The sequence below is a fragment of the Panthera uncia genome (assembly GCF_023721935.1).
Source record: "Panthera uncia isolate 11264 chromosome C1 unlocalized genomic scaffold, Puncia_PCG_1.0 HiC_scaffold_3, whole genome shotgun sequence".
In the NCBI taxonomy this organism is placed as follows: Eukaryota; Metazoa; Chordata; class Mammalia; order Carnivora; family Felidae; genus Panthera; species Panthera uncia.
The window spans coordinates 27602867-27747045 of NW_026057584.1; the positions used below are offsets into that span (position 1 = coordinate 27602867).

At 36.6% G+C, this 144179-nt stretch overlaps 2 long non-coding RNA genes across 2 annotated transcripts; one reads left to right on the forward strand and one right to left on the reverse strand.

Moving 5' to 3' along the window:
* The first annotated feature begins 42545 nt into the window (after positions 1 to 42545).
* On the forward strand, positions 42546 to 73992 carry LOC125911250 (uncharacterized). Its single transcript, XR_007454297.1, has 5 exons — positions 42546 to 42615; positions 47765 to 47905; positions 56288 to 56375; positions 62277 to 62367; positions 71857 to 73992. It is a non-coding gene; the product is annotated as an uncharacterized LOC125911250 (long non-coding RNA).
* Positions 73993 to 80931: 6939 nt separating this feature from the next.
* LOC125911251 (uncharacterized) lies at positions 80932 to 100251 on the reverse strand. The gene is made up of 2 exons (XR_007454298.1): positions 100085 to 100251; positions 80932 to 81014 (listed from the first exon to the last, which is right to left on the reverse strand). It is a non-coding gene; the product is annotated as an uncharacterized LOC125911251 (long non-coding RNA).
* Positions 100252 to 144179: the final 43928 nt, after the last annotated feature.

A 144179-nucleotide genomic window follows, 5' to 3' on the forward strand; every position in this document is an offset into this window, starting at 1 on the left:
ACTGGTGTAAACATGGAAACACAGAGTTTCCTTGTTTTGAATTAGGTCCCTGAAATTATGAGTGTCATCAAGCACTGAGATGCTGGGACAATCTCCACTCCCCGACTCACAAAACACATTTTCAGCTTGGTTCTTGACCTGATGTGAGTGCATTTGGATAAAGATTGCAAATTTTCTTCTCATTTGTACTTTTGAACATCTCTTCTTTATGGCATAGTTGGAAAACATTTGCTGTGGACTGAGTTGTGCCCCTCTCCACCCCCGATTCGTATGTTGAAACCCTAATCCCAATGTGGTGGTATTTGGAGATGGAGCCTTTGGGAGATAATTAGGTTTAGATGAGGTCTTGAGAGTAAGGGCCTTATTAGATGGGATTAGTGACCTTATAAGAATAAATACCAGAGAGCTTGTGCTCTCTGCTCTGTGAGGACACAATGAGAAGACAGCCGTCTACAAGCCAGGAAGAGAGCTCTTCACCCAAACCCGATCATTCTACCACCCTGATCTCACACTTCCAGCCTCCAGAACTGTGAGAAAATAAATTTCTGTTGCTTAAAACACTCAGTCCATGGTGTTTTGTTATGGCAGCCTGAGCTAAGACAACTGTGAAACAAAGTATTTATGCCATGATAGGTGAGTAGGTTGAGTAGAAAATATTGGCCGACTTGCTCTCTCAGGCACCTTCTGCTCTCCATCTTAGAACCCAACCATTCTGCCTATGCCCTTGCTCTCTATGCTTTTTCTCTCTGGCCTGCTTGTGACATTATCAGACAGTACTGAATTTTCCCTACTGTCTACTTCCTCTTTTTTTATCAAACTTTTGATGGTCTCTGAATGTGTCAAAATTGCAGCCAATGACAGGTGTTATTGTTCCCTTTATGCTAAAAAGCCATCTGCCCAAATCACTCAGTAGGTAAAACAGATGACAAATAGGACTAGGGATGACTATGAGGAATGAATAACCTAAAGAGAGAGAGAGAGAGAGAGAGAACCTGGAGAAGAAGAAGAAGAAGAAAAGAAAAGAAAAGGAAAGAAAAGAAAAGAAAAGAAAAAGAAAGAGAAGAAAAGAAAAGAAAAGAAAAGAAAAGAAAAGAGAAGGAGGAGGAGGAGGAAGTAGAGAAGAAAGCTAGCAGGAATATAAAATGTTTTCCATTTTCTTAATTCCAGGAGCAAAAGAAACCAAGAATTTATTTTATCCTAGGGAGGGCTCAATGTCTAAATCAAAGTGACCTTTTACACTCTCTACTCCCAGTTAACCTCCTTGAGGAATGAGTTTATATATAGAAAAATTACATGCACAGGAAATATGCACTGATTAGAGAAAGGGCTACATGTGGTATCAATACTCAAGCCTGCGGAAACATCTGAAGAAATTAGGGAGATATTTGTTCCACATGCAAAATGACATTATAAAGAGAAACATTATGACTAATGGATATAAATGATAACTTGGCTTTGGTGCTTAAGAGAACTTTGTGTCTTCTTCCATAGACTTTTTTTGGAGTCAGCGTTGTTTCAAATCAGGTAATTCTAGAACCTCCTTGTTTCACCTGATCTTCTCCAGCATCATAACTGGGCAGAAAGCCCTAAAAAGTAGAATCTCTAGATAAGTAAAAAACAGATTCTCTCTCTCCTAGGGCCCTGGGTAAGGATGCATAGTCACCCAGGCCATCTTCTGCTCGCATTGCCTTCCTTGCCTGGATTATTGGACCCGCTCTGGGTTCAGGAAGAGGCACAGAGGAAAAAGTGAGTGATTTCTAAGTATGCAAACACTTTAGTATGGAATGCATCAAAGGTTTGGGGGGAGGACTTCAATTTCTCAGTATAACACTGTTTTCCTATTTTATCAATCATCGATTCTCAGTGAGTATAAGAATTTAGGTGAAATCAAACTTCCAAACTGTTTACTTCCGGCAATCTTACGTGCTGCTGAATAAAGAAAATTTGTTGTATCTGTTCTATAAATAGATAACATTGCATGTACATGATCTCTATAAAAAACGCTGTAAATACATTACTACATTATTTAAGATATGGTTTTATTACCCAGACATTCTAGGATTCATTTACTATTCCATTCCTCTCATTAATATTCTTCCTTCCCTGAAAGAACTGAGTTGCAGTCTAGTTTGTTCTTCTACTTTGTTACTTTAAAGTTTCTCTCACCTGTAAACTGAGGTTATTCAAAAACATTATTTGGAAGCACTAAGCACTTTATTTAACTATAACCACCAAGCTTCAATCTGTGAGACGTTAAGGACAAGGTCATTTCTAGCAACAGCTACAGCAACGCGGGGCGATCACTGAGAATACACTAATACCTGCCTAGATTATTCATAGTTCAATAACCATTCAGCCACCTTGACCCATACCTTTCTACCTTTTTGAGTTTTTTGCTTTAGTAATTTCTTCACACTAATTTGGGGTTCCATTCAACCTTACTGACTCATGAAAAAATATGGTATGGCAACTATCACAAAGCACAAAATTCCAAGTAAGTCTTATAGTTATTTATTTATTTTTTCATTCCTCATTTCATTGTCAACTTTCACATGGACACCGTTACTGGCTGATTCAACTTCAAAGTGTTCTCCCAAGCTTTCCTGTCTGAGAATGATATGCACATGGGAGACCTGAAGTTATGGTTCATCTACCTACACTATTAAAGTCCAATTAAAAAAAAGAGAGATTAGAGAGGGAGGGAGCCAAAACATAAGAGACTCTTAAAAACTGAGAACAAACTGAGGGTTGATGGGGGTGGGAGGGAGGGGAGGGTGGGTGATGGGTATTGAGGAGGGCACCTGTTGGAATGAGCCCTGGGTGTTGTATGGAAACCAATTTGAAAATAAATTTCATATTTTAAAAAATTTAAAAAATAAGTTTAAAAAAATAAAATAAATAAATAAATAAATAAAAATAAAGTCCGATAGTTCACAGAGTCCAAAAGCAGCTAATCAAACACTGCTCTCTGCCTAAACTCTGTGCATATGCATATGAAACCAAAACATGTTTTAATCATCACATAGCCAGTTATCTCACTTCTCATCCCTTTGCTGGTATTTTTAATTGGAATTCATATGTGTGCTTTCCCCTCCATGTCACACACCTGAATTTCTAATATCTTTTTTTTTTTTTTAATTTTTTTTTCAACGTTTTTTTATTTATTTTTGGGACAGAGAGAGACAGAGCATGAACGGGGGAGGGGCAGAGAGAGAGGGAGACACAGAATCGGAAACAGGCTCCAGGCTCCGAGCCATCAGCCCAGAGCCTGACGCGGGGCTCGAACTCACAGACCGCGAGATCGTGACCTGGCTGAAGTCGGACGCTTAACCGACTGCGCCACCCAGGCGCCCCCTGAATTTCTAATATCTTAAATGCAAACTGGATGAAACTAATAAAGTGCCAAAATAAGAATCAGGATGCAAAATTTTTCGTGAATTTCAAATTTCCCAAAAGGCTATTACTCAGCCCTCATATGCAGAGAGGACTAATTTATTTAATCATAGGTTGGTAGAACCCTGCTATAGAAATAGTTGCTTGGAAACATGAATGCTATGATGGGCCATTTTGAAGCACGTTATTGAACTACTGCTAAACTATAACCACTGAGCTTTAAATTGCTATGCTGGTAAGAAAAAGGCAATTTCCATCAGCGGCTACAGTAGCCAGGGTGATCATTGAATACACATTAATATCTGCCTAAATTATTCTTTATCGTCACTTTCAGATGGCAGCATTCTATGCGCTAATCAAGAGCTGTTTGGCCACCTGGACCCATGCATCTCTACCTTTTTTTTCCCCTGCTGTTTGTTCCTTTTCTGAATATGTTTTCTGCATAACATTTACTCAAGATACAGAGGAGCATGTGTTGCAAAACAAAGGCAACAGCTGTCTAAGTGCTCATGCCTAAACTATCGATGCCCTCTAGGAGTCCTCTGAATGTCACTCAGGGGCCATCCTCTGATCCAAAAGCTACTACAGGTGCTGTTGGGAACTGGTGTCTCATTATGTTAATATTTACACTAGAACAGCAGTTGTAATTTTTATTTTTGGCTTAAGTACATAATTTACATATAAATTTACAAATTAGAGGAGCCATCTTGAACTAACACATCTAAAGATAGGCTGTGTCAACCAGCAGCAGTGGGTCAGAATGCTGGTAATTTTCAGAATGGTCAGTTTCAGTCAAAAAAGTATCAAACACATCCCCAGAGCTTCCTTCATTAGCAGTGTTAGCAAGTGTCAATGTGTGCTCTGGAAGAGTCTTTGTGTGTTTTCTATCTTCTTTTCCAAATGGAGATTTCACACACTTAACCTATCACCACCAACATGTTGGGAGCAGAGTATGAAGAGTTGATTTTTCAACTTAAGGTTGAAAGGTTCTAAACAGCAATAACTACAATGTGCTTCCACTCAACATTATGCAACCATCCCACATACAAATGCAAATTGTTTACTATCTCCCAAAGAGGGGAGACCTAAATTCCTAACAATTTCTGCCTTTATTTCCAAGTGATTGTCATGCTTCTTGTAATTTAGTAATGATTACACACTGATAATGAGAAATGTACAAAGTTATAAAGATAACCAGTACTGACACCAGCTGAAGAGTATATAAAATGTTAGAGGAAAGAAAGACATTAAATAAATTGGTTAATATATATATGTGTGTGTGTATATATATATATATATACACACACACACATATACATATACACCTAAGAATAAAGAAGAAATTATAGATAAGTATAAATCCTAGCTCCATTGTGCTGTATGCATTGATTTCCTGTCACTATTCTTTAACCTTTATGATTGGTTGAGACAGTACTAGGAGATGCCCAAGGGGATCTTTTTGATGTGATATGAATTTCCCTCCAATCTCATTTGTGGCAGCCATATTTCCCTACAATTTTCAGGATCAAACAATCCAGCCAACACAGTAACCCTTTGCTCTTTTTTTTTTTTTTTTGGACTTATAGTTCAATGCCATGAAAAATTGAAAAATTACCAGCTATTCTCAATTGCCAATTCAACAGAAACATTATTGTATCTCCTTGTGCAAACAGTGTCCCTTGGGCACTAAGACCACATCAATCAGCATAGCCCAAAGTTCTCGATTTAGAAACAGAAATAAATTCTGTTAGAGGTTATTAAATGCAACTGTGAAATGCATGAGTCCTGCTGCTCCTTTTTCCAGACTTGTTTGCAAGAACACAAGGCTAAAACATAGCAGAGCCAGAGAAAAACCCATGGAAAATGCCTTCTCATTCCATAGCTTTGGGTAATCATGAATACCAAAGGTTTTTGGATGAGCTTTTAAAGACATAAAGTGCAAAACATGTATTCTAAAGATGCATTCTAAGATATAGTCTAAACTCTCTTTTGTATTCTTTCAAGGATTTTGTTTTATATAAAATGTTATTATTAATGGGGTAAGTGACGGAAATCATTTTTATTTCTCCATGTGAACAAAGATTTTGAAATGAACAAAAAGGATGTAGTTAAGGATTTTGATTTAAAATAGAATAATTAGGGATAGAGCTGGAATAAGTAATGGGAGCCAAATCAGAATCTTTCATCATTGTTACATGTTCATTGAAGTAAAAAATTTTTCTGGGCACCTGGGTGGCTCAGTCAGTTAAGCATCTGATTTCTGCTCAGGTCATGATCTCACTACTCTTGAGTTTGAGCCCCATGTGGGCTCCTGCTGACAGCTCAGAGCCTGGAGCCTGCTTCAGATTCTGTGTCTCCCTCTCTCTCTGCCCCTCCCCTGCTCTCTTGTTCTCTCTCTCAAAAATAAATAAACATTAAAAAATGTTTTAATTATTTCTGACACATTCAATTCAATTCAATTCAATCACAATTCAATTATGAAAGTTACTTTTTTTCATTTTGGAAATTTCATTTGTTCTTGTTGGTATTACTTTTTCTTGACTGAGTAAATCAAGAGAGACAGGAAAAGAAGACACAAACAACCATCGCTAGAAATCCACAAGTTCAATGAGCCATCTCTGGCATGAAATTTTTGTTTTAGTTCTATGGACATTCAGTTATTAGACACCTTTCAGAGACAGTGGCAAGTATCTATTTGTATATTATAAATTGGGTACAAAGCACCATAATCATTAAGAATAATAGGAGAAAATACTTTCTGAGGATTAGAAAAAGCTTTCTGAGTTAAATCCTCGGGCTAACAGATTCAGGGAATTTTCCAAACATTTGAAAATTAAGCAACCCACTTCTATATAATTAGATCAACAAAGCAATCATAATGGAATTTAGAATATATTTAAAACTAAGCGATGATAAATAGATGGTATTATCATAAAATGCAGTTAAAACAGCATTTAGAGATTTTTTTAGATTTTTTGGTATTTTAGTTCTTAATGTATGTGTTAAAAAGAAGAAAAGTTGAAAAATCAATGATTTAAGCTTCTATCTCATAAGCTAGAAAAAGCAGAGCAAATTAAACCCAAAGTATATAAAGGGAAAGAGATATTTTAAAAACTGAACAGAGACCAATAAGATAGAAAGCATATATGCAATAGAAAAAAATCTAGATATACAATAAAAAAGATAAACTCAATAAAAATGTGGTCCTTTGAAAAATTTAACAAAATACGTAAGTGCTAGCAAACCAAAGGAGAAAAATGAGAGAAAATACAAATTACCAATAGCAGAAATATAAAAGGCATCATCATTACTGATCCAACAGACATGAAAAAGTCTTTAAAAGGAATGAATAAAACACTATTTATCAACAAATTCAGCTATTTAGATGAAAGGAAAATTACCTTGAAAAATAAATTTCTAAAACTGCCAAAAAAGATACAAACATCTAAATATTCTTAATCTACTAAAGAATTTGAGTTTATAATTTCAAAACTTTTCCACAAAGTAAACTTCAGCCCCAGACAGTTTCTCATTCACAGAGGAATCTCTTCAAATATATAAAAAAGAAATAATTTCACATAGTCCTACGCAAATTCTCCTGGAGAATCGAAAAAGGGAAAATACTTCCTCATTTGTTTTATGAGACCACATTAACTCTCACACACCCAACCTGGAAGATGGACCTGTGAGGTAAAGAGCAGTGAGTTATGTGGATATGTATAGCTAAGTAGAGGCCTTAATAACCTATATTTTACCAGGATTGAGAATCATTTGCTAGGAGAAGGCAGTATGTGGCTAGAATTTGGAACTTGCTTTCTGCCTGTTGATTTCCCTTACTGTTTGAAAAGCTTCAAGGATAAAAGAAAAGAAGAATTCAATATAATATTGTTTAGTGTAGGACAGTACTCAAAGAGCTAAACATTGCCCTGTGAATTGATAAGATTTACCTATTTTGAATGTTGAATCTGTAATTATAGCTTTTTGACATTAATCAGAATCAATTTTCATAAACATGTTGTAAATATTGCATCCAATTTTAGGGTTGTACCTAGTTAATCTGATTTATTCTATAGCTTTATTTTGCTGATTACAATAACTTAATAGAATCTGTCATTTTAAACTCATTAGCAAAGCCTCAATATTTTTTATGATCAATCATGATCTACTTTTTTATCATTTCATTTCCATCTGCTTTCACATTTTAAGATATGTTAATTTCTAATAATTAATTAACATAAAATTACATACTGTCCCTGGAAAATGGTTTAATGGCTTAAATAATTATAATTTGATTGGAGAGTTGGTAGGATTTAAGGAAATCTTGGTGAAAAGTTGTAGTTATAAACAGGAATTTACTTTTCTGAAAATAGTGCTCCCATTAATTTTGTGAATGGCATTGAAGAAAAAAGGTTGAAGCACTGACCAATGATTCATTTCTTTCTTGAATACTGAGGGGATTTCTTGAGAAAAAAAAGATTGCAGATGGCCTAGTGTAGTTTCTTTATAAACATGCTGATAATTGACATCATAGCAGTTAGACTAATTATGTTAACATTATTAGCATAACCAGAGGAACAATTAAAAGAGCCTGATAAAATATATCTTAGTTGCAGGTCCCAACTTTAGGATCATTTATGATAAACAAAACTAAGAGGTGTGGATTTATGGGCATGACACCTTAGAAAATGTCATAAAAGCTAGCTGACTAGGGTATAAAATAGGTAAGTTTCAAAAACTAAATGTTCCCACTATATGAGATAATAAATTTTACCTTACATTGAGACACCACCACCAGTGAGTGGGTGTCTAATCAAGGAAGATAAGATCTGGAGAGCTGCTCTTGAATTCTCTGCCAATGCCTTTTGATTGTATCCCTGAAATTATTAGTAAACCTTAATGCTAGGTAAGATCTGACTTGAGTGAATCAAATCTGACAGTTAGTATTGTGTTGGATATGACTCCCTCAAAAATCAATTTAAGAAAATAAATTCACTATTACAAACATTCCATTGTGAAAAGAAAGCTAAATTGGATAAGACATCACACAGCATGGTGAGGTTGGTGTTAAAAAAAGTATGATAGGCAAATAGGTGTATATATACATACACAATAGGAGATGGAAATTCTCATCCAAAGTAATACTCAAATAAATTTTTAACCACTAAGTTTTATTTTTTCCATCTTTAAGTATTTTTTTTCTAGAACAAAAATTGTAGATAAGGATAAAAATAATGATCTAGATCTCAGTTCTGGGCACGGGGGACACTTCTGGTTTAATGCTAGTTTGTTGTGTTATTGCTATAGTGATAACCAAGTGTGGGACTAGAGACTGATGAGTGCCTTTTCTGTTACTGACGTGATAAAACTGCCATGAGTATTATGATTTTTGTTTGGCATATTTATACAGATGGTGATTTGTGCATGGTACCTCTATTAAATCCCACTTCGCCTATAAAAAATATCAATGATCACTATTACATAATCTACAGGAAGATGATAGAAATTAAATTTAACAAAGGTAAAAACTATAACTTATTAATTCTATGCCTGTGCAACTCAAAACTCTCCATATTAATATATATACAAATGCTCAAAATTTTTCTATATAATACATACACTATTAGTCAAACTATGGCTTGTTAAGCCACATGTAATGTTTTATTTCATTTCTTTTAATTAAACTCCAGACTGTATCCAAATTTTATTAGTGTTTCCCCTAATGTCCTATTTCTATTCTAGAAGCCCATTAGGATAACACATTATTATAGGTATCATGTCTCTTCAGTTTCTTCTGGCCTACTATAGTTTCTCAGTCCTCCTTGTTCTTCACGATCTTGAGAGTTTTGAGGAGTACTGGTTGGGTATTCTGTTGAATCACCTTCAACTTGGGCTTATCTGATTTTTTATGGTTACAGTAGGGTTATAGGTTTTTTAAAGAGATACCACAGAGGTGAGGCAACCTTCTTATCACATTATATGAAGATACTATCAACATGACTTATGACTGATGATGTTAACCTTTATCTCTTGACCAAAGCAATGTTTGTCGGGTTTTTCTACTGTAAAATTACTTTTTTTCCTCTTTACACATTCTAGGTTTTTTGAAGGAAGTCACAGATTCCAGCTTGCACTCAAGGGGGTTGAGAAAAATTAGAGTATCTAAATAAATTATTTGGAATTCTTCTGTAAGGAAGATTTATCCATTCTCCCGTATCTATTTATATAGTGATTTATGTATTTATACCAACATGGATTCATATATATTTATTTCATACTTTGAGATATAACTCAGTACTATATTATTTATTTTTTGCTCAAATTATTCCAGCTTGGCTATTGATAGTTCTTTCAGGTGGTCCCTTTGTCCCTTTGACATAGCCCTATCTTTTTGTTTTATGAGAGCTTCTTTATTTTATGGCACCATTTATTTTGCTGTTTAAGTGCCTCTTTCATTTGTAATTAGTTATTACAGGAAATCAAAGTCTATGAAAGAACCTTTCATTAGAGTCTTATTTTCACATGGTAGAGACAAAGTATAATCTTAACAATACTCCCGCTTATCTCTCTTATAAGTACAATAAGTCCAGTGTTCATAAATCAATAAACATTTGAAAACTTCTTAGTAAGAAGGTGATTAACTATTTATATAGATCTTTGGATGAGAAACGGCGATTGAGTGTCTATAGAACAGTTTACAAATGGAACAGTGACACCTAGAGGTCCCACTTGACATTAACTGAAAGATCTTGAATGTTCACATTAATTGAAGTCACATCTTTTTCAGCCCAGATTCCCTGATGAGGAAGGAGCAAAAAAGACAGAAATCCTATCTCATTATGAACTTGAACACATTATTCTCATACTTATTGGCAAGTGTAAAATTGTGAAGAGTTGGCATTCTTCACAAAAACAGTAAATCATGAAAAAAAGCAAAGACAAGTTGCTTTAGAGTGATCAAAAGAGAACATTATATTGACTGAAATATAATGTGAGACACTAGTAACATATCTATCTCCCAAAGAACAAATTTAGAGTGTGCACATTATCTCATCTCTTTAAAAACAAGGACATGTCAGACTATCTAATTGTACTTAAAGATACCGAAGTAGAAGACGTTCAAGATATAAATGGCTTGGAAATCAAAAAATCACTGAAGCAATTATACTTCTACCAATGTTCAGATACTTTAAAGATCTTTCCTAAACAATTAGCAGCTGTGACAAGAGGAAATCATCAGCCCACAGCATTAACAGGAAAAAAAAAACATGTTTTTTTTTTAATCTATTGCATAAGTAGGCACAAAGGCAATGAAAATTTCATTAAAAGAAGTGCAATCCGTGGAGATCTAACTCATGGAGACAACAAAATCTTTAAAAGAACACACATGCTTTTATAGCTCTAAGAAACCGTGCACTTTAGTGAAGGTTGATTTGCATAATCTAATTTAACAAAAACTTATCAGTTGTTTGATGTGTTCACTTCATGTTTATAAGGTGCCATCATAAACTACTAGCTGGAGAAGATATTTTGAAATATTCTTATTTCAAATTGTTTTGTTCTTTTTAAAATAGGATACGAAAGCACCACTCAAGGCTATGATAAAGTGGCCATAGTACACCTTCCTTGGATGACAACTAGAAAAAAGGCAAAAAAAGAAGAAGAAGAAGAAAGGAAAGCAAAGCAAAGCAAAGGAGAGGGAAAGAAAGGAAAGGAAAGAGAAGGAAAGGAAAGGAAAGGAAAGGAAAGGAAAGGAAAAGCTAGGTGCTTGAAGGGATGAGAGAATTGTTGAGATGACCAGAACTTCGAATGAGAAAGTCATGCAGATGATTGAATTGCACAGAGAGGAAAGCCAACATTCTGAAGTGGCTGTGTTCTTTCAGTATTTGCAGATACTGGGCTGAGGTCAAGAGGCTGAGGACGCAGCAAACAAGTCAGGTAATTTCCACTATGAAACACCAGAAAACTGGCAGAAATTATGGAAGTTTTTTGAGTCTGAAAATATAAAAACTGGAGACATGAAGGTTAAATAAGGAGGAATATTGGAGAATCGATCTCTCTGCTGGTTTAACTGTGACAAAATGATGTATCCTAAAGCCGGGCAGAAAGCAGTTTAAATAGAAGCCAAGCTAAACATTCAGAAGAGCAGGATGTAGTTTTAAGCAACATCATACTACTCAGGAGAACAGGTGCATGGTAGAGTGGCCATTGTGACTTCCCTAGGGTTTGCAATCCTTGGAAGGCTACACCCTAGAGAAAGGGAGGTGAGGGACAAACTACAAGTGGACAAATCCTTATCAAACTTTAATGCAAGTTGGAGTCTTGTGGATTCTTGGTTAGATTAAGGGGACCCACCTCCATTCTATCTCCCTAATGAAGAGGGAAAGTAATGTTATCCACCACTGCTAAATTATTAAATGGTATATAGTTTTTAATTCACAGTTATGACAAGGGATTGAAGAAATAATTAAAACCCAGGACATAATAGAGAAAATGGAAGTAATAAAGAATATAAATGACCCAGATATTGGGGTTATCATAATAAAACTTACATTTAAGGGGCGCCTGGGTGGCTCAGTCGGTTGAGCGTCTGACTTCGGCTCAGGTCATGATCTCACAGTTGACGAGTTCAAGCCCTGCATCGGGCTCTGTGTTGACAGCTCAGAGCCTGGAGCCTGCTTCACATTCTGTGTCTCCCTCTCTCTCTGCCCCTTCCCTGCTCATGCTCTGTCTCTCTCTGTCTCAAAAATAAACATTAAAAAAAACCCTTACATTTAACTATGGTTTTCATCATCAAAACAGCCAAAAGATATATAAGATATGAGTTGGAAAGTATTCAGAGTCAAAGAAATTAAGAATAAAATGGAAATGACATAATTTAAAATTACCATAAGTTACAATTTTTAATAGATAGGGTCAAGGAAAATTAGACACAGTAAAAGAGAGTATAGTTAACTGAAAGACAGGTCAACAGAAAATGTTTAGATGAAGAAGACAGAAAAAAGACTAAAATACGAAGAAATGAAATATTTTTTTCAAAAAGAAAAACAGTTAAAATGTCAACCACCTATGTAATTGCAGCTCTAAAAAGAGAAGACTTAGGAGACACTGAAAAGAAGCCATATTAGTATACATTTAGGTACATGATATTTAAACAGAGGAAAATGAAAAACAAATAATATATAAAAGTAGCTACAGAAGGGAAGACACATTCTCTCCAAGGAAGCACCATAACATTTATAGTAGACTTTTAACACAAATGATGTAAGTCAAAGGACCACGGAATAGCATCTTTTAGTGATAAACTAAAATAAATCTCAACCTCTATTTCAATATTCAGTGAAAACAAACTGGAAAACGACAGGAAATTAAGATACTTTCTATCAAAAAATACTGAGATAATTAAAAGTAATACTCATGGAAAAGTTTCAAGCAGAAAAAAAAAACAGTGCTAGACTGAAGCACATATATACATAAAGAATAAAGAGGAATGGAAAGAGAAAATGTGTTGGTATACATAAGTGCCTATTAACTGTATATAGCAAAACTAACAAATTGTGTCTAATGTAAAACATATGAAGAATTAAATGCACAAGAATATTAGCACAAAAATTAGGTGGTAGTGAAAGTGAATTAGAGTTATAAAATCCCGACATTGTTTATGAGGTGGTAAAATTATTTATATTAAACTTTAATAGCCATGGATGCATGAGGCAATCTTTAGAATGACCACTAATATATAGTAAGGTAATAAATAACTTGTGATTATTATAATAAAAAGGAAAACATAATGATAAAGTTAATGATGGATTATTTGATTATTCAGTAAAATATAAGGATGGAGGTAAAATGTAAAAGAAACAAGTGAAACAAATAGAAAAAATAATAAAATGATAGCTCTAAGAGAAAAGATGTTATCAATTGCATTGGTATGAACAGACTCATTTTGCTCATCAAAATGGCAAAATAGCTTATATTGGATTTTCCCTCCTGCAGATATTGATTGTAGTCTCTGGGAAAAAAAATAATTGATGGTACTGGAGAATGATGAATGCAGGTAGAAATGGAAGTAAATTTTACCCTTTAAACAAGAAACTGCACTTTGTAAGATTGAGATTTGTGTAGTTTTCACTGGTATACACTCTTTAAACTTCACACTGTGGAAATGCTCAGAAATATTTAATGCCTTGAAGAGTCAGAAAGATAGGGCTCGGGGCTGCCAAAACAATTGCAAGTCAACTAAGGGGAGAATTTCCAGTGGGAAGTAGCCACAGTAAAAGGAACCACAAAATCAGTTTTTAAACTGTATCCAAATCCAGGGCTGATTCCTGAATTATATACCTGCATAGAGTAAACTGACAACCTCTAAGTAATAAATGAAAGGATAAAGAACCTGAGTTGAAATCTCGCCTGCTACTCACCACAGGGAGACTGTTTAGAGTTTGAACTGAACCACATTAACTGCCAGAATGAATAGAACTATGTAGAAGGTAGCAGACTCTGGAGTCTTAGTAACCTTCATACACACTACATGAGCAGTTAAAAATTTCTAGATATGAGAAGCAACAGGAAAATATGACCCATATTCAAAAGAAAATAATAGAAATCAACCATAAGATGACCCTGGTGAGGAAATCATCACACAGGTCTTCAAAACTATTAAAATTTGAATGTTTAGGGATTTAGAGAAAAAGGTGGTCATAATGATAGCACTGGTAAATTTTAGCAGAAAAAAATAGAAACAACTTTTAAACACCAAATAAATATTATAGAAATGAAAAGGAGACTATCTGAAATATAAAATACAGTTAGAGGTCTTAAGACATTAGAGATGATAGAATAAATGTGAAATTGAAGACAGGGAGAGAGAGGGAGAGAGGGAGAGGGAGAGGGAGGGAGGAAGAGAGAGGGAGGGAGAAAGTAATTATTGAGTCTAAAAAGCAAAGAGAGAAAATGTTGAGAAAAATAAAGGTCCAATAGACTCTAGGATAGTATCAAGCAGTTTACCGTACGTGTAATTGGAGAGAGCTGTACTTCAGAGCTGCTACAGACTACATCTTGTGTTACGCAAATCCACTCCTTCTTACACATTGGGTAGCAACTTCTGTGATCCTTATTTCTTGAGAGGAACTTGGAAAATGGAGGGTAGTGGAAAGAAGTAAAGCTCTCATGATTGCAGATCGTCCCGGACTACACCTAACACTCATCCTCTCCCTCCTGCGTTATCCATTCTGAGTTCGTCTAATTCTGACCTTTCACCTCTACAGTTCTTGTCTTACCTGGGAGAGCTACTTAAACCGTCATTTCTGAGGACATCTGGGCCATTGGTTAATATACTCTTTTGCGGGAAGGTTTGTTATTTATGTCCACTCACAGGCAAGGGAGTAGTAGGAGTTCCACGCATACCCCTCCCTGCCTCCATTGTATAACAAAACCTGCCTTCTCCTCATGTTCAGAGTCATTTATCTTGTCAAGTCAGCAAGGCTGATTGGACCACAACCTGCTTCACTGCCCTTTCCTATGCCAGGCTCTTCTCAAATATGAGTCTTCTATTTCACCCCACATATAAGAAGTATTACTAGATGTTGAATGTGCTTTTTCTAGAACCTGAAGAAGTTTGGAAAGCATCATGCTTCTTACTTTATAGTAGGTATTGCAAAATGCAGCAATTTGCTTTTTGCTTTGGAAGAGATATCTTGATATGCCCCTACTGCTAGATTTCTAAAATCTTCACTGAAAGGGCAGGTGTCTGGATCTTTGAACCATTTATCTCTCATCCTCTGGAGCACATGTGTCTTACTGAGCATGTTAGCCACCTCTTAATAATCCTGCCCCATCAAAATAATGTCATCAACATTATAAATCAGTGCGATACTCTGTAAGAAATCTGAAGAGAGTCCAAACTGCTTCACACTTCCTCCAGAAAACAGAGGCCAAAGCAGAGTTAGAAATGCAAGACATTTATTGGGGCTAATACATGATAAAGTGGAGAATTAGCAGGAATAAGGAAGAAAGATCTCAGACCATGATATATGTCTATCGTCTGTGAAAGGAGAGGGGGAAGAAAGGAAGATCGGGTAGAAAAAGACTCAAACCATGTTACCACACTTCAGAAAATCACAGTCAGCTGAACGTGGGAATTCAGAGCAAAGATTTTCCTTTAGAAAGTCTAGTGGGGGGCATAAATGGCCAGACCCTACTATTCCTGCCATGCTCAATGAGTCGCTGGAGCTACTCAAAGGGAGTGTGTCCTTTGCCAGAATTCTGCATCAGATGCTAAAGGTACTGCAGCTAGAGAGTATCCACAATTTCATTCCTCTTGGCAGGTTCTGTCTTGAAAGGAGATTTGAGTAGTGTACCCCCATGGCTGTCACAGTGCTGTGCTCACAACCTGCAGACCTTATACATTGTATGTATCCTAGGTTGGTTCCCAACTACCAGCATAGACATCTCTCTCTCTGAAGTTTTTCTTCAGGACTATGGGGGCTGCTTCTAGGAGCTGTTAATTCCTCAGCACCTCTATCTGTCTGTCCCCATAGACAAAGCAGCCCCCAACCAGTGACACTTGGAAGATTGTATCTAAGTATCTCAGCCTCCTTATCTTGGGTGAGATGATTCTGAGGCATGTATCTAAATGACATCCTTGAGTTTCTCTACAGAAATTACATTGCAGTTGCCTACTTTGGTTATTGCCTTAATAATATGCTCTTTGTTGGCTGCCTCCCCTTCCTTTATGACTTGTCAACTTCCTTTCCAGTTGTATTCATCACACTTTCCAACTACACAGAAATAGCTAGATTGATAGATTGATTGATCCATTGATAGAGATAGATAGATAGATAGATAGATAGACACTTTAAGGAACTAGCTCACGTGAGTGCGGGGGGAGGGGGTAACAAGTCCAAAATTTTCAAGGCAGGCTGGCAGCCTCAAAATTGTGGCAAGAGTTGATGTTGGAGTCTTGAGTCCAAAGGCTGGAAAACTCATGCAGAATTTCTATGTTGTAACATGGAAACAGAATTGCTTCCCCTTCCTGGATCCTCTGACTGCTTTCAAGGCCTTCAACTACTTGGATGAGGCCCACCCATGCTAAGGAGGGCAATTATTCAAAATCTACTGATTTTAGTGTTAATCACATCTTTCAAATATTTTCACAGCAATATCTAGACTGTGTTTGAACAAACAACATCAGCATTATAACCTAGCCAAATTAACTCATAAAACTAATCATCAACCCGTGTCCTACACTCTTCCAAAAAAAAAAAAAAAAACACACAAACAAAACCAAAAACAAAACAAAAACTTTGCATTCAAATCCTGGTCTCAGGGTTTTCTTTCTAGAAGATATAACAAAAGCTTTATGTTGGCAATACCTGCAAGTGAATTCTGGGTTTCTGAAAATATTGATGAAAAATAGAAATCCATAACTTTAGATTTCCGTTAATAAAATACATAAATATGGATAATATAAAATGTTAATAAAAACAAAAATATGAATAAAGTTGGCCTCTGTATATTTTATAATGCAAATAAAATTATACTATGACACTTTTGAATTTTAAGCCTTACTCACATCCAAATTCAGCAGCTGATTATTTCAGTATGTTGCTTCTCAGCATTTAGGTATTATTTACAACTTGACTTTTGAAAGTAATACTCTGGTGAAAAATAAACCATAGAATTTATATTTCACTTTTGTGGCTTTTTTTGGTCAGGGATTTAAAAACCTATACCATGAAATTATAAATGTAAAAATTATAATGTCAAATACATATCCTCAAAGCTAAATCTGATGACCTACTGTAAATTAAGTTGTAAAATTGAAACTCACTGGGTAAAATGTCTAGGAAACACCTCAGACAGCATAATAAATAAACAGAAAATAACTTTCCTGCATGAAAAGCTGGAGAAAAATTCAGGTTTAATGTGCTCAAAGTGTCGAGTGATCTGAGATTGCGGGGTCATGCCTTTAGACTTAATGTTTCTATTCCACTTTTAACCATTAGTGCAATGTTTGCCCAGTGGTTGATCTGAAATTGGTCACTGGTCATATTCTTTTCAATGTTGCAAAAACAAAACTTAAAAGAACACTCTTTCCTTCTGTAAATATTGACAATGGGCTTAAAAAAGTACAAAAGTCAGGGCACTGGGTGGCTCAGTCAGTTAAGTGTCTGACTCTTGATTTCAGTTCAAGTCATGATCTCACGGTTCATGAGTTCAAGCCCCACGCCAGGTTTTGTGTAGAGCAGAGAGCCTGCTTGAGATTCTCTCTCTCCCTTCTTTCTCTCTCTCTGTCCCTCCCCAACTCATGCTATCTCTCTCTCTCTCTCTCTCTCTCTCTCTCTCTCTCTCAAAAATAAACCTTTTTTTAAAAAAAAAGGTGCAAAAGTCAGTGTGTCCAGCTAGAATATAAATTAAAAAATAATTATAAAGACTTACCTCAACCCAATATACTGTAAATGATTCCTTATAGTCACATCCATAGGTCATTCAACCTTACAAGTACTGTTTCTTATTTCTTATATATTCAGTGAAAGTTATACAAAAGTATACCATCATATTTATTTCAGTAAAAGAGGAAATAAATGGTGGGAAAGGTAGCATGTTGAGGAAAGATATAGGAAAAGAATATGCTATAGTTAATTCTTCAATTAGGTGTATTTTCACAAGACTACCTGATAAATGTACTAATTCAATAGAAATTCCAGCAATTGAACTAAATCATGTTTTCAATTTTAACAATTATTTATTTTACTCATTTTTTGGTCCAACCATTACCATCAACTACTTACTTTTCATCTCATAGACAGCCATTGGCCATAACATAAAATTATGTATTATAAGAAGAATCATTCCCATTCAGAATATAATGGACTTGACTATTATTGTAAAGAATAATTCTTACTGATACTAATCTCATATCTGATATTAAATCAAATTGTGCTAACGCTCCTTTGCTCCTTTCTGCCTATGTGGGTACTATTCTATTTTTAAAGCCTGCCCCCTCCAGTTTAAGTCCCCTCCTTGATGTAAAATACTTAAATGGTGTTTGCACACAGTACATGATGCACACAATTTCTTTAGTGGGTCTAAGTTCATTTCTAGTTTAAAATATAATTATCATCTGACAGCTTACTCTTCTCTTTATTTTCTCTATTTCTTAAACACACACACACACACACACAATTATTGTCAATACATGCACCAAAAAAAGCATGTTACGTAGACTAGATGCATCTTCTATGGAAAGAAATCATATGCTTTACTATTTTTGTCATTATTAGTTACATCCTATAAGTTCTCACAAAAGCCCACTTTTTGGTTGCATAATCTCTTACACTGTCTGTAAATATTGCTCGTGATATGATCAAATGTGCTGTCAGTGTTAAGAAAATCAAGAGCTTCCATGCCCATGTAAATCTTTTAATATGAAATGGAAGTCCAGGGCCTTGTCTTCTGTAGGTACTTGATAAACTTAACAAGATTTGATTGAATGTATGAATGAGAAAGATGCAAGAAGACAAATTCATAATCCAATGCAAAAGCCTATTCTCAATAGCGATGCTGATTCTTTCTCATGCTGCTCCTTCCCTTTTCCCCCTCTCTCAAGGAATTTTTCACTTGTATTCTCCCCTCTCTGTGTCCTTGGAGGCTGTACATACAGGCTCCCTTGCTGGCTGGCTTGAGACTGGGTTCTACCAATGTAAGCTATGTACAAAACAACCAGAGAGAGACAAAGCTAGGGGCATTTTGTTGTTGTCGTTCCATGCCTTGTCTCAGGGAGCTTCTCTGAACACAACTACATTCTTCTGTGATTGTAGCTCCTGCAGGGCAGACTGTCTTCCATGGTTGGTGATTTGACAAGGTAATTGTAGCTCCATTTCCTCCCCTGAAAGGTCTAGTCCCAGGAGTGCTAAGAGAGGACACCATTGCTAATTCCTGCATGTATCAACATCTCTTTCTTTTTCCTTAGCCCTGTGTACTCTTCTGTAAGTAGTCCCTTTATTAAACTCTCTCCATTTAAATAAATTACCTGACTTTTTTACCTCCTGAGACCCTGACTGGTGAAAAAATAAATCACACTTCTTTCTTTTATACCTTTTTAGTGATACCTTAACCATATTAAATACCAATCTGTCCTCGAATTTAAAGAATTAAGTCTCAATTATCCCTCCGGATTTCATTTGACAAAATGGAGATTTGGGACAGCTCTAGTATTGTTGTTTAGATTTCATGAGATGTTATTTCTTATCACACAGTGTCTTCCCCAAGATGTTTCACTTAGCCTTCAAGTAGTTATATTATAAGTGCTCAGTGTTATAATGTACAATGGCCAACAGGAGACAAAAATTTCTGCTTAATATGTCTTTCCTAAGATTAAATGGTTATTTTGCTGTGATTAATAGCATTTCTACTGTATAATAAAGCAATATGCTTTCTCATTTATGATTCAATGTGTACAATTTAACATTTTTAGAATGGTTAAAATTCTATATTTTTTTAGATTGAAAATTCTGAATGGTCCTTCATAGATGTGGTGTATATATATACATATATATGTGTGTGTGTGTGTGTGTGTGTGTGTGTGTGTGTATGTGTATATATATATGTGTATATATATATACACACACATATATATATATATACATATATATATGTGTATATATATATATACAATACATACATATATATATATATATATATATATACACAATGGAATATTACTCAGCCATCAAAGAGAATGAAATCTTGCCATTTGCAACAACATGGGTGGAGCTAGAGTGCCTTATGCTAAGTGAAACCAGTCAGTCAGAGAAAGACAAATACCATATGCTTTCACTTATATGTGGAATTTAAGAAGCAAAACATAAATATATGGGGAGGAAAAAAAGAGAGAGGGAAGCAAACCATAAGAAACACTTAACTATAGAGAACAAACTGAGGGTTGCTGGAGGGGCGGTGGGTGGGGGATGGGCTAAATGGGTGATGGGTATTAAGGAAGGCACATGTGATGAGCACTGCATGTTGTATGTAGATGATGAATCAGTAAATTCTACTCCTAAAACCAATATTACACTACATGTTAACTAACCAGAATTTAAATAAAAACTTGAAACAAAAAAAGATCACAATAAAAAATAAAATTATTTTAGACATTCATAAAAATGCTCCTTCATAGTCTAAGTATAAATGTACATTCATATAACAAAATTTTCTGCTTAAGACCAGGACCACAAAATCTCGGGGAAGAAGTTTGTAAATTAATAAATTTTTGTTTCCATTTGATGTCATTACTTTAAATCCTGCAACTAATTGTCTTCCAACTGAACTACATGTTGTGTCTATTTCTAAAGTTTGTTTTCTATTCCATTTTTCAGACATAAAAATTCTTCCTTTAAATTAAAAAAAATGTAAAACATAAATTTTTAAAAAGTATTATATGATCCTATATGCCATATAATCTATTTTTCTCTCTCCTATTTGTTCAGTTTTTCTTAACTTTTTTGGTCTATTTCTCTTGCTGCCTTTTCCCCTCATTTTTACTTCAAAGATATTTTTATGATTTTTTTTGAAGCTACAATGTCAGAGATGCTTTTTGTGACATTTACCTGTCAAGGATTTTGTATGTAGCAATTTCTTCAAGAAGGTTCTAATACCATTCTAAAAAAAAAAAAAATGAGCATAAGAACACTTAAGGGGTTTAATTCACATTTCAAGTAGAGAATTATCAGTTTAAAATATAAAAATATAACTGAAAAATGGAAGAAATCACATGTTCTATAATAATCATAATAATCTATAGATAATCATTAATAATAATCTATTGATAATCTATTAATATTAATAATCATGTTCTATTAAAAATCATTAATTTATTTATAATAATTAATAGAGAGGGTACTGTCTAGGAGCAATAAAATGCTAATACCCCTGAGTTGGGTTAATAATTAAATTCAACTAATCTAAAACAGTGACGTAGGATATCTTATGTTAGACCTCTAGTCAAACTTTAACACCACAAATGGGTATCACCTGTATGAAATCAAATGTCTCTGAGTAACTGAGTGACTTTTTTCCATTTTACTTTGAATTCCTGATCTTACTGTGCAAATATGATTGTCTCAATCACTGGGACACCATTAGGTGTCAAAAGCAAAAAATCAGAAACCAATGTGAGCTTTACCAAATTGAAAAATGCATTTTTTTCATTAAAGGATATTAACAGACTGATGGTGGGCATAGGAGCACATCACATGGGGAAGTAAAAACCAGTCCAAAATAATTCAAAGAATAGAGTCCATAAGTCTACATTCTTAAGACATTAATATGATTGAGATGCTGTGCTAGATAACATGAGATACCAAAATTGTATGCTCTGCTACCAAGTGAAACATCAATTTAAAGAGATGCTTCAGGGACGCCTGGGTGGCTCAGTTGGTTACACGTCTGACTTTGGTTCAGCCTACGATTTAGGCTTACGTTATAAGGGCTCTGTGCTGACAGCTCAGGGCCTGGTGTCTGCTTTGGATTCTGTTTCTGTCTCTCCCATACTCACGCTCTGTCTCTCTCTCTCAAATATAAAAAAACATTTTTAAAGAAATGATTCAGATAAAGGTTTCCCCTTTATAATCATACTATTTAAATTTTTTTAACGTTTATTCATTTTTGAGAGACGAGAAAGACAGAGCATGAGCGGGGGAGGCGCAGAGAGAGAGGGAGCCACAGAATACAAAGCAGGCTCCAGGCTCTGAGCTGTCAGCACAGAGTCGGGGCTCAAACTCACAGATCTAGAGTTCATGACCTGAGCCAAAGTAAGATGCCTAATCAACTGAGCCACCCAGGCGCCCCTATAGTCATACTATTTAATTACCTCTGTGGGTTGGGGAACAAGTGCAAAAACAACAGCTAAAACCTCAAAAATTCCCCCCAAATAAATTTGCATAACGTAAATTTGCTTCTGGTGATTCATGTGATAACATAAAATTTCAAATGCACACAACCAAGTTTTACAAAAATATCCAATCTCCAATAATTTAGACCCCATCTAGCAAAAATCATGTTTGTTTCTATAGTTTTATTGGAATTTATAAAAAATACAATAAAAGCAGATGTTTTCATTTAAACTCTAACTTTTCTAAGAGCATCTGTATTATAAAAGTCCTTCTAATTGGTTAGGCTTCTTTGTAATGCATTTTTACATTATCAGCTTACATAAAGAAGCACAGAATTTCAACCAATAGCACATAATGCTTTGCAATTATTTGGCAAAAGTATAATCATTGTTGATGGGAAAGTACTAGAAGAAGCATAAAGCTATATGTTAATAATATGGTGTAAGGTTGGCCTGTTGTTCCAATGTGTGAGACAACAGTAGAGTGTCCATTCAATTCTAAATAGTGCATAAATATTGCATTAGGCATTTTCAAGTTGTAAGGAACAGGACGTGGCCAGGTAAACTGTTTGGCACTTATTATCCGAACACAACGAACTAAGAAAATCCAAACATCTTTTGATGCCTTGGAGAACTGAAACAACAATTGAAACCATTCCAGTTACTATGACTACCCTTGTGACCCAAAAGAAACCCTGGATACCTGCCTGCCATCTTTTTAGAAGCCAGTTTTTGATTCCTCCCACTCTATTGATTTCCCAGTAATTATGACCAAGTTTCTTTCCTGTTTTTGACTCTACCATTATCCTTGATTCTGTAATACAGTTCCTTATTCTACTCCTCTCTCCTGAAGTCAAAAGAGAGGTATGAATGAGTATCCTTATAGTCTCCATTTCATACGAGCAGAGTTCTCAAACTCAGTCACCTCACCATCTATGGGCTCTGGATATCTAGCCTATATAGACAATGTCTGTTGGCTAAAGAGTTTGGTCAATCAGCTGTGCCATGGAAGCCAAAACACATGACAAACTTTTGGTGAATTGTAAAGAAACTGCTTGGGGCCACATTATTCAGATGGGAGCACAACTCCAGCAGGCACTTAGTGTTTTGTGGGTTTGTTTCCTGCACAGTTATGCAAGGTTCTGTATTACACAGATTATAAAAATGATCAAGGAAAATTCCTGTTATTCAAGGAGATTTCGGTCTTGACCCATTATTCAGAGTCTTCAGTGTAGGATCTTACTTACACTGTCTTCATAAGAGCTCTAGGTTTTCCTTCCTCTGTAGGTTTATAAAATTTCCCTTCCTGAAATAATCGGAGTTTGATTTATCATAGGGCATACAAATTTTTTAAAATGGGTAACCACCTGACTTCTTAAAATGACATGTATCACTTTACCTAGGAAACTGTGTGTTATCTATTTATTTATCTATATCTCTATACAAATACAAATACACTAAATATTACAGAATTCTCTACCACGTGTCATATGGATTTAAGCATTTGAAAGATAATAATCAGGTTTTAACAAACTATGAGAGAATTCTAGAAGGTGTAACACGTGCATTTCCATGGCATAGAAAAACAGTTATTTGGAGAATTAAACAACTTGCCTTAATTTTTTAAAAGTGTGATGCTGTTATTTTGCTTATGTTAAACAGTTACTGAATTGAAAATTCATGGTTTATATCTAAGAAATCAAAGTTTTTGTAAATAATATCATTTTCCAGGTCTAACATATCTCTTAAGTTCCAATAAATTATGGAATTCTTTACATTAGAAAATATTCATGTTCCTATATAAGTAAACATTCTTGATTAGCATATAACGAGTATTGTGCCTCTGTCAAGAAAATAAACCTTTATGAGTTGTTACCTTACATTTCATGCTTGTTTCATGTCCATTGTCCTCACTGAACTCTTAAGTTCCTTGAGTCAATGAGCAGTATCTTTATAACACCAGTGCCCAGAGTACTTAAGACATGCTACTTTCTAAATTTAGTTGCTTTGGGGCTTCTGGGTGGCTCAGTTAAGCATCTGACTTCGGCTCAGGTCATGATCTCACAGTTTGTGCGTTCGAGTCCCGCATCAGGCTCCATGCTGACAGCTCAGAGCCTGGAGCCTGCTTCAGATTCTGTGTCTCCCTCTCTCTCTCTGCCCCTCCCCGGCTTGTACTCTGTCCCTCTCTTTCTCAAAAATAAATACACATTAAAAAAATTTTTTTTAATTTAGTTGCTTTGAAAAATAAATGACTTCAGTAATAAGCAGAGTTAATATGCATTTGAGATTATTGGATTTCACAGTTGTGTTAAGTCAAAGGTTATAGGTAATCTTTGAAAAGTCAGTGGAGTCTGATGGGGCCAGGAAGCAGTGGGTGAAAAAACACTTAGTCAAAGTAGCAAAGACCTTCTCAAAGTTCTATAATGAGAAGAAGAGAGAGCGAGCTGATTTAGTGTAAGATTGAAGGAGACTTTAATTGTTTGAGGAAAAGGTAACTGAAATCTGTGTATATAGAGAGGAATGAGCAGATAAAGCAGGAGAATTTGAAGGTATGAAAAAAATAAGACCTATTACTTTGGGGAAAAAATAAAATCCAGCAGGAGATGAGAGAGAAAAGGATCAAGAGCAAAAGAAATCTCAGGAGAGACTCTTCCTCCTTTGGAACGGGACTAAAGATAATAAGAATATATTACGAATGAGTGTATCCACTTCATATGTTGAATAAAATATTATATAAATATAATTTCTGAATTATATTTTGTCTTGTTTCACTGGCTAATCTGAAAAGTAGAAATGAAAATACAATTCTGAAATCTTTTCTCCCTGACAACCAACAAATTCTTAATTCTTACATATAAATTATATATATGTATGTATTATACATATATACATACATATATACATACATATATATATGTATGTATTATACATATATACATACATATATACATACATATATATGTATGTATTATACATATATACATATATATAATAAACATGTGTTATATATATTTGTGTATATATAAACTTTTTTCTGGAAAAATATTATATAAATATGTTAGTATGCAACTTTAAAAATCTGTGAACATGACAGCTAATACGATTAAAATTAAAATGTGTAAGCCTTTCTATAAGATCATTTAAGCATGAAGTCTTCTGAGTCAGCAGCTTACTCACACTGTTACAGAAATGAATAAGCTCAGAAACAGAAATAGCTTCTTTACACACAATTTTAGCTTTCCTTTTTGCTTAATGGATCTTGGTTAAGAAAAGACAAACAAATTAAAAACCATTTCAGCGTGAATTACCCAGAAATATATCGATGAATATATACGTGTGTACTCACATACACACACACGGCCATCACAGATAATTTTGAAGACTTTTTTTAAAAAATGAGAAAAGCCTTTGACATTAAGCAAATAAACCGTGGTTGATTCATTCCAGAGTAACTGTATATTCACTCCGTGGTTTTCAGTGGCAATCTAGTGCAGAAAGCTGTTGTGGAAATACTGTAGTGAAAGGCACACACCGTGCTGAAGAGAAGCAGCCGACAAAACCCTGCTCCTGTGGGGGAATGAGGCATGCCACCAGAAGCAACACTCAGCCCTAGACTAACCCGGAAGGCTCTGAGCATGTCCACCATGGCTGGAGAGCTCATATTTCTCAAAGATATTTAACCCACTTTCTTTGTGCCACTTACGCTTGCATTCAACTTCAAATGCACAAAGAGATTTTTTCTCTCTCTTTTTGCTCTTTTTCTTGTGTCTTTCTGAGATGATGGATGCTAACTGAATCTACTGCAGTGACTGCTTCACAATACATGTAAGTCAAACCATTATGCTGTATACCTTAAATTTATGCAAAGATGTGTGTCAATTGTATCATACTAAAACTAGGGGGAAAAGAATAAAACTAATTATCCCTCAACAGCAGTAATAATAAATGCACAAAGAGACACAGTGACCATGAGATCCTGCCACGTAGTCTGTCCATTAGCATTAGAACGAGGCTTGATATGCCTGCTGCCTACGGAGCTTAGGCAGAAGCACAGGAAATGTCCAGCAAAGCCCCGACACAACAGTGGCAGGGCCAGCCAAAGTGGGATGTGAATAAACAGGGTTACCAAGACACTAACAAGGCGTCCCCTTCTTTCAACTGCATGTCCTGGAGACTCCTGAGGAGACCTTTGTGCAGCACCCTGCTGTTGTCCTTTGGCACATGGAGTGATACTGCTGGAGGTGATCATGACTGTCAGATTGTGTGGGACAGAGGCCAATGTCAGCAAAAAAAGGAGCTAAGAATGGGCTCCTTCTAAGCGGGCTCTGTGCTGACAGCTCAGACCCTAGAGCCTGTTTCAAATCTTGTGTCTCCTTCTCTCTCTTCCCCGCCCCTGCTCACAGGGGAAAGCTCTCACTTTCAAAAACAAACATTAAAAAGAATTAAAATTGGACTGTTTTCTTGTATGAAAACCATACTTCCATAAATGTCACTTAAAAACGCTCTAATCCTTTTATTTTCTTTTTTTAATTTTTTTTCATGTTTATTTATTTTTGAGAGAAAGAGGGAGACACACAGAGAGTGCAAGCAGCAGAGGGACAGAGAGAGAGGGAGACACAGAATCCGAAGCAGGCTCCAGGCTCCGAGCTGTCAGCACAGAGCCAGATGTGAGGCTGGAACCCACGAACCGCGAGATCATGACCTGAGCTGAAGTCTGACACTTAACCAATTGAGCCACTCAGGTGCCTCCCCAAAAAATGCCCTTATCCTTTTAAACATTACTGTGTGATTTCAAGGGGAGCTGAAAAGAAGTAGCTTAATAGGAAAAATAGAATTATTCAGTTAGGAAATGTTCAGTTTAATGAACAATGCCACTCCAATAACTTTTGTTCTAAGTTTTTCGTATCATAATTTTCTAAAATATGGAAAGCTCTGCCTCCTGGAGAGGTAAAACAGATGGCTAGTGCAAATAAGAAAAATGCGTAACTCTGTACTAGGTTGAATCATATCTTTCATGGGACAAAACATGTTTTTAAGACGCGTATTTCTTAAATGGTTTTATATGAAAAATCATTACCTGTAGGAAGATTTTTGTTACAAAGCACTTTATCATCATGAAGTTCTGCGTTTTACTTAAACCAATAGTATTTATTTCTTCTGAACAAATCATTGACTTTAACTGAAGGATGAAGAAAGTCACAGTATTCCAAAGCCTGGGAAGAACTGGCTTCTTTAAAAATCAACTTATTTCCAGAACAGTAGCTGAAGAAGTAACTGTAAATGATCCACTGAATTCTTTTCACTCAGCATGTTTGTACCTTCAAAAAGTTATTTATAATTTCTATGATGTTCATAATCCAGACACATAAAAGACATTATCATCTTCAAATATCATCAGCTTTAAAGATGACTAAATCAGAGGAAATATATATTTAAGGACAAATATAAATAAAAATCATTAGTGTAGATTGCCATATGATCCCATAATTCCACTACTGGGTATTTACCCAAAGACAATGAAAACACTAATTTAAAAAGATATATGTATCCCTATGTTTATCACAGCATTATCTACAACAGCCAAATTATGGAAACAACCCCGGTGTCCATCAACAGATGAATGGATAAAGAAGATGTGGTAGATAGATAGATAGATGATAGATAGATAGATAGATAGATAGATAGATACGGTATACATACAGTGTAGATAGGTAGATGTAGTATATATATGATGTGGAATATTACTCCGCCATAAAAAAGAATGAGATCTTGCCATTTGTGACAACATGGACAGACCTAGAGGATATCATGCTAAGTGAAATAAGTCATACAAAGACAAATACAATGATTTCACTGATATGTGGAATTTAAAAAAGAAAACAAACAAGCAAACAGAATGCAGAACCAACCCTATAATACAGAGAATAAACTGACGGTTGCCAGAGGGGGGGGGGGGGGGGTGGGAGGATAGGCAAAATGGGTGAAAGAGAGGGAGATACAGACTTCCAGTTAAGGACTGAATCAGTCATGGGAATATAAGGTAGAGCACTGGGAATATAGTCAATGGGATTGTAATAGTGTCGTATGGCGGCAGATGGTAGCTACAGGTGTGGTGAGCAGGGAATAATGTATAGACTTGTAGAATCACTGTTATATGCCTGAAGCGAATGTAACATTGTGTCATTATACTCAAATCAAGAAAAAATAGCATATAAATACAGAAGTTACAACTTACAACACCTAAAATGATATTTCCTACCCCTCTGGATTTCAGCCCATACCAAACTGTTTCCAGGGTGTATTATGATCAAGAAGAGGAATTCTAAACTCTTACTCTGATTACTATTTAGATTCATACATAAAAATTCTTTTTATTAGATGTACCTTAGGATGGAGAATGAAAGGAGCACATATTTGAAAAGCACAGAACAGTGTTTTAGCGTGTATGGCCAACTGGAAAATGATAGATAACTAGTAAATAATAAATAGTAAGTAATAATTACTAGTAATAACAAATAACGAATAAATATTGGCATATCTCAAATTAAAAAACAATCTTTATTCAAAGGAATAAGTAGAAAAGATTGTGTGGTTCTTTACTATCTGGTAACTGTAGATGACAACAGAATTCTGCTGCAATTGTCTCCCATTTATAAAAATAGGCATTGATATAGATGACATAGATTAGCTCTAGATGATGATAGATACAGCTAAGATATAAATATAAGCTTCAAATGAAAAGTTTTTTCCTGAAAAAAAGTCAAACTGATTTTAAACATTTTAAATCGTCTTTTTTTTTTTTTAACATTTATTTATTTTTGAGACAGAGAGAGACAGAGCATGAACGGGAGAGGGGCAGAGAGAGAGGGAGACACAGAATCAGAAGCAGGCTCCAGGCTCTGAGCCATCAGCCCAGAGCCCGACGCGGAGCTCGAACTCCGGACCGCGAGATCGTGACCTGAGCTGAAGTCGGACGCTTAACCGACTGAGCCACCCAGGCGCCCCTAAACATTTTAAATCTGGAACCCATATGTAAGTGAAATTTGTAGAAACTCTCCCAAAAGAAATAACAATGTTAGAATAAAGGAATCTCAAAATAAGTTTAGAGGAAATTGCATTATTTGGAAAGAGAAAATACAGCAGAAGTAATGCCCATAAATACCTACAAGGGCCAAGTGATTTAAAGGAGTCAAGTGAACAAGGTACAAAAAAACAACCATAAAAAAATCTTTGGAAGCAGAGCCAACAGAAGCAAGAACGTATCCCAAGAGGGCGGTCGTCATTGAATTTTGCAACACTGGCCAGTGTTTTCTTTGGTAATACAGTCCTTTGCTCCCAGAGTTTCTGAGTTTTCATTAGAAATCCAAAATCTGGGTTTATTGTGTGAAATTGCCTCACTTTTTAAAATGGTAGCAGTTATTGCCTCCTCAGAGTCCACTTCACTCCGTCCTTCTATGCAAAACTGAGACATAAGCCCAGATAGGACATAGGATCTCCCAGCTTACAATTGTTGGTCTACGCATAGTCACATAACTTAAGGACATTAAATACCTAAAGAAATCAGTGACAGGAAGGATAAAAACAGACGTCTAAGAAAAGGGTAAACAAATAAAAATCCCTACAGAAACATAAGCAATAAGGAGAATATTTAAACAGATATTTTGGAAAGAAAAAGAAAGAGAATGAGTAGACTGACAGATTTCAAATAATCACCAGAGTTAAAGCAAGACCTGTGCCTTCAAACTGAGTTGATTCATAGGTTTAGACATGGGAAAAAATGACGAAATAAATCCGTACCTAGACAAAAGTTTTGGCAATATATTTGCACTATAAAGATTAAAAGGATAAAAAAACAACAAAAGTACAAATAAACAAACAAAATCAGTATTCTAAAAAGAATTACAAAATGTAAATATCATGATGTTCTAAGATATTTTTTCTGCAGTATTAGATGCCAAAATACAATGGGAAAATTATTAGAAAACTTTTCATTTAAACGTTGCCACTAGGGGCGCCTGGGCAGCTCAGTCGGTTTGAGGGTCTGACTGACTTAGACTCAGATCATGATCTCATGGTTCATGAGTTCGAGCCCCACGTTGGGCTCTATGCTGATGGCTCGGAGTCTGAAGCCTGCTTCAGATTCCGTTCTCCCTCTCTCTCTGCCCTTCCTCCGTTCATGCTCTGTCTCTCTCTCTCTCTCAAAAATAAGTAAACATTAAAATAAATAAATAAAAATTTTTAAAAGTTGCAACTAAAGAATTTTATAAACAAATTCCAACAGTAACACATTATACTATTAACAGATTTACCCAAGATAATGCTTATTTAAAAAAAATTACTTGAAGATGTTCAAAGGTACAGAGTTTCTTGGCAGTATAACTATCATAAGATCAAAAACAAGATGGAGACAACAAGCAACCATTGGATGAGTGGAAAATATAAACAAGTATGTGGTTACATGAAGGTAGAAGAGATAAAATGTGACTGAGGAGAAATGATGTATATCAGGGGACCCTACTAGTTCAAATATTTGGAACTGATAACACAGGTCAAGCAAAGACTAGGGAATAATGTCTCAGTAAAACAAACTGTGGAATGACCCTTGCTAAGTTATGTAACTCTTTAATAGGCATTTATAGTAAAATGAATGAATTATATCTACAAGATCCATGAAGCTCTTCTTAACTAAATACCATATATATATGACATAGTATAGAAGTGGCTCAAAAGCACAGAATGAGTATGCATGCATATCTCCCTTCTATCTATATTTCCCAGCTGACTTAAATTTGCTATTGATCGTTTCTATGGTGAATAGTATTTTAAATGTTCTAACTGACCACTGCTGAAACAGAAAGGTTACTGACTTCTGCTATTGATTTTTAATCTAGCCAAGTTACTGAATTCTTTTATTAGTTATATACACGTAAGTAGATTCTACTGGCTGTCCTGTGTCACAATCATATTACCTGTAAACAGTATTTTCCTTTAAGTTATTAAATTTACATTACCTATGAATTATTATTGTCAAATAACATTTTTTTCAGGAACATATTTACAGTTTTCAAGGCCTAAATTTATACACTCAATTGATTTCACTGTTGAACCCATCATTCTTGAGAATTAGATTTTTTTTTTAAACTTTGGTTTTGATTCAAAAGTCAGTCAGCTGAGGTGAATATTTCTGTTTGCTTTGTTTTAAAGAAAGATAAATTTGGAGGTCTACATGTCTGAGGCTGCCTTCTTATTGTTATTTGCTCTCATACATGAATGGCAATTAGGCTAATTATAGAATTTTTATAGTGAATAATTCTACATCTGAAATGAAGGGTTATCAAATAAATACAAAGTGAGTAAAAATGATTGTATTTTGCATAGGTATTTTCTCTGTACTGTGTAAGAGAGTTAAAACTTAGATCATAGTTTTCCAGAAATAAGTCTCAAGGAAATCATTTTGAATCTTTGAAGATAGTTTTGAAAACTATGAGCCCAAAATGGTGAATCTCATTTTCATAAATGACCTCTAGAGAATTGAAAGAAAGTTCATTTATATTAGCAAACTCTGCCCAATCTTTGTCAAATCTAACATTTTCAGAACATATATACAAATATATATATTTGTAGTTATATAAACGAGAACAATAGTTGGGTTCAATAAAGGACCAGTATTCTTGGTGAATACCAAATGGCAGTATTTCATGGAAAATGCCCTTTTTAATACACTTATGTGGGTCATCATCATACTATTGGAAGTCAGATTTTGAATGTGTGTAATACATGTTGGCCCATATTTTATCTAGTGGTCATAGTTTATTTGTAGTATTTGTAGTATTTTCAGAAAGGGAAGGTTTACCATCACTGAAAATGCATGCAGTTTCCTCTTTGAAGGAATTTAATTATTATTTCTAAGTTTTTTACTTGTTTCTATGAATTTCCTAGGAAAACGCTTATATAGAATTTAAATTATGGCATTTTTCTTTTTATTTTTTATTGTTTTTTTAATGTTTATTTATTTTTGAGAGCAAGAGAGAGAGAGACAAAGTGTGAGTGGGGGAGGGGCAGAAGGAAAGGGAGACATAGAATCCAAAGTAGGTTCTAGGCTCCAAACTGTCAGCACAGAGTTTGAGGCGGGGCTCCAGCTCATGAACTGTGAGATAATGACCTGAGCCACAGTCGGATGCTTACCCGACTGAGCCACCGAGGTGCCCCAATCTTCTTCTTTTTAATATTGACGCCTCTTATTCACTATCCTTGGCTTATTACGTTGGCTAGAGCGTCAAGCTAAATAGAAGTGGAGATTACAGGAATTGCTAATTTATTCCTGAATTTGATGACTTACTTCACATGGTTCACATTTATCTGGTTTGTCAGATTTCTGTTACATACAATTTACAAGGTGATAGAAGTGTTCTTCTATTTTTGGTCTGCTTAGAGTTTTAATAATTTCTTTGGCATTATATTTATCATGCAATAATAGATTTTCTCACATTGAATTTCTCTTTTGTCATTTTTGGAATGAATCTAATTTGTTCAAAACGAATTAATATTTTAATACAGTATTTAATTTTTTAATATTTTATATTTAGTTTTTACATTGATATTCATAATTGGTATAGTTGTTTAATTTTTGCATATGAGTGTTCTAGTTTCCTATAATGAATTGAGAGATTTTCATCTTCCTATTTCTCTTTTTGTTGTTTTTCTTGTTTTTCTCCTAGTCACACTATTGATCAAAGTTCTTTTCAGGGGATCTAATTTTTCTTTGTCTCTGGATGGGAAGTCTGTCATTTCTTTTTTGTTTGTTTTTCATTCTTTCACTTAAAATTTGTAAGATGACATACACACAAGTGTGTACATATTTAAAAATCATTTTAAAGCAAATAGTCATGGAAACAACCAGATCAAGGAAAAGAACATTTACATATTCCTAAGGTCCTACTAATCAATATTCATTTTTTCCTTCTCTGGTCTTTCTTCTCAAGGTAATCACCATCCTAACTTTGTGACTATTAATTTTACTGATTTTCCTTTAGAGTTCTGTCAATTATAGATGTTTATCTAAAAAATACATTATGCCTGTCTTTGAAATTAATATAAATGAAATATCCTGTAGAAATACACTTTGTGTAATGCCCTTTAAGTCAGCATTTTGAGGAGCACCATTCATATATATAACTGTACTTCATTCATTTTCATCACTATATAAAATTGATTGTATGAATGTACAATTCATAGGTCCATTCTCCTCTTGATAGATATTTAGAATAATTTCAGTTTGGGGCTACAATAGTTGTGAGCTATTTTTAGTTATGTGCTCTTGAAAACAATACTTTCAGAGCTTTTTTTTTTTTTGCATGTATCTTGGTATAATTATGCAAGCATTCCTTTAATATACACACACATATCCTACAAGTGAAATAGCTGGTTTATAAAAAATGCAAATCTTCAAACTTACTAAATAATGCCAAATTGTTTTCTAAAACCTGCTATATCAATTTATTGAATTGAAGAGCCCAACCCAGGACTCGATGCCATGACCCTGGAATCATGATCTGAGCCATAATCAAGAGCTGGATGTTCAACTGACTGAGACACCCAGGCACCCCATTAGTCATATCTGATTTTAATTCTCTGTACATGATCATCAATGTTATTGAAGGCCTTTTTCATATGGTTTGTTTTTCATATCTCCTAAAGTATTCAAAGATATATCACACATTAGCTTTCTGTCCCTGTAGTAAAAAAAAAAAAAACAACAGCATGAACTTTGAAATTTGACAAGTTTTGTTTCACATGCTGGCATTGATTTTTATTAAATGGAACTACATTTTTGTTTTCAATGAGGTTTTAGGGCTAAAATTATGCTGAGGGAAAAAAAAGGACACAAAAGAGTGCATTCTGTATGGTTCTATTTTTATGATGCTCTGGAAAAACTGAATGCATCAAATATATGACCTTGAACTAGTCATGTTAATTCACTGAGCCTAATTACTTTCATTCAAAATGGGACTAATAACCACTTCAAGAGTTATTTTGGGAATTAAGGTGTATAATGTATATAATAGCATCAAACACAAAACCTAATCCATATTAGAAGATGAATCAATGCCCCTCTATGTCTTTTGCTTTCTTTTATTTTTCTGTTGCTTTACATGACAAATATCAGACATCAGTGCAGTTAATGTCTCTTATTACTTGTTATCTGGATGACTCAGATATGAAAGAAGACTTCATTTAAATGTGTTATTATTTTATATGGATTTTTTAAACTGTAGGTTGATTTTGTACAAGAAAACATCTTTGAAAACAGCATGTCTCTTGGTACTATTTACATACCTGAAGAAACATGATTTTATGCTGAAAATATAAATTTTTACATTTTTAAATAATATGTTTACATTGTAGTTTCTCAGGATTATGCAAAACTGGGCCAAACCAGCCATTCAACTGCCTTTTAGTTCTAATTATACATGAATTCCCATCAAATTTCCAATTTTCCTGGATTTTAGGGACAGCTGCTGTGATGTATAGAATATCCCTAGGTTACTGCTTATGCCAAACACACATGCACTCATATGATCAAGAGAGCTTAGAGAAAAAAAAAACAGTAACTCTGAAAGCTGGAGATACCCTCTTGCCTTTCTCCATTTCATATGCATGAGTTACAAACAGAACCTGGCTAGCTGCTTTAGAACTTTGTACTACTAGTGGTGGAAATATCGTTAGGGAATAAGAAGCATCAAATCATGTAAAGGTGCTTCTGAAAACCTGCACTCATTCTGAGATTTAGATAACAATTTTTAAAGCTAAATAACACAGAGTTGTTAAGCATTGTTTGGTTGAATATATAAATCCTATCTTTTTTTTTAAATTATAAATTATATAATGGAAATACAGAGCACTTATTTTGAATTTCTACCTTCAGAAAATCATTTTCACTATGTTGTAAATAAGAACTCAGAAATGCATCTGGTGGCTGTGCTCACACAAATGGAAAACTGAAACTACATTCCCTACCTGTGAAGAAAAAATGTTCTGATAAATAAAAATAGTCCATGTCACTAAAACTATTTCAAAATAAGTCAAGTTCTTTATTATTATCTTCCAGGAAACATAGACATGGCCACAGTAATACTAATTCATTCACCCTTTCCTTTCTCTCCTTCCAATATCCATCTTTATCTTCTCTACTCTAGCTCCCATCTCCAACTCCAGAAAGTCCTCAGTCCTCATGCCTTTGACTCCTTTTTTAATGTGTTTCCCCCACATGTTTCCCCCACTGTGGAAGACCTACGGACATGTTCTGTGTCATGTCATCCTCATGACAACCTTATGTCATGACATCTCAGGACATCTCTACTTTACAGATAAGTAAGGATGCCATGGTGGCAAGGATGGATGAAGCACAGCAACAAATCAGCTATATAGAAGACAAACTTACGGAGGATAATGAAGCAGGGAAAAAAAGGAAAACAAAGGCAAAAAATCATGATACAAGAATTAGAGAACTCAATGACTCATTAAAAAGGAATAACATCCAAATCATGGGGGTCCCAGAAGATGAAGAGAGAGAAATAGGGGTAGAGGTTTATGTGAGCAAATCATAGCAGAAAACTTTCCTAACCTGGGGAAAGACACAGACATCATAATCCAGGAATCACAGAAAACTCCAATTAGATTCAACAAAAACCGACCATCAACAAGGTGTATTATCATCAAATTCACAAAATACACAAACAAGGAAAGAATTATGAAAGCAGCAAGGGAAAAAAGCCCTTTACCCATAAGGGAAGACAGATCAGGTTTGCAGCAGACCTAGCCACAGAAACTTGGCTGGCCAGAAAGGAGTGGCAGGATATAGTCAATGTGATGAATCAGAAAAATATGCAGCCAAGAATTCTTTATCCAGCAAGGCTGTCATTCTTCAAAGGAGGGAGAGTGTCCCAGAAAAACAAAAACTAAAGGACTTCATGACCACTAAACCTACCCTGCAAGAAATTTTAAGGGGGACTCTCTGAGGGGAGAAAAAATGTAACAAAACAAAAAGACCAAAAGAAACAAAGACTATAAGGGGCCAGAAACACCACTAGAAATTCCAACTCTACAAGAAACATAATGGCAATAAACTCATATCTTTCAGTACTCACTCTAAATGTCAATGGATTAAATGCTCCAATCAAAAGACATAGGATACCAGAATGGATAAGAAAACAAGATCCATCTAAATTCTGTTTGCAACAGACCCATTTTAGACCTAAAGGCACTTTCATATTGAAATTAAGGGGATGAAGAACCATCTGTCATGCTAATGGTCATGAAAAGAAAGCTGTAATAGCCATATTTATATCAGACACACTAGATTTTATTTTATTTTTATTTTTTTTAATGTTTATTTTTGAGAGAGAGAGAGACAGAACACAAGCAGGGGAGGGGCAGAAAGAGAGGGAGACACAGAATCTGAAGCAGTCTCCAGGCTCTGAGCTGTCAGCACAAAGTGTGATGCAGGTCTTGAATTCATAAGCCATGAGATCATGACCTGAGCAGAAACCAAGAGTCAGACACTTAACTGACTGAGCCACCCAGGCACCCTGAGACAAAGTAGATTTTAAAACAAAGACTGCAACAAGAGATGAAGAAGGGCAATTATTTCATCATTAGGGGTCTATCCACCAGGAAGATCTAACAATTGTAAACATTTATGCCCCCAAAATAGAAAACCCAGATATATAAATCAATTAGTTACAAACATAAAAAAAAACTCATTGACAATAATATCATAATAGTAGAGGACTTCAATACCCCACTTACAACAATGGACGGATCATCTAAGCAGAAAATCCATAAGGAAACAATAGCTTTGAATGACACACTGGACCAGATGGACTTAACAGATATTATCAGAACATTTCATCCTAAAGCAGCAGAATACACATTCTTCTCTAGTGCACATGGAACATACTTTAGAATAGATCACATGCTAGGACACAAATCATACCTCAAAAAGTAAAAAAAGATAAAGATCATACCGTGCATATTTTCATACCACAACACTATGAAACTCAAAGTCAACCACAAGAAAAAATTTGGAAAGACAAAAATACTTAGAGACTAAAGAACATCCTACTAAAGAATGAATGGATTAACCAAGAAGTTAAAGAGGAAATTTAAAAGTACATGAAAGCCAATGAAAATGATAACACCACATCCAAAACCTCTCAGATGCAGCAAAGGTCAACTTAAGAGAGAAGTATATAATAATCTAGGCCTTCCTAATGAAAGAAGAAAGGTCTCAGATACACAACCTAACCTTACAGCCTAAAGAGCTGGGAAAATAACAGCAAACAAAACCCCCAAACAGCAGAAGACAGTAAATAAAAAAGATTAGAGCAGAAATCAATACTATCGAAATAAAAAAAAAAAAAACAGAAAAGATAAAAATAAACCCCGGAGCTGGTTCTTTGAAAGAATTAACAAAATTGATAAACTCCTAGACAGTTTGATCAAAAAGAAAAAGGAAAGGACCCAAAGAAATAAAATCAAGAATGAAAGAGGAGAGATTACAACCAACACAACAGAAATAAAAACAATAAGAGAATATTATGAGCAATTATATGCCAATAAACTGGGCAGACTGGAAGAAATGGACAAATTCCTAGAAACATATACACTACCAAAACTGAAACAGGAAGAAATAGAAAATTTGAACAGACCCAAAACCAGTAAGGAAATTGAATTAGTAATAAAAAATCTGCCAAAAATCAAAAGTCCAGGGCCAGATGGCTTTCCAGGGGAATTCTACCAAACATTTAAGGAAGAGTTAATACCTATTCTCTTGAAACTGTTCCAAAAAGTAGAAATGGAAGGAAAACTCCCAAACTCTTTCTATGAAGCCAGCATTACCTTGATTCCAAAACCAGACAGAGACCACACTAAAAAGGAGAACTATAGCCCAATTTTCCTGATGAACATGGATGCAAAAATCTTCAACAAGATATTAGCCAACTGGATCCAACAATACATTAAAAAAATTATTCACCACAAAAAGCGGGATTTATACCTGGGATGCAGGGCTGGTTCAATATCGGCAAATCAATCAATGTGATACATCATGTTAATAAAAGAAAGGAAAAGAACCACATGATTTTCTCAATTGGTGCAGAGAAAGCATTTGATAAAATACAGCATTTCTTAATAATGATAATAATAATAATAATAATAATAATAAAAACCTTAAGAAAGCAGGGATAGAAGCATCATACCTTGAGATCATAAATGCCATATATTAGAGACTCACCACTAATATTATTCTCTATGGGGAAAAACTGAGAGCTTTCCCCCTAAGATCAGGAATACGACAAGGATGTCCACTCTCACCACTGTTATTCGACATAATATTGGAAGTCCTAGCCTTAGCAATTAGACAACACAAAGGAATAAAAGACATCCAAATCAGCAAAGAGGAAGTCAAACTTTCACTCTTCACAGATGACACAATATTCTATATGGAAAACCCAAAAGATTTCCACCAAAAAACTGCTAGAACTAGTTCATGAATTCAGCAAAGTCACAGGATATAAAATCAATGCACAGAAAACAGTTGCATTTCAACACACCAATACTGAAGCAACAGAAAGAGAAATCAAGGAATCAATCCCACTGACAATTGCACCAAAACCCATAAAACACTAGGAATAAACCTAACCAAAGAGGTGAAAAAATTATACACTGAAAACTATAGAAAGCTTATGAAAGAAATTGAAGACACAAAAAAATGGAAAAATATTCCATGCTCCTGGATAGGAAGAACAAATATTGTTAAAGTGTCGATATTACCCAAAGCAATCTACCTATTTAATGCAATCCCTATCAAATTAACACCAGCAGTCTTCATAGAGCTAGAACAAACAATACTAAAATTTGTATGGAACCAGAAAAGACCCCAAATAGCAAAAGGAATCCTGAAAAAGAAAACCAAAGCAGGAGGCATCACAATCCCAGACTTCAAGCTATACTACAAAGCTGTAACCATCAAGACAGTATAGTACTGGCACAAGAACAGACACTCAGATCAATGGAACAGAATAGAGAACCCAGAAATGGACCCACAAACATATGGCCAACATATGTTGGCCATATCTAATGGAAATCTAATTTTGACAAAGCAGGAAAGAATATCTAATGGAATAAAGGCAGTCTCTTCAGCAAGTGGTGCTGGGAAAACTGGACAGTGACATGCAAAAGAATGAACCTGGACCACTTTCTTACACCATACACAAAAATAAACTCAAAGTGGATGAAAGACCTAAATGTAAGACAAGAAGCCTTCAAAGTCCTCGAGGGGAGAGCAGGAAAAAACCTCTGACGGCCGCCACAACTTCCTACTCAGCATGTCTCCAGAGGCAATGGAAACAAAAGCAAAAATGAACTACTGGGACCTCATCAAGATAAAAAGCTTCTGTACAGTGAAGGAAACAGTCAGCAAAACTAAAAGACAACCGAAGGAATGGGAGAAGATATTTGCAAATGACATATCAGATAAAGGATTAGTATCCAAAATCTATAAAGAATTTATTGAACTCAACACCCAAAAAACAAATAATCCAGTGAAGAAATGGGCAAAAGATGTGATTAGACACTTTTCCAAAGAAGACATCCAGATGGCTAAGAGACACATGAAAAAATGCTCAACATCACTCATCATCTGGGAAATACAAATCAAAATCATAATGATATACCACCTCACACCAGTCAGAATGGCTAAAATTAACAACTCAGGCAACAACGACAAATGATGCCGAAAAAGGGATACTCTTTTGCACTGCTGGTGGGAATGCAAACTGGTGCAGCCACTCTGGAAAACAGTACAGAAGTTCCTCAAAAAATTAAAAATAAAAATACCCTATGGCTTAGCAGTTGCACTACTAGGTATTTATCCAAATAATACAGGTGTGCTCTTTCAAAGGGGCACATTCGCCTCAATGTTTATAGCAGTTATATCGACAATAGCCAAAGTATGGAAAGAGCCCAAATGTCCATCAACAGATGAACGGATAAAGATGATGTGGTATATATATATACAGTGGAGTATTACTCAGTAATCCAAAGAAATGAAATCTTGCCATTTCCAACTACGTGGATGGAACTAGAGGGTATTATGCTAAGAGAAATTAGTCAGAAGAAGACAAATATCATATGACTTCACTCATATGTGGAATTTAGGATACAAAACAGATGAACATAGGGGAAGGGAAGCAAAAATAATATAAAAACAGAGAGGCTCTTAAATATAGAGAACAAACTGAGGGTTGCTGGAGGGGTTGTGGGTGAGGGCATGGTTAAATGGGTAGATGGCATTAAGGAAGACACTTGTTGGGATGGGCATTATATATAGGGAATGAATCACTGAACTCTATCCCTGAAATCATTATTGCACTATATGCTAACTAACTTGGATGTAAATTTAAAAAAAAGGAAAGTATTATTTCTAAAACAGTGTCAACTTTACATCGATATAGTGGCACTAATATGTACTCAATTGTGATACTTATTAGAAAATCTAAGACCCTCTTAAAAAAACGTGATCATCCATACAATGTGCTTAGCAGGATATTAAAGTACTATGAATATAGTAAATACTTCATAAATGCTTCCATTGGCATTAATAATAATTACAACCAATTAATTACTTTGAAATCATGAATTATATATCTGTATCTGCAGCTAAATAAGAATTAAAAAAGTAAAATCAGACTACTTTAACAAGAAATAAATAAAATAACATAAATAACATAGATGGATAATATTAAACCAGAAACCAATGGTTTTCTTAGAACCATTATAGAAGAAAGCAACATAGGAACTACAAATACTCAGCCAGATATGAACTTAAACTATCAATAGATCTGAAGCAACTTCTTGTATCTGAATGTGGAAAGATGTTTATCTTCCAGACAGAATTAAGCAATCAGTGGTTTAATAAAAAATCTTGATAATCAATAGGTGATTAGGAGAGATAAAAAAGATTAACATGTTTTAAAAAAGAAAGAAAATAAATGTGTTCATTAGTGATGGATAGGTTAAATATGGATGAGCTAATGGGGTCTTAATGAATCCATATGCCATGGATTTCCCACTAATTAAGAAATCAACAAAGATGACCAAACAAAATGTGTGACATTTACAAACCATCTTTCAAAATTACTTCAGAAGTGTTAAGTTACTAGAGAAAATTTTTTCTGAATTATACCAAAATATACATGTACCTCACTAGGGTAGTCTTCTCCCATTGGCTTATGGCTCTTTTGTGATGGTGTCCAGAGCAGTGGTTCTCAAACTTTAGTATGTGTAAGAATCCCACGGAAGGCTGGATAAAACATAGTTCCTGAGCCTCACTCCCATGTTCCTGGTTCAGTGGGGCTGGGATAGGGCCAAGATTTGCCTTTCTAACAAGTTCCAGGTGATGTTGATAACTGCTAGTCTTGGGACTAGGTTTGAGGACCACAGTTTTGGAGTCTTTGTATAAACAAAGTACATGCCCTTCAGAACAAGAACACAAAGAACATAAACATAAAGCAGGGTTGAGGTCACAATAATCTAAAGAAATTTGATACGAGAATGGCAGAAACACTCCTTCAAGGAAATTTTTTCCACTCCAATGTCACCTTGCAGTTACAAATACATCTTGTGCAAAACACTTATGCAGAACTTGGTTTATGATCTTGCTCTAACAAGCTATAATGTTTATTTTTTGAACAATTAAAAATATGATTTTGCTGTCAAGCAGTCTTCCTAAGGTATATGAAACACAACAGGTTTTACAGGTTTTTTGTGTCCTACATTTTGGCTCTCATTGTGGGCAGAGGGAAATAAGCTGATGTAAGCCAAAAACACTTCTAACCTGTCAAGTTATTTTTTAAGAACTTACATGTTTATAAGAGAAAAATAACAATCTTGGAAGGATGATTTTCTGCTCTATAAATAAATATGATTACTGGCTTTTTCACTCTTTTTATAGTTTTATTAGTTATATTTTTATTGTTCTTTGGAGATATTTTAATGACAACTTGGGAGTAAAGGCAGTATGAAAACCTCTTCCTGATGAAGTATTCATTATTATTAACAGAAGGCAAATGTTAATGTATTGAAACAGAATGAGACAAAAGGACTCAAGTTCCTGGTCAGATGCTTTGGTTCTAACTAATGAAATAAACGCATGTTACACAGAATGGCTTCTGGCTACCTTATCAGATTTTCCCTCTTGTTTCAGCCTATTTCAACTGAATTGAGCCCATGTTAGCACTATGCACTTAAAAAGACGGAGAAGACTCTTTTAGGTGAGTTGTATCAAGGTAAGAACAGAAGTGGCACCAACTGCCCTTTTCCCTATGCTCTGTCCTCAGGATAGGGCACTTGTCTGGCCCAGTCATTTTCACTGGGAATGAATATGGCTGTGTACAGATCACATGTTAGTAAGCATTCTTGGATTACAAATGGTTGTTTCAGGGAGTCTCACTGGGTTCTAATTAGACTTCAAAAAATAGTCATTCTGTCCTCTGAATTAGTCCTTAGTGTTACAGAAGATTGGGCTCACTTATTTCCTATATCTGGTCTCTCAAAGGCCCAAAAGACCTTTGTTTATGAGAAGCAGATTTTCTCATAAATGTTAAATCTGAAGTGGGAGTTTTTCTTTCATTAACTCACTTTCTATTAAGAACGAGTTAGTGGGGTATTAATGGCTCAACTACTTTATCTGTTTATATGATCCTTGTAGCCTGGCTTTCGTATTCATTTTAAAGGAAAAAGTACTCAATATCTAACATATTCAACATCGAGTTTAATTCTCATTATCTAAAGTTTGATAACCATAAGAGATATTCTGTGGAAAAGTCCTCATAATAAACATGATCAGAGCCTCATAGGCTTCATTTCTGTTTTCTATTTTCTTTATTTCACCAATATTAAATAATCACAGTCAGAACTTTTTTGTAGTTTTTATTTACATTCCAGTTAGTTAACATACAGTGTAAAATTAGCTTCAAGTGTACAATTTAGTGATTCAACACTTCCATACATCAGCTGGTGCTCATCACAAGTACACTTCTTAATCCCCATTACTAATTTCACTCATCCCATCACCCACCTCCCCTCTGGTAACCATCAGTTCATTCTCCATAGTTAAGAGTCTGTTTCTTGGTTTGCCTCTCTTTTTTTCCACTATGATCAATTGTTTTGTTTTGTAAATTCAACATATGAGTGAAATCACATGAAATTTGTCTTTCTCTGACTGACATATTTCACTTAACCTAATACTCTCTAGCTCCATCCATGTCATTGCAAAAGGCAAGATCTCATTCTTTTTTATGGCTGAGTAGTATTCTAGTGTGTCCACATCTTTATCCATCAGTCAATGGACATTTGGGCTCTCTCCATAGTTTGCCTATTGTTGACAGTATTGCTATAAATATCAGGGTGCATGTATCCCTTTAAATTAGTATTTTTGTATCCTTAGGGTAAATATCTAGTAGTGTAATTGCTAGATCATTGGGTATTTCTATTTTTAACTTTTTGAGGACCCTCCACACTGTTTTCTAGAGTGTCTGCTCAGGTTTGCATTCCCACCAACAATGCACAAGTGTTCCCCTTTCTCCACATCCTCACCAACACCCGTTGTCTCTTGTGTTGTTAATTTTAGCCATTCTAACTTATGTGAGGTGATATCTCATTATAGTTTTGATTTGCATTTCCTTGATGATGAGTGACATTGAGCATCTTTTCATATGTCTGTTGGTCATCTGTATGTTTTCTTTGGAAAAATATCTATTCGTGTCTTCTGTCCCCTTTTTAACTGGATTATTTGTTTTTCTGGGTGTTGAGTTTTATAAGTTCTTTATATATTTTGGATACTAACCCTTTATCAGACATGTCATTTGCAAATATCTTCTCCCATTCCATAGGTTGCCTGTCAGTTTTGTTGATTGTTTCCTTTGCTGTGCAGAAGCTTTCTATTTTGATGATGTCCCAACACTTTATTTTGCTTTTGCTTCCCTTGCCTCAGGAGACATATCTACTAAGAAGTTGCTGTGGCTATTGTCAAAGAGGTTACTGCCTGTGTTCTCCTCTAGGATTTTAATGATTCCATGTCTCACATTTAGGTCTTTAATCCATTTTGAGTTTATTTTTGTGTATGGAGTAAGAAAGTGGTCCAGGTTCATTATTTTGCATGTTGCTGTCCAATTTTCCCAACACCATTTGTTGAAGAGACTGTCTGATATTCTTTCCTGCTTTATTGAAGATTAACTGACCATATAGTTGTGGATTCATTTCTGGGTTTTCTAATCTGTTCTTTTGATCTATGTGTCTATTTTTGTGCCAATACCATACTGTATTGATTACTATAGCTTTGTAACATAAATTAAAGTTCAGAATTGTGATACCTCCAGCTTTGATTTTTCTTTTTCAGGATTTCTTTCACTATTCAGGGTCTTTTGTGGTTCCATACAGATTTTAGAATAGTTTGTTCTAGCTCTGGAAAATGCTGGTGTATTTTTTTTTTAATTTTTTTTTTTCAACGTTTTTTATTTATTTTTGGGACAGAGAGAGACAGAGCATGAACGGGGGAGGGGCAGAGAGAGAGGGAGACACAGAATCGGAAACAGGCTCCAGGCTCCGAGCCATCAGCCCAGAGCCTGACGCAGGGCTCGAACTCACGGACCGCGAGATCGTGACCTGGCTGAAGTCGGACGCTTAACCGACTGCGCCACCCAGGCGCCCCAGTGCTGGTGTATTTTAATAGGGGTTACATTAAATGTGTAGATTGCTTTGGGTAATATAGATATTTTACCAATATTTGTTCTTCCAATTCGCGAGCATGGAATGTTTTTTTTTTTTCCATTTCCTTGTGTCCTCTTCAATTTCTTTCATAAGTGTTCTATAGTTTTTAGAGTACAGATCTTTTACCACTTTTGTTAGGTTTATTCCTGGGTATCTTATGGTTTTTGGTGCAATTGTAAATGGGATCAATTCCTTGATTTCCCTTTCTACTGCTTCACTATTGGTATATAGAAATGCAACAGATTTCTGCATGTTGATTTTGTATCCTGTGACTTTATCAGTAAAACATCACATATCAGTTCATGCCATAGTTTGGTGGAGTCTTTTGGGTTTTCTACATAGAGTATTACGTCATTTGCAAAAAGTGAAAGTTTGACTTCTCCTTTGCTGATTTAGATGACTTTTATTTATTTGTATTGTCTGATTGCTGTGGGTAGAACCTCCAGTACTATGTTAAATAACAATAGTGATAGTGGGGCATCCCTGCTTGTTTCTGACCATAAAGGAAAACCTCTCAGTTTTTTCCCATTGAGGATGATATCACCTGCAAGTTTTTCATATATGGCCTTTATTATGTTGAAGTATGTTTTCTCTAATCCCACTTTGTTGAGTATTTTATCATGAATGGATGTTGTACTTTGTCAAATGCTTTTTCTGCATCTGTTAAAAGGATCATATAGTTTCTATCTTTTTATTAATGTGGAGTATCATGCTGATCGATTGGTGGATATTAAACCATCATTGCAGTCCAGGAATAAATCCCACTTGATAGTCATGAATGATTCTCTTCATGTACTGAAAATTTTTGCATCCACATTCATCAGGGATATTGCCCTGTAGATCTTTTTTTTCTTAGTGGAGTCTTTATGTGGTTTTGGTATCAGTAATGCTGGCCTCATAGAATGAATTTGGAAGTTTTCCTTCATTTCTATTTTTTGGAATAGTTTGAGAAGAATAGGTATTAACTCTTCTTTAGATGTTTGGTAAAATTCACCTGTGAAGGCATCCAGTCCTAAAGTTTTGTTTGTTGGGAGTTTTTTGATTACTGATTCCATTTCTTTGCTGGTTATTGGTCTGTTCAAGTTTTCTATTTCTTCTTGTTTCAGTGTTGGTAGTTTATATGTTTCTACGAATTTATCCGTTTCTTCCAGATTGTCTAGTTTGTTGCCATATAGTTTTTCATAATGCTCTCTTATAATTGTTTGTATTTCTGTGGTATTCTGTTCTCCTTTCTCATTCGTGATTTTATTTATTTGGGCTCTTTCTCTTTTCTTTTTGATAAGTCTGCCTCGGGGGTTATCAATTTATTTTATTTTTTCAAAAAACCAGCCCCTGGTTTCATTTATCTGTTCTACTGGTATTTTTTGGTTTCTACATCATTTCTTTCTGCTCTAATCCTCATTATTTCTCATCTCCTGGCTTTAGGCTTTGTTTTTTTTTCTCTTTTCCTAGCTCCTTTAGGTGTAATGTTAGGTTGTTTATTTGAGATTTTTCCTGCTTCTTAAGGTAGACCTGTATTGCTACATACTTTCCTCTTAGGACCGCTTTTGCTGCATCCCAACGGTTTTGGAACACCATGTTTTCATGATCGTTTGTTTCCATGTATTTTTTATTTCTTCTTTGATTTCCTGGTTGACCCATTCATTATTTAGTAGCATGTTGTTTAACTTCCATATATTTGTGGTCTTTCCAATTTTTTTCTTGTGGTTGACTTCAAGTTTTATAATTTTGTGGTCAGAAAATATGCATGGTATGATCTCAATCTTTTTGTACTTGCTGGGGCCTGACTTGTGACCTAGTGATCTATTCTGGAGAATGTTCTGTGAATAACAGTCAGAATTTTGAAAGACATTCTTTGCAGCACATCTTCAGAACTAATGCATTTCAAACATGTTATGAGCAGAATTCAGTATATCTTACTCTCTTCCAGATTCCTTTTTCTGGAATTTCTTGCCATATATTTTTACTTCTATTCTTGTATTTTTCATTATTTAATAAAATTGTGAACAGCTAGCAGACTGCTTTGAGTGTATATATTTCTTATTTTCCAGTACATTTTGTTCTTGAATTAATTGAAATAAATTCCCTTTTAATTCTTTAGCATGAAGCTGAGCCAGAATCCTGGTTATTGATACAGCAATTCCACAGAAATCCTAGCTAATAGATATCTTTTATTAATTACTTAGAGTATTCAGAAACCATGTCAAGTACTTTACATGCATTACCTCATGTAACTCTCATAGCAACTCCATGAACTAGGTATTATTATATACTCATATTTTAAAGATAATACTACAGTAAGTAACTTGCTCAAAGTCTCAAAACTCTTAATGACTGACCCATGACTCAAACCCAAATTATTTTTATTCTGAAACACATGTTTCAATGAATACCATGTACTAGGGCTATTTTCAGGAATTTGAGGCTGTACATATATTTTTGAAGTGAGCAGTTATCTCTGGAGTATGATAGAAGACCTCTCACTGTCAAATATCTCTTCCATGAGTCTATGGTAATTCAAAAATTTATCCTTCAAAATGCATTATTTTAATTAAAGCTTTTCCCTTCTGTTTATGCCTATTACTGGCAATAAATTACATCTTATATATTAATCTGTTCTCTATTATCACCTCTTTCTCTTTCCTCTGACAGATTTTTTCCCCTTGTTTAAGGAAGCCTTCTAGCTGGACTTTTGTTTCCACATTTCCCTGTTTTCCTCTTCTTATCTCAGGATATCAGGATATCTCATATCTTCATGGGAGGCCTCTGAGCAGAGAAATCAGCCCAGAGAAGGTAGGTTTCTGAACTTGCAGCCAACTCTCACCCAGAGAAGTCCTGCCTTTACCTGCTTCAGGTATTGAGTAACAGTACTTGGCATACTAAACCTCTCCCCTTCTACTACCTCCTTCTTCTCTGTTTAAACGGCTAGAGATAACTTGATGTTACTTTGTTCAAAACTTGGAATCTTCTAAAAGGACCAGAATCCATTGGCTGAGCAGTCCTATGCACTAATAAACCATATAACTGAGCCTCTGGGCTTTTTCTCTGAGACATTTTCTCCAATGGCTTTGCTAATCATAACGCTCATCACCTTGTCTCTTGAACCAAGAAAGATATGCTCATACTCCACAAGGGGACCAAAATTTATCTTACAATGAACCTGTGTAATTTATAACAAAATCTAAGGTTTTATTAACATTCTTTTCCAGAAGTGGCTTTCTTCAATATTACCATTTCCATAGTTACTGCTTTTCCCTAACAATTAAACTTTAGACAACTAATAATTCTTTAATATCTGCTCTGTGTTATAATTTAACTTTTAAGACAACTTTGAAAGGTAGACCTTACCATACTCATTTTTCAAATAAAGTACTTGAAGTTAAGAGAGTTTAGATAATTTCCCCAAGAGAACACATACAGAGCTTTGATAACAACCATAAAAGCTGGACTAGACCATAGTGACTTTAGATCCTATATACTTTCTCCTACATCATGCTTAAAGTTGTTTTGCAAATAACAGCTTCATTAAGATTTTGATCCCAAAACTTGCAGATTATTACTTAAGGATGTCTACATGCAAAATAGGTTGTGTTTTAAATGAAAATTATGATTTAAAATATTTAAACTGGAGAAATATTAACTGAATAAGAGCCCCAAGAAAAATCATATGAATTTCTAAATAAATAGTTAGCAAAACAAAAGATGGATTAAACACAAGGAAATGAAAACTTATAAGTCAGAGCAAGAAACACTTTATTTATGATTCATCTCCTGACTCACTCTCAAGTAGGGTAAAAAACATCTTCTAACCCGATATGTATAAAAGGCACAGTGTATTCATTTGGGAAAAGTAATTTTGAAATCTCAAAAAAACTTAAAATACTTCAAAATATATAGCACAAAATAAATTGGAAAATAAGTTTGCTAAGTTTCCAGTCTTTGAAAAAACTTTAGAAAAATTGATCCACATATGTCTAAGAATAGAAAAAAAATTATTGCCATTTAATTTAAAAATTTGAAAAACAGAGATATCTGGGTGGCTCAGTGGGTTAAGCATCCAACTTTGGCTCAGGTCATGATCTCACAGTTCGTGAGTTTGAGCCCCACATTGGACTCTGTGCTGACAACTTGGAGCTTGGAGCTGGCTTCAGATTCTGTGTCTCCCTCTTTCTTTCTGCCCCTCCCCCATTCATGCTCTGTCTCTCTCTTTCAAAAATAAACGTTAAAAAAATGAAAAACATTTGATAACTGAATGACAAATCTAAGCAAAACATTTATTGAAAATTATTAGGAGATTAGAATAAGAAATGTTTCTACATGGACATTATATCATCATTGTCCTCCACTTGGTAATACATATCTTTGACAAACTTATTTTGCAATAAACCAATTGTTAGAGTTCTTAGTGTCATCAGACATTAGGTTTACCAATAATGCTTCGCAATAGTCCCATATTCTAAAATGTGGTCTACATGGACTAAATTTTATTGTTTCAACTTTCAAGATATTAATTGACATAAATATATCTTTAGAGTTTTGGAAACAGTTTCTAACTCTTATATAAAGACAAGGAAGATAAAACAACCTCATTCAAGTGATGTAATTATAAGAAGGCAGGATGTGTTATAGATTTAGCAAGTCAGCATCCTGTATATCCACAATACTTCTCACTGAAGGCTGGTGTCTGGGCTTCCATTATTACAGATGGTTTATATGGTATGAGTTGTCCCTGGGTGATGTTATATTAGTTACGATTCTTGGGCTTTGGCTAAAATTTTTAAAATTGTACTTAGAAAGATATACAGGGTTTAGACAACTGATAGAACAGGCATGAAAAGTTAGTCAAACACTTCACAGTTCAGAAGGATCAACTAGCAAAGCAAATCTCTTTTGTCAGGAATAAGGCTCATCTGGATATATCCGCTATCACCGGACTTTGATGTTTCTGCCACTGGCCACGTCTCTGCTGCTGTCACCAGTGAATTATCCACTTGAGCTTCACCTCCCAGCAATGAGCCAAGTGTGGGACTTAAGCCTTAGCTCCCTCAGAAAAGCAGTGGGAGGACTCTGCTTTTCTGGATCCCATAGTGAAGGGTAGGCCATTTCCTATGTATCAGTCAGGACTGAGGCAGAAAAAGAGAACCCTCTCTGAGTGTTTCAATTGGAAGAGGTTTAATTTTTAAAAAAGAAGAAGAACTAGATGCTTATGAATAATGAGAAGAGTTTCTAGTCCTCAGATTTTTGCTAGCCTTTCAACATGCTGGAGGTAGATAATGTGGCTTTGGCCATAATCTTATGAGATTGTTTATTATCAGTCGCTTGCGTTTCAGCACCCACATGTAGGATTTGAGGGGTTATGCCTAGAGACTGCTGTAAAATCTCGTATTTGACAAAGGCTGTGAATTTGCCAGCTGCTGCTAGAGGAAGGGATAATGACCTTTGCTTCACGTCTACCTTTCAGATGTGGTGTGAATGCCTAATTAGCGGGGTTTAAACACAACTCTGCTGACAAAAAAAAGTCTCCAAAATGTAGCTCCCAAGTGTTCTCTGATTTGGGGATAGGCACAGAAGGGAGCGAGTGTATTGCCAACCCATAGTTCTATATTCCTTCACAGAGACTAGACATATATACATAGAATCATCTCCAAATAGAAAGACAGATCTCACACTGGAGGAAAAGACTACAGAAATACACATCACAATGTAATGCTCACATGTTCTTCATCTCATGTGTATTTTCTGAACAGATGATAATATCCAATAAAAATTTATTTTTTAAATTACCAGTTAATCTCTCTATTCCAGCCATTTTCAGATACAATCTTATGGCACAGATACCACAGCTCTATGGAAGCCCTATTTTTTACTAATATGATTGCTATGTGCTAGTATAACTAGGGAAAACAATACTGAAAAATACAAACGTACACACCCACTCTCTCTTGTCCTCTTCCGTCCATTATATACAAAGATTGCTCTTGGATCTTTGGCTGCGCCTTCAGATAGTATTCTTATATTTGTTACATTTTGGACATGTGGTCTGCCAGAGATAAGCTATTTATTTCATGGTTTTCCTTAGGCAATCTTAGTTTAATTATTTAAACTCACTCTAGGCTATACATGAATTCATTATTCTTTGTCTGCTAGATTAACCATTCTAGACAACCACGGTTTTTCAGAAATTCATTTATAATACACAGCCAATCCAAGGGACCCTAGTTGCCTTAAACCTCATTGTGAGCTCCTTGTGAAATGTAAAACTATTTTAATTCAACCTTTCACCAACATAGAAACTGGCACATAGTAGGCACTTAATAAATATTTGATGAATGAATGAATCAGTAACAGTAAACTAGCCATAGCCAGGACTTAATCATTGGTTGATCTATATTTATTGTTTTATGTAACATAACTCCAGATATAAAAACATGTGACACATGACATAAATCCAAAAAAAATTTCTTTTTAAGTTTTTTTTTTTTAATGTTTATTTTTGAGAGAGAGAGACACATACACACAGAGTGCAGGGGGAGGCGGGGGGAGGGTCAGAGAGAGCAGAAGACACAGAATCTGAAGCGGGCTCCAGGCTCTGAGCTGTCAGCACAGAGCCCAGTGCGGGGCTTGAACTCATAAACGGTGAAATCAGATGCGAGCTGAAGTCGGACACTTAACCAACTGAGTCACTCAGGCACCTCCCCCAAAAATTTCTTTTTAAGATAAGTATCCTTTCAAATTTTTGCTTTCAGTAACTTTCTATTGTAGGTTAAATTATTTTGACATATATTTTCATACCAGTATGAATTATTCTTTTTAATTCTTCAGTTCCTCACAAATGTTATTGCTACTTTGGCAACCACCTTCTATGACAAATTGTAAACACTAAAACTCAAATTACTTCTCAAATTATCTAATCTTTAATCTGAAGGCCCAGGGAGACATTTATTATTTTAGAGTGAATCATTTCCAAGACGAAACTCCCTTGTTGCCTCCCAGATTCTAAGATCTAAACAAATCATTAATTCAATAAAATGCAAAATAAAATTACAAATTAAAGGATAAGAGCATTTTTTTTCTTGAATCTAAGTCAGTTTTATAATACAAACAATAAGAGCCTTTCGCTTAGCTAATGATGATCATTTTTTAAGTGATAATAAATAAGTAACTTTCCCTAAGAAGTAACTTTATTTCCAAGTTGGCTAGCACTTAATAAATCTGACCAATCACCAGATAGTCTTAACATGAAAAAAAATGAAACTATAGGGCACAGATGAGGCTCAGTCAGTTAAGCATCCAATTCTTGATTTCAGCTCAGGCCATGATCTCAGGGTTGTGAGATGGAGCTCAGTGTGATGAGCGCTAAGCTTGCTGAAGATTCTCCCTCCCTCTCTGCCCCTCCCCTGCTCTCATGCTCTCTTTCTCAAAAAAAAAAAAAAAAATTATATATAAGAAATAAATGAAACTATATATTCCATAAATTCTTCAGCTGAATTGTCTAACAAACATCTTATCTTATAAATTTATCAACAATAGAAATTGAATGATGATAAAAACAAATAGTTATTAACAAATGGAGTATACAGTCCCAATAAAAACTCCAACAGGAAAGAAATTGCCAAACCAATTCAAAAATCTATATGGAAATGCCAAGGAAATACGTTTGTCACGTTAATAATAATGCTACCTTCCGGGGCGCCTGGGTGGCTCAGTCAGTTGAGCGTCCGACTTCGGCTTGGGTCATGATCTCACCGCTCCTGGGTGTGAGCCCCGCGTCAGGTTCTGTCCAGCTCTGTCCGGCTCTGTCTGGCTCTGTGCTGACAGCTCAGAGCCTGGAGCCTGCTTTGGATTCTATGTCTCCCTCTGCCTCTAACCCACTCACAGTCTGTCTCTGTCTCTCTCAAAAATAAATAAACATTAAAAAAAATTAAATAATAATAATAATGCTGCCTTCCTATCCATGGAAATGGTATAATTCTCCAGTTACATCTTCTTTAACATCTCTCAGCAATATTTAATAGTTTTCAATTTATAAGTATTAAATATTTTTGTCAAATTATCACTATTTAATATTTACTGATGCTACTGTGTTTTTGTTATTTTTATTTCTATTTCTAAATGCTTTTATCTAATTTATAGTAATAGAATTAACTTTTGTTTATTGATTTTACACCCTCTAATCTTGCTAAACTCCTTTATTAGTTCTAGGAACTTTTTTGTAGTTTCCATAGAATTTCAGCATAGATGATTAAGTCTCTCTGAGTCTAGTTTTATTCACATTCTTTCTTTTACTTGCCTTATTGCTCTGGCTAAAACCATTTCTAGAACATTAACTACACGTGGTGACAGCACATATTTTTGCCTTGCTTCTAATCTTCAGGAAAGTATTTAATCTTGCACCATTAAATAGGATACTAGCTATGTGGGTTTTTATAGATGTCCTTTATCATATTGAGGAAGTTCCTTCCTGTTCTTATTTACTGAGTTTTTGCATTTTTGTTTTTGTTTTTGCTCATAAATGATATGGGGTTTTGACAATTACTATCTCTGTGTTTCATGAGATGACCATATTCTACTTTTCAGCTTTTTTTTTTTTGTCTGTTAATATGATGGATTAAATTGATTGATTTTTAAATGCTAACACAACCTTATGTTCTTGGGTTAAATGTCATTTATTTAGTCATGAGGTATTATATAAAATACCAGAAGAAAGTGTTTTCCTCTGAAAATGTTGACACCAAACGATTTTTTTTAACTTAGTAACTTCAAAGAAATGTTATTGCAATATGACTATATTAGACATTTTGGCCTGCTGTAACATAATAACAGAGATAGTTTGCTTATACACAACACAGAAATTTATTGCTCACAGTTTTGGAGGCTGGGAGGTCTAAGATCAAATCACCAACAGATTCAGTGTCTGGGGAGAGCTCCCTTTTTTGGTTCATAGATAGCACCTTCTCATTGTGTCCCCACATGGCCAAAAGGGCAAGGGAACTCTTTGGGATTTGGGATTTCCTTTATAAGGGCACTAATCCACTAATACCATTCATGAAGGCTCTGCCTTTATAACCTAATCACCTTCCAAAGATCCCACCCCCAAATACCATTGCACTGAGGATTTGATTTCAACATATGAATTTAGGAGGGGGCACAAACTTTAAGGCTATAGCAACGACAATGGCCATCCTACAGCTTTATCCATGATGTATAATACCTTGTATAATATGGCTGGAAGAGAATTCTCAACTCTCTTAATTAACTATGTCCAGAATCTTCCCTTTTCTATTATATCTGCTTTAGGCTTACCAAAGAAGGTAAATGAAAATTAAAAGCAAAACAGAAAACTTTTGAAGTTAAAATTAACTTTTAAGTTTGCTTCCATGAAATATATTTCTATGGTGTTGATAATGGCCTAGTCAGTTAACTCAAAATATAAATGCATAAAATATTTTCTTTAAATGGGAATTCTTGGCTAAAGAATCTGAATGCCTAGACTAACCCTTCAATCACCACTAAAAAAAAGAAAAAGCAAAACATATTTTCCTGCACATCAATGAGTAATATCACCACATAACCTTTAGAGATAAAAACTAATATACACCATATACAGAAGCATGTATGGGAGGTTAAGAGTAACATAAGTTAGGGATCATGCAATGTTACTACTTTTAACCCCAAATTATGATTTAGCAGATACTGATGCAGCTTTATACAGGGAATATCTACAGAGAACTAGCTGTTTTAAAAATGAAAGTGATTCCCTTCTGAATGGTAGAAAAGAAGGCAGACAACTTCTTTTGATGGAAGGAATACAATGGTAAAAAATAGATGACACCCATGCAAATTGCCTTATCAAGGCTGTGAAAAAACTTCTTTAATTTTTTAATTAAGTTTATTTATTTATTTTCAGAGAGAGAAAGAGCAAGTGGGGTAGGGGCACGGCAGGGGGTGGGGGGTGGGGGGGTGGTAGAGAGAGAATCCCAAGCAGGCTCTACAATGTCAGCACAGAGACCAATGCAGGGCTCAAACTCAAACCATGAGATCATGACCTGAGCCAAAATCAAGAGTGGGATGCTTAACCAACTGAGCCACCCAGGCACCCCAAAGAAACTTTAATAATAGTGAAACTTATCTTCTTTACTTTTCCATTGTTTCTTTCCCTGACTAAATTTCCTTAACATGGAAGGATGCCCTCAGCCAGCTATGTAAGCCAGCATCTGGTCCTACCCTCTACCCTTGTCAAGCACCTTAACCCAGTTTACATGGCACTAAATGGCAATGTTAAGTGGATAAGAACCCTCTTCCTACTTCTCCATTGCTTCAGCAGCCTCTGGGGAGCCAGTTAGGGAAAACCACTTTCAAGGAGGCTATGACTAAATATGCTTAGTAGAAAGAGAAAGGGAGAGATGCACAAGCAAAGGAGAAAATTGTTGTGAGTAATTGCAATATGGTGATAAGATCTCTATTCTGTTCATACTTCCTGTGTGGGGTTGTTCACTATAAATTGGTAGCTTCAATGCATAAAGCTACCCCGTACCTAAGACAGAATACTGGGAATGGAACAGAGGAAAGCCAGTTCATTTGAGAGGGTGGGTATGATGCTGCTGATCATCCCTCTCTTTTCTGGACTTGGAGATAAAGTTTTCAGTTTGCCTTTTCTTTGATTCTGGTACTGTCTTAAGAAAACAACAGCTGAGTGTCAACATGGTCCCATGTCTTTGGGAGAAAAGGGAGGGTGGTTGTATGGACAGTGCCTTCACTTATAGGCACCATAGCAACAGTTTTGTTTGAAAGTAGAAGTTACTCAGGAGTGCATTCAGGGCTGCCTAGGGGGCGTCCAACTCTTGATTTTTGCCTCAGGTCATGATCTCAGGGTTGTGGGATCGAGCTCCAACTTGGGTTCTGACCTGGGTGTGGAGTCTGCTTAAGATTCTCCCTCTCTCTCTCTCTCTGCCCCTCTCCCCTACTCAAACTCTCTCTCTCTCTCTCTCTCTCTCTCTCTCTCAAATAATAATAATAAAAAAAGAAAGTAGAAGTTACTCATAAAAGAATTTCCTTTATTTTCCCTGCAATGGGTAGAAGGGTAAAATAAAATTTGGAAACCATGGGTTTGATTCATATATATCTGAGTTTGCTGAATCAGTTGGTAAAGGAGGCTTATCGATACTGTATTTGTAGGGAAGTCTGAGGAGCTCCCTTGGAAAGAACTCATCCATGAGCAAAGAAGTAACTGGCCTAGGAAGAAAACTGAGTTTATTTGCCAGAGGTGAGAAACTATTACAAAGTCATTCCTAGCTATGGTACTGGGAATTGCCTTACATGACCTAAAGGGACTTCTGTCTGAATCCAGTAGAGAGCAAAGATGCTGTGAGTGAAAAGGAAACAGACTTCCATTAAAAACTCTCTCGGGCACCATATTGCCGGCAGCCATGCCAGAGTATCCTACTAACAGAATGTGGTGGACCCAGGAAAGAGCATAATGACTGACTGAGGAACTCAGAAAGCCTGGGTGCCCACAAGGAGTCTCAGAAATGATTGGTAGAGGTGGGAGACTTTAAGAACATCCGTTCTGAGCAAGATGAATTGAATTATTATTTAAATTAATCTATTATAAAAATAGAGAAGGCAGGACCTCTGACTATAGATGCAAGTAGGTGGGAGGCATGACTGTGGGCATCTATGGAAATCCTCTCCTGCTTGCCTTCATTTCCCAGGGAAGATTAGAAATTAGGTCATCATCTGAGAGGGGGTTGTGGTGCTGGAGGAATAAGGAGAGAATAATGAAATCATCACTTAGGAGAAAAGGAGAATGAATCTATCAGGAAAATGTATGTCAGGAAAATGTAGTCTGATTTCTGGGTAGCACTAAGAGCCCACATGAGGCTAGTGAGCATGAATGAAAAGTTAACCTACCAGCAGGTTGTGAGTGTTTCCACCAGCTCTGGGTTCCTCTGTACCCCTGCTGAGAAAAGGGTTGAAGTGAAGGGCAGAGGCGGTTCCAAAAGTACATGGAGCTCAGGGACCTCTCTTCACACCTAGTAGGATTCCACAGTAGGTCACCTTGTTTGCAAGCATCAGTTCAACACTTCCAGAGTAATAGCATGGCCAGTCTCTACAATTCTGTCGGTTGGTCTTAGTATGACTGTTATCTCTCCAGCTCTTGTATCTGAGTTCAAAGTAAGAGGAAGGAAAAATGCACATGGCAAAAAAAATGCCTGTCTGCCAGGGCGCCTGGGTGGCTCAGTCGGTTAAGCGTCCGACGTCAGCTCGGGTCACGATCTCGCGGTCAGTGAGTTCGAGCTGCGCGTCGGGCTCTGGGCTGATGGCTGGGAGCCTGGAGCCTGCTTCCAATTCTGTGTGTGTGTGTCTCTCTCTCTCTCTGCCCCTCCCCTGTTCATGTCTGTCTCTCTCTCTGTCAAAAATAAATAAACATTAAAAAAAAAAATGCCTGTCTACCAATAAGGGGGAAAAGTAGGTACTTAATGAAAAAAAATCTCATGAGAGTCCCTGGATAAAATAAGTGGCCTACAGGGAATGAATAGGCAGTCTTAGGGAAAAGCTTCTTTGACACCATGAATTATAAGAGTCTCACCAAGGACAGGAAAATCTTCCAGGGCGTCCTTTTTATTAGCACCTGCTGCTAAGACATACAGGAAAGAGAATAATACTCAGGGCCAATGGTCTCCAACAACAGAGTTACTGTGATTTATCAGGATGGAAGAGAAACAGCCAACTACAGGAACAACTAATGGGGGCACAGGAAAGGACTGACCTTTCCTCCTTCCATGTGGATCACTAATGCTGTGGACACAGAACATGTTAGGTCCAGGTTTTCTCTTGTGCACCTGGAGCAGGATGAATAGGGCTTCCAAAGACAGGCTGTTGACATGTGTGGTAAGGGCAGAATAAACACTAAATGCCTACTGTTTTGATTACGTTAGTAAAGTCTCACCCAAATTTGAGAGTTGCTTGAAAATCTGTGAGCAACCCCAGGGGGGTAAGAATAGATGGCAGAAGAGGAAAACATAAACTCTGAAAAATAACTTTTAAAAAATTATGGGAAAAATATATAGCAGAAACCAAACCTATTCAATTATGATTGTGTGCAACCCCAGCTAAATTCTGAGGAGGAAAAATAACAGGGAATGAATATAACCCACAAAAGAGATAGAGAATCCACTATAACAGCAGCAACACCCTATGTGATAAGGGTGGAATTTGCCATAAACATGCCATTTGGAGAAAATTGAAAAGAACATTAAATCTATGAAAAAAGGGATGATAGATAATTAAATAAAAGAATGAGATGAGTGGGATTGTAGATACACCAAAAAAGAAAAGAAAAAAAAAAAACACAAATGTGTATTTCTCAAAGGAGGGAGTTAAAAAGTAGAACTTAACTACCTGCCTCATACAAATGCTGCATTTAAAGCCCCAAAGGATGGAAGTCAAAGAATGAAAAAATATGCTTGGCAAATGCTAAGGAAATCAAAGCCCAACTCACCAGGACAATGTCAGGTAAGTTCGAGCTCAAGGGGGGAAAAAAGTTAAATGAGGGGGAAAAAAAGTCATTGAAAATGATAAAAAAAAAAAAAAAAAGAGCAATTCACAATGACAATGCACCAGTCAGACATAATAGTGGACAAAAGGGAAAAAATGCCATAGTGAATATCAAAATAAATCTCGGGGTAGTAGGAGACAATACCTCTCACTTATTAGCCTGTAGCAAATCAAGTAGGAAAAGATTTATGAAAGGTGTAGAAAATCTGAATATGATTATCCTGGCTAGTTTAAGTTGAACACAAAGAACATACTGTTTTTGAAGGATATGAGAAAGGGAAACTGACCCCTCAGTTTCTGACTTCATTTTTAGGAAGTCTCCATCTCTGCTGTTTTTCTGCTAGGCCCCATTTATTCATGTTCTACATTTCACCTTGATTCTGAATAAACCATAAAAATGATTTCCCCCTCCAAGGGGGAAACAAGAAAGTTAATCTGAGTTTCATCCTGGGCCCCCAACACCAGATCCAACTGGATCCCAAACATGGGATCTTTAGCTTAAAACTTTAGGACTTCAGCTTCAAACAAACCTTGGCCCATGCTGGCATCAATAGACCCTACCTTCAGTGATTTATGAAATAGCACCTACTACTCACTTGTCACTTGCCTTTGATTGGACATTACCCTGGATTCCTGAAGGATCACATACCCTAGACCCCTTTCCAATATAAACTCCAAACCCCAAGCGATGACAAGACTTACTCTCTTTTTTTTTTCTGAGTCTCCCAGACACTCCATGTACTAATATCTATCACTTACCCTATTCAATAAACTCTGCTTTCACTTCCTTCTGGCTCATCTTTGATTTTTATCCTACGGGAAGCCAAGGTCCTCGGGGTCCTTGGACGGGCCCACCTACTTCAGATCCACAGGGTTTAGAGAAAAAAATGATCATACACTGAATCAAAAGAAAAAAGTCACTGAATTCAAAAGGTAGAAATATGAGAAATTGTGTTCTCAGATACAAGGCAATAAAATGATCAAAATATTTTAAGAATCATTAGAAACAAACTCGAATTTAGAAAATAATCTCTGAACATTGAGGTCAAGAAAAAAAATACAAAATTCAGGATTTTTATAATATATACTAAAAACCACTTGTACTTGATAGTCTTAAATCTTGCTTGATAAATAAGAAATAATAAAAATATATAAACTATTGATCTCAAAAAATTAAGAAAAATCACAAGTAAATCTATGGAAAGTAAAAGCAAATCGTAAACATAAAAAAAGCAAATTGTAAAGGATACATAAAAATAAGTAACTTTAAAATAAAAAAAGAATTAGGACAGATATATAAAACTAACATTTCGTGTCTGAAAACAAAAAGAAAAAAAAGTAGCAAAATACAATGATCACCAGCCAGCCACATGAAGTAAAAAAGAGTAAAAACCAAAGTATACTAAATAAAAAAAGTAATGGGAAATAACCAAATACATGGGGAATATTAAAAAATAATAATAAAAGTACCATGCAAATTGCAAAGCAAATGAATTTTACCATTTGGATAATACAAATTATTTCTAAGAATCAATAGTGGTAGGAATCAACTTTAATGAAGCCCATTAGAGTTGACTAACTGTTCCTTACCAAAAAAAAATCTAAAGCCCCAAATTGTTTCAAAGAGAAATTTTCCTAAGCCTTCAAGAAACACTATATGGCCATACAGTTTAAACATTTTAAGTGGTAAAAAGTAAAAGAAATCTCCCAATGTTTTATAAAGCCAGAATAACACAGACACCCAAAGCTGAAAATTACCACAAAGACAGAAACCTATAGGTAAATCACATTTATGAACATAGAGAGAGCAAATCTGAATAAAGTATTAGGAGATATCTCTTAGCAGTATTTTGGAACTAGAATGTACCATGATGAGGATGAACAAATTCCGAGAATACAAAGAAAGTTTATTTTGTTAAGAAATATTTTCATTTAATTCAATTCAATAGCTAAATGTGGGGGCGCCTGGGTGGTTCGGTTGGTTTAGCGTCCTACTTCAACTCAGGTCATGATCTCGCGGTCCGCGAGATGGAGCCCCGCCTCGGGCTCTGGGCTGATGGCTCGGAGCCTGGAGCCTGCTTCGGATTCTGGGTCTCCCTCTTTCTCTGCCCCTCCCCCATTCATGCTCTGTCTCTCTCTGTCTCAAAAATAAATAAACGTTAAAAAAAATAGCTAAATATGTACTCAGAAAACATGAACAAATTTAGAAATAAAATGTTTCATGTCTCTTAATTACAAAAGTAATGCATAAGAATCAATAGACCTCTTCAAGACAAGCAAGTACTCTTCAAGTTATTGCAGGAAAAAAATCCATTAAATTCCTATAGCAACGTAGCATAAAACTCTCGGCAAAGTAGATGGCCGGGTCCACCGCCTGAGGTTCTGCTGATTGGAACACCACATCTCTATGGTTTTTTTAAGGGCCATTCTTTTAAAAACCTCTTTTTAAAACCCACGTATAAATCAGGAATCAAGCAAACATTTTCATTTTAATGACTCCTATTCAACAACATACTGGAAGTTGTAGTTAGTGCCAAGGGCAAAAAAGGCATCAAGGTTGACAAAGTTATGCGGAAAACATTCATGGTTGGGTTTGTTTTCAACATCTGAAACAGGGCTGAGACGGACTCTGGAAGTCGGCCCGACATGCAAGCAGGCAGAAGGAGCGCCTTCCTTTTGAAATGTGGTTCCTGTCATCACAAATACTGAGCTAGTGTTGAGGAACAGTCAGTAACTAGATAAGAGAGTGTTGGGACATCTGCAGTGGGCACCTGTGCCTTACCCATCAGGGACTACAATCTGGCAGGGGAGGCACTGTCCTCAGGGGAAAAATGTAAAAGGACACCAAAAACCTCAGAAAGCAACATAAAAAATATGAATGTGAAAATCCACAGTAAACAAAACAGCAAGTTTCAAATGAAGGCTATGTCCAACAAAGGACTCCTGTGACACTTCACTCACCTCACCCCATCCCAGTTCTGTTGGATGAGAAGGTTCTGGGAATGTAGGAACACAAGGAGGAGAGTTCCTGCAGTCAGAGTCTGAAGGTATGGAATGTGATGCCCAAACATGGCTTGAAGGTGTTGCCCACCTGCTGCTGGTTCTCTTGATTAGAGGAGGGGCCCATTTTGGGGGGTTCAGGCCTCTGAAGAGAAACGATGCCCGGCTAGTGACGGTATCGTGAGGGAGCATCAATGAGACTTTTTCTGGTGATATGTGGCAAAAATTTTTTAAACTAAACACTGGAGCCAACTGCCGTTGTCAGGGTGAAGAAACTTTCCTGGGGAGGAGTGTCAGGAACAAGAAAACAGGGGAATGAGTATCTCTTCTCCAGTCTTCAAATCCCCTCTGGTAATTCCAGTTAATGAGCCCAGGCTGGGAGCCATCTGACAAAGTAGAAAAATGGCCCCAGATCCAGCAACATAAATCAGAGTATAGAAAGGTAGGTTTGGAGCGCAGAATCGGTAATTTAATGACAAACACTATGAGCTTGGCAGTGATCAGTGGAAGGTGGGGATAGGAACAGGGCACAGTTCCAAACTGAGGCCTTCCAGATAATGTGTTTTTCTGCTTACTCTCATGTACTTCTGCCAACGGCTGTGAGAAGATGTTTCAGGAAAACAGACCTGAGCCTGACAAGCAGTCTGGGACTCGCCCAGCTGAAGCAGCCAAACTCCGTTGAACCCACAGACTTATGAGTAAGGAAAATAAATTTCTTTTGGTCATAAACCATTTTGTGACAGTCTATTACACTTCAAAAGTCAACTAGAATGCTCAGTCTCTTATCTATAAAATGGGCTTAACGATTACACTTACTTTTCAGGCTTAGTGGGACATCTGCTAAAACAATCTAATACAAAAGAGGGCATGAGGGGCATCTGGGTGGCTCAGTCGGTTAAGTGGCCAGCTTCATCTCAGGTCATGAACTCACAGCTCGTGAGTTTGAGCCCCCCATCCCCACATCGGGCTCTCTGCTGTCAGCCTGCAGCCCACCTTGGATCCTCTGTCTCTCTGTCTCTCTCTCTCTCTCTCTCTCTCTCTCTGCCCCTCCCCTGCTTGCACTCTCTTTCTCTCTCTCAAAAATAAATGAACATTTTTTTTTAAAAAAGGGGTACATGAATTACAGAAATAGAATAAGTAGCTCACAAAATGCAAGGGAGCCTCATTTTCAGGCTTTGGGCCATCTCCTTGCTTATTCTTTTTTCTTTCCTTTTTTTATTGTGGCAAAATACACATATCATAAAATTTACCATCTTAACAGCTTGTAAGCATACAGTTCAGTGGTAGTAAATACATTCACGATGCTGGATAAATTACTCAATCTCCCTCAACATCACCATCTCTTTTCTCAGAAGCTTAGTTTTCTGATCTGCAATTAGTGTGCAGATACACAAAGCTTTATGAAATCTAAAACAACACACATGGAAGGCGTTATTGAGCACAGCTTCAAAATTTAGACTTATTAACAAGAAGAAAATTTTTAAAGAAAGATCCATGTCTCAGTTTTAGCAAATGTAGTTGTTGTCTCACTCTATTTAACTGAACATTGTTTTCCAACCAGTTTTCTGCTTAAATAAGCCTTTCTTCTTCAGGGCAGAGGCATTTAATAACTTCATTTAGCAGCTGCCTTCTCATTTCCAACTTTGACCCCTGCATTTGTATTATTTTACCCCATTCAGTATGGATAGTAATTTTCTGAAGTGTCTTCTTTTCCTGAGATTAATTTGAATCTGTGTAAACCTGTCACATCTATGTTCAGTTGTTAATATTACAAAACAAAGCTCTGAAGTAACAACAGAATACTTTATATGTGGGATTAAAAGCACTTTTTATATTTCACCTTTTGCTCAAAACTGACACAAAATAATATTATCCACAAATGAAATGAAGGCTTTCAGCAGCTTAAAGGATGTTTCATGAATATGAATTATGTTCTTCCATTGTTATCATAGATACTGGTGATTTGGGGCAAAAACACAACTTGTTCTTGCATAATCATTCCATATACTTTACATAAATGAGTTGATTAGGTTTTATAGAATTATGTAGTTTTGTTTTGTATCAACTTTAATAGCACTTAAAGAAGCAAACGCTGCAACAGCATCATAAAAGGTCTAAACACTAAAATTTCCGTAAAATCACCAAAAAAGACACAAAAATAGACACATAGATCAATGGAACAAGATAGAGAGCTCAGAAATAAACCCATACGTATATGGCCAATTAATCTACAACAAAGAAAGCAAGAGTATACAATGGGGAAACAGCAGTCTCTCCAACAAACGGTGCTGGAAAAACTGGACTACTTTCTCTTTTTTGTCTTTCTCTTTTTCTTTCTGTCTTTCTGTCTTTCTGTCTTTCTTTCTGTCTTTCTTCTCAGTATAGTTAACATGCATTATTCTATTAGTTTCAGGTTTACAATATAGTGTTTCAACAATGCTGTACTGAAACTCGGCCACTTTCTTGCACTATACACAAAAATAAACTCAAAATGGATTAAAGACCTAAATTTGAGACCTGAAACCATAAATCCCCTAGAAGAAAACATAGGCAGTAATCTCTTATTCATTGGCTTTAACAACATTATTTATGGATATGTCTCCTTAGGCAAGGGAAACAAAAGCAAAAGTAAACTATTTGGACTACACTAAAATAAAAAAACTCTTGCACAGTAAAGGAAATCATCAACAAAACAAAAAGGCAACCTACTGAATGAGAGAAGATATTTGCAAATGATATATCTGATAATGGGTTAATGTCCAAAATATATAAAAAACCTATACAACTCAACACCAAAAAAAAATAAAATAAAATAAAATCCAATTGAAAACTGGAGAGAGGCCCTGAATAAATATTTTTCCAAAGAATACATACAGATAGCTGATTGACACATGAAAAGATGCTCAATATCACTAAATACCAAGAAAATGCACATCAAAACCACAAGATATCATCACTTCACACCAGTTAGAATGGCTAATATGAAAAAGACAGGAAATAACAAATGTTGGCAAGGATGCAAAGAAAGGGTAACCCTGATAGTGGGAATATAAATTGATGAAAATACTGTGGAGAACAATATGGAGGTTCTTCAAAAATTAAAAATAAAAATATCATATGATTTAATAATTCCACTATTGGGTATTTATCCAAAGAAAATAAAAACACTAATTCAAAAAGATATATGCACCCCTGCATTTACTGCATTATTTACAATAGCCAAGACATGGAAGCAACCCAAATATCCATCAATAGATAACTAGATAAAGAAGATGTGTTATATATGTGATATATAATGGAATATTACTCAGCTATAAAAAGGAATGAGGTCTTGCCATATGTAACAAATGGATAGATCTGGGGGTGGGGGGCAGAGACCTAAGTGAAATACATCAGAGAAAGGCAAATACCATATGATTTCACTTATATGTGGAATCTAAACTACAAAACAAAGAAACAAACAAAAACAGGAACAGACTCATAAACACAGAGAACAAACTGGTGGTTGTCAGAGCAGAGGAGTGGAGAGATGGGCCAAACAGGTGAATGATGCATATTAAATATGTAATATGAATTGGATTACAGATGCAAAAGTACTCATCCCTATAAAAATGTAAGCAGAACTCTGGATAATACAGTTTGATTATCCTATGCTAAAGTCAAGGTGGCGACTGTTCTCAACTCGGAAGGCAAATGAGCAGCAAAGACTTTCTGAGCCCATCCCCTTCCTCAGAGTCTTTGGCACACCCTGCAGAATAATTGAAGCAAGTTGTAGCATAGATGCATCAGTAGAATATTTGCCACAGGAAAGAAGTTTAGAGTATCAAATATATCAGTGTAAAAGTATATTTTGTACCTGCTTTCCAGCCAGCTGGAAAAATTTATAGAAATCAGTATGGGAAAAAACCCACATACCTTTGGAGATAAGCTTATCTTGGTTTCCAAAAGTGTAGACTGGCCCTTTAGGGAAATTTCTGGAGATGGCGGTTCATAGAGAGAGGAATGATTGCTAGCTCTTTCCCCATTTCTGTGGCCTCTTTTGGAGGTAGTGAAAGACAAAGTACAGCTAGGATTCTGTTTGAATTGAAACTGTAGTTGGAAGGGAAAAAAGATTAATTTAGAAGGAAACAACATTCACATGTGTGCGCGCGCGCGCGCGCGCGCGCACACACACACACACACACACACACACACACACACAAATCCAGGTCTGGGTAATTGGTAATTGGGGTATCTGATTAGAATCCGCTTTACCTGTGGGTTGCTTCAGATGCTGTATTTAAACTCAAACAGGCATTCAGACTCTTTCAGCCTCTCCTTTTAAGCTTGAATGCCTTTGTGTATATAAAGATGTTGCACCTTGAAAATGGAAAGGAAGCATTCATGCTTGTTTCTTTAGCAAAGTCAAATTTTAAAGAGCATCGTCTCTTGAGAAGAGAATGATTCTATTTCCTAATTCTGTTTGCTTGATTAAAACGTTTGGTTTATTTTCTCTCATTCTTGGGAAACATATTTCTGTTCTTTTCTCTGCTCCAGAGGTTATGGAGGTAGAAGCAAAGAAAGGCGAGTCCACTCTTGCACTCTCTCCCCATGCTGTAGCAAATTACCTGAGAGCTGCTTTAGAGCTAAGCTACAAAGAGAGATGCCCCTGGAGCAAGCTGAACAGGCAAGGAATAGGCTTTCTCCTGTGGAAAGTCTCCAGGGATGGAACTTCCTTAGGGTCCTTAATAACCATCCTCCTACACTACAATCAGCTAAAATCTCTGACCTGTGTTTGAACTGTCCTTTAATTCAATCAAGCACTTTTATTTCAAAACTACATGCAAGCTTAATGAAATCTGCAGCATAGTGATTAGGGGTTAAATAATTTCATCGATTTGGCACTAAGCCTATGAAAAAGCCCTTAAATCTTTATATTTTTGTATTTAAATTTCACAAAATGGAAGTCTTATAATTTTGCCAATAATGATGGTCTTGATTTAATTCTAGCCACTTTATAATCTTATTGCTTTTTACACTTAAACTGTGTTCCAAATGAACACACACCACTCTTCCTTTCACTGGGACATATAGCGAATAAATTTACATCCATGATTGGGGAATAAAGAAATATTGAGTGTAACCTCCCTTTCAGGAAGGTTAACGGACTTTTTTAACCTGGATGTATGTATGGATGCCTGGGTGGCTCAGCCAGTTAAGCATCTGACTTGGGCTCAGGTCAAGATCTCACAACTCATGGATTGGAGCCCGCATTGGGCTCTGTGCTGACAGCTCAGAGCCTGGAGCCTGCTTCAGATTCTGTGTCTCTGGCTCTCTCTGTTCCTCCCCCATTCTCTCTCTCTCTCTCTCTCAAAAATAAATAAACATTAAAATAATTTTTTAACCTGAATGTTCTTGGAGCCACAGTATAGGGAAAATGTGTGCTACGGGAGAAAATTATGCATTACTTATAGCTCACCCGTTTGCTCTTTATGACTGTGACTCTATGGGAGCCATTTTGCACCTTTGTAAATTATCAATAACTGATAACAGTGCAAAATAATTCTTGTCTACAAACACGCAAATTCTTTTCTGTTCAATAGACTTTCCTAGCTAGTTTTGTCCTCATTTGCATACTCACTTCAGTATTCCTTTACTCTAAATAAGTTTGTACTTTCTGAACTTTTACTTGGAACTGGTTATAATACCTTACAGATCTCCTCATTAATGAGTTAAAGAAAATCTTTAACTTGCGTTCATTAATCTGTACAAGATGTGTACAAGAGTCCTGATTTTACCCTATTTTAAAAATGGTCTTTTAGCAATAGGAAGATACTAAACAAATAACATAAAAGTCAAAGGAGCTTACTTTGACAAAATTTAAGCAAAACGGTCTCATGTAAATGTGGACCCCTCCCATGCATATTCGTTTGACTTTAGAACACGTGCTACACTCTGTCCACCGGGGGTTGGGGTTATCTGCACACTCGACTACTGCCCTCAACCGGGATAGGGTAGTGGACATGTTTTAGTTGCCAGTCTAGCCCCATCATCAATCCTCCCTTCCCCTTTGCCTACAGCGCCCAGATTTTCCTTTAAGAACCTGCCCTCCTCCGTTGTGTAACAGCCAGGACACATGGCTGCATGGTCCCCATTCAGAACTTCAGGTGTGAGCCCTGACTGATCTAAGACACGTCGCACATTCCCATCCTCTTTGCCATAAGCAGTTGGTTCATGGATGGACAAATGAACCAAAGTTAGCTTATGAAGGCAAAACTCAGGTCTTCCTTCAACGTCTGGAGACAAAACAAGTTGTTTGGAGAGCTTTTGGCACAAAAGCAGCTGGTCCAGGAGGAAAGACATTTTTACAATGAAGGTGACATTACGAAAGTTGAAGTGAAGAAAATAAAAACAAATAAACCAAATAGTCCCCAGATTCTTATTGATTTTGCTGAGCCACTGTGTCAAACCACCTTGGCATTTGCTTTTCTTCTTGGCTTTGCAGACACGAGTGAATAAATTTCCTTATTCTTTTAGGAAGTGTGAGTTGGTTTCTATTTACTTATACCATTAACATTTCTTATGTTAATCAAATTGTGAGGTTTCTGAGATTAGAACCTCTGATTTTCTTAATGCCTCCTATAGCATAATGTGTGATAAGGAGACACTCAGAATCATATCATCCTTTTTTTTTTCAAATGTTTAAAACACTGCTTTTTCCAATTTTTACATTCTGTTCCATTCCAGGTGTCTTTTAATATTTTAAAGCCCGTTTATTATCTCTTGCCTGTATCTCATTTCTCATTTCCTCTCATACTTGTTCCATTAATTGTGTATAAAGTATCTTTATTCCTTTGGTTCTTACTCCAGGCATTTTGGGTTTTACTATTTAAAAAAGTATTTATGCTATTTCCAACTGGATTATGAAATCCCATCCTAACTGCCAATGCTCTTCTTTAGTACAACACAGAAGTAGTTAAATGGAAAATAGCCAAACTGACCTAATCCATTTATCACTTTATTGATGCTTTATGTGATCCCTAATTTCTTTTTCACTTGTAAATTATCTCATTAGATTTAATGTCAATAGAATATGTCTAACTCAATCTTCATCAATCAGTGTTTTAGAAGAGAAGAGCATTCTCAAACTCATCTATTTGAAACGAAGCTTCACAATTGTATAATTAGGTAAATTAGAAGGGCAGTTTTGAGGGCCAGATAAAAGTATCTGTTGAAACAAAGGAATTTGCATATCTGTTGATTGAGACACTCATTTAATTTCATCAAGTTGAAATACCCGCATTACTTATAATAGAGCATAAAAAAAAAAACACGGAAATTTTCATCAAAAGGACGATGGCTCAATATATTATACCAGACATTGAATACATAAATGGACAATGGCCAGACTATATATGACAACAGACCTCTGACGCAAGCAGCAACCTCTGCAGGCATCAGCCCAAAATGATCAGGACTTAGTGACTGCTAGCTTCCTTAATTTTTTGTCCATGCTTGCAACTCAGGATCAACCAGAGAAAGCCAAATGTGCTCCCAAACAAATCCCATAACACTTCTCATTAATCTGCCTCCAGCTTCTCCATGTATACAACCTCCAATCAGAGTATACGTGAGATCTTCCTTTTTGTCACTATAAAACTTTCCCTCACCCCTGCCTGCCTTTGAGGCTCCACCAAACACAAGTGATGGCAGCTAACTCCCTTGCTCTAGAAAACTCTGAATAGATTGTGTTGGTTCTCATTTGGCCCTAAATAGAGTTGTTTGTCCCCATGACAGTAAACCAAGACTTAACTGCAGTTTCAACCTTGCCCAGAGATGTCACCTTTAAACAGTCAATCTTCAATTTCTTGATCAGTACTAGTGAGGTCATCTGCATAATAAAACCCCCTCCCATTCCCACCTTCCCAAAAAGATTACGTGGCCTGAAAAAAATCTTTCCTTTTGCTAACAACCTCCTTGACCCATCCCCCTCCTTCTGCCTATTAAAAAACGTTCACTTTGTATAGCTCCTCTGAGTACCTATCCATTTATTAGAAGGGACACTGCCCACTCCCCCCACTCATGAATCATTGAATAAAGGAAATTTGATCTTCAAATTCATTCTGCGAATGTTTGTTCTTTAACAGACAACAAAGGTAGTTTTCTAAAACTGAAAAAAATCAGGTGACATAATGAGCAAGTTCTTTAGAATAAGCCTTTCCAAAGCCTTGAGCTTTCAACTGCGCCATTTTCTTCAAGATTTTATCTTTTTAGGTAATCTCTACACCCAGTGTGAGGCTCGAACTCACAACCCCAAGATTAAGAGCTGCACGCTTCACAAACTGAGCCAACTAGGTTCCCCATCAAACGAACCATTTTTTGGTACATGGTAGGCAAGTTCATTTTAAATTACACTGATGCCTTTGTACCTACCTTTCAGTGACAAAAACAAAAAAAGCAAACAAAAAACAAAAAAAAACACACTGATTCCTAATGGACAGATTCTCTGTGAGAGGAAAGCCAATACCAGGAAGGTCCTCAGACTTCAAACAACATATAATATGCACAAAACAAAATAGTATCAAACAACTTCTATAAGAATTTGTGATTTTGTTTTTCTTAGATTTACTTATGATTGTGCCCTTTCTTTTACAAAGTTGTCGTAGACTCTAGGTCTAAATTTCTCTTTTGGCCAGCAAAAGACCACATGCAGGATTAAAACAAGAGATGGCTAATGTCTGGGGAAAAGACAAGAGCCCCAAATAAGTGTCCTTGCCTGGTATTTACTCAGATCAGAAGGCTTACAAATGTGATGGGTGTGCACAAAGAAACAAAAGAAACTGTGAACATTAACTTGAGGATGTGAGGGGGAAAAGGGGGCTTTGAAGATATACAATGTTTGGGGTTTGGGTCAATATAAAACAAATTCCAGACACTGGGCAGATGGGTATATGTTTGTTAACAGAAGACAGGAGGTGCCATGCCTGTTTATCTTTGCCAGCCTTCGGGATGAGACAGATCGGGAGAATAACCTCAGGGTTGATAAGACACCTTTTCTTTTGTTAACCATCTCCACTCCGGACTGCTTTGCCAGCAGCGCAGTGGTCCATAGTCCAATTCACCAACCTGGCCCTATTCTCCTATGAAAGCAGCTTTCTGCTATAGTACTAAACTTGGGGTGCTTTCACCCAGAATATCTAATCTTGTTATTCCTATGTATTGAGCACCTTTGCACTGTTTCTATTTCAGGCCTTTGCCTCTCTCTATACATTTTTGGGGGCTCTGCACCTCCTATTTTGGGGTGCCTTTGCACCTCCCTATTCCTGGCACCTTTGTTCCTCCCTATTCTCTAGGTGTCTTTGCACCCCCCCCCATTCTTGGGGTGCCAATCTGGCTTACCCAAACTCGGGTGTGAGCATTTTATGGCTTTGTATTTCTTTATGCCTTGTTAACCCATTAGTGTAAGCCCGGGGGATTCCTAAGCTTATCCCCCACAGAAAGTAAAATTCATATGATTTTTCTTTCATGGTGGAGAGCTGGAAAACAGATCATTGATTTAGCACTAAATTTCCTAGCATATGACTTACATTTAAACAATAAGATGACCCTGTTTTGAAGATAATATGTGACCTCTGTGGGTGGGAGTTCAGAGGAGGGTGAACATAAGCAATTCTCCTTCTTGGCTTATGAAGAGGCAATGATTAGCATTGCAGGCAGAATGAAGGATCAGAATAACAGGGTTCTTTTCTTGGGTTTTAATCTCTTAGTCTTGAAACGAATAAAAGGTCTTCTGGGGTGTCTACCATATCCAGTTTCTCTCAAGTCCACAAGGACAAATTATCCCAACAACCAGGAAAAGGGATAATATTTTGTGTAAATCACAAATGCACAAAGTATTACATAGATGTTGATGAAGAATAATCAAAAACCTGAGAAGAACCTAGAAAACTTTGCTCTGAAAATCACAGAACCAGAGGCAGGGCAGCTCCTATGGGCCTGTAAGTTTAGTGGGTTAGAGAGAGAGAGGGATGCACAGGGAGACAAAAAAGCCTAGAAGCAATAAATTGAAGGTCAAAGTTTTTAAAGCTTGCCTTGTGGATTCATCCTGGTGGCAAAAACTTCCCAAGCATTTAACAAAATTCAAAATCAGAAATGGCAAATGTTTTGCTCTCTGAATCACTTTATGTTCTAATTTTTTTTTTTTTCAGACAAGACATGATCTTGAGAAAACTTGTCATATGCCAGCCGGATTCTTGGATTTTAACCGTAGACTTGGCAGTTTGGTCAGAACATCACCACTACACTGACATTTGAGAAGATGTGTAGCTCTTCGAAGACAGAAACCTGAATCTCCTCCAGTATTACCAGTCGGTGGAGTCTGAGGCAACAAACAACTGTATGCCTTTCACCTCACTGAGAGATCAGAAAATGTATCATTTTTACCTGTAGGAATTAATAAGGAACCAAAATTTCAAAAAAAAAAAAAAAAAAAAAAAAGAAATTATTTGGAGAATGCTATTATACCAGTGAATCCCAAAGACTTCCAAAGAAATGACAGGTTTGGTGGAAATTTTCTAGAGCTCACTGCACAAAAAATTTAATTACAGCACCCATGACCTCTACATGATATGACTCACTACACAAAGTGCCATAAAACAATTTTAGAGGGTTTCGGCGCTTCAAAAAAAAAATTGAAAACTGGTTTATTATTTGGGTCTTTATTGAAGAAAACTGAGATACTGTTCCTTTAATATTGTTTACACTGTGGTCTTTAAGGTATGAGAGTGGGGGAAGATGAGAGAATGAATGAGGAAGAAAGGACACATTTTGGTGTGTAAAATATGAAATAGTTGGCTGACATTTTCATCTGATAGACTCTTCTTCTGACTTTTCTCTCCCTTAGGACATGAACTTTCAAACAAAAACAAAAACAAAAACCTTTATCTCTTAACCTACTGAAGATAAAATTTGCTTCCTTTAGAGAGTGTCTCATAAGGAAATAGAAGCTAACATTTAAGTGGTTTTGGAACAATTGACTCACCACTTAGAAAAATAAATTTTATGCCTGTCCTACAAAAAAAATGCTTTTTGCTCTGAGGAGAAAGATTTGTAAAGTTAGGATCTGCCTAAATATATTGACAAGTGGGTTTCATTTTAGGCAAAAACATGTGTAAGCAGTGTTAATTACCTAAGGCCACAAGTGCCTATAGAAGTAAAACAAGTACAGAAATACACTCAGAACACTTTTTTCCCCACTCAAAGTACACAGCAAATCATATTAACAACTATTTATTGAAATGCACTCTGCTTTCCCTGACAGTTTATACCAAATAAAACTAACATTGAGAAAAAATTAGAAAAGTTTTAATGAGGTGGAAATATGACAATATCATGGGTAACAATAATATTTGTATTCATAAATAAATGCCATATTAGTTTCTAGAACTGCCATAACCTGATGCCACAAACTAGGTAGCTTAGGGGCACCTGGCTGGGTCAGTCAGTGGAACATGCAACTCTTGATCTTAGGGTCATGAGTTGGAGCCCCACATTGGGCGTGGTGCCTACTTAAAAAAATATATATCACTCCTCATCAGGAAAATACAAATCAAAGCCACATTGAGATACCATCTCGCACCAGTCAGTGTAGCTAAAATGAACAACTCAGGAAACAACAGATGCTGGTGAGGATGTGGAGAAACGGGAACCCTCTTGTACTGCTGGTGGGAATGCAAACTGGTGCAGCCACTCTGGAAAACAGTGTGGAGGTTCCTCAAAAAAAGTAAAAATAGAACTACCCTTCAACCCAGCAATAGCACTACTAGGAATTTATCCAAAGGATACAAAAGTGCTGATTCATAGGGGTACATGTACCCCCATGTTTATAGCAGCACTTTCAACAATAGCCAAAGTATGGAAAGAGCCTAAATGTCCATCAACTGATGAATGGATAAAGAAGATGTGGTTTATATATACAATGGAATACTATGTGGCAATGAGAAAGAGTGAAATTTTGTAGCAACGTGGATGGAACTGGAGGGTATTATGCTAAGTGAGATAAGTCAGAGAACACAGATATCATATGTTTTCACTCATATGTGGAACTTGAGAAACTTAACAGAAGACCATGGAGGAAGGGAAGGAGAAAAAACAGTTACATAGAGGGAGGGAGGCAAACCATAAGAGACTCTTAAATACGGAGAACAAATGTCCCTATCTTAATTTGATTGTCTAAAAAGAGCCTATTTTCAAATAAATACATTCATAAGTACTGAAAGTTAGGACTTCAACATCTTTTGGGGAAACATAATCCAACCAAGATGTATTATTGCTTATTTATAGTGACTCATTCTAAGAGTCAGCCAATTTGCTAATTAGGTTGATTAATAATTAATTGATTATTAATTATTAATGATCTCCCAGCAGACCTTCAGGTGGTCAGGGAAAGAACCTTGAGTGACAAGAAGACTTTTCAATTGAAACCCCTTCAGCATTGGATTATTGGGGGGTTGGGGGGTGGGGCGGTGTTTGTCCCGGCTTGCCAGCAAAGCTGCAGATTTTCTCTCTTCAGGCAGGGCATCAGAGAGGATCATGAGCTCTTAGAAACCACAAGCTGCCACACAGAGAGCAGGCATGTCGTGTGCCTCCATGTGTTCAACAGAGCACAGGGGAGCCAATATAACTTGGGAAATGATTGAATCTATGAGTTGTCTGCACTGCATAATAAAAACTCCTGAAGGAAGGACAAAAATGTCCAGGGTCCTCCTTTTTAAGATTTTTTGGGGGAAAAAAATCTATGTTCTTTTGTTGTTTCAGTTCTTTCTCCCAGAAGGAAATACTGAACATTTTACAAAATATAGATGAATCACAAGTAAATTTCATCCCAAGACTGTCAGTAGTCCTCTGTCTACCTGACAGCTGAGAGAGACTTTTGTCACCATTCTCCAATAGGAATCTATCCTCACGTTTTGGCTAGGGCAGTGTTCTCACAGTGTGGTCCCTTACCAGCAGCATCCGTATCACCTGGAAACTGGTTCGTAATGCAAATTCCTGGGCATTGCCCAAGACCAGGTGAATCAGGAACTCTGGCCATGAGCTGCAGCTATCTATTTTAACAAGCCTCCAGGAGATGTTTGAAGCTCCCTCAAATTTGAGAACCATTGGTCTTCACTAAAGTGAATGCCCTGCCAGTCAATATGGTTTAAATAAAAACTATTGGATTTTTTGTCATAATCAGCGTTTAGGGTTTACTTTAAATATATGTTTGGTGTTATTGGCTACTGTTGCTCTCCTGAAATATGGCTTTGTTAATAAAACTTTAGAATTGCTTTCTGATTTAAAAATCAGTAAGTGCCAAAATATTTTAGTGTCAAGTGTTCAAACTTACTTTGAGGGGAGAGAACATTTTCAAATGCAGCCTTGAAAATTTCAGACGGGGCATCAGTGTTTTTTCATCTGACTCCAGATTAGAGAAACCTCACAGGAGCTGAGAATTGATTTGCTCTGAGTATCTTGCTTTACATTGTTTCTGAAACACAAATGCCATCCCACACCTGCTGAATCACAATCCTTTTTGTTAGGGCCTCGGGTAGTCCATCTCAAAAATATCCTCGGATGACTCTATCGGACACACGTTATGAACTATATAACAGGCCTCACAAATTCTACCCTTGACATCTTTTGAGAAGCGATTACTTTTAACATGAAGACATCTGTCCTACTACAGCCACTTGAGAGAGTAAGTTACCATTTATAAATAAACAAAGCCCTTTAGTGGCTTATTCATATCATAAAGAATAAGCCACGGAGAAAGAAGCAGTCCCAGCTGAAGGTCCTGGGAAGGAGCCTGACGTAGATGGAAAGGTACAGCATCTGGAGGGTTTAGCCACATGCTGAGAAGTAGCAGCTCCAACTTATTGAGCACTGACCATATGCCACAGGCTCAACTTACATTATCTTCATATTCCCCGCCTCCAATACTTTTAACAACCCTAAGAGACCATGACGATTAGCCCCACTTCCAGACAAGGAAACTGAAAAGGAAAGCGATTTGCCCAATCGCAAAGCCAGGAAGCAGCAGGCGTGAGTTTGGAGTCAGATCTCTCTTGACTTCTTCTACTTCTGTACAGCTGCCGTTCAAGAACGTGGCAGGCATTGGGCATTTGATACACATTTGCCAAGTGTTCTGACAAGACACCCTGACAAAAGGGCCACAAGAAGTCCAGAAGCAGCCAACCAGCTGGCATCGGTGATGCAGGTCAAAAGGCATCACAAGTTGGATGCAACTAAACCATCCAACAGGAGGAGAACAAAGGAAGAAGAAAAATTAGTTAACATTCATTGAAACTTTTACTATGTGCTAGGCTCTATTTCAAACACTTCACCTGTGTTAATTTATGTAATCCTTACAACAAACCTATGTGACAAACATTATTAGTCTCTCAATTTCACAGAGAGGTAAAGAAACTTGCAGAAAGTCACCGGGATAAAACTCAGGCAGTCTGGTTCTAGAGAATGCACTCTTAATCATTATGAAAATTCAGATGTATCTTAATGATATTACCACATGGCCAGTAAACTTATAAACATGTAGACTATACAGACAGATGTGTATGGGAAATATTATATGCCAGTTCAAAAATATTGAATAATTAGCTTGTTCACTTGCACGCCATAATAATTATAAAACATTTGGGGCACCTGGGTGGCTCAGTCAGTTGAGGTCTGACTTCAGCTCAGGTCATGATCTCACAGCTCATGAGTTCAAGCCCTGCGTTGGGCTCTGTGGTGACAGTTCAGCGCTGGAGGCTGCTTCAGATTCTGTGTTTCCCTCTCTCTCTGCCCCTAACCCACTCACATTGTCTCCATCTCTCTCAAAGATAAATAAACATTAAAAAAAAATTTTATATAAGTATAAAACATTTAACATTTATTTTATGCATTATATATAAAGTGTAATTTTTCACCAGGCCATATGAATAATCTTGCTATGTAACAAACTGACCAAAATTTAGCAGCTTTTAAGGACAAACATTTATAATTACATAGTTTCTGTGGATCCAGAATCTTGACATGACATCTAGGTTCTCTCACTCAGCGTCTCTCCTAGGCTGCATTCAAGGCATTGGCCAGGATTTCAACAATCTCAAGGCTCAACTCAGGGAGGATCTACTCTCAAGCTCATTCATGTGGTTGTTGAGTGACCTCAGGTCCTCAGTGAGTATTAGTCAAAGACATCAGTTCCTTGATGTGTGGGCCTCTCTATGGAAGTGCTCACAACATAGCTGCTTGCTCCCCAGACAGGGAAAGAGAGAAAGAGAGAACATAGCCTTTCCATGACCTAATCTCATGACATATATATGACTTTTGCTATATTCTATGTGTTAGAAGTGAGTCACTTCTAGTCACCAGCCCACCCTCGGGGGAGGGAATTACATGAGAAAGGCCTGAATACTAGGAGGTGGAGGTCACTGTGGGCCATCTTAGAGGTTGCCTACAACAAACATTGGTATGTTTCATCATTTCCAGCCTCTTATGAACATCTTTCTTCAAACTATTTTGGGCCGTATTTCCCAAAATGCAACTCCTTAAACAAAACCTTTGAGGAGTTTCAAAACTCTTGAAAATAAAAACTAATATATACCAATACATGACTTACAGCACTCTACAGTGGAAACACTGTTCACATATATAACTCACTTTAGTGCTTGGAAGAGTTTTTAAATTCCGGGTCTCACACTATTGTTTTTTAAATGCCAGAATACCTCTCTTGTTACTTATTATGGGAACACATAAAAAGAAGGAAAATGTACGATTTCACAGATTGGCCCGGCACTGAGCACAGGGTCTGTTATAATAGGAGAAATAAAGATGAAAGGAGGCTTAATGGAGTTGGTGGGAAGCAAAGCTAATTTGAGAGAACAGGCATGTTTGTGAATTCTGATAAGCCCGGAGGAGGCATCTCATCGTCTCTTGGAAATACAGAACTGAAGGCCAGGGAAGAGGGGGGGACGGGAGAGTTTTTCCTTACTTTAATTCCTGATTATAGAAGTAACATGCGCCCATTGCAAAATGGATAATTTGAAGCATAAAGAACATAAAAATCTTACAGTCACACAGCCTAGAGACATAAGCTCTATTTAATATTCTCTAAATATTTCTAAGTATTTCTAAATTCAATATTTTCTAAAGCTCTTTATAGAAATATATATTTGTATATACAAAAATGATATGATATGCCAAGACTGTAACTCTGTCTTCTAAAGGATGTTGCAGATTCACATTAGTAGGAGTAGGTGGGTAAATCTCTTTAACATCAGTGAGGGTAGGAATCAGGAAAGATGAAAATCCCTGCATCATCGGTTCTGGACCACAGGAGGGCACATGGTCTGCAGGGCCCAGGAGAGGGTCTACATGGGCAGGAGTAGTTCCTGGAGCAGAGAAGAGACTGTGGAGTTAAAGAGCTTTGTCTCATAAAGGGCGAGAAATTGAATTTGACCAGGAGCCTAAGGAAGGGGTACCTGGAAATACAGAAGTAGGGAGTTTTAGAAACCAGGGAAGGCTGAAGGACTTTCAAGAACTTATATAACCAAGATTCATTTATTTCCTTATTTCTCTGATAAAGAGAAAATAATAGAAAATGTAAGTGATTGTAGATGTGTGATTGAAAGGGTCTGCTTTCCATGTTTCAGGTGACACAGTATAGGACAGGGATACCACAAAGAACCCAGAGAACTAAGGCTTTGCAAATTTTAATAAAATACCAACGCTACAGGGATAGTAGGTTGAAGAATGAGGATTTAAAGGAAGACATCTCTCTACACAACCTCTCTTTTTAGCAATCATATTTTTTTCCTTATTCCATACTATTTCTCCACTGATCCAGACGAATAAACTGGATACACCGAAGGCCAACATTCAGAGGAGGTGAAACCATTGAGAGAAGTTCCCACAGTGAGGCATTTGGAAATATCCACAGTAAAGATATGATGAAAGATATAGGGCAGAGTGCGGGGGGGGGGGGGGGGGGGGGGGGGAGATAGGCAAAAAAAAAGAAAGAAAAAGTGAGTATTATATAAATGACGGATGAAGAGTTTCAGAAGTTAGAAAGTCAATAGTGTTAAGAACTGTCAGGGCATTTAAACAAATGAAGATAAAAACAAATCCCCTGAAATTGCCATGAAGGAGGTCACAGATGATCTTAGAATGAAAGCAATATACAGGGAGGGAGGCAAGGTGTCCTGGCTGGAACCCAGACACCAAAGAGACAAATGAAAAAGGAGTGGAGGTAAACAAACAAACAAACAAACAAAAACTGATATTTGATAAAGAAGAGAATATTTACATGGCAGTCTTGAAATAACTCGCTACAAATTAATTAGCAATTATAGAGGGGGAAGATAATAATTTTACTGCAGAGAAACCTGGAGAACACCCGGTCATCAAAGTCCACCTCAACTAATGGAACTAACCAGCATCATGTGGCTTCTGATGTGATACAGAGAAAGACACATTTTGTGATATTCCATCTGTAAATGAATATGCTGAATCCAACTGTGAGGAAATATCAGACAAGCCAAATTTGAGAAACATGATATAAAATTACTTGACACATAAAACTGTCAAGATCAAGAAAGGGAAAGAAAGGCTGAAGAAATGTTCCAGATCAAAAGACTCAGGAAAGATCATAGCTAAATGTGATTCATGATTGATGCTGGACTTGGAAAAAGCAAACTAGAATAATAGAGTTGATTATTGGATCAATTGTCAACATTTGAACATTTACTTGTATTAATAGTATTGTACCAATGTAGATTTCCTCATTTTAATAATTGAACTGTAATTTTGCAGGGGAATATCCTTAGGAAATACACTGTGAAAAATTGAGGAGCAAAAAACCATCATTTCAGCAATTCAATCTCAAATGTCTCAAAAAAAAAAAAAAACAATGAAGGAAAGAGAGAATGACGAAAAATTAGGGAAAATGTTAACAAAGGGTGAATTTTGGAAAAGCTATATTGAGTTCTTTGTCCTATTCTTGCAACTTTTCTGTAAGTTTAACATTACACTAAAATATAAATTTCCAAAATAGTATGTTGCACTATTTGCTAAAGACCTGAAAAAAAACCATAGTTTGACAAATTAACTAAATAGGAAATTTTGGAATATCAGGCATAAAATAATGTTGTAAGTAAAATAGTAAAACAAAATAAAAAGACTTAGGTAGTTAAAAACTATATACTAAGATGAAAGTAGGGGTATTTGTTCTGCTTAGAAGTAACTTTCTCACTTTAACCAGACCTTTTTCTTTTTTTTTTTTTTTAATTTTTTTTTTCAACGTTTTTTATTTATTTTTGGGACAGAGAGAGACAGAGTATGAACGGGGGAGGGGCAGAGAGAGAGGGAGACACAGAATCTGAAGCGGGGTCCAGGCTCTGAGCCGTCAGCCCAGAGCCTGACGCGGGGCTCGAACTCACAGACCGCGCGAGATCGTGACCTGGCTGAAGTCGGAGGCTTAACCGACTGCGCCACCCAGGCGCCCCCAGACCTTTTTCTTAATATCGCATAAGTTTATGAGTGAGAGCTTGGATATCAGATTGCTTCTGTTTGAATTCTGACCCTCCCATTTTCCATGTGGTTGACTGTGAGTAAGCTAACCTCTCTCTGCCTTAATTTCCCAATCTATGAAATGGAAATAATAATAGGTTTTCATGTAATCACGAGGATTAACTAATCTAATAAACTGTTATTTAAAACAGTGTCTGGCTCATGGTATTAGCTCTTCTCTGTATTATTGGATCTTTGATTTATACGTTTTCAGGGTTTTGAAGAATCACAAACAATCCCCAGTGACACTAAGAGAGGTTTTCTAGAGAGAAAAATGATGGTGGCTAGAGTTTCAGTACATAGAGCCTGGGCATTGAGTGGTGAGAAGTGGTATGAACCCAGGACTGCGGTCAACCCTGGTGTTTAGTGATCAGGTGAGCAAGGGACTATACCTGTACTTTTTACCATTACAAATTTTTTTTTCCAACTTTTTTTTTTTTTATTTTTTTTTTATTTATTTTTGGGACAGAGAGAGACAGAGCATGAACGGGGGAGGGGCAGAGAGAGAGGGAGACACAGAATCGGAAACAGGCTCCAGGCTCCGAGCCATCAGCCCGGAGCCTGACGCGGGGCTCGAACTCACGGACCGCGAGATCGTGACCTGGCTGAAGTCGGACGCTTAACCGACTGCGCCACCCAGGCGCCCCTACCATTACAAATTTAAGTAGAAAGTGGAATTTATGAGTTGTCAGCATTTTATCCTTCAGTGACTTTCCACTTTGTGTCCTTTTGGTGCTAGGTTTCAATTACTTTTCTGCAACTATAAAAAACAAAAAAGAACATAAATTTGAGCATCTCAGGTGATGCAGAGGGACACAATATATTTTACATTTTCATAATGAGATAGAAACGTGGAATTTAAGAAAAAAATCTATTATTTCCATATATGCTAACAGGCTTAGTATTTTTTTAATTGTTTAATGTTTATTTAATTATTTGAGAGAGAGATAGGGAGCTAGCAGGGGAGGGGCAGAGAGGGGGGAGGGTAACAGAATCCCAAGCAGGATCCACAGCATGGACCCAATACAGGGCTCAAATTTACAATCCCAGGGATCGTGACCTGAGCCAAAATCAAGAGTCGGATCCTTAAACAATTGAGTCATCCAGGTGCCCCAGGCTTAGTATTATTATACATAGCCTCCAATCTCACATGATAGCTGATTCATATCATATGGCTTCTACTTACATTCTCTGGGGTTAGGTAGATCTAATAAATGAAAAATAAATATTAAGAGTCTTAATTCTCAGACAACACAAAACACATAAATAAAACCTTAACTATGTTGAATGCATTTGGATCCTAGCTATTTTTTGATGTTAATAATTAAATTTGACATTAGGAAGATCGGTGTAACTCAGGATGGCCAAATATATAACTCATGATAACCAAAATAACCAATGTCGGATGTTTCAAAATCTTACATGGTTGAAAGATCTATTTGAAGTACAAGATAAAACAGCATATTTTAATGTAACATAGTTCAGTGATATGAAATACCTTTTCCAACTATACATATCTGATAAAGCAGGATTTTCTTCATAAATAAATAGACTTTAAGCTTCATAGTTTTAAACTTCTCAGTTTCAATTTGTAATATAATAAATATTATAAATATAATCCACATGAACAAAAGTCTTCAATAATCTTTAAGAGTACAAAGTCATCCAGCAACTAAAAAGACATGTTGACTTTTTTGATGTGGTCATCTGATTCAATTTTGAGGATACTTTCTGAGTAATTTTTTAACTAAACTAGCATAGTTGGTTCTGAAGCTGTATGCCTTTTTCCATTCATCAGAAGTGAAATGACTGGCAACAGAAGGTTTGCTGTTTCATGGAGCTTCTTTGGAGGATAAAAGATAAAAATGTATAATTGCAGTCTGAATTTATGTTTGAAAATCTACAGCTTTTCAAATGCATCCCATTTGATCAGAACCTTGTATGCCAACACTAACTGAATCAAAACATATTTACAATTTTATGTTTTAGATTTTTTCTAAAAGAAGCTATGCCACATTAGGTTAAAATGTCATTTCTAAATGTCTGGTTATTAGAAATAATCATACTGTAGTTATCTCAGTGAATTCATTTCTGCAGAGAAGAATTGATAGGTGATAAACAATAGTATAACTGAATGATGCGAGACTCTTGTTCTTTAGAAAAAAGAAACTATCCCAAAATAGCTATAAAGTTTACGGGCACAAATTTCATAATGCCACACACCAGTGTAGCAAAATTTGGGATGAGTATTCGTCATTGCAAGGTAAAAATAATAAATAAAATAAAATAGAATAAAATAAAATAAAATAAAATAAAATAATAAAATAAAATAAAAACATCTGTCACAAGTTAGGAGTTAAGATTAAAGGGTCCCTAAGCAATATAAAGAAAGAAAGAAAGAAAGAAAGAAAGAAAGAAAGAAAGAAAGAAAGAAGCAAACTCCTTATTTTTATTATCATGAAATTGCATAAAATTAGAATGAAAATGTAAAAGACATTATTTAGTCAAATAAGAAAAATTCACCTTTTATTTAGGACACGAAGATGTGTGGAATAAAGTTGAGAGAAATTTAACACCTCTGAGAATCTGACCATCAAATATACTGAATGTTTGATAGTCGAGCTAAGAAGACGTTGTCCAAGGTCACCTAAATATGTCTGACAATAAACACGTTTTTCTCTCATAGTACTCACGTAGGACCTACGTGAGTGTTTCTTGATAGTGGGTTACCACTATGTAGGGCAGTCTTTTGAGGACCTCAATCCTTTCCACTTTGTCATTATTTGGTGCACAAAATTTTCTTACATTAGTTGAATAACAGCCCATCAGACAGCGTCAGAGCTTTTTATTCTGCAGTCACCATTGATCTAAGCATGTGGTCTGTCTGGTAGAATCTGTTGACACCATTCAGTGTCATTCTGTCCATTCTTTTATAAATGGCTTCTTTGTCCAAATCCTAAATTATTCTCTTCTTGTATTTTCTCCAACTTCCTGAAACTATTCAAACTCCAATAGAGTTTTCTCTGTAGTAGGGTCTATCAAATAGTTAAGAGGCATAAATCTATTATACATGAAAATCATCTGACTTTGTTGGATTTCAGTTTCCAAGATCATCCCAATGAACTTAATAAAAGAATCTTAGGGCTACCTATTTTTTGAAAATAGGTGAAAAAGCAGACTGAGGAACAGTTGGCCTTTAAAACAAATTTAAACATTTAAAATGAAATCATACACATTTATTTTCTTCCCCTGATTTTCCAGAATCTCCTATACCTGCCTCCAGAATCATTGTCCCAATGCTCTATGAATAATCTTCATAAGTCCTTTCACCAAAGTTCACAGCATCTCCTGGGTTGTGGAGTTAGGAAATAAGGAACAGCAAGAGTAGCATCTCACCAGCAGCTGAAAGTCAATGTAACGTCAGCAAAGAGAAGAGACAACTGGTGATCTCAGATTATAAAATTAATTGAGATGCAAGGAGACTAAATCAAGATGGGGGACAGAGCAGAATGGTACAGGCAGAAGCTAGCTGGCAGACATACCAGGAAGTGGTAGAGATCAGTAGCACTCACTATATCCATGCCTTCTCCTCTTCCTGGGCACACAGCTAGTCCTATGCTCCTCAGTGTGTGGTGCTTGGCACTGTTCTATGAACTCTATAACCCATAATGCTGTGAAGAGATAAGACCAGGGGCACCTGGGTGGTTCAGTCAATTAACCTACTGACTCTAGATTTCAGTTCAGGTCATGATCGTTCATGAGATCAAGTCCCAAGATGGCCACTGCACAGACAGCATAGAGCCTGCTTGGGATACTCTCTTTCTCTCTGCCCCTACCCGACTCAGGTGCAAGCACAAGCACATTCACATGCACTCTCTCTCTCTCTCTCAAAATAAACACATAAACAAAAATAAAGAACTAAGAGCAGACTATGAATCAACTACATCACTAAGCACACAGTTAAGTTCAGCTAACATTTTTTCCCCAGAAAAACTTTCCCAATGAAGGAAGTAATGTGTTGATTTATATTTTCATTTAAGTCTCAAGGATTTAGTAGAACAGTTTACTTTGAGCAGCACTGTTGTAGACAGCACTCCCCCAACTCCTCAGAGCTTGCTGGGGACATGTGACTAGATCTCACTACTGCAATGTGAGAAGTGATACAAGTCAACTCCAGCCAAGATATTTGTAGTGAACACTGTTGTGCCACTCAGATCTCCCTTTTCAGGACTGAAGCCCTCACTCTGCTACCTGCTGTCAGTGTTGACAGTTCAATGCTCACAGCTAAATAGCCTCTTCCAGTGATGGCTCTCACCTGAAGAGAGCTGCACTTCCTCCAAGGACTGCATTTGCTTCTTGGGGACAACTACATTCAGTGATATTGCTGTATGGGTATAAAGTCCTGGCCTTTTACCCTAAATTCTGGACAAATCTGAGTTCCAGGGTTCCCTGTGGGTCAGCAGAAGCCTTTGTTTTGATGGCATCACAGCTTAAGTCTTCTTTCTGCCCAGTTATACTTCCTTCATTCTTTTCCAGGTTTTGATTCCAAAAGCACTCCCCAGGAAACTTCTTGAACACAGACCTTCATCTCCGAGGGTTCTTCCTAAGGAACCCATCCTGCCACCATAATGGAAAGCAGATCTGATTTCCTCTCTTTCTCTTCTCTGGGCTGACAGACTTATGTAGAGGATTTGCTGGAGATCTTAGTAGGTGGAGTAGTCACATAATGAGTCCTTGGTACCTAAGGGCCTCCCTGGAGCCTAAGCCTACCCATCAACTAATCAGCTAATATCGGACGAGAATACAGTAAGGTTTGCCCTGTTTGTTAAGTAACTGAGATTTATGGTTATGTATTGCAATAGTTAATAAACAAACATTAATATAGAGCATAGATTATGGACTTATTAGTAGCTAAGTATTAAGTAGATATTTCCACCCACCTCAAAACTGGAGTGTTTCCTTTTTTTTTTTTTTTTTTTTTTTTTTTTTGCCAGCCAATTGGGACTACTGGTAAAAGAAGACTTTCCTTGGATTTTTAAGTGTTCTTGCTTCTCCATCTTTACTTTTAGCTTTTCAGTTGTGTAATGGTAACTCTTGAAGATATTTTCTAAATTTATTTAAAGAAATTCAAGCAAGCAAAAAGACAATTCCTTCCTTTGGAAATTTTTAAATGATTAGATAAATTCTTAACGGAATAGCTGACATAGGAATCATACACAAAAATGGTACACCCAGACTCAGTCTTAGATTTTAAAGTAATTATAAACCTATTACAGTCTAGGTAGGTAAAACAAGTTGAAATACAACTAAACTGTGCTAATACCCTAACCTATTGTTTTTCTGATAAAATGGCAACTTGAATAAATGATTTTCTATCACTGAAAAGGAACAAAAGATACAGTTCATTGAATATCAGACAAGACAAGTAAGAGTAAACTAAGATAAGAAAGAAAGAAAGAAAGAAAGAAAGAAAGAAAGAAAGCAAAAGGAAGCCCTATGCTTTAGCCAAAGAGTACATAGCCATGTACTATATGTGCTTTTTGTCAACTCATTGAAAGAAGGTACTAAGATATATCCTAAGGAGTAATTAAACTTTATCAAGAGCTGTGAATAGTTTAAATATATGATTTTATGGACATTGATAGAAGACACAAGACTTCTGAAATAGAGACAAGAAACAGTTTATTACTCAGCAATAATGGAAGTCAACTTATCAGCATTTTTTGCAGTGATTCCTTGAGACTAATTCCCACAGAGGGAAATGAAGACTGCCAGATGGTAACTGAACACATGATAGATTGTGTTACAGGAGAGGAACCCAGAGCTTAGGGAACTCAAAATGGGCAGTAAGCATGCCTGCCCTTTGCTCAGAGAGAAACTATCTCCATTATCCAAGGCTATAATCAAACCCTCTCCTGGTCCCAGGAAAGAAACTATCTATGTTACCCAAGCTATGGACTATACAAGCATTCTTGAAAGATAGTCTAGAACAAAGGGCAGTCAGTACAACTGCTCAGAAACTATATAGAAATTTGGGAGACCTGTGGAGAATTGTCCCCCAAAAACCCCATGAGAAAGCCTTTTCTATGTTTGCTCATTACACAACAACATGAAAACATAAAACTAATGATTTACATAATCAGTGTTTTTACATGCTTATGTAAAAAAAAATACAGAAAAGCATAAAAAATAAAATATCAGTGTTTTACTTTTCATATTATATTTAATCTCAGCTAGAACCATTCTTTGATTTTAAACTATCTTGATCCTTTTTAGAGGATAGAATATGTTCCTAAAGAGCTATGAAGATCTGCACGGTTTTCCAAATCTTCCTTTAATTTCTCCCATGCCAATCTGGCCTCCTTTGTGTATAGTTTACCTATGTGTTGAACATTTACCCTTCTGTTTTCTCTCCCTTTGTTACTGACTGATTCAACCACATTTTTGTGTTTTGTGCCTGGAGGAGGATCTCAACTGTCATCATGAATACCCAATTAGGCAATTTTATTGTCTTCCTATTACTTTTCTCCCTGATGCACCCATGAGGTCACAGTGATTGTTTAATGGACCAGAAAACATCTGATGATAACACAGGACCTCTGGACTCCTGGATTCCTGTGAATGTCTCTGAAGGTTCTTTCATTTGGCTTCAGCTGTGGAACTGCCACTCTGTGAGATTAATAGGCTGACCTAATTGAGGCCACTAATGAGCTATTCTTCTCTCTTCAAAGAACATTTTATCTAATTCCTACACATACATAGTACAGCATCAGGGATGTTCATTTTTCTAGCTCCTTTGTTTTATGATAGCATTGAGTATCCTGGGAATTATTAAAAGCTTCATCATAAATACACAGACAGGTCATCTGCTTGGCCTCTGTAGGCATTTGAATTTGAGACTCACTATTTAAAAGATAGTAGTAAGGGGAGCCTGGGTGGCTCAGTAGGTTAAATATCCAACTTCAGCTCAAGTCATAATCTCATGGTTGGTGAGTTCAAGCCCCACATCAGGCTCTGTGCTGTCAGCTCAGAACCTGGAGCCTGCTTCAGATTCTGTCTCCCTCTCTCTCTGCCCCTCCCCCACTCACACTCTGTCTCTCAAAAATGAATAAACGTTAACAAAATTTTTTTTTAAAGATAGCAGTGAGAAAGAAACATGAAATTGCTAACCTGTAGGCTTTGACCTATGGCTTATAGTAGATATGGAACCAAATCCTAAAATTCTAACCAAATTCTCGCTAATTCTTTTCTTAAGGAGAGTTGAGGAAGAAGTGATCAATTTAATGGATGCAAAGATTATAGGGCATGAGAACACTGATATATTTTACTTGATAAATAAAATGCCTGGTATCCATTATATTAAGAACTAGGAAACATACAATGTAGGAAGAGTTATGATTCTTTCATTTAAAAAAAATTTTTTTAACGTTTATTTATTTTTGAGACAGAGAGAGACAGAGCATGAATGGGGGAGGGTCAGAGAGAGAGGGAGACAGAGAATCTGAAACAGGCTCCAGGCTCTGAGCGGTCAGCACAGAGCCTGACGCGGGGCTCGAACTCACGGACCGTGAGATCATGACCTGAGCCGAAGTCGGACGCTCAACCGACTGAGCCACCCAGGTGCCCCAATTCTTTCATTTTAATAGTGTGTAACTTATGAGGAGAAAAAAAAAGATATGCATGTGTGAAAATGTTATGCAGCAAATAAGACAAAATAAAAAAGATGATAATGAAAGAAAACATATGTCATGGGGAACAGCAGAAAGCGATCAGTTATCAACTGGCAAAGATTTAAGAGTGTCAGTGTTCCCAAGGAGATAGGGCTTCAGGCTGGGGGGTGATCAAAGAAAGCCCTTATCTCAGTTACACATGGCAGCTGGTTGTCAATGTTGAGAATGCATGTGTCCCAAGTGAAAAGACATTAAAAGGGAGAAAAACTACAGTCATTGTCTCCATTTAGTCTTTCTCCTGGATATCTGGAATTTAAATAGCAACCTGAGTACCTTTGGGAGTAATGGAAAAAAAGAGAGAAAGTAATTATATGAAAACTGGACATTATTCAAATAGTCCAGGAAATATTAGACTGCATGTCAGACTACATAAATGCAAACTCATTCATATAGAAAAAATAGTTTTAGAATGTAATGTAATATTTAATGTTGAAATTAATATATGTAATATTAGGCATGGCTTTGGGGAAATGGGAGATAGAAATGATTAATAGTAATGTTACAGGTGAAGCATGTGAGATTTAGAGTAATTACATTGCAAGAGGTGTTATGAGGACAGTCAGTGAAAATCCACAACAGTGGTTCTTAAACTTTTTGCCAAAAATGTCTTCGATATTATAAAGAAAGCTCTATTTCCTCTCTTTCAATATCTCCAAGCTCATGCAAACAACATTTTTGTCCAGTTTGAGGTATCCATTTGTCCCCTGGATCTTATACACATACTCAGGATTAAAGAATCCTGCTCACCAAGATCTATTAAGCCACCATCCATCACCACAGAGATCCCTATTGACTATTGTTTGTCAGTAGCCCTGAGTCCTACTTCACAAAGTGAGAGATGGGGCTAGGACAGATCCTGGACACCCTGGTCAGATTCTATTTATGAAAGGCTTTATTGCCAAGCTATTTACATACTCATTCTATCTTTTAAATAGAGAAGAGAAATGCTCATCAGGCAGCACCATTAAAAATGCTCAGCTTTGCCACCTTTGAGCTATGCTTCCATTTCTCATGCCCAAATTTGCCCATTGTAGTTTACACTCATTTCTGTGATTATTTAAATCTCCAGTGACCAGCAAAGATCATACCTTGAGATGAGCAGTATTTGACCTTTATATTTTTACTATTAATATGAGTGAAGTGCTCATATCAAGATATTCTGTTTGAATAATCTTGATATTAGTATTGTTCAAGCCCAAACTGAGCCTTTAAGTTGTTAATAACAACTCTCCGTGTCATGTATTCTGGAATGGTTAGGGTCTCTGCATCCTAGTCATCTTTCTTTTTGTATTCTTTTTTTCTACATTATGGTCACTTGATTTCTGGACCACAACCATGTGAAAAGCTCTCAATATACTTTCCCAAGGAAAATCTTGATCTATGTTTCTATGAATGACTGATTAAACTTTTGTCTTCAGTCTAGGAAATGTGTGTGTGTATGTGTGTGTGTGTGTGTGTGTGTGCGTGTTTTGTTAATATAGAGCATGAATCAATGGCATTGTAACTTTGCTGACTTCACTCATCTGCTTTTTCACATTTTCCTACTTTTCAGGGCTTTTATTTATTTTCAGATGTCCTGGGATCTCATGCTGCAATATACTACCCATAATGGAGAAGAAACATGGGACAAACCCAATCCATTATAGAACAAGAATATTTAGCTTTTCTACTGGCTTAAATACTTATTAGCTGTGCACCCACAGTAATCTGTCTTAAATTCACTGTACCTCATCTGCAATATAAAAATTATAACAACTGCTCTGAGAAACTTATTGGACTTCTGATTTTTGGTTCCACACGTAAGGAGCTTAGAAATTACCATTCTGTCCTAACAACAAGCAAAAGCTGAACAGACTGAAAATTCAATAACTCTTCTTGGATCTATAAGAGAAGGGGGTGGGGAGAGGGATGCAAGGCAAACCACTGCCTCCAAAACTGGAAAGACAGGTGAATACCACAAGTCACAGCTCACTGGAGCAGAGACCTACAAGAAAAAACTGTCACAGAAACCAGAGCTAGAGGAAGAAAGAAAACCTGACTCGTAATTGGCAAAATACTGGAAGCTCAGTGCAGACAATTCTGAGAGTTATAAAGTCCAGGGAGACCCAGTTGTAGAGGGTGCCCTACAATACTGTGAGATTTACCTCCAGGAGTTCAGCCAGGTTCCCACAGTTTTTAACTGGAGAAAAATGCCTTAGGTCTTCTGGCAATAAGAGGGAATAAGGAAAAATTTTGAAATATGCCAGAGCAAGCACGCTGTTCTTAACAGGGCCTGCCCTCAGGGGAAACTAGCTAACCAAAGCCTAATCTGCAGGAGGTATGATCAGAGCCTAGCTGACTTGGGGAAAGAGAAGTACCAAACTTCAACCCACCCTACCCATCCTGTCCCACCTAACCAGGGAGGAAAAAAACTGAGAAACACTTGTGAAATTCACAGTTCAGAAGCTTAGGCTCACTAAACAACTGAGACCTACTGTAGAACACTTCCCCTCCCCGCACACCTTACCACCATATCACTAAGGGCCTATTTGCAACAGTGTTTGTTTGTTTGTTTGTTTGTTTGTTTGTTTGTTTAAAGTAAGCCTCACACCCAATGCAGAACCCAATGTGGGGTTTCAACTCAAGAGCCTGAGATCCAGACCTGAGCTGTGATCAACAGTCTGATGCTTAACCTACTAAGGGCCCCAGCAGTTCTTTTTACCCAGTACATCATGCCTGGCTATAAAGAAAAATAACAAGGCATACTAAAAGGAAAAAGAAAATATTAAAGAGAACACGCATCAAAACCGGACCAGGCAGAGATGTTGGAATTATCAGATTAGGAATTTAAAACAACTTTAATTAATATGCCAAGGGCTTTAATGGATAAAAGAAACAGCCTATGAGAACAGATAAATAATGTAAGCAGAAAGATGGAAATCCTAAGAAAGAACCAAAAAGAAATGCTAAGGATAAAAATATACTGTAACAAATGAAAAATGCCTTTGATGGGCTTATTAGTAGACTGGACACAGCTAAGAAAGAATCTCTGAACTACAGGATACACTAATTGAATTCTTGAAAATCCAAAAAGCAGAGATCAAAGACTGAGGAAAAAGGAAAAAAAAAAACAGAACAGAATATCCAAGGACTGTGGGGCAACTACAAAAGGCATAATATATACATAATGAGAATACCAGAAGGAGAAGAAAGAGAGAAAGGAACGGAAGAAATATTTGAAACAACAATGACTGAGAATTTCCCCAATGTCAGACATCAAACCACAGATCCAGGAAGCTCAGAGAATACCAAACAGGAAAAATACAAAACAAACAAACAAACAAACACCACTGTGCCTAGGTATATCATTTTCAAACTACAGAAAATCAAAGATAAAGAAACTAATTGTTTCAGACCAAAAAAGCTAATGGTAGTAAAGGTTCCTTGAAAAAAATATGAAGTACCATACAAATTTAAGGGCTTTCTATTCTCATTTACAACAATAAGAATGAAATCTTTGATACTAAAATATTGGATTCATAAATTCTGAAACAAGACTGACAGGCCTCTTTCTCCCATTTTAGTCATGACACTGATGGTAATTAAAATAAACTTTGCATTGGTGTGTGTTAGTCGGAATTTCCTAGAATGTTGTATAAATAGAATCCTCTTTTATATACAAAAAAATTTTAAAAAACTTTGCCTTTTTAAAAATTATTTATTTTGGCATTTATATATTTATTCAACAAGCACATCAGAACCTACTGTCAGAGGCTGGGCTAAACACCCATTGTACGTAGATGAATAGCCAGATTCCCTACTTTGGAAACATTCTTGGCATAGTGAAGAAGACATATGGGTCAGCAGAAATCAGAATACAATGGGGTAGAAGTATATACAGAGATTGTTATAGATGCACAGAGAGTACAAAGAAGCTCCAGCCTCTCTGCTCTCCACCTAGGGCAACAACTCTTTTTCTACCTTTCCTTAAGGCTGGAACTGGCTGCTGTAGCACCAGTTATGCAAAATGTGCTCTCCCAATTTACAGATCATAACGTAATGTTTCACCCACCGGGAAAGGAGGGATAGTTCAAGGGTAGGAGAAGTGGGCGTTTGTAGAGACCTCCAGCTTTGCCAGTCTAATATTCCTTTTCCATTTTGTTGGTAACATACTCTTTATTTCATGCGGGTATTTTGAGCAGGCAGGATAGTCTGACCTCTGTTCTTCTGCCCACATGACCCAATCCAGATCAAATAGAATCTTGTTTTGCATTTTCCTTCAGAGCTAGCAGAGTAGAAGCTCTTTCCCTCCCCATGTTACTAAACAGTAAATGTAAGAGCCTGGAGCTATGAGAGACTCCTTTTCCACCATGGGAGTGCCTGTCTGAAAACGACATCAATACAGATGAAGGACAGCTGAAAGATGAAGACATAAAGACTTGATGACATTGTTTGAACACTAAGATCCAGCCACATCTGAATAGCTGCCTCCTTTGGGGTTTCCACTTATATGAGTTAATAAATCCCTTTCTTTGCTTAAGCTGATTTAAATTAGGTTTTGATCACTTGCAGATGAGGATTATTAATACAATCTGAAATACAACTGTGAATCATCCATTATTTTCTCTTTCCAGAAGTTCAGACTGAAGAGAAAGCTGGAATAGTCCTGCTCAGCCACGTGTCTGTGATAAATCAGAAATTACCAATTCAATGGAAAAGTCATTACTAGTTTTACATATGGCTTTCTTTCTTAATATGGTCATTTCCTTCCCCTTCGTCTTATCTATCTACTATATATACCCTATAGCAAATTGAGTTTGTTACTGATTCTGTAGGAGTGTTCTGCTCAGTGTTGACAAGAATGACTGCCTTCAGCTGACAGGCCACTTGTTCAATTTTATGTTACTTCACATCGTTCAACTTGGTGGTTGGTGGCGTTGGATGGGAGGGTTGGGACGGAACCTATTTTATATGTTGGATACACAGATTTGGAAGGTTGAAGATAAAAATAGAAGAGAATTTACTTTCCACAGAGTTAAGTAGAATTATTCTGCTTTAAATGACATGGATTCCTTTTTTTTTTAATGTTTATTTATTTTGAGAGAGAATATGAACAGGGAGGGGCAGAGAGAGAGGGAGACAGAGAATCCCAAGAAGTCTCCACAGTTATCAGCACAGAGCCTGACACCGGAATTGAAACCATGAACTGTGAGATTATGACCTGAGCTGAAACCAAAAGTTGAGTGCTTAACCTACTGAGCCACCCAGGTGCCCCATGACAAGGCTTCCTTAACATCAAAAGTGTTTCATATTAATGGCTACTTTCAAATGCAAATACTTTCTCTGCTGGGGAAAAATAACCATCTTAACATAAATATCTTAGTATTTTTTAATAATTAAATGTGGAATAAAAAAGGAAATCCCGCCTGGGTGGCTCAGTTGGTTAAGTGTCTGACTTCCACTCAGGTCACGATCTCATAGTTTGTGAGTTTGAGCAGTGCGTTGAGTTCTGTGCTGATAGGTCAGAGCCTGGAGCCTGCTTCAGGTTCTGTGTCTCCCTCTCTCTAGGCTCCTCCCCTGCTTATGCTCTGTCTCAATCTCTCAAAAAAAATTTTTTAATAAAACTAAAAAAAAAAAAGAAATGGTCTTGAAAGGAGGATTAGCAACAATTCTGCCTTAAGCACTCACTTAAGTGTCAGCTATAAAATAGAAACTTGTTAAGCAACGTTAAATCCAATAAATTAAGTAATCAATATATAAAAATCATTACCCAAGGCCAAAGCCAAAGTTATTCAACTCTTAAAATGACAAAGCAAAAAGTACCTGAGTACAATGGCAAATAAAGAAGGATCAAGAAGATAAAAAAGGAGAAAATCATTCTTGTTATTGTCCTGCTATCCCAGAGATTTTGAAAAGTGCAGTAAAGTGAAATAAAAATAAATCCTTAGTTTGGATAGAACCATGCTTGCTATCTTGGCATAGATATTATAATTTTATTCATAATAAATAAATATAAAGAAATGAGACAGACAGTGGTAAGAGCCACGTATCAAAACATATGCAGACTTGGAAATTTCCATTACCACTGTATTCCCAGTAGTAAACAAGAGCCAATTGCTACCCAGTATGTAAGTGCAGAATTAAAAACTGTGGTTTTCAGTACAATGAAAACTTAAATTAATAAGCATCAGAGCTCTGTGATTCAAAGACATGAGAACAGCTTCACAGGAAAAACTGAAGTGAATTGTTTATTAATTAAATTTCAATATGCTTAACAGCCAACTGACTGATGAAATGGGAGAAACCTGGACAAATAAAGGCATAACTGTAGCAGGGAGTATGGCCGGAGTCGCAAAAGATGAGTCTGCAAACAAAGTGCAGTTAAGTGAAGGTCCTCATACTCAAGTAGGAATGAGCTCCAGAATGAAGCTTCTTTTTATTAGGATAATTGCTAAAGACTATGTACATAAAGTCAGTTAAGCAAGTATGTTAATCAATCTAATGGTTTAGCTTTTCAAGGTTGAATTTCCAGTTAACTGGTTTCTATATCACTAGGAAGGGTCAGGTGTGAAGGAGAATCTGATCTTGGACAATGTTAATGGCTCTAGGCATTCCTTAGGAGCTGCAGCCACGTTCAGCTATGCAAACATGTCCTAAGGCCTTGCACCTTCTCCAGCCCTTCCCTTTTGAAGTATTTTCCTTTGATGCTTCTCTCCTGCATCTCCCACATCAAACATCTAATGAAATATCATGAGGGGCTCACATGGTTAGTAATATGATGAAAGGGACACATTGTAAGGATATTGATTAATATCCTTTTTATCCAATAACAGTAACCTCACAGCTCCCTTCTGTTTTTCTTTTGATCATGCAAATTAAGCAGTACTCTTGTTAACTGTCCATCTATTTCTTCTAGGAAGGCCATGTTCCATTTACCATCTCCATGTTCCTCTGAAGGTCAAGACCATTGATCTTGCTTGTCATTGCAATGATGAAAACACCTTGCATTGGGTGGTTAAGAGCCATTAACTGCGTCCTCTCTTCATACTCCTTTCCATTAACAAACCAAACCCCATGAATCTTCTCAGACCAACAGTGCTGGCCCAACCAGCTACAACTGAATATGCTGGTGACTCTCTTACCAGTGCAAATGGATGTCTTCTGGGAAATGTAACACTTGAATATGTCCTTTGTTCTCACATAATTTATCCACTTCAGCATTCTCACTTCCCTGGCCCTTTTAGTCTCTTCATCACTTTCTCCCGCAGGAATTTAAGCATTGCAACATCACTTTGGATGAGCCATTACTATCTCCAGGCCCCCAGGGGCAGCAAGTTGGAACCATCTACTGGAATGTTTGCTAGGTATTCAGTACTGTGTCCTGAGAAAGTGCCCTCAAGCCCATAATATCTCCCTTTCTCAACCTTATGCCCCCTGAATTAATCAACAAAAATGCCCAGTCCTCCAGGTACCCCTTTAGCTTATGTTGTTACATGCTGGTTAATATTTGCAGTTCATTCATTTTATAGCAATTCTATCAGGCCCACCTAGGTACGGACAGATCCAGAGGGGGCCTTCTGATGCTTTGCAATGGAAAGGCCACAGAAAGAATGCTGTTTTTTAAGGATCAACCACATCATAGGCCCTGACACCAAATCTTACAGAAAATAATCAGTATAAGGAAAAAGGAGGAAGTATCACTACAAAGATCCTGCAAATATCTAAAGAATAATAAAAGAATGTTATAATACTTGATGACGATACACTTAAAACTGGAAGAAATGGACAAAGTCCTTCATAAGCACAAGTTACTAAAAAAAAAAAAAAAGAAATAGAAAGTCTGAATGGCTCTTAGGAAGTTGAATTCATAACCAAAACCTTCACACCAAGGGAACTCCAAACCCAGATAATTTCATTGGTGAATTCTATCAAATAATTAAGGGGGAAATAATATCAAATATGCAAAAATATTCCTTTAGAAAGCAGAGAAGTTATACTTCTTGACCTGTTCAATGAGGCAAGTATAAACTAACAGAACAATAAACTTCATGAATACAACAGTCCTTGATCAAATATTAGCAAATTAAATCTAGCAATATGTGAAAAGGATAACACATCATGACCAAGTGGAGTTTATCTCTGTAATGCAAGGTCTATCATTTCAAATAAAATCAGTATAATTCACCATGATATAAAAAAAGAGAGAGAACCATGTGATTATCTCAAGAAATGTGGAAAAAGCATTTGAAACAATTCAAACTAATCATGAAAAAAATTCTCAGCAAGCTAAGGACAGAAAAAATCTCATTCTGATATGAGTCATCCATAAAAATGTGTAGCTAACAGCATAGTGAATTAATGAATACTCCCCCTCCAAATCTCTGTGCAATATTTCACTAGCCAGTGAAATATAGTACAAAGAAGAAAGAAAAAAAAGGCATAAAACTTAGAAACAAAAAAGTAAAACAGTCTCTATTTGCAGATATCATAGTTGCATCAATAGAAATTCCTAGAATATCTAATAAAACTAAAAGTTACTTAAAACAGTTGTAGGATTCAGGATTAAAAAAAAATTTTTGTACATTAGAAACGATTATAAAATGAAATAAAAATGAGGAACTAATTTTCATTAGTAAGCAAAAATATAAAATACTTAGGAAGAAATTTAAAAAAAATATGAAAGACTACCATATTGAAAACTATAAAACATTGCTGAGAGAAAATACAGATCTAATTAAATGGAGAGCTAAACTATGTTCATAGATGACAAGACTTAATATCGTTAAGATAACAATATGCAAATACCTCCTCAAAGAAAGTCTTAACAGGGACACCTGGGTGGCTCAGTCAGTTAGCGTCCAACTCTTGGTTTTTGTTAAAGTCATGATCTCACCGTTCCTGAGTTTGAGCCCCACATCGGGCTCCCGTGCTAACAGCACGAAGCCTGCTTGGTATCTTCTTTCTCTCCCTCTCTTTCTGCCCCTCCTCTACTCACACTCTCTCTCCCAAAATAAATAAATAATCATTTAAAAAGACAAAAAGAAAAGAAAATCTCAACAGATTTCTTGGTAGAAGTTGAAAAGTTGATTACATGATTTATACTGAAATTAAAATGACCTACAATAGCAAAACAATCTTTAAAAGAGAGATCAAAGTTGGAATGCCTATATTATCAGAATTTCACATTTACGATAAAGTTAAATCAGTGAGGTATTAGTGTAAAGATAGACAAATAGATCAATGGAACCACAGACACACTCATATTTGATCAATATATTCTCAACAGTATAAAATAAATTATCAGCAATGTTACCATGCAATTCAATGAGTAAAGAAAAAGAAAAACGTTTTCAACAAATGGCGCAGGAATGACTTCAAATTCTTGTTTTAGAAAGAAAAATAAAAGCTCAATCCTACGCCACATGATACACAAAAATTATTTTGACATGGATCATAGACCTAAACATAAGTCAACACTGTAAAGCTCATAAAAGAAACATAGGAGAATATTTTTGTAACCTTGAAGCAAGCAAAAATTTCCTAGGCCACAGAAAGTATACCCATAAAAGAAAAATTGATAAAGTAGACTTCATCAAAATTAAGAATTTTAACAACTCTATTTATGGAATGTGTAAAAGAGATATTTCACAAAAGAAGATAATCAGATTGGCTGTTTTGCACATATACAGTTGCTCAATGGAATTAGTCATCAATAAAATGCAAATTAGAACCACACTGAGATATCACTACATATTCACTAGAGTTGCTGCTGTTAGAAAGACTGGAAATACCAAATGGTGAGCCTGTAGAACAAATGGATCTCTTACATCATTTGTAAGACGAAAAATGACAAACTTGATTTTTGAAAATTACTTGTCATTTTCTTGTATAATTAAACCTATTCTCAAAAGGAATTGTCCAAAGATATTAGTAGCCACTTGTTGGGAGTTTAGCTGAACTACATAATATTGCTGCCTCCGCATCCATTTCATCCATTTCCTGTGGCCAAGGAACCATGCAGGAGCTTTGAACTGGCAGCTAGACCCTCCAGGAGGTGCATGACCTAGGGAACAGCCTGCAGGGTCACAAGTAAATTTAAGTTCCTGATACAACTACCTCAATGACCCTTGTCAATGCCCTTCCCTTAGAAGAGACACCCCACTCCACCGCACCCAAAGCTTACCAAAATCCCGCTTAGTGTTTTAAATTGTCAAATTCTGCCTTAGCTTGGGAACTCTAAAGCACTTCACCCTCAAGACACCAGTGAAGACATGGGGCCCAGGTCCTGCCCTGCTCTCTCTCCCTGGACCCTGTCTTGATCTCCCCAAATGGCTTGCCTGTGTACCTCCTTCCCTTCCTGTGAGTAATACACTCTATTTCACTTTCCCTTGCTGTTGTCTGGTAAAACCTGGCTCACCCTTTCACACCCTGGGGCTCTACTTAACACATGGTAATTTAACAAAGTCACAACCCCACTGTATTCACAATGGCTAAAATTGGAACAACCTAAAATTTTCAACCACAGGAAAATAAATAAATTGTGGTATATTCATATGTACCACATATATTGCTGGAGTATTTCTCAGCAACGAAACGGAATGAATCACTGAAATGCACAACATGGGTGAATTGCTCAATATTATATTAAGCAAAAGAAGCCAGCCACAAAATAATGCATAATGATTCCATTTATATGATGTTTTAGAATAGGCAAAATTGATCTATAGTGATAGAAATCCAAAAAATGATTCCTGAGGTCAGAGAGAAGGGGATATTGACTGGAAAGGGGCACGGGGACCTTCTATGGTGGTAGAAATGTTCCCTATTCTTTTTTTTCTTTTTTTTTTAGTTTTAATTTTTTTTTTAACGTTTTATTTATTTTTGAGACACAGAGAGACAGAGCATGAACAGGGGAGGAGCAGAGAGAGAGGGAGACACAGAATCCGAAGCAGGCTCCAGGCTCTGAGCTGTCAGCACAGAGCCCGATGCAGGGCTCTAACTCACGGACCTGAGATCATGACCTGAGCCGAAGTCGGATGCTTAACCGACCAAGCCACCCAGGTGCCCCGAAATGTTCCCTATTCTTAATCCTCTTGCACTGTTGGTGGGAATGCAAACTGGTGCAGCCGCTCTGGAAAACAGTGTGGAGGTTCCTCAAAAAATTAAAAATAGACCTATCCTATGACCCAGCAGTAGCACTGCTAGGAATTTACCCAAGGGATACAGGAGTACTGATGCATAGGGGCACTTGCACCCCAATGTTTATAGCAGCACTCTCAACAATAGCCAAATTAAGGAAAGAGCCTAAATGTCCATCAACTGATGAATGGATAAAGAAATTGTGGTTTATATACACAATAGAGTACTACATGGCAATGAGAAAGAATGAAATATGGCCTTTTGTAGCAACATGGATGGAACTGGAGAGTGTTATCCTAAGTGAAATAAGCCATACAGAGAAAGACAGATACCATATGTGTTCACTCTTATGTGGATCCTGAGAAACTTAACAGGAACCCATGGGGGTGGGGAAGGAAAAAAAAAAAAAAGAGAGGTTAGAGTGGGAGAGAGCCAAAGCATAAGAGACTCTTAAAAACTGAGAATAAACTGAGGGCTGATACGGGCTGGGAGGGAGGGGAGGGTGGGTAATGGGTATTGAGGAGGGCACCTGTTGGGATGAGCACTGGGTGCTGTATGGAAACCAATTTGACAATAAATTTCATATATTAAATAAATAAATAAATAAATAAATAAATAAATATAAAAAAGAAATTAAAAAAAAAGAAATGTTCCCTATTCTTAACTGTTGTTGTTTTAGATGAGCATATATGTTTGCCAAAATCCATCAAAGGGTATGCTTATATTTCATAGTAAATAAATTAAATGTCAGTAAGTTAAGGAAAAAATGAATATTTTTCTCTATGCTGGATCTGCCTCAGAATCTCTGATTCCATGATGTTTATCTCAAATATAAATCTGAAGTATGAGTGAGGGTAAATATTTAATTTCAACCATAATTCTTGTGTTATAGAGTTAACAGTGGTCACAGGGTCTAGAAAATGTCCTATCCTTTATGTTAAGAATCTAATGTAAAGAATTCAGAAGATGCAACCTAACTTACTTTAGTTTTGGCATCTCTCTTCAGGTACCAATCAGCAGTAGATAAGACAGCTTCCAATTCATATCTTCTCCCCTACAAATTCATTTCCTCACTAGTATTTGACATTTGTATTTTTAATTACAAATGAAATGATAGTTGCTGCATTAATGGAACCTACTCCCTGCTTACCAAATCTCTCACATACTCATATCCAACAAACTTGTCTTCTCTGTTGCATCACAATGTGCCGACTTAACAGGTGATACAGCTTTTAGGTTAAAATGAAAAAGGTACTTTGACTCAAAAATATAGGTTCTGTTCCCCAAATGGAAAAAAAAAAGACAATGTCATTTTCTCTGGTGACTCAAGAGTTGTTTGTGTTGGGAAAATATAAACAGTGAAATGCTAAAACCAGGTGCATTGTCAAACCCTCAGATCTGACAGTGTTGAGCCCTAGGTGGCATTGGGCCATACACTGCCTTCTATGTGGGTCTCTGGCTCATTCTTCTAGAATCACCCTTGCTGCCTTGGTGTCTATGCCCATTACCATATTCATCTTGTAGTTTGCAAGGTCTGTGCCTTCTCCTTTCCATTGGGAGGTACTTTCAAGCAGTGGATACAACTTCTAATTCCATTTGGATTTCTTTTCTAATAACCTAGGATCTAGTGGTCCACACCTGGTCATTCAAAATGCATCTTGTATATACATATAAAAAACTACACCAAACCTTCCTTAGATTTGTCTATATTCCTTCACAATGCATTTATATTTAAAAATGAAGAGTTTCAAAAGTAAATTTTACACCACATATAAAGAATGGGATTTCACTTAATTTCTAGTTGAAGGGTTGAGTCCCAAAGTCCTTGGAGATCATTGCTAGGAAATGGCACACATACCATTGACTCTTGAATCTACTTTAAGGGAAGGTAAATTTTAACATTTCATTAGCGCATATCTCAACATAGGTTGTAGGAGAGATCTAATAATAAGTGTCTGTGTTGGCCAATTTAAGAGAGACACTTGGGAGAGAAAAATATTCTCCCCCATAGATCAATTGAAACCTCTGTCACTTGGAATTTTTCTGAAAATAGGCCTTTCAAGTTTGTTTTTTTTTTAAATCACTCATTCACTATAAGTTTGTGAGACTGAATTTATTATTTTTGTACTTGAGAGAATTCAAATCAAGTGTCTTTGAGATTTTCCTATGATTCATGACAGCCTTTAGAGATGGTTTGTTTACTGTTGACATTCATTTAATTAAATCTTAACAGTAGCTAGAAAATAAGCAAAAATAATATATTTTAGCTTTAAATGTCTGTGAAAAGTAATACATATGACTGCTTAATAAAAATTAATTCTTTTAAATTATAACCATATTTTCCAATTTGCCTTTATTTTATATGAAAAAAAGAGTAATGACAGGCCACTGCAATTATTTTCAAAGCAAGACAATAATTTGCATTTTGCAAAGCCTCATCTTTGAAGGTTATCTTTTCAAATACTATATTGCATCACTTTACAGAAACTTTTCCTTTAGAATGATTTAGTCATCCAGGGGGCATATTAATACAGAATACCTCAGAAAAATCTGGCAAGTAAGTTGACATTCTAAAGGAGTTTTCTTAATTAGCACATAGTTTACCTAATTAGCACATAGATAGTTATCAGAATTTTTTAAAAATCTTCTTCAATTGTGAAATATTTCCAGAAGAAGAGAGATGGATAGAGGTAGGTAGGTAGATAGGTAGATAGATAGATAGATAGATGTTAGATAGATTAGTGATAGATGAACAGATGAATAGATACATGTATATATGGATGGATGGATGGATAGATACATAGACAAATAGATAAATAAAATAATCATCGGATGAATCCCCTGCTATCATTACCTTGGTTATAAAACACAACATCACTAAGATTTTATTTTTTTATTATTTTAAAATTTTATGTATGTATGTATGTATGTACGTTAGAAAGGGAGAGAGTGCCAGCCAGAAAGAGGGGCAGAGGAAGAGAGAGAGAGAATCTTAAGCCAGCTGTAGTGCAGAGCTGGATCCACGACCCTGGGATCATGACCTGAGCCAAAATTAAGACTCAGATGTTCAATCTACTGAGCCACCCAGGTGCTCCAACATTACTAATATTTTAGAAGCCACCCCCACTGCCTACCTTTCCTAGATTATATCCCATTTTCCATCCTATAAAGGTAACCACTATTCTTTTTGCATAAGAAGGTCCTTATTTTTCTTTATGGTTTACCACACATTACTAAACAATACAATTTAATGTTGTCTGATTTTAAAATTTGTTTATGTATGAATTCTGATTACATGCTTCCTTTTGCAACTTGTTACTTTTAGCCTCCATTTTGTTTGTGAGCTTAATCTAAGTTAGTGAGCAGCTATAGTTTTATTTGCAGTGCCATATGGTATTTTGCTGTATGAATGTATCCTAAACTATTTATCTGGTTACCATCAATAGACAAATGGGTTGTTTTCATCTTGGGACTTTTATAAACATTTTTATATTTTTTTCTTGGTGCACACGTAAGAAACCTTCTCTTGGACTGGAATTACCAGGTCAGAGATTATGCATATTTTCAACTTTTCTAAATAAACTCTTTTCCACTGTGGTTGTACCAGCACTGTGGGAGAAATCTCTTTGATGCGTGTCTTCAACAACACATGATGGTCAGTATTTTTTGTGTAACCGCTGGGTGTTTTTATTTTGCATCTCTCTAATCACTACTAAAGTAATGCCTTCTTTCCATAAGATTATTACTGAGTTGGATTTCTTCTTTTGTGGAGGATTTGCTCAAAACTAACAAGTTTTCTGATAGTTTGTCTTTTTTTTTTTTTTAAATATATGAAATTTACTGTCAAATTGGTTTCCATACAACACCCAGTGCTCATCCCAAAAGGTGCCCTCCTCAATACCCATCACCCACCCTGCCCTCCCTCCCACCCTGCCCTCCCTCCCACCCCCCATCAACCCTCAGTTTGTCTTTTTATTATCACACTGTATTGATCTTATTTTGTATATTATTGACCTTGAACATCTGTCCTTATATTTATTCTTGGTACTATTTTAAGTGTTTACCTTTTTAAAAAACTATATTTTCTAAACCTTTATAATTGGTTTGTAGAAATATATCACATGCAACAAATTTCTCAAACTGAATTTTGTGCCCAACTACTTTGTAAAACTCTCTTATTGATTCCAATATTTTGTACAAAATTGTGTTATCTGTAAAGCAAAAATGATAGCTTTTCACCTTTCTTTTTTAATCCTATATTTTTTATGTCTTTTTCTTTAACTTAATGTATGGCTGAGATTACCAGTTCAAGAGTGAATAGAAGTGGAGTAGAGGTAGCAGACTTTCTTGTCTTGTCCCTGATCTCAAAAGGAAACTTTTCAATGCTTCATGATCGACTTTTGCTTTTTTTTTTTTGTATAGTCTCTTGACCATATTAATGACTTTCCTTTCTAATTCTAGTTTGCTAAGAGATTTCATCATGAATGTATGTTGGTTTTATTAAATGCCTTTTGCATCTAGTAAAATATTAATGCAGTTCACTCCATTTACATATTCCTAGGGAAACTGCATTACTTATTTATACGATACTAAATCTACTTTACATTCTTAGAATAAACCCCACTTCATTGATAACATAAGATCATTTTTTCATTCAGTACTGGATCCATTGTTTGTTTAGGATCTTTATATCTCTGTTCTTGAATGATATTAAATTCTATTTACCAAATTTTGGTATCGAGGTTTTGCAAGCTAATAAGTTACAGTGTTTCCTTTTTCTATTCTCTATTCTCTGTAAGTAATTATGTAAGATTAAAATGTAATATCTTTCTTGAATGTTTGGTGGCATTCTTGACTTCCATCAGGGGTGGGGTGAAATTATTCCAAGAATGTGGCCTTTATCTAGCACTCAGCAGATTACTTGTAAGCTTATCAATTCATTTAAAACGGCAATTTAAAAATGTTTTTATTGAGCATTTTTTGACATCAGGTACCAGGAACTTTTCATAATATTTAGTGTGCCATATTGTCAACAACAAAAATCTCTAAATTTAGTTTAAAATATGTTTTGGAGGGGCACCTGGGTGGCTCAGTTTGTTGAGTGACTGTCTTCGGCTCAGGTCACTATCTCATAGTTCGTGAGTTCGAGCCCTGTGTCGGGCTCTTTGCTGACAGCTCAGAGCCTGGAGCCTGCTTCGGATTCTGTTTCTCTCTCTTTCTGCCCCTTCCCCACTCATGCTTTGTCTCTCTCTGTCTCTCAAAAAATGAATAAACGTTTAAAAAAATTTAAAATATGTTTTGGATAATCGTAGGACCTCTAACTGGGACTACCTGTAGGTAGTTGATTTAAAGTCATTCTTGTGGAGTTGAAGTCACACAGTAACCAGGTTTTTTTGGTGTATACATGTGCAAAGAAGAGCAAAAGGTAGCGATTAACTGTCTTCATAGATGAGGAATTAGCTGGGGATCTAATGAGTTTGGAGAAGGTTTGATGAGAAGTGTTCGATGACAGTAGTTAGCACTGTAATATAACATCACATTTACCCAGCATCAAAAGGAAATAATAATATTTGCATATACTTATATAGTGCTTATCATTATGTAGAAAATGTTTTAAGTTCTTTACATGTATAAATTAATCTACAATGCACAATGGTGTAAAATAGGATTAATAAGGTAAGTAAGATAGGCCAGTAAAATATCAGCACCAGAATTTGTAACTGGCAAGTCTGGCTATTGAAGTCATGCCGTTCATTAACCTCTACTCTATACTGCCTCTAGATGCTTCAGTGGACAACATTTTATAATAATTATGTATAGAGGATTGCAACTGACTTCCTTTACTAAATAAGTTTTGATTTCACATTAACATGAAATACATTTCTTATTTTGATAAAAGAACATCCATCAGCAGGGTGCATGATGAAGACAACATATGGAGTGAATTCATCCCAACCCTACTGGGGTCCAAAATGACCCTACACTGGCCTAAGGACACGGCTCCCCCAGACCTTCCACCCTCATTAGAAAAGGAGAGGATGCCCAAGCACTTGGAGTTTCAACTCTATCATGGGAATTCAGTTCAGTACAAGAACACTTGATATAAGCTCAGCCTTCCCCAGGAAGTAAATACAACCATCCTTTGGTTCTACTTTCAGAGCATGATCAATATCTGACTATTGCTCATGACTTCTGTGCTATCATGTTGTTCTGAGCCACCATCATTTTATCCTTAGATTACTGCCGTTGCCTCCTGACTGGGCTCCTTGATTCTGCCCTTGCCACTTCATTCAATCCATTATCAATACAACCAACAAAAATTTGATCCTTTTAAATGCAAGTCAGATCTTATTACTTTTTTGTTCAAATTTTCCAAAGGCCCCATGTTTCACTCAGAACAAAAGCCAAGTCTTTACAATGCTTTTCAAAGACTCTTCCTTCCCTGTTATCTATCGGATCCTTATTCTTACCATTCTTTGCTTTGCTTGCCAGCCCCAATGTTCTTTTTTGCTGTTCCTCCCATGAACCAGACTCATTTGCAGCTTGCAAGCACTGCTTGCACTCCATCAGGAATGCTCCTCTCCCTATAAGCCCTCATGACTAACTCTTTGATCTCTAAAGTGTTTGTTCAGATGTCTGTGCAATGTGGGCTTCCCTGAGCATTCCATTTAAATCTGAAACTGATTCTCTCCTCTCTGCCCCTCCCCCTGCTTTACTGATCACCCTCCCCTGTTTTGTACTTTCTTTTTTCTATAGTACTAATCACCTTTAACATACTATATAATATACACATTTATTTTGTTAAATAAAGTAACTATTAAAGAATTTTGTTTTTCATCACTTCATATTCCTTATGGAGACTTCACTCTTCTTTCTAAATTTTAATAATCAAGAATAATTCATTGACTCCACTTTTAACTTTTACTGTTAAAGAATTTATAATCATGGTGATTTAACTCTGATATAGATAAACAAGTCTCGTGTTTTCAGGTAGAAGCTATTTAAGGAAAATATTGGGGCAATATTTGAGAAAAATTTTGGACATTAGAGTTAACTATGGTGGAACTTGGAAAGGAGATATTCACAAAGAGCAAAATATTAATCATGAAGTTACTTCATTTCCCTGATAGAGTAGGTAGAATAATTATTTTGAGATCCATTAAAATGATGTAAGGCTTTTGAAACACCTTTTCTAAGGAACAATACTTTTCTGTTAATGAGATCTTCATCAGAATGATGAGTTAATTTGCCTGTTAAAATCAGAGGTAATCTGAGAAACATCCCATGTAAAAAGGTAGCCCAATACAACCACTCCAAGTGTATATTCATATGGATGCTGGATTTCGGGGTTTTTTTTCAAGTTTTTTTAAATTTATTTTGAGAGGGACAGAGACAGTGCGAGTGAGGGAGGGGCAGAGAGAAAGAGATAGAGAATCCCAAGTAGGCTCTGTGCTGCCAACACAGAGCCCAACGCAGGACTCAAATTCACAAAACTGTGAGATCATGACCTGAGCCTGAGTCAGAAGGTTAACCCACTGAGCCATTCAGGCACCCCTGGCTGATAAATTTTAAATCTTCCACTATGATAAAATGAAATAATAGATTTTTATATCTTGAAGATGTTCTGTAAGCTTAAATAGCTTGAACTTTTTATTTTGTAGGAAGGAAAATGTGAGCCTTGACTTGAGCTACCTAGAGTCATTCAGCTAATTAACAACATAATTCTGACTCATGTTAAATATTCTCTGCCACAGTATCTTTGGCCAAAATCATACTAGTTATGTTCTCACTTTTTTACATGATAAAATTTCTTGTATTTTATTTGGATTCTAAGCTAACTGTAACCTCAATTCAGTATTTTCATTTTCCTTCTTCAAAAACACAGACTTCAATTTTTTAGGAGTCTGCTTTACACAAAATTACCTATTTAATTTAACATACAAGAGAATCACAGATTAAAAACAAGTTAATTGATCGGCACACATTTCTCTAGGTTTTAAAAATACTTTGATGTTCTTGCTGACATCTGTGTCATGGGATGATTCTACTAAGGATATTAATGCTGGTAATTCAAAGAAGTTGAGTGTCAGATGAGAACTTGACTTCCACTGAAATTCTTTTTTAGTCACATCTTTCCTTCTGATTAACTTCTTTAAGGACCAAGTTTGTTAAAATGAGTATGTTAATAGTAAGCCCCTCCCCCCCAAAAAATCTACAATCACTAATCCTGTTCCCTGGGTTTTGGATTTACTTTTCATTCTGTAAAATAATATGAAATAAGATAGTTGAAATTTATTATATTTTGGTCCTTTGGTTAAAATAGCTCAGCAATTATAAAATAGAATTAAAATCCATAAACTTTAATTTTTTCTTCTTTTATTCTCTCTATTCACCCCCATCTGCCTTAACATCAGAATTTCTTTTTGGTGAATGCATTTTTTATCACAGCTGCAACTTGTGTTTTCAAAGACTAGAGATCCATATGATCCAATGCCCTCATCCAGATAATTGTTTTTCAGTGCTTCACAAAGAAATACTTTGTTTTGGAAGTGTAAGATATTTTATACATTTTTGGCTACTATATGCTTCATGTTATTGCTTATAAATAAACTCAAGGATGAGTTTGATGGCTAACCCATAAACAGGTCAGAGATGTTCAAGGAGAGTGTGGGATGAACAAGGGGGGAGTTTACAGATAAGGGAGGCTCCTGGTGAGCTAATGGAAGTAAATTGATGAAAAAAATGAAATGGCAATCAACTAAAAATAAACATGGAGAAGAAGCTACACAGTCTGGTAATCATTAAAAGTTTTAATACCATAGTGAATGAAGACATCAGTTGCAAATGGTTAAAAAAAACTCAAAGTCACTGTAAAATGCAGCCTCCTGGGGTACCTAGTGGCTCATCCGGTTAAGAATCCTACTATGGCTTAGGTCATGATCTCATGGTTCATGACTTCCAGCCCCACATCGGGCTCTGTGCGGATAACTCAGAGCCTGGAGCCTGCCTGGGATTCTGTGTCTCCCTCTCTCTCTCTCTCTGATCTCCTCACTCATGCCCTGTCTCTCTCTCTCTCAAAAAATAAACATTAAAAAATTTTTAATACAGCTGCCTTGCTGTCTGCTCACTGCACTCATTCACCTACCAAAACAGGTCAGATAATCTCAAGCCCAATTAATGACTCTCTGGAACTGTTATAATATTCAGTGTTGTGAGTCTAGAAGGATAACTTGGCAAACTGGAAACACAAAATGCTTTCTACTTTATTGACTGGTCAACACATCTATAGGCCTTTGCTCAGTCCTCAGAATAAATTCGCATTCCAAAAATGGGATACAACAGAATCCTGCTCCTCAGCCCCAAGAGGGATGCCAGGGGAGAGATTTTTTCCCTCTTAAATATATGACACTTCTGATATTTTATGGCAACTTGTGTGGTTGGAAATATTTGTCAAATAGTTGGATGAGAGCAGCTCTTCATGAAACTTGAGATATGAGAATAGGGTTATTTTGAAAAAATCTATGGACAATCTATGTTCAGGATAAGAACTAAACTTTTGGATGTGTGGTGTCTTAATAAACAGTAGCAGTTTATGTTTTACACAAAGTGCTGATATAACAAAGGCAAAGAAAAAAAGACATGTCAAAAAGGGAAAACCATATTGTTTTACATCAACTGCTCGTTTCTAAAACTCACTTCAAGTAGTTTATTTAACAAGATGTGGGCTGTAGAAAAGTTGGAGAATGTTTACTCTGAACGTGCAATTATTTTCTTCCTGTAACATTTGTACCCCTAGGGAGATGCTGTCAGTCTTACTGATTGAAGAAACTTTCCCTCAGCCAAGAAAACTTGAATTTTGATGAGTATTTCTGGAATGCTGCTAAGTTGTTTACAGCACCTGAGATGTAAATAGCTTACCTCTAGGAGACAAGACATTATCCTCTGACAAGAACTTGATTATGGGGTTCAGTTTCTATTTCATTTATTTCTAATTTTGTGTGTATCTGGTCATGAAAAAAGGAATCATGTCCACTTTTTCCTCTTTATTATGAAACGGTTGATACACATGTGAAAGTAGAGAGAAAAACTAATCAACAATGTTGAACTCCTATCACTTATTTCCCCTGTACTCTTGCCCAATATGCCATTGAGTAGGTCCACTATATTTTATTGAGCAAATTGACTATCGATGGACTGTTGGGCTGTTTTCTGTCTTCTTCTAGAAGACAAAAAACAGTGTTCCAATAAACAGTTTTATACATATGACTTTTTCATGTTTCCTATGAAGTAAATGCCTAGACTTGGGATTTCTTTGTCAAAGGGTAAAGGCAATTGTCATTTTACTGGATGTGGTACACTATTTGCAAAAATGAACTCAACTATTCTCCTATGTATAGCATTTATACACTCTTGTCTTGAGATTTTTCAAATCTTCCCTTCAACAAATAGAGGCTATCTCCCTACTGGTTGAATCAGGACTGGCTTTGTACCTTGCTTTGGCCGGTATAATGTGGTGAAAGTGAACTACATGAAATTTTGATTCCAGTCCTCAAAAGGTTTTGTGACACTTCTGCTCACTTTCTTGGGATCATTGCCTCCGTCAGGTGAACAAGCTCAGTCAAGTCTATTGAAGTCTAAAAGACCACCTAGGACAGAACCATGTCAACTTGCTTTTCTCAGCCAGTGCTCCAGATATGTGAGATGTGTCGGTCATGATCAGCAAAGCTGGTCCTCAGCTGATGACAGACGTGTGAGAGCTAAGCCATGATTAGAGTGCAGCCTAAATCTCCAACCCACAGAACTGTAAGCTGAATAAATGTGTTGTTTGAAACTACAAAGTTTCAGTGTAGTTTGCTAGCCATCAGTAATCAATTTATACACCACATAACTGCCAAATCCTCCCCCACTGGTATTGCACCATTTTGCAATCTCAACACCAACATATTATAGTATCTATTTATTCTTTCCCATAGAGTGTGTTGTTGAAATACTGCATTTTCCTGTATAAAAGGAAAAGCTAATGTATCAGTATTGTTTTATTTTACATCTCTCTTATTATGAATGAGGTGGCGTATCTTTTCAGATGGCTAGGTATCCTCCTATTTGTGACTTCATCGAAAACTTTGCTTTCCTGTCCACCATGAGCATGTTTATTAGAATACTTGAGCACATCTAACAAAGACATGGAGATAACTTAAATCCTGATTTAAGGTAAGCTTCCCCAAATTTTGACCTATTTATTAACTCCTTTACATCCTCACTCTCTTAATGAACTGTTTTTGTAATAGCTAATGAACATTATTGGTCTTGTAAAAACCCTTTGCTCTAATTTAAGACCTAAATAGCCCATTTACTGAACAATGGGAATGCGATAAATTGCAATGGTTGATTCTCCACAAATAACCTGAAAATCAGCTTTATAGGATCAAATTATATATCTCCAGCTCAGGGATGCCTGGGTGGCTCAGTTGGTTGAGCGTCTGACTTCAGCTCAGGTCATGACCTCATGATTGGTGAGTTCAAGTCCCACGATGGGCTCTGTGCTGAAAGCTCAGAGCCTGAAGCCTGCCTCAGATTCTGTGTCTCCCTCTCTCCCTTTCTGCCCCTCCCCCGCTCACGGTCTGTCTCTCTCTCTCTCTCTCAAAAATAAATAAACATTAAAAAAATTTATAAATCTCCAGATCAAATTTAATATATAATTCATATCACACATGTGGTGTATACTTAATGGTTATATTCATCTCAGTGTAATATTAGAAATACATCTTACTCAGAGTAACCCACATTAAAAACCACATTCTTCACCATGTTTTACACCTGAAAGTAAGGTAACATTGTGTTAACTGCAATTGTTTTAAGTTTATTTATTTATTTATTTATTTATTTATTGAGAGAGAGAGAGAGAGAGAGAGAGAGTACATGAGCAGGGGAGGGGAAGAGAGAGGGGTAGAGAGAATCCCAAGCAGGCTCTACACCATCAACACAAAGCCTGATGCAGGGCACAAACCCACGAACTGTGAGATCATGACCTGAGCTGCAACCAAGAGTCAGACACATAACCAACTGAGCCACCCAGGCACCCTTCAACTTCACTTTTTATAAAAGGGGGAAGAAAAGAAAAATACTAACACTTTACAGAATACTAAATAGGAGCTCAAAATTCAGGTCAGTTTCTGACCTGTATTAAGTATTTTCCTGATGTAACTAATCATTTATCATAAATTCTAAAAATAATTTTAAAAACCCACATTGTTCCCCCTTCTAAGTTAACTTACAAGTTATCTAAGAAAGACGCAAGCACGAAAATAATATATGCAAGGAAGCAGAACTTAGAACGCTCATGTCCTCTTTCACTAAGAGCCAAGAGCCGCAGAGAGATCAGACCATGAACAAGTCTATGAATTCAGAATCTCAATCATCTGATCCAAGAAAGTCTACCAGCTGTATATTCCCACCTTCCTGTGCTCTCCTACATCTTTATCTTATCTCTACCCCAGCATGTGGGAACCATCTGTTTATCCATCTGTCTCCTTAAGGACAGCTGCACAGGTGCTGCTTTGCTTACCTAAACATCTCTAGCCATTAGTCTGGTACGTGAAACATGAAAGGTATCCAAAAATATTTGTTACGGTGGAATAAACTGAAAAGTAATTGTTAGAATAATTAAAATTGTCCACTCTCATAGTATGTGTTAGTATAGAAATATAGTCACATAACTTTCAGATCTTGCTATAAAAGATAAGACTCCCAATTCAAACATACTTAGGGTTTTCCTTATATGTGTGCCGTATCCACAGTAATGCTAAGGAAGGTGGGATGGCCTAATGCATTGTAAGGAAGACCCTAATTAATTCTTTCAAAGCTGCTATTTCACAATGAAAATGCCCTGATATTGACATCATATAAGAGAGGGAGAAGGATCATGCATGGAGGAAAATGGATTCTTCCAACACGATTAATATTTTACTTAACTATATTGGATTTATGAACACAAGAGTATGGAGCATTTCTAAACTGCTTTCACAGGACCCAACCTTTCTTGGCCTATCCATATGTGGGGAGAGGACATGATATGTTTCTCAGTCTCCGAATTTCTACATACCTCTTCTTGGTCTTTATCATTACTTGCTCTTAAGTGCTTTGCAAATTTTACAAAATGATATTCAAGGATACTAATCACTTAGTCCCAGTAACAATGGTACATTGAAGTCTCAAACACTTTAACCCAAGGTGATGCCTCTTTTGCCCAGTGGAGGAAAGTGAGGTCAGAAGTATTTGGTTTTAATTCCTTGCTCCTTACTCACACCCACGTGATTCTGGGCTCCCTACCTACTTTCTCAAACTATTAGTTTCATCATCTAGAAAGTAAATGTAAGATGCCGTATACAAATCTGCCCCCCTTGGTGAAATGTATATGCTGCCCCCCTTGGTGAAAACTGGCTGTTCAATATCTGGGGGGTGACTTTCTCATCTCCCTGAAAATGACTGCTCTATTAATCTGGGGATTCACAATGAAACACATTTAAAGGCACTGGAATATTCAGCTCAGCAGACTATAGAAGACTGACACTGGTGTGAACTTGGACAGTTTGCTTAACCTCTGTTGAGCCTCTGTTGTCTCATCAGTAAAATGGAGATATTGAGAGAAACACAGTGTCTAGCACAGAGTAAGGGCCCAATAAATGTGAGGTTAATTTCTTTTCTTTATTTAGAGTTAGTGTACTTGAAACTTATAAAATACTATATTAGTTTGATAGGATACTTGAAAAGTAAAAATCAGCCTACCATAGTTGGTTTTCCCTGAAAACCTGAACTGGCAATACTGACATAAAATAAGACAAGAATATCTTAGAACAGAAATTCTTGGTTCTCTGAACTCTGGTAATGCCTCCTGACATATTGATAGGATTTCACCCAATGCATTTCTATTTTAAATTCACAGGTAAATTATTTCACAGTCCAGGAAATGCTCTCATAGTACAATAACTTCAGGATTTAGTATCTACTTTTAAAATGTCATTTATACTAGCCCCGTTCTTTTTCTTTTCTTTCTTTTAAACCAGAAGCATGATGAGCTAATCAGGGGAAGAAAGGGAAGGAAATAAACCCAAAGGATTCTGCAGGGAAAGGACAGTGAGTGGTTGAACTGAGAGCTGGTCTGATCTGAGTAAGCGAATTCTGGGTTACTTTGTCTTTTAGCCACAGCCACTATTGCCACTCAGTATGACGTAACACGGAACAGGTACTAGAGTGAATTGGAAATCTTTCTTTTATGAATCAGGGAATAAACACTGAAGAAATGACTGCATTCAGCAGAAAGAAGTGACCTCTTGCAGGACAAAAGGTATGACTGAACACAGAGGAGCTGGTTTATTCTAGAATGAATAAGTAAATAAATAAAATTTTCAAAAAAAGTGTAGATCCTTAGGATGCAGTAGTCATCCTACGTAGTAAATACATGTGTCAAAGTAAAATTAAATAAATACATAATAAAAAATAAAAAATTACTTCATCGGGGACTGTCAAATTCTGTTCCAATGACCCCTCTTAGGAACCTCCAAGGTCAAGGGGCGCCTGGGTGGCTCAGTCGGTTAAGCGTCCGACTTCAGCTCAGGTCACGATCTCACGGTCGGTGAGTTCGAGCCCCGTGTCGGGCTCTGGGCTGATGATGGCCCAGAGCCTGGAGCCTGCTTCCGATTCTGTGTCTCCCTCTCTCTCTGACCCTCCCCCGTCCATGCTCTGTCTCTCTCTGTCTCAAAAATAAATAAACGTTAAAAAAAAAAAAATTAAAAAAATAAAAAAATTAAAAAAAGGAAACTCCAAGAGCAAGAAGTGGCAGGTTGGAAAATGGTGGAAAGGTGCACCTTCCATGCAAGAAGCATGATTTTGGTCTAATATGTGTGCTCTCTCCATCACAGGAACCAAGACTAAAAAGAATATCATTTGTGAGAAAATGGTTTAGCCATCATAAAATCAGATAATAATGACAATAAGTACAATAATTTTAGAGATGAACCTGCACAGTTTATTACATGTCATTTATTTAATTTTTTCAAGTACCAGTTACATTTTCCTGCTTCTTTCTCTCACAAATGGTGTCAGATTGTCTTTGCATGTCCTAAGACTCAAACCAAAACTAGGCGAGCTGAGCCTTTCCTTTATAATGTAACTGAAATTGAAATCTATAGGTGTTTTGTTTTAGGAGTGATTAGTCCTCAGTTATCAAAATGCACTAAAGTCTAATTCATTTCATCAACAAAATTTGATAGGAAAACCCTACATTGTTGTAGGACCATTTGTTGTCAGTGCACCTGTTCGCATTCTTCCTTCCTTTCTAAATTTCCTGATGGGAGTTACTAGCAGTGTAAGAAATGTTATTATTGACAACTGTACAGCCATTTCCTCCATTTTGCTTCTCGTAGAAATCAAAATTCTGTTCTAGTATTTAATCCTCTCCTGTGTGGTCTTTAAGTCAGGGCTCTCCAGAAAAACAGAACTAATGATTGAGAGACAGAGAGACAGAGAGAGAGAGAGAGAGAGAGAGAGAGATTTATTTTAAGGAACTGGCTCATACCACTGTGAGGGTTGACAAGTCAAAACTGTATGGCAGGCAGGCAGGCTGGAAATTTGAATTAGAGCTAATGTAGTCCTTGTGCATGAAATCTGAAGACCAGGCCAGCAGACTGGAAACCCAGGAAAGATTTCTAAGTTGCAAAGTTGAGGCAGAATTTCTCCTTTGAGAAACCTCAGTCCTTGGTCTTAAAGCCTTTAACTGATTGGATGAGGCCCATCCATATTATAGAGGGTAATCTACTTTATTCAAAGTTGACTGATGAAATGTTTAACCACACATAAAAGCTATCTTCACAAGACTGATGTGAAGACCAAACAACTGGGCACCACAGCCTAGCCAGGTTGACACATAAAAGTAACTATCGCCCTGTCCGTATGGCTCAGGGAAACTGATCTCATCACCAGCTCAAGGTCAGATTCTGATTGTTACAACTCAATCATAGTGGTCCTGTCCTCTTTTCCAGTGGTTACCTTAGAAGCCAGGTGTGAGCCAAACGAATATAGAATTCTCCTGTCAGCCCTTATTTGTTCAAGAATAGGCATATGATGAGCATGTGGCCCAACTAGACTGAGGTGACTGTCTTTCATTCCATGGTTGGTTCTTATGCTTGGTATGAACGAAGGGAGCATTTTACCTCAGTTGCTACTGATAGACCTCTTGAAACCTCATGAGAAATAAGCCTGTTAATAAAGTTAATTGCTAGATAATTGTGAATAGATGGAGTTAATATGTGAACCATTCCCAGAACCCATGTTCTCTTTTTTTCTATTACACAAAGTCATAACTATCTTCATTTTTAAGCTAATTTGAGCTGCAGTTTCTCTCACATGTAGTCAAAAACAACCTATCCAGGGTTGCTAAGCAACAGATACAGGGAAGGACTATCTCTTTCAGCTCCAGAGATGCCCTCTTGGGTTTAAGCCAATAATTGTATCCAGACCCCAGCTATAGGGAGTAGGTCAAGATTGAGCATATCACCAGGGGGGGCCAATCACCGTTAAAGGGGTTTGAATCTGAACCTTAAACTTTGGGGGACATTGACTTTATTTTTATTTCTCAATGAATATAAATAAGAATACTCATTGCCCTAGGTTCTACTAACAGCTCTCTTGGAATTGTGATGGGATAACTTGCCAACAGAATGAGCCTACAGACCTCCTACCATACGAACACGACAGGGAACTTCAGGAGCTGCACTTTGAAACTCATTACTGGACTTGTGACAAGGTCTTGTGTACCAAGCACTGCTCCCCACTGGTGATTGAGCTCCTAGGAGACACAGAATATTTTTTGCTCATTGACTTTAGCTCAGGGACTCCCAGAAAGTTTTACTGAGACTTCCTTACATTGCAGATGTCTAGGACACTTCTACCAATTTTCTCTCTGTGTTTCTATCTCTGTCTCTCTGTCTCTCTCTCTTTGGCCTTCGCAGCATTGAAGTCTGATGGCTCTCTAGATACTCCCAGCTTTCCTCCCATTTCCATTCACATAGTCACTTCCCCTAATAATATCCTTGCACATTTAATCACATCTCAGAGTCATTTTCTAATAAAATCTTGACTGTCTGAACAGAGCAAGACACTGAGATAAAGAAAGAAACTGGAACTAGTTGCATTGATTAAATCATGGATTTAATCAGGATTTGGCTGATTAAACTTGGCTAAAGGTATATCTAGTCTTGGACTGTTGAATTACATAAAATTCACTTTTTTTTCTTTCAATTTAGATTGAGTATTCTGTGACTTGCAAATAAAAACTTCCTAAATGATACAGTCAGGTCTCCAGACAACACTAACTCAAGTATATATGTGAGTTTCCATTGTGGGTATGATCAACATCCTGACTGCAACTAGGTTTTGAATTAAGTCTTTACAACTCTTGAAAGATCAGAAACAATCCCATTTTTAAAAGAAATCTTTACACAGGAAAATACAAGTGGCTTTACTTAAAATAATGTTACAGAATAATAATGCAAGAAATAATGCAAGAATAATGCAAGAAAATGGACAAAATTCCCTCTTTCTTCTAAAAATTTAAGTCAGAGTTAAGAATAGTCTGGAGTCCCTTCTTTGCAAAACTCACAGTTGTAGAAGAGGGGGCTGGTCAGAGACAGGAATGGAACTCCCTGCACTGAATTTTCCAAAGGCCATCAGCAAACTTCAGAAGGTAAGAATTCAGATGTGTTTTTCATGTATTATGTAGTCAGGCCTCAAGAGTTCATGCTCTACCTAAGAAAAATGTCAGAAGTTCACATCACTGAATTTTTAATATATATAGTATATGTCCCAATGTTTAAACAAGTTAATTAAAAACATGTGTACTGGCTTTTCAAAGTAGCTCTGCTGGGTAGTTAAACAATGCTTATATGGTGCCTGGGGGGCTCAGTCAGTTAAACATCCTCTTGATTTCAGCTCAGGTCATGATCTCCTGTTTCCTGAAATCGAGCCCCAAGTCTGGCTCTGTGCTCTCTGCCCTTCCCCTGCCCTCTCTCTCTCTCTCTCTCACTCTCTCAAAAAAATAAAAATAAACAATAAATAAATGAATGAATGAACGAATAAATAAATAAGTAAATAAATAAAGTTTCCAATAATACTGCCATTTTTCAGAAGGGCTTTGGGGATTACTTTCTTTTGGAAATGCCATTATAGCCTTTGATGCATTCTTTTGAGTACTGTCCATGAGAACAAATTTCTTACTTGACTTGGAATCATTGTATGGAAATAACCCAAATATACTCGGCACCAACCAAGACTTTTGAATAAGTTGAATAAGTTGCGTGGGGAACACCATTTTTAGTTAAAAAAATGAAATGAGACTATGGAGAAGCTATGTGTGAATGTATTTTCCCCCCTGTGATTTGAGTAGATACATGAAAATAACCTGCCTCCCATTCTTGGAAAACTTGTTAAAAACTGAAACAATAAATTGATAATTAACTTTCCCCCACTGTCTATCATAACGACAGCCTGACATGAGAGAAGATTTCCTTGGGTTTTGAAAGCTTTTGGATCTTTAATAATTTCCTGTGAAAATGTATCTGTATATAGGTGGGTTGTAAAGAGGATTAATCTATTGAATATTAATACTTTTTTAAAAATAACATGATGAAGGGGCGCCTGGGTTGAGTGGTTGAGTGTCCAACTTCGGCTCAGGTCATGATCTCTAAGTCTGAGTTCGAGCCCCACTTCAGGCTCTGTGCTGACAGCTCAGAGCCTGGAGCCTGCTTTGGATTCTGTGTCTCCCCTCTCTCTGCCTCTCCCCTGCTCGCACTCTTCCTCTCTCTCTCAAAAATAAATAAAACATTATAAACAATAAGAAAAGAACATGATGAAGAAGTAGATGGTAGAAGGGATGGTATGAAAGAAGGAATTGTTGAAAGGGGAGGGGATAGTCAATGTGGAAAAAAAGTACACTAAATTTGAAGTTTCACATAAGATGCTTCTACGGTATAGGAAAAGAATAAATTTTTAGTGCTCTGGCTGGGCAATGGGAAGGGATTTCTTGCAAGTAATTGTAAGTAGATAATTGATTGAAATTCATTTTCATTAACTCAGAAGTTCTCTCTCCTTTTTGCCTTTTTGCATGCAGAAAATGAGGCTTCCCATTACAAACCTTCTTTATATTGGTGATGACAAATGCATCTTTTAAGTATTATATAACCTATGTAGTTCAGACTTCATTCTCAGAGAACACTGCACATTTTCTAGAGCCTAGGGGAGACAAAGAATGATTTTTCTTTCTGATAGGAAGCTGTAAGCATTTTTCTCAGATTTTTCAGTATATATTCCTGAAGTTATGTCAAGCCTCTTTTTGAAAGTAAAAGAGATTCCTAAAAGATTGGGATATTGTGAGATTTTCAAAAGAACAAACTTCTTGCTTTAAAATGGACTTGAGTCCATTTGACATAAAACAAAGATAGTAGAGTTGATTTAAAGCAGTTGAGGGGCGCCTGGGCTGCTCTGTCGGTTGAGCGTCAGACTTCGGCTTAGGTCATGATCTCCCGGTTTGTGAGTTCGAGCCCCGCGGCAGGCTCTGTGCTGACAGCTCAGAGCCTAGAGCCTGCTTTGGATTCTGTGTCCCCCTCTCTCTGCACCTCCCCCACTTGTGCTCTGTCTCTCAAAAATAAATAAATAAATGTAAAAAATAAAATAAAAAATTAAAGCATTTGAGCAATGAGCTTGGTTTCATTGTACAACTTTCATTTTCTGACAAGTAAAAGCAGATTCAGTCATTTCTAGAGATAGACTTTTTTCTTAAAGTAAAACTCCAGCAGGAATTCAGCATGTGGCCTGTGTTGACAAACTGAAGGACAAACTGAAGGACTTCATTATAACTAGCCAAGAGTATATAGAACTTAGAAACTAGCTGGACGCTTACTTAGTCAAATAAAATTCTGTGCAGTGACTCAAAGTTCCTAAACGGTACCTTGATCAAAATCAAAGAATGCTTTGAGAGTTTTTATCACATTTCTAAGGTCAAAGAGTTGGAAGTTTTCACACTTTGTAATCCAACACAAACTTATTCTTTATAATCTCTTTCATTTCCTACTCCAAATTGATTCTTAAATTTGATCTTTTAACTTCTTGATAATGCCAAGAAGATCTACTCCCTGAATAAATAGGGAGCAGAATATATATGTGGCTTATACAAGATCTTCCTCGATTTGTAACAGAAGTGAGAACAGAGTACACATTTTCTGATTTCTATCTTAAGCCTTGGTAACAGCAACTCTCCTTTGGGAAAATCAAGCCCTGTATCAGAGATGGAGTTACCTCTTCAGAAACATTCCTCTCTGTGAAATTAGCAGCTCTCGGTTGGCAAATTCCCTGGGTGGCCCTTTCAGATGTGTGAGATAATAGAAAATACATATTGTTTTCTGCCCACCAGTTCCTGGCACAGACTCCTAAAACTCTTGGAATTTCATAAGGGAGGAGAGCAATTTAAATGGATTTTGTAATGTTAATTAGGTGACTTTTGGACTGGCCCTGAGAATGGGGGCTGGCTGCCAGGGAACCAATCTTGTGATTAGAGAACTGGAAATTTAAGTTCCACCCCTCCAACCTCCAGGGCAAGAGAGGCTGGAGGTTGAATCAATTGCCAATGGCTACTGATTTAATAAATCATGACTGTATAGAGAAGCCACTATAAAAAAACAAAAGGACAGGGTTTGGAAACCTTCTGTGTTGAACACAGGGGGTCCTGGAAAAGTGGTGCATCCAGAGGCCAGGGAAGCCCTGCATCCTTTCCCACATTCCTTGCCATACTCATCTCCATTCCATCTGGATGGGCAACTGTATCCTTTATCATATCCTCTTATAAAAACCTGGTCAAAGTAAATTAAATTTTCTCTGAGTTCTGTGGGCCTCTCTAGTAAATTAATCAAACCTGAGGAGGAATCTTTGGAACCTCTGATCTACAGCTGGTTGATCAGAAGCCGGCGTGATAATCTGGGCTTGCTATTGGCATCTGAAGTTGGGGGGCCAGGGGGAAGTCATGTGGGATGAGCCCTTAATCTGTGAAATCTGATGCCGTCTCCAGGTAGATAGTGTCAGAATTGAACTGATGTCTGCTGGTGTCTGAGAATTGCTGGTTTGTGTGGGGAAAAAAAAAATCTCCACACATTTGGTAATCAGAAGTGTCAGAAGTGAAGTATTTATGTAAAAGTAAAGGAGACTCACAGGGAAGAAACATACAGGACATAGACTGAACTGAGGATTTTTTTTTCTCCTACAATAGGAGGGAAAGACTGGGGTTTTCCTTTTTTAAGATGAGACATTCAGAGGACACAGGTTGGGTGCAACATTCCTCTAGGTGGAAGTAAGGTTTACCCACAGACTTTTCTTCACCCCCACTGTGGTAGGCAGAATTCTAAAATGACCCCAAAATGACCCTTGCCCTTGAATAACTTTCTCTCCTTGAGTGTAGGTGGAACATGTGGTTATGGTGTGGTCCCCAATCATGTGAGCCCCGTAAAAGCAAAGAGAGTATTTGCGTCTGGTTGCAGAAGACAGAAAGATTTGAAGCACAAGAAGAAGGTGGCGCCCCTTTGCTGGCTTTGAAGATGAGGCAGGCTACGTTAAAAGAACCTAAGAATGGTCTCCAGGAGCTGAGAGCAACCTTCTGGGCCAACAGTTCATACAAAAACAGGAACCTCGGTTCTAAAGCCACAAGACGCTAAATTCCGTCAACAACCTGAGTGAGCTCCCTAAGACCCTACATGGAGAACCCAGCTGAGCCCCCCTGAATAGTGTCCTGAAGAACTTGAGATATTTTAACATTTTGTGCAATATTAACAAAACCATGTTGCCTTGAACTACTAGTTTGTGGTAATTTGTCATGTAACAGTAGAAAATTAATGCACCCACTCTATCAGAGACACTAAATTTTAGAACAACAACAACAAAAATATTCCATGATGGAACACAAATAATTAATAGAGAACTTGAAATTCAGAGTGGAAAACTAGCTAATTAGAGGGAGTTCACACCCTACAGATCTAAAGGATTTTCACCTTACCACGTACTGCATTTTAATATTTGACAATAATGTTAATATGTATATGGAATGCCTATCTCTAAGGAAATGCATGAAGCATATTACTAACTTTCTTTAGCATCCTCTATACAAGTATTCCATAATGTATTTTGTAGTCTTTGAATCCTTTTCTTTAGTTCTGATACCTATCTATCTACAGGAAACTTCATTGATATAAGGAAATAACCAGATATTCTTATTAAATCATAGTAATTCAAATTAACCTGTAAGAGGCAAGCTCTCAAATCTTGTCATTATGAGCCAACATTATCTCTGTTGGAAAGCCATTAAAAAAAAAAAGTGGCTTTCAGAGCCCTATGAATAGAACTTATTTTTGAAGCCTGTCATTTTCACTGGTTCCTGGGGAAAAAAAATTATTCACAAAGATAAAGCTCCCTCTTCATTCATTTATTCATCCAGGTAATTCATTCAATTGTTCAGTCAGCCCACAAATACAGTATTAACTTAAGCCCCCCTTTCATTGCCTGCCAGATTCCTTCTAATAATTCTCAGAGCTACAGGAGGCAAACTACATCTTCGCTTCTATGATCTTATAGCAGCTCTCATTGGCTAACTAGCATTCCAAATTCCTGTTTATGGCCTATCTCACCTGTTGGGAGGTCATTGAGCATCTTGTTGATGGTGCATTTCATGAACCTAGCCCAGCAGCAGGTACATAGTATTTGCTCAATAAATATTTGCTGAAAAAAATAAACATCAATTGCTGTGTTAGGCACTGGGAATTAGGGTGTAAAAGAGCATTCCATTGTCTTTAAACAGTTCAGTCTCCAAGCACACATACTGACAAGAAGAATATTATGATGAGGTATAATAGTGCCTTTGCCAGAACTATAAAAAAGGTGCTTTGGGGGCATCTAAGCACTCTGGGAAATGATCAGAAATAGTGAGCAGAGGTTGGGCAGGTGAAGGAAAGGGATCTAGGCATTCCAGGTAGAGAAGATAATGTAAACAAATATGGGCAAGCAGGACACAACTGAGGTAATCCTAGAAATCCGTATAGGTGGTTCCCTGTGTCAAGAGGGTAGAATAAAGGGGTCACAGTGAGAGATAGAGCTAGAGAGGCATGTAGAAGGCAAATGAAAAAGGTTTTAGTAAGCAATGGTGAGCAGCTTGGACTTTGTTCTTAGAAAAACAGAAGCAATGAGGAATTTTGAAGTGGATTCTCACATGAATGTAATCTGGTGCTCATAGTGATCACCAAATGTGTGGAGGTTTTTTCCCCACACAAACAAGCAATTCTCAGACACCAGCACACATCAGCTCACTTCTGACATGATCCGTCTGGAGATAGCATCAGATTTCAATTCTCCACATCTTTGCCATGACCTCGACATTAACAGAGTGTGTGCATTACAACCTTGTGCTTTTCTCCAGGAAATTGTGGAATCATGGTATTGACCCTTAACAAGACCTGAAGAGAATATACAAACAAATCATTAGCATAGTCCTGTGCTAGAGTTCAGAACATACCAAACAGAAGCCTGCATGAACTTGTCAGTATTTTTTTTATAGAAATATATGCATTGGTGGTTTACTCCTGGCTTTGTTATGTTCTGTGAATTTCTCACATTGAGTTTGATCACACAGGTTGCCTTTAGCTATATGGCCAGTGGGGTATAAAAGACCTTTCTTCCTCAGATGAGACTATGACTTCTTTGAAATCAAGGTATCTCATGCATCTCCTAGTGGTTTATGATGCAAAAACCAAGTTTATCCCGAGCAACTTGGCCCTCTTTAATGTGTTTGTGCTTTCTTTCTCCTGCTTCACTGTACCCTTTTGTTACTAAAATGTTGCAGGAATATATTCTACAGAGTCTCAGAAGTCTTTTCCATAAATTTGGATATTTGTTACTAACACCATTGGCATAACTGCTGCAAAAACTATGCTCCACCAGCTCTTGGCTTTGAGCTTAGACATGTAAGTTGCATTGGCCAGTGATATGTAGACAAAAGTACCAAGGTACCATTCTGAACCAGGATTTAAGAACCCTTGCATGTCTCTGTTTGCCCCCTTGTACTTCTGCCACTGCCATAAGGAGAATTCCCCTCCAGCTAGGTAGCTTCTGCATCTTCCACAGAGAGCCAAGATTGCACATACATGGCATAGAGTTGCCCAAGCCAAGCCCAGCTGGACAGATAACTTAAAACAGAACCACACTGCTTAGTCACACACAGCTTAGGTCAGCCAACCCCAGACAAACTGCAGATACATGAGAATAGGTGATTGTTGTTTTAAGCCCCTGAATTTTGGGGTGAATTATTAAGCAACATTTATAAAGAAAAAACTAACTGGTACGGATCTTAGTGTGGAAATTAAATACTACAAACTTGTTGGAAGAGCTGGAAAACCACTAAATCCAGATTCAGAAAGCTTCAGGACACCACTTCTAGACACTCCCCAAAACCAGTATTAGTAGGGAAATGAGGAGGTTTGTTGCTACATAAATTCTGCCTGCCAAAGCCCACTGGTGTTGGAGGAAAACTGACTGCTACCTCCCTTCTATCTTCCAAATTTTGTGTAATGCATCCAATTGACACAACCCTTCTGACAAAGGAGTTGGGAAAATGCAGTCCTTGGACTTTTAGCCCCCACACAACAGGCACTAGAAGGTGCTGGGAATAAATGTGGAATGCCTGTGTACAATCTCCAGCGGAAGTATTATACTTATCCACAGCGTTCTCTTAAGAATTCAGTAAACAGTATATATAAACTGTTTGTAATTTACAATCGTGGTTATGCCGGTAGGTAAAACAAAATGGCACCATTTAAAATGGAACCCATCTTCAAACTGATTTCCTCGTTTCAGTAAATACTACTTTTAGTTTGGAAAGATCTGCTTGGGGTCATTTTGTGTGAAAGTGAAAGCCCAGAACAAATATGGACATAAGAGAATAAATTTTAAAAAGGAATTGAATTTCTTGATTTGGATAAAACAGACTTGTAATGTGACTGATGAGGCGTTCAAGATAGAAGTTTTGGTTGCTTTGGGATTTGAAGAGGAAAACGTGTGAGAAAAATTGACAGGGTGAGAAAAGAGAGAAAGAAAGAAACTCAGTAAAGGAGTCCAGTAACCAGGGTAGCAGCCAGGGCAAAAAAAGGAAACCAATTTTCTGAAAAGGAACTGAATGGTTAAATTCGATATTTGGTATTGTTTTCATTTGTTCCTTTGCTTTGCTTAAGTCTTCCTATTATCTACTAATCTCCAGCAAAAGACTGTTACACAAGAGACTTGTGTTAGTGGTACTATAAGTAATGAAGGTGAAGAGGACACTTGAAGAACAAAATAAAGTGGGACAGCAGCCTAGGAAGGTATCTTGACAGATAGGAATCAACTGAGTAAGAAAGAGAAATTCAAGGCAAGAAGTGATAGAAAACCACCAGGTAGAATCTTGAAAAATATAAACAAAGGATTCTGCTTTCCATTTTTACATGACACAGAGTGTGAACTCTTTCATTAGAACATTAAAGCAAAGGGAGGCCCCAGAATACTATAATACTCGGGGAATATTGGACTATGTATGCAAGGTCTCTACATATGAGCAATACAGGAGAATAAACTCCAACAGGTCAGAAGCGGCTGAGAATGCATAGACCATTTCTTATCCTTCACTTCCTATTATTTAATTATATAGAAGAGAAAGGAGCACATAATTAATATTCAAGTAATACTTATCTTATCAATGATTTAGACATGAAAAGTACCAGAGATATCAGAAGGTATTTTAAATTTGTACCATGGGGTATCCTAGACTAATCTAGGAGTCACATTATAGATTCTCCCCTTTTAGATTCTTGCCTTAATCTTATCTCATTTGATATACATGTTTTAAAATGTAAAGTGCTAAATGCCTTAGATAAGGTTTAAACTGGGAAAGGTAGATCTTATACGATTTCAGATCTTCAGCAACTAAAAAATACATCTTGTTATATGGAAAAAGGAGAAGAAATAAGGGCATTTTTAGCTTTCATTAAAGAGCTAAGAAACATAGCTAGAGGGGTGTGCTATTAAAATCCCAGATCTTTGAATAATACACTATAAAGGTCAGAGCTCGTTCAACCAAAAGTGAAAAGAATAATTCTTCACCCCAGTTTTTAATTTTAAAAAGTCTCACTTCCTCTTTCCTGAAAGAATGATTTCTTGGAAGTAGATAAAGCAGTTGGGTACTAGCCAGTTTTATTCTGGCTTCCATTCATTGATATTAAAATTATATTTGGGTGTTGAGTGCACTTTGGGTCCAAGAAATACTGATCAGAAATAAAAGGACCAAAAGCCAGAGTGCTCTCAAAACAGACAATAGGAACCAAAGGAAGAAGGGATCTTTTTGGAGAGATCCTTGTCCCATTTACAGTCATTTCAGTCAGTTCTTATACTTCTTAATACCCCAATTCCAAATAAGATTCTTAACGCCATCTCTTTTCTGTAGAGGAGATGAAACTCCTTAATTAAACGAAGAAAAGGGAAAGAAAACGCTCTGTTTAAGTCTTCATCTAAGACTTACCACACAGTGATTTCTCATCTAAGACTTCCTCATTGTCTTCTACTTACATTCCTGTTGTTGTCACCCCTTAAAGGCACAAAGTTCTATTTTAGATCTTCTACCTCTCTGCCAGTGTTTCTCTATACAGTAGGGACTTAGAAAAACTCTGTTGTTCAAAGTGATGATCTTTGTTCTTTTGTGTCATGACTTCTATCTTTTCCTGGTCTCATCCTACTGGCCAAAAAAATCTCAAAAATTTCGAAGTCCAACAGCTTGATGTCCTTCATTTCTTTCAATAGATCTTCGTATATCTGTACTAAAAACGTTACAATTCTATTTCAGGTCCATAGTTTGTTTTCTATTAAAATATGCTTTAAAAGAAGTATGTGATATAGTTCCTTTTATAGTTGACCCCACATGTTATGAATGATCATGAGGAGAAGGCATAAAAAGTCAGGTCATCAACAGGCAGCTAGACATTCAGGTTCTAGGGGAAAATGTGGAATGTACTCTTATGCTTTTTCAAAGATTTTGCACTGTGCACTTACCAAGCTCATTTGGCAGTTAGTAATACCAAGTTCTTTAGGATAAATATCAGTGACCTCTGGTGATTAGAAGAAAGAAAAATTTAGGCACCTCCTTCTCCAATAATCTCTCTGTTACATTATAGTAAAAGCAAATGACAAACTTATGAACATTTATTAGCAAGAAACAAAAAAAAAAAGCCACGCAGCCTGTTTTTTATGCTCAGCCACTAAAAAATTCCCATCCAGATTCACTCCAACAAGCCCACCACAGGATGCAGGAGATTCTCATTCTAAGATAGACAGACAGACAGATAGATAAAGACAGATATATCTTATAATTTTATATATAAAAAATATCCTGATAGGTCATCCAACATTTTGGGGACAAGCAACAGGCAACATGCAAGATACACACTACTAAATAAATCTCTAAGGTCTGCAACACTACACTGTATAAGTGCTAGGCAGCCAGGCTTAATGATCTTGTACTTGGATCATGGAAGGTAATAGTGTCTATACCACTGTTTTAGCCAGTCTTATATCTTGAACTTCACTCATTTCGCCAATTAAATTTTTAACATTCTTCATACTAATTAGTGAATCTTTTAGAGTAGATTGTTGTAATATTTAAAGAATATATGAAAACAAAATTGGAGTAAGATATTCTAGCTAAGATCTTCCAAATGCTACTATCCTACTGTAGTGTGTATACTACAATATATACAAGGTTATATATTAAAGGTAAAATACCTGGCCACTAGCATCATATAATTCAAATGGAGTATTTTAAAGTAAATTATCACATAAGCAATATAATAGTCTTAAACCCCAATCTGATTTTGATCACCTTAGTTTAGTATTCTTTGTGTTCAAATACCATGTTAATATGGATATGAAACTATTACTGACTCAAAATTTATTTGGCAGTGGAATAACAATGGAGGATAAGGAAGTTAAGAACACAATAAATGGGCTGGAGAAAGATCCAGACACAACAAAGCTTCCCATGACAGCAATAGTTGTTCAAAAAAAGTTTCTCTTGGCAGTAAATATGGTCAAGAACCTCTCCCTCTGACTCTCTTATCACTTTATTCTTATTTTTATGTTGCTTTATGAGATCTTTGTTTTTATTGTCTTAAAACAGTGGAAATAAGGAATAAATAAATTTAAAAACTTATTTTGGGTGACGTATCCTATAGTCAGAAACTGTACACCTGGTTTCCCTAATCAAAGTTTTGAGCTAATTCACCTGCTGTTATTACTATTTAGAATGTCCTTCTTCCTTTATGTTGGCAAAATGTGTGCTCTTCTTCTTTCAGTTTACATCCTCCATAAACCTGACCCAAATTAACACTTCTCAAATATCTGTTGAACCCCAGCTCCATATCCCTATATTCTATCTTCATAAGCTGTGTTCAGTAAGTAAGGCACTCCTCAAGGAAGATACTAATATTACTTTGTTTTTTAATTTTATTATAGCACACTTGCAAGTATGTACTTTGCAAGTATATACACACTTACAAAACAAATAGTACTGAGTGGCATTATCTAAAAGTAAGTTATTTGATTTTCTGGTCTTTTCACCAAAATATCTGAAATCATATTTATCGAAGGTTTACAGTACACAGACCGATTGAGTGATATAATAATAGCTCGTGTAATTTTTCTATTTTACCTGATAAATAAAAGCAATAGTTTGGCCTTAACAGCTTTGGGGAAACTTAAGTTTATAAAGGTTAAATAATTTCCCTAAATCACAAAAACAGTACCGCGGTGGGGCCTTGATTCTAACTCAGGTTTGTTTCACTATATAGGCCATGCTATGAACCAACACTGGACAGTAGGTCTCTAAGAAAACTGATGGCTTGATCCTTGAAAAAATATATGTTTCTTAAATGAGAAATATCTAAGCACAACAAATACAGTTAAAAGAATACTTAGAAACAACAAGATTAAATGTACTGGAATCAAAGAGGTAAGACACAGTCAAGTTTAATGAAATTGGAAGTCAGAAGCCCATGACCAGCTATTTCTAAACAATTACGTAACCATGAGTAAATTGCTTAATCTTTTTTTTTTTTTAACGTTTTATTTATTTTTGAGACAGAGAGAGACAGAGCATGAACGGGGGAGGGGCAGAGAGAGAGGGAAACACAGAATCTGAAGCAAGCTCCAGGCTCTGAGCCATCAGCCCAGAGCCCGACGCGGGGCTCGAACTCACAGACCGCGAGATCGTGACCTGAGCTGAAGTCGGCAGCTTAACCGACTGAGCCACCCAGGCGCCCCAATAAATTGCTTAATCTTTGAGTTTCAATAATTCTATCTGTTAAATGAGGTAGCTGAACTAGATGGATTATAAAACCAAAAGTCTACAGTTGAGATATGGGAAGTGAAAACTTTTCCTCAATGATTATTGTCAATAACCATTTAGACTCAGCAAAACTATAAATCAGGCTGTCCTGGGATTTCTGTGTATATTTCTGTGATGTCAAAACTTAATGTTATTTTCCAACCTATATTTATTATTTTTATAGCTTACTTTCTTACATTGCTCTCCTGCATCACTGAGATAACCATTTCTTTCTTCTTGCTTGCATTTTTAGCTGAGAGACAAACAAAATAAGCTGAAGTTTAAAACACATAAATATTTGTCTTTTGCTAACATTGACTTTTAGAAATAAGAAAATGTTCCTTGGAATATCTATGACTTGATAAGTTATCAAAAATATGATTTCCCCTCAGAATGCTTTATCATACTGATTTAGAAGTTGACAGCTGGAGATAAATTTAAACACACACACACACACAAAGTATTAGAAAGGACAAAAACAACAATCTTTTTCTGTGGAATAAAGGATTAACATTCTGAAAAGAGGCATTTTATTCACATTTAAAGGACTAATTGGTATTATTTTAAGTTTTAAACTACAATAACAAATAAAACACTAAACCTATTCTTTCTAAATGAAATGACTATAACTATAATTAAAATAATTTAGCTTTGTTAAAAAATCAACCTAAGAGTGCCTGGGTGGCTCAGTCGATTAAGCCTCTGACTTCAGCTCAGGTCATGATCTCACAGTTTGTGGGTTCAAGCCCCACATCGGGTTCTGTGCTGACAGCTCAGAGCCTGGAGCCTGCTTCGGATTCTGTGTCTCTGAATGTGTGTCTCCACTCCTACTCTGTCTCTCTCTCTCTCAAAAATAAACATAATTTTTTTAAATCAACCTAAGTTTCAATCAATAACATATCCAAAAAAATGCTATCTTTTAAATGGATTCTTATTTAAACCTTTATCTAACATTCCTGGTTAATAAAATGTTTTCTCAGTGAACAAAGATGTGTTGATAATATTTTGTAACTAATGGTGATTTTCTTCTTGAATTTAATCTAGATTTGTATAAGGTTTTTAGTTTATTTTAGATATCATATATCAATGACTTGATATATATTGTCTGAATGACAATACCATTATCTATGAATATTATGATGTACATTCATCAACTGCAACAAATATACCACTGTGGTGGGGGATGTTGATAATAGGAAAGGCTATACATGTGGGGTGGGGTGGGATGGGTAGGGAGTATTTTGGATATCTCTGTACCTTCCTCTCAATTTTAAAACTGCTCTTAAAAAAAGTAGTCATTAAAAAGAAGAAGAAGAAAACCCATGTAATCAATCTAATAGATGTCGTAAAAGCATATGATAAATTCCACTGTTAATTATGGTAAAAGTTGTCAGCAAATTAGGAATATCATGGATTTCCTCAACCAGTTAAGAATATCTACAAAATAAAATCTGTAGGTAACATCACACTCGGTACTGAAATTCCAGCTTTTTACCTTAGGTTAGGAGCAAGGCAAGGCTATTCATCTCATTATTTTAATTTATTATGACACTGAAGATCCTTGCTAGTGTAATAATATAAGAAAAAGAAAAAAGTCACAAAGATGAGAGAAGAAAATAAAACAATCACACAGATTTAATGATTACTTATGTAGAAAATCCTAACAAATCTGTAAGTTACTATAATTAAATTTAGCAAGATAACAGGATGCAAGGTAAATGTTTTTACAAATTTAGTTGTAATTGTGTATATTTGTAACAAACAGTAAGAAAATGAAATTTTAAATATATTAAAATATAATTGATATACAAAAACTATACATATTTGATGAGATTAGACATATGTACACACACTTGAAAACCATCACCACAATCAAGATAATAGATATATCCATCACTTCCAAAAGTTTCTTTGTGTCTCCTTTTTTGTTTACTTGTCTCCTTTTTTGTGGTAAGAACACTAAACGTGAGACTTAGCTACCCTTATCAATTTTTTTTTATTTAAATTCAAGTTAGTTAACATATAGTGTAGCCTTGGCTTCAGGAATAGAATCCAATAATTCATCTCTTACATATGACACCCAGTGCTCATCCCAAAATGCCCTCCTTAATGTCCATCAACCATTTAACCCATCCCCCCACTGACATCCTTTCCAGCAGCCCTCAGTTTGTCCTCTGTATTTGAGAGTCTCTTTTTGTGATTTGCTTCCCTCTCTGTTTTTATCTTATTTTTCCTTCCCTTCCCCTATATTCATCTGTCAAGTTTCTCAAATTCCACATGTGAGTGAAATCATATGATATCTGTCTTTCTCTGACTAACTTATTTCACTTAGCATAATACACTCTTAGTTCCAACCATGTTGTTGCAATTGGCAAGATTTCGTTGTTTTTCATCACCAAGTAATATTCCATTGTGTAGATATATACCACATCTTCTTTATCCATTCATCAGTTGATGAACATTTGGGCTCTTTCCATAATTTGGCTATTGTTGATAGTGCTGCTATAAACACTGGGGTGCATGTGCCCCTTCGAATCAGCATTTTATCAAATTTTTAAGTGAACAAAATTGTTGAGTACAGTCACAATGCTATTCAACATATATCTCAGTACACAATGAAACTTTATACCAATTGAACAGCTTCCCATTTCTCAGTCACCTTAGCTCCTGGCAACCACCACTCTATTCTCTGCTTATATAAGTTTGACTATTTCAGGTGACTTATATAAGAGAAACCATGCAACTTGTTTGTTCTTCTATAACTACAGTATTTCACTCAGCCTAATGTTCTCCAGGTTCATCTATGTTGTTCCAAATGACAATATTTCTTTCTTTTTGAAGGCTGGACAATATTCTATTGTATGTATATACTACATTTTCTTTATCCATTCATCTATATATGGACATTTGGATTATTTCATAACTTGGTCGTTGTTAATAGTGTTGCATGAACTTAGGGGTGCAGATGTCTCTTCAAGATCCTAATTTCAATTCCTTTGAGTATATACCCAGAAATGGAATTGTTGGATCATATGGTAGTTCTATTTTTAATTTTTTTGAGGAAACTCCATACTGTTTTCCATAGCAACTGTACCATTTTACATCTCCACCAGCAGTGTAAAAGGTTTCCAGTTTCTCTGTGTCCCACCAATATTTCTTACCTTCTATTTTTTTGAGAATAGCCCTCCTAACTAGTATGAGATCATATCTCAGTGTGGTGTTGATTCACATTTCTCTGACAATTAGTCAGTGATGTTGAACACCTTTTCGTGTATCTCTTGGTATGATAGCATCAAAACTTTTTAGGAACATATTTTTAAGAAGATATGTAAGATGAATACCCTAAGAACTACAAAGTATTTTAAAAAGTGATTGACTTAAATAAGTGGAAAGATAAATAGAAGAGACAAGCTATAGTGAAAGAAAGCAAATCAGTAGATGCCTCAGGCCCAGTGCTAATGGACAGACAGGATCACCTACAATGGGCCATAAGGAGGGTTTTAGGGAGATAGAAATGTTCTCTATACTGCATGTCATATTAAAGAACAGACCAAGAATGCCAGCAGAGAAAGAAAACTCTGAAAAACAAACAAATGAAAATGCTAGATATGAAGTTATAATTTTCACATTGATCAGTAAACTCATTTGAAGGCATATCAGATTGGACACAGCAGAAAAAAAAAGCCTCAGTGACTTTGGAAAGAGGTCAACAGAAATTACACAAACTAATTGCCCCTCTCCCCAAAGGGAACAAAAAATAGAAGTATCAAGTGGCGACTGGGTGGCTTAGTTGGTTAAGCATCCAACTTCGGCTCAGGTCATAATCTCACAGTTCGTGGGTTTGAGTCCCTCCTCGGGCTCTGTGCTGACAGCTCAGAGCCTGGAACCTGCTTCAGATTCTGTGTCTCCTCTCTCTTTGCCCCTCCCCCATTTGCATTCTCTGTCTCTTTCTCTCTGTCAAAAATAAACATTTATATATATACATATATGTATATATACATACATATATACATATATATATATATATACACACACATATATATACATATATATATATCAAGATCTTTGGGACAGTATCAAAACAGAGAATAGCCAAGAATTTTCCAAGATTTATGAAAGATATCAATCAAAATATCTTAGAAAATCAGTAAGACCAAAGCAAAATATGTCTATAGCAATATTTTTAATAGTCAATGTATATACTCAGAATACAAATATGTAATATTTTAACACATATTTTCTATATATAGTCAGAATTTATATTCATATTTTTAAAAGGCTATGCTCTGATTTAAAAATATATATATAATAACAATATGTTGTGAAGTTTATTACATTTGAAAGTATCACAAAGGGCAAGGAGAGGAGAAAATGAAATCATACTGGTATCAAGTTCTGACATTGTTTATAAAGCACTGTAATATTAGTCAAAAATATATCATGATAAGTTAAAGATGCACACTTTATTATCATAACCACTAAAAAATAGCTTGCAACTTACCATGTGTATTTCATACTCTATGTTTGGGAAATAGGACAACACCCAAGCAGAACAAGCCAAATCCAAATATTAAGATTCTAAATCCGTCTTGTTCACTGAATTATATTAAAGCATGTGAAAAAACTAATTATTTATTGAAAATTTACTATGTACCAGGTACTAACTGAACACCAAACTGTGTTATCTCATTTAATTTCCACAATTCAATGACGAAAACGTTGAAATACTGTTACATCGCTAATTCCTTGAAGAGCCAGAACTCAGATTAATTTCAGACCATGCTCTTTAACCACTAAGGCAGGCAGCTTCTTATGCCTACATTAACACCTTTTTTTTTTCAAGCAGGCAAACAGGATTAGCACAGGTGTATTGTCTGTGCCAAACCATGGTGTGTTGAATAACTTTTGTTATCTGCCTAATGAGTCACTGAGCAAAGTTTGTTTACTACTTTAAAACTTATATTTGAGTATATTACCCTGTATCAATAAATAGGCCCCTTCAGCCCAGGGGAAAATATGATCATATTAGCTGTAACTAACAGCATTTATGTTTCTTGTTCCTGCTCATTATTTCAAGCCCTGTAGCTCTTCCTGAAGTCATTTTTTGGTATCTCCAGGACACATCTCACATGTGTTACAGATGTGACATTTTCCCTTTTGTTCCTCCCCTGTGGGATCTCCCCAGCCACATCTGTAACAGAGAATTCTATGCCTGGATGCTGTGTGAGCCATCTCTGTGTGGTCACCACTCCTGCTACTCACTGAAGTCCAGAACCCAGCTGGTCCTATCGAGGGCACTGTCGTCCAACATCCCTAAAGCCATGCTGGAGCCTACTGACCCCGGTACTGCCTGTTTCTTCTGTGGAACCTGGAAAGCCAGGTGCCCCTGTTGCTCCCAGTGTCTGGAGGGCTCCTCTGCCCAGGCACAGCCGAGCACTGGAGTCAGGCCATGTTACCCTGTGTTGCTAGTGCTCTTTCCCCAGTTTTCCTTCCATGAGCATTTTTCAGTGCAAGGATTCTCAATCTTGCCTCTCATTAGACATAGCTGGAACAGATGGACAAAATACCGACATTTGACACGTGCCCTGAAGTTCTAGGTTAATATGCACGGGTCCCAGGTGGGTCTAAGGTGCAGGTTAATTCGAAGAATCTCTGACTTAGGAGGCTACTGAAACAATCCTGCCTTCTTTCACAATGCGCAACAGGGATTTTAGTGAAAGGGATACATCAACCTCAGAGCTCATAAACCTTCGGTGGAGGGCATCCACTGAGCAAAGTATCTCATTTATAAGGCACTATTTTGCTGCTTAGTTGTGGGGCAGGATAAGCCAATCAGAGAACAAATTTGTCCTCTATGGCCTAACGCTAGTGATTCTACACATTAGGTATTAGTATACCAGGAACACAGTAAACCCGACCTTCCGCAGACCCCTCAGTAGTGGAAGTAGTCATTGCACTTGCACTAGCTCCCTCTCTCTCTCTCTCACTCGCTCTTTCTCTCTCATTCTCTCCCACCCCCTCTTCCAATGCTATACAACATTGATATTGACAGAATCTCCAAAGCCCACAGATTTATTTGCAGGTGAACAATGTAAATATAATCCATGCAGATAAAAAGGGAAGGAATGGGATCTCTGGGGTCAAGTACAGAAATTCATTTTCTCACAGAAAAACCAAAACCACTTAAAATATTTGATCTGGCTCTGTAGATATGCCCTGTTTATCCACCTCTTTAAATGCCCTGTTTGTTCACCTGTGCTAGATTCAAGTTTTATAAAATTTATTTTCACTTGAACGTAGTAGAATTGTGTCTTTATATTGTTCCTATTTAAGCACAATATAAAATCAGTGGTCAATAAGTGAAAAAAAATGCCTGTAACACATTCTTCACTCCACTTCAGCTTCTAAAATATTGAACAGAGGAGAGCAATCTATTGTGTCCGAATTCTCATCAATTGTCTTTCCAGCTGCCAGTAGGTCTCATTAACTAAGAAATATATATAGGATATAAGTAAGCAATTCATTTGAGTTCTGCTGAACACATCTGTTTTCATTCATTTCTGCACGTAGTTCCTCTGTTCAAGACTGGATATTTGCTAGTAAAAAGTGAACAATTAGGAAAATCACTTGGTTCTTTCATCAGTCATACGAAAGCATAGATAATAAAGTCAGAACTCCAGGTTGGAGAGAAAAGAAGGCTGGGAAAACTGTGTCTTTTATACAAGTGAGTTTATATTAGAGCTAGCACTCAACCAGATAGCAACGAAAACACACTTAGAATCACTCCCCCGAAAAACCCCAAGTGCTGTAATAGTCATCAGCTAACTTAGAAAGCCAGAATTTTCCATTTGCATTAGTGTTGCTTGAAGGGCCATAGCAATGGAAGAATACAAGAGTGCTTGATTCCTTCATTCCATGAGAAATAGTGTGCAAACATCTTTTTCCTTATGAGGTAATGCCAGCTTGGCATTTAATCCCTTGCTAACTATGCCAGTGGAATCAAAGAATGTACTGTGATATGTGATACTTTATGGATCATTTCATAAATCAGAATGTAGTTGAGCCAGAAGTAGAAGTCATCTTTCTAGAATTGGAATGTTAACTATGTTTGAAGCATAGAATGAAAACACCAGCAAGAACCTCTAAATAATCTGAATCATTCTTTATACATGTGGTTCAATCCAGCACAATTGACTATAAATCCAGTTTCTGGTAAACTTCTTATAGAGTAATGAAGGCCAAAGACCTTCTGCTCTCAAATTCTGCTCTCTCAAATTCTAGGTATGCTTTTTTTTTCTTAATGTTTATTTATTTTTGAAGAGAGAGAAACAGAGCATGAGTCGGTGGGGGACGGGGTGGAGGGGGCAAGAGAGAGGGAGACAGAGAATCCCAAGCAGGCTCCAGGTTCTGAGCTGTCAGCACAGAGCCCAACACGGGGCTTGAACTCACAAACTGTGAGATCATGACCTGAGCCAAAGTCGGATGCCCAACCTACTGAGCAACCCAGGCACCCCTTAAATTCTAGGTATTCTTACCCATAAAATGTATAAGTGAGTGAGTGATTGAATGTGTGTGTGTGGTTGCATTCAAAAGGAAGACAGGTCCCAAAGCACAGTCTCAAGATAAAACTCATTTGGTTTATTCAGTTGAGAAGTCCTCAGAAAAGACCCAGACTTGTCTGCTCCATTGCCTTGGGTGAGAAATAGTTTGGCTAGGTACAATGTTCTATCAAATAGTCTATTTTTTATAAAAGTTTTATACTGTATTACCTAGCATTTCTCTGATTTTAAGCTAAAAACAGGGATTACTCCCATGAAATGGCAAAAAAAAATATCTGCTAGTTAAAAGTGACAGATTGACAAATGAGATGCTGCTAAAGGTCAGAATCCATTGCTCCCTGTCTTTGGTTCCCTCCATCTGTGATCAAGTTCTTTTAATTGCAGAGAATTTGGATGGGAATATCAACTCTATCTAGAATGAACCAAAGTTAGCTATTTCAAATATTTAAAAAGGTGCCTTTCAGACATTATCCACTTGTGGTGAAATCTGAAGACTTCAGAATTTTAAAAATTGTCAGAAATTATACCCTTAAGTAGTTGCTACACTATTTTTTTAGATTTCATTAGCCTTTGGTGTTTTGGAGTCTTGAACAAGAAAAAGAAAGCAATGGCTTACAGTTTTGCTCCAGGAGGTAAGATAATTTTATCATACCCCCACTTTTCCTTTATTATTCCTTCCCAGTGAAACCTAGGTCTTTATTTTTATTTCTGAAAGCCTTGAAAATATACACGAACAGTTTCATGGTAACACTAATATCAAACTGTTCCTTTGTATCTTGGTGTGGGATAGTATGTTACCCTGGTGATTGGTAAAATTTAGTACTTAGGAAGATTTAGATATAAAAAGAAAACTTTAAGTAAACAAACATTATGGTATCTCATTGGGGATTCCAGTTGAAAAAAAATAACCTTTATTTTTTAGATAATAATACATGTGTGTGTTTATACATGCACCATGCAAGTGTGTTTACCACAAATATTTTGGAAAACTTGTCATATGACAAGAAATTAGCCATTGCTTGCAGTCTCACCATTCAGCTCACCAACTAGAAATAGCCACTATTGACCTCTTAGTAAATATCCATCCTCTTTTTATTTGTTTTAGTTTTTCTCTGTATGAAACAATGTTTTATCATGTATGTTAAACTTACTATAACAGCATTTGACTTACTAAGGATAAGTTAGATTATGCTATAGAAGCAACCCCCAAATCCCAGTGATTTATGGTAACAAATCTTTATTTTTTTTATCAAGTTAGATGCACCATACAGGACAGCAGGCACTCCTCTCCGAAAGCGTCTCCAGGATAGAGGCTGAGGGCCGCTGCATCATTAGCTGGGCCATCCGCAACATGAGGCCACAGCAGTAGTCATCACAGGAGAAGAAAGAATTAACCTCATACAAAGCCTTTTCAGTACCTCAATCTGGAAGTGAACTTATTTCTGCTTACTGTAAATGGCATGGAATAGTCACATGGCCCCTGGGAGGGGGGTGAGAAATGTGGAAAACATATGGAGTATATGGTGAACAGTATGATTTTTTTTGCCACAGACATTTTCTCATGTCAGTGAACATTCCTAAAATGCCTGATCTTTAGTGCTGGAGAAGGTACCATTTTTTGTGTATAATTGATTACATTTAAATTTACAATAATATCTACCATTTCTATCTGTTAGCAAAAACAAGACAAAACAAAAAACAACCAGGAACCGCTCCATGCCTCGTGTGAATGACAAATAAGTGGCCATTTATTCAAGTAAGGTCAAGTATTTCATGGTAGTACAAGGATTTGGGCAGGGAGAGAGTATGTTTTCAACTGATGCATAATAAATTACCACAAATTTAATGGCTTGCAACCCTCATGTAGTATCTCTTGGGTTTCCTTGGGTCTGGAATCTGGGTATACTTAGCTGGGCTCTCCACTTCAGGATCTTACTACTCAAAATTAAGGTGTTAGCTGGGGCTATATTCTCATCCAGGGCTCTACTGGAAAGATCCACTCCCAGCCTTCCTCAGGTGATTGGAAGAATTCATCTCTTTGCACCTAGAGGAGTGAGGTCCCTGTGTTACTGCTGGCTATTCACCAAAAGCCACTCTCAATCCTTTCCACAGGCCCGGAGCACATGGCAGCTGACTTGTTCAAAGCCAGTAAGGAAAGTCTATTAATCTGCTAAGAGGAAATCTTATATAGTATAACCTAATCTAGGGAGTGACATCCCATCACCTTTGCCCTATTCTATTGGTTAGAAGCAAGTCACAGGACCCAACCACACTCCAGTGGAGGATATTATACAAAGGTGTGACTCACTGGGGGGGGTCATGTTAGGATGTGGCCACCACAAGAACATGACCACCCATATCATCAATAGAAAGATGTGTATCATAGTCCTACGGCAAATTAATGACATCCCAACCTGAATGAACACACAGATATGGTAATTATTTTCCCTTCTAGGGAACTCAACCCAAGTCATGTTTCCTCTAATCTATCCACCTGAGTGTCTTGGGATACAGCCTCTCTCTTGCTCTCAGTTGCAGACATCATCTCAGAAACTTAACTGTAAGTTAATTGTGTGACATGGTAGGGACCGTCTACCAGCCTCCATTGTGACAACACCAAATACCCAAACACACTGCGAGATATTATTTATCTGTATGTTAGATGTGCTTCATTTATGGTTCCAGACATTTCTGAAACCTTACCACACACCCCCTTGGGCCCCACAAAAACAAACAAACAAAAACAAAACAAAAATAAGGTCTGAGAAGTCCAGCCTATATAGAAGACTAAAGCTTCTCATTTTGAAAAGGCTGAAAATTCTTTCTTTATTTTGTGTGCACGCTGTACGTACCATCAACCTTTCTATCCAAAAGGGATGCTGCTCTCTGAAAAGAGACTCAAACTCTCTTCATCAGGAATGCCGCTGAGGAGACCATGCTATGTTAAGAAATCATGTGGTGACTTTAACGGTATGAAGGATCCTCAAAAAGTTAAAAATAGAACTACCCTGGGGTGCCTGGGTGGCTCAGTTGATTAAGTGTCCAACTCCTGATCTTGCATCAGGTCATGCTCTCGTGGTTCATGAGATCAAGCCCTGCATCAGCGGGCTCGGCGCTGACAGCATGGAGCTTACTTGGGATTCTCTCTCTCTCCCTCGCTCTCTGCCCCTCCCCCACTCATGTTCATTTTCTCTCTCTCTCTCTCTCAAAATAAATAAACAAACAATTTTTAAAAATAGAACTACCCTGCGACCCAGCAATTGCACTACTAGGCATTTATCCAAAGGATACAAAGTACAGATTTGAAGAGGTACATGTACCCCAATGTTCATAGCAGCACTATCAACAATAGCCAAGTGTCCATCAACAGATGAATGGATAAAGAAGATGTGGTATGCATACACCACACAATGGAATATTTCTCAGCCATTAAAGAATGAAATTTTGCCATTTGCAATGACACAGATGGAACTAGAGTGTATTGTGCTAAGCGAATAAGTCACTCAGAGAAAGACAGATACCACATGATTTCACTCATATGTGGAATTGAAGAAACACAGATGAACATAAGGGAAGGAAAGGAAAAGAAAGAGAAAAACAGAGAGGGAGGCAAACCATAAGAGACTCTTAAATACAGAGAACAAACTGAGGGTTGCTAGAGGGGGATGAGTTAGTGGGTGATGGGCATTAAGGAAGGCACTTGTGATGTGTTGTATGTAAGTGATGAATCACTAAATTCTACTCCTGAAACCAATGCTACGCTATATGTTAACTAACTTGAATTTAAATAAAATCTTGGGAGGAAAAAAAATGAGGAAGAAAAAAAAGAAATCATGTGGCTACATCAAAACATTTTCTGTCTACCACCAGGGTTGCCTAATTATCTGAAAGGCCAATAAACATTTCTGTGGCTATGACAGTTGTGAAGTCCTTCCCAAGATAATGAGATATACCTTCAATTTTACCATGTTTAAATGCAATTTTGGACAATCAGAAGAGTTGATTCTTATCTTTGAACGAGTTTAAAACAACTTAAAAATCACAGAAGTCTTGGAAAAAGAATTGTAAATGATATAAAAGAAGAAATTAATATTTGAATCTTATTTCCAAATTATTGGGCTCTGAAGGCTTAGATATAGTATTGCATAAGGCCATGGGGGGTAACATATAATTGTGCAGAATTGCTTCTAACCCACTCACAGGATTGTAAGGGTTTAATTTGCAGATTGATAAAGGGAAAATCTTTTTCTCTCTTGGTTTGCATCTAAAGCATAACTTTTTGTTTTGGGGTTTGTTTGTTTGTTTGTTTCATTTTGTTTTAGTGTTCTTACTTTTACTTTGAAAACTATTAGTCACAAAGGTGTAAAATAGTACAAGAATATCTGTACACCCTCCTTCAAGATTCTCCAAATATTAACATCTTATATAACTATAGTATAATTATCAAGATGAGGAAATTAATATTGATATAATAATATCAGCTGATCTAGAGACTTCCTTCAAAGTTTTCCAATAGCTCCACTAAATGACTTATTTCTGGTCTCATATCCAACCTAGAACCAGCATTCTATTTATATGTCACCCCTCTCTCTTCTTTCGTCTAGAACAATTCCTTAGTCTTTGCTTTTCATGACCAATACACTTATGAAAGATACTGTCCCGTTATCTTATAGAATGTCCCTCAATGTGGATTTATCTATCATTTGATCGTTGTGAAATTCAGGTTATGCATTGTTGGCAAAATCCCACAGAAATGATGTTGTGTCTTTTTGGCACATTCTGTGGGGAAAACATAATGTCCATTTGTTGCACTACTGGTGATGTTAAATATGATCACTCAGTTAAGGCCGTGTACTCATTTGCTAGAGCTGCTATGACAAAGTACAGCACACTGAGTGGTTTCAATAACAGAAACTGATTGTCTCAGAGCTCTGAAAGCTAGCAGTCTGAGAGCAAGGTGTTGGCAGTGGTGGTTCCTACCAAGGGCAGTGAGAAATAACCTGTTCTGTGCCTCTTCCTAGCTTCTGATGGTTTGCTGGCAATTTTTGTCATTCTTTGGCATTTAGAGGCATCATCCCGATCCTGCCTACATCTTCACATGGCATCTCTGTATATCTGTGTCCACATTTCTCTGTTTTATAAAGACACCAGTCACGTTGAATTAGGTGCCCATACTACTCCAGTGTGACCTCATTCTAACTCCATTTGCAATGACCCTGTTTCCAGTTAAGGTCAAATTCTGAGGCAGTGGGGATAAAGATTTCAACATATGAATTTGGAGAGGGGAACACAATTCAACCCACAACAGGTGCTGTCTAATTTTACACCATAAAATGACTGTTTTTCCCTTTGTAGTTAATATGTATCTTATGGGGAAATAAATTAAGAGTTCATAGTTTCAGTATTTTGTTTTCCACCACACTTTCAGCCACTAATTCCAGCATTCTTTGGGGATTCTTACCGGAAGCAATTACTGTGGTGTTTGCCAAATGACATTTTCTGCTTTTGTCATTCTTTATATTTAATCCTTGGAACTCTGTTTTAAGGAAGAGCCTTCTCTTCTCTTCCACTGATTTTTTAAAATTACTTATATTACTACGAAGTCATGAATTCATATTTTATTGAATAGGTTATAATTCATTATTATCATTATTTTATGATGGCCATTGGGGACTTCAGTTGGCTCCTATGTTTTTTAACATATGCCCATCATTTTTTGATCACTTTCTTAACTTTTGGCACAATATGTTCCAGGCTAATCTTGTACTTTCCCTACTTCAGCCCTGAAATCAGCCATTTGTCCAAAGAGTCCTGGTTCTTTCTATTAGAGAGTGGTAACTAGAACCAAGATCTGAGTGTCAAGTGTGCTCACAGGTACTGTGTGTCGGTGCTTAGTAGGCAGAGCTAGGATATATTTGTATGCATAAGCACACATAAACATATACATCACTAGATAGATAGATAGATAGATAGATCTGCTTTAACATTTACCTTTATAGCTAACTGTATTAAAAACCATCAGAATATCCTGATACCTCCATTTCCAATCCAACACCACAGTGTTCATTCTAGCCCTTCTCTGCTTCCTTATCTGCAACTCCTTTCTCTGACAGTGAGAAACCTGAAGTGAAAGAAATCTCAACTAAAACCTGGGAGAAATCTCTCTCTTAAGTCAGTCACTGGCTCTTAATGTGATCTATTGCAGTACTTTGCAAAGGTTTTTTTCAGATACAGTAAATCATAAAGTTTGACAGGATGCTGGTATAAATTGGTGGTGATTTGGGAAAATATAGGCTTTGGTGCAAATTCATTCTAATTTTTTGCATATAAAACAGTATTTTGGGGCTTTATTGAGGTATGATTGACAAAAATTGCCTATATTTCTGTTGTACAATGTGATGCTTTAAGGTGTACAATGTGATGATTTAATATACATACATATTATGAAATGATTATTTCATCAAGTTACTTAACACATCATCAGCTCACATAGTTACCACAGAGAAGAATGGTGATTGTTGGGGGGTGGGGGGAATGAAAAGATAATGGTCAGATGATACACATTTTCTTTTATAAGGTGAATGAGTTCTAGGGAATCTCATGTACACTATGTTGATTATAGTTAATACTGAATACTTGAAATTTGCAGAGAGTAGATCTTTATATTATACAATTATGAGAAGAAAGACTAAGTATTAGGGAAGATACTTAATATTAAATGTGTGTAAAACTTCCAAATAAATATTTCTAAAACTTTGATAACTTTGAACCTGGTTCTGCAAATACATGTTTGAGGTTTAAAGTGGCTGTACACAGTCTTTCTCTATTCTCTTCACCTCTAGACACGCTCTATAAATAAGAAACATTATTTTCTAAGACAGTGACCAGAAAATAACACCATTTTTTACTACAATTCAATATTAACACTTACAATTGGACATAAAGAATTGTTCTTTTTAGTCATAGACAACTGTAATGTTGAAAATTATTGTGATCATGTGAATGGACCTAAAACCCAATTAAACTTTTTCAAAGCAAGTCTTTCAATATAACAATGAGGCTCTAATTTGCAAAATGTGCAATTGTTTTCTTTTTTTTTTTTTCAACTTTTTTTTTTTTTCAACATTACAGTTGTCGATGAGTAAAAAGGATAATTCTTTATGAATAATTGTAAGTGTTAGGCTCCAGGCTCCGAGCCATCGGCCCAGAGCCTGATGGGGGCTCGAACTCACGGACCGCGAGATCGTGACCTGGCTGAAGTCGGAGGCTTAACCGACTGCGCCACCCAGGCGCCCCTGTGCAATCGTTTTCAAAGTAGCCTCTTTACATCTTGTTTGGACATCTCTGAATGAGACAATAGAGGGCCAGAGAGGCAACTGGGAGGGCCCAAGAAAAGTATCTAATACAACATTCTTAATGACTAAGAGTAATTTTTCCTTCCCAGGGATCTTATAGTGATTACAGATGGATTTATCCTTTGCCTTCTACTGGAGGCTGTCAGCAAGGCCAATGTGGATTATGGAAACTTCCTCATTATTTCTTGCTTCCACATTCCACACTATCCCTTGTTGTTTTTCCTAAGCCCTGCCCACATCTTCCCCCCCCCCCGCCTTGTCTCCTTTTTAAACCCCTTCAATTATTCCATTTCAGTGTGTCATCTGCCTTAATGTATTGAGGGTTCAAGAAGAAAACTGGCCCCTAATGATGAATCCCTAGGAGGGTTTCTACGTCTGTGATGTCACAGACAGTGAATTTAATCACTATAAGCTGCAGCCCACATGGCTGAAGTAGACAGCCCCAGTAGCTGAGCTACCACAAGACTGTGATTATATTCCCCAGGGGAACCCTTGAGACACATGCAGGAATCTGAACCCAAAAAAGTTCACCTTCATGGTGAAAATGACCGTCTATCAGATGACATAGAATGAGTCATTCATACCAGCAAAAGACACAAAGAAAATGCCACTCATACAAATGTGAGTAAGGAGATATCATCTGCTAAGGTTTCCCCAGTAAAACAACACACAGGCAAA